Source organism: Ammospiza caudacuta, chromosome 11 (genome assembly GCF_027887145.1).
Source record: "Ammospiza caudacuta isolate bAmmCau1 chromosome 11, bAmmCau1.pri, whole genome shotgun sequence".
NCBI lineage: Eukaryota > Metazoa > Chordata > Aves > Passeriformes > Passerellidae > Ammospiza > Ammospiza caudacuta.
Genome location: NC_080603.1, coordinates 16,721,313 through 16,863,027, shown reverse-complemented (window position 1 = coordinate 16,863,027; position 141,715 = coordinate 16,721,313). Strand labels below are relative to the sequence as shown.

The following is a 141,715-nucleotide window of genomic DNA, read 5'->3' as shown; positions in this document are numbered from 1 at the left end:
CAGGAGGGAGTAATTTTTACAGTGTCTGAACCCTCCCCTGGCTTTATCCTCTTTGCCCTATAAGACACACACTGCTTTCTTTGAAAACATTTTGTGAGTAAAAATAGAAATTAATAGAAAATATATTATCTTAAAAAGTACTGAATAAAGGTAAAATACAACCTACCCCCTGGTCTGGAACCCCAGGGGAGTGCAGATCTCTGTAAGTGTTATGTGTGTATGATTATTTTATTTTCTTTAACCAGATGTCATGTTTGGACTGGAATTCAAATCCGGATCTGAATTTCCTCACAGATCAGGTTTCTTTTGTTCTGGGACCCCATTTTAATTTGTGGCCAGCCAGAGAGGCAGAAACACATGTTTCCTGAAAGCAGCCTGTGTGATGCTGGATCATTAGGTACCAACAGAAATGACTGAAATGCCACATGTGAGTGCTGAGCAGGTACAGTTACACTTGTGGAAAGCCTGTACTTTTTATGAGTGCTATGAGGAGTAATTGTTTAATCTAGTAGGGGAGAATAAGTGTATTTGGAAACTAGAAGTGTAATTGATGTAGTGCCTGTTCCTGCAGTTCTCACCTCAGTGTGCCATCAGTCAAAGCAAGCATTAATTTTTACCTGTTCTTTTAAATTATTTACTACTTTCTAACTCATCACCTGGGCTCTCTGAGGGTCTCAGAGCTGTGGGATAAGGTTTAGTGGTGAGCTGTCTGATGGAAGAGAGAAGACTGCCTTGTTTTTCCCAATCTCCCTTGCTGTGTTCTTTCTGGTACCCACTCTTCACTGGCAGCAGGGTCCTGTGTATTTCCACTAAGGGGAATGAGGACTGCAGGAGCCATGAAACCCCAAAGAGTTTGCAGAGACTTTGCTGCTAGCAGCCACGTTCAGGTGCTCTTGCCCATCAGGAGTCCCTGGATCTCCATCCCTGGCTGATGGGCCCATGTGCAGGAACACTTAACTGCAGCACATCCGAGGGTGACAGCACAGGGCTCAGCTATCCTGGGTTTGCAATTACTTCACAGGAAGCTATTGGGAAGGAAATATTCCTGGAGCAGCCCATCAAGTTTAGAGTTTAATTCCTCTGTATATTTTTCTAAAGTGATCTCAGAGTATAACTCTGAAAAGTGGAAATCCAGGGGGTGAAATTTGCTGTGCAGTATAGAACATGTCAAAGGGGTGAAGAGAATTCCATTTGCCTTACATTGCTCTGCTGTGTGCTGAGAGCTGCCTGGGGTAAACACAGGTTTGAATTGTGCAACATCTCATTGGTACTCAAACCTGAATCACTGTTCTGGTAACTTTCTTGTGTAGGAAACACATATTCAGGGATCCTTTTGCTTTACATTTACGTAACTGCAAGACTGACTAATGTTAAAATATGAATCAGATTTCATCAGTTTTAAAGCCCTTCCCAAACTATGTGCTTGGCTTGTCCTCGTTTAGCATCCACATAATTGCTAAAGCAATATTCCAGTCAGTGAGGAATTGCAGGAAGTGTGAAGCTACAGGTTTGTTTTTGGAGCCATTTGTAGAAGCAGCATTTATAGTCAGTGTAAAATTCTGCACAAAACGCAAACTGTAATTTAGTTCAAACACTTATTTTATCTATAAGCAGATGTACAATAATTCTGATTAGCCAGCTCACCTGGGAAACTGAGGCAGGGAAACTCAGGGAAGCTCAGGGAAACTGAGGCAGGAGCATGGATCCATTGTGTGTTAAGGCTGAGCAACAGACCCGTGGGGAAGACTCTGTGGCTTTAATATACAGCAAGCAGCATTTTGTATTATTTAAGCTATAAATACATCTAACTGGGGACTGGCTGAATATCCACCTCTGTTTTCCTGCTGCCTTGTTGGACAGTCTGCTCCAGAGTGGGATGGTATCTGCAGCTGTGAGTAACTCAGCCTTTTCTCTGCATGGCAGTAGTCTACTGCAATGTGTGTCAGCTCTCTCAGATTCAGTGGCACAAAGCATAATGCTTTCTTGGCATGCTAGGCACCTGCAGACCTCCTAATCTGCCATGTTAATAAAGACCTTGCCTGCATCCAGCTCCAGTGAATGATGGGGTTGGAGTGCTGGGACTGGCTGCAGATGCTTTGTTGCATATTTAGTGAGGAATGTGTAACGCTATAGTGTTGCAATCATTGTTTTCTATTGCTGTAATTACAGCCAGGTTATTGCAAGGACTTGCTCTGAACCTGACTGAGTTTTGTAAATGAAGGTGCAGCTCATTTATTGAGGAAGTTCTTTGACTGAAGTTCTTTTGAGTGCATAAAACACAGAGAATTCTGGTTTTAGGCTTTTGGTATTATTTTTGTTGTTGTTTGATGGTTGTTTTTTGATAACTACGCATTAGATAACTAAGATATCTTAGGTAACACAGCTCTGCATCTTCCCAGCTGAAAGCCACAAGCCTTTATTTGAAAAGCAGGTCACTGAGAAGTGGTTATAAGGGCTCAGATTGATTCTGAGAGGTTGTGCAGCCCTTCCTAGAGCTCATTAAAAACCTGCTGCACAAAGGGAGTTGCAGCTCTTTGAGGAACCATCTCAGAACTGTCACAGCTTAATGTGAACTGTCATGTATTATTTAGGCTTGTGAGTGATGGAGGAAGAGAAGATGTGGAAGTGGGAAGGGGTGTTCAGCTAAGGCAAACCGTGTCCTGGGCTTTTGGCTGTTCAGGGTGTTAAGTACAGGTCACTTGAAGGCTGTTAGCCTGAGGGGTACCTGCAGGCTACTGAAGAATAGCAGCATCTTGGTAATTTAAGAGAGTTTCAGTATCAATACATGAGAAGTGATCAAAAATGGGCTGATGTAATTCCAGGAGCCTTCAACTGTGTGGCTGGACTGGCTTCAGGAGAGCAGCATTCTTAAAAACTGGAAAGCACTTATAATTAATTAGTTAAATGTGGGAAGACTTCCAGCCTGTGTTGAATCTTCACACATAAGCACGCACATATATTTTAGCAAATTTATTTTTCTGTTCTGTTTTCACATTTATGTAATTGATTTCAAATTTATTAGGGGTTGAAAAGCTGTCACTGGACAAAAAAAAAATTCTTTGGTGCAGACAAATGACTGTCAGTTTGATTTAAAGTCTGTCATGAATGAGTGTTTGCTCCCTACAGCTCCTATGCAGGCAGGCAAACATAGAATTATGTGGTAGAGATACTAAATGTTTATTAGTTTTTCAGGGCTAACCACAAAGTGGAAATTAAAACCGGAAGTGGAATAAACTCTTTCTTGAGGCTTTCCCCTGACTAATGGAAGGAAATGTTTCTGGGCTGGTTGGTGATTCACTGTCCCAGCCTGTGAGCCGTGGTTGGAATCATCTGTTGGACTGATCAGATCTGGCACTTCCTGCTTTCCTTACCACAGGGTGCCAACACAGAGGCACTGTCTGCCCTTGTGCTCTGAGCTCTGCTTGCAGCTCCTTCCCATTTAAAGCTCCTTCAACATTTAAATTAAGAAGGACTTCCATTTCGTATGTTGGAAAAATTGCTTTAGTCTGTTTTCTTACTGAACTGCCATGTCTGAGGCGAAAGCTATCAGGTAAAATATATTTTTTAAAAGCAAACAAACAAACAAAAAAAAAAAAAAAACCAAAACACCAAAAACCAAGGCAGAGCTTTGACATATTTAAAGCAATCACAAGCAACTGCTTCTTTGGCATCAACTCAGGAAATTGTTGTGACATGTTAGTGACTTACAGTGAAAGAATCCAGGTCTGAGAGAGAGGGTGATGAGATAAATGTATGCTTATGATGGAAACAGACCTTGTTAACAGCATGTGGCGTTTGTGTTCCCCTTGGATCACTGGTTTAGGATCACAAGCTCTCCAGTGGGGGAAACAACTGCAGTTTTTCAATGAACACCTGACAACGCTTAGTTTCGATGACTCTTTTTCTGGCTCTCTTGCATGCTGTATGTTTTCTTTTGGGAATCTCACTTGGTCTCTGTGTCCATTTCCCATAAAGCAGGGATCTCTGTGCTCTTTTATGAGCCCTGGAAGGGTCTGGTGAGGTTGGAGTGGATTCACCAGTGTGAAACAGCAACACATATGTGCAAATTGCTGTCCTGTGTGAGCTGCAATTCCCAGCAAAGGTTTCTTATGGAAAGGCAGCAAAGCTCAAGTGTGAGTTGGCCAAGAGGGGTCTGGGATCTGCAGCACTGAAGGTATCTGGATCAGGTTGACCTCCTAGGATTCCTCCTGGCCCTTGTTTATCTTGGATGCTGTGAAACTGAGACAAAGAGTGATTAGCACAATGAGGCCATGCCCTTGGGTTTCCCTGCCTTTACCATGGAACAGTTCACAAATGGATTTTCTTGAAATACTGGGTTTTTTTCTTGTAAACTGAACCCAGCACAGGTTATTTATCATCATTAGTTTTTTATGGGTATTTGAGGCTTCTTTTAGTCTCTAGGGAAATCCACAGATTAAAGAGCTCTGTACCGCTGCAAACTTCTTCATAACCTGATACTACTCTTATCTTCAAGGTAATGCCTACCTTTAATAACAGTAATGTCTGAAATCAAGGAATGCAAACAGAAATTTTAACCATTAGGGAAGAAATTGTTGGTGAAAAGTTCATGGCTTTCATTCAAGTTTTGGATAAAGATTCAGCTTCATCCTCTTTTTCGTTGAATGTGTCCCCACCCTGACTGTGACAAGAAAATCAGGCTCAATGCAGAACTTCAGGTAGACTAAATTCAGTATTGCTGTACTATCTGATTGATCCAGAAAATAATTCCTCTGGCCTCATCACTAGATGGGCACAATATGAGAAAGTTGTAACTCAGCAAGACCCAAGAAAACCTTCCACTAACCATTGTCACTTTGTTTCTGGCCATGTTCTTCCTGTATTTTTTTAATTATGATCACATATTTTATCTCCAAGAATTAGTTTATAATTTCTGCTCTGCAGCTGTTCTGAGGAGCTTGATGGAGTGTGTAATAATTTCATATTTTCTGCATCAGAGTCCCTATCTCAAGACATTCAATTACCATTCTGTCTTGGCATTATATTCTGAAGCCATGCCTGTCTTGATGCAAACTCTGGTAGCACGGATGAGGTCTCTACCACACCATCCATGGAAGTAAAGAAATATGCCTTAAAAAAATTAAAGTTTGATTAAGAGCAAGTTCTGAAATAGTATCAGTATTACCCTGTGTTTAGTTGTGTAAGTGTCAGGGCTGTTCTTGTTCCTTTCAGCTTTGGTACAATCAGTTCCTGTATGTTATCCAACAAATTTTAGGGGATTATAGGAAGTTTCACTATCAATAGACAGCATCTGGATTTCTGACATTCTCGTCTGCATGAAGTAGGATCTGTTCTTCAATTCAGGAGCATCATTATAATATTTATTTTACTATTTCACAAATATGTCTGTTCATTTTCAGTAATTCTGCAGGGATATGCACTGTTTTCATGGGGTTTTTCAAGTTGCTGTGGTTACAAGGAGATACTCCACTTATTATTTTCCATGTGCCAGATCTGTGCCCTGGCTATTGGCCCAATTCTATGAGGTATTTAATACCTCTTGAAAGTGTCAGGGTGCTGTCAACTCATACATAAACCAAAAGTTACTGAGGGCATTTAGTCAGCCTCGCTGTCTGTGTGTTTGCTGCCAAACATGGAAGATTTCCAGTTTGATGCTCCTCTTTGGCTGCAAGTGATGCAAGTGTCAGCCTGAGCAGGAGCAACATGTGGGAGAAATCAGGTGAATTGACCTCTCCAACAAGAGAAACAGGGAAATCAGCTTCCACCTTTAATATCTAGCAGTTCTTTGTTTCTCCAGTCCCATAATCCGTACCTGGATTTCTTTGGCAGAATACCTGAAAAGGGGAATTGTGTAGGAGCTCTGCAGTTAGAGCACACTTGAAATCCAGAGGTAAGCTCTGAGTATGGTCTTTGTCTCTAATATCATCTGCAGTAAGTGCCCTGGGCTCTCAGTGTAAATTGGACAGGGTGCTTGGCCAAGTCACCCCATCTCCTTTTGCTGCAGTTCAAGATGAAATTGTTTATCCCTTTTCTGCAGAGCTGCTGTTCATGTGCTTCCCCTGTCATGGGTCCTTTCTCAGCAGTGTGGGGTTTGCTGGCAGAACTTGGGGGTTAAATTCTGCCATACCCAGGCACACAGAGAACTGTATATCTGTATCAACAGAGATCTTTTCCATGGAAATTCACTCCAATTCCACTTCATCCTGTCAGGCATTCACTGCTCACTGCTCAGGGTAACATTTGGCTGCAAGACCCCCCAGCTCTGCCTGTGATCAAGTCTTTTACCAAAGCAAGTTCTGCTGCTGCCTGCAGGATGTTATTGTGTCAGTAGTGCTGCTCCTTCCCAGCAAAGGCTGAGACTCAAACTCCTCTGCACCCTACATTTGTGCATTTGCTGGGCTGGGCCAGAGCAAACTGAGAGCAAAACTGGTGTGTGCTGGGACTGGCAGCTGCTGGGCATCCTACCCTCACTCTTTTTACTTTCTGCAAAGCCTGTGAAAACTTTGAGGTTCAGATTTCTGGAAAATTCTATATTGATGCCTATCCTTTTTTCCTGTGCAGTGGGGCTGGGTTTCACTGGGAGCTCTTAAACACTAAGTTCTTGTAACCCCTAAGGAATATGCATGAATAATGAGGTGTAGCAAACCCTTCAGAGTGGCACCAGACACTTCATGGCCTCACATAACTTTGGGGTATGATGGAAGCCTCTGACTTCTGACTCATATAATTCACAGTTCCTAACACAGAGCTCCATCTCAGGGTCTCACCCTTAAATATGGGTGTAGGAAATGAGCATTGTAAACCCAAATGTCACCAGAAATGGCAGAATTGTTTTCTTCCCTTTGATCACTTACCTGTGCAGAACAGCTTCATGCTGCAAGGTGGAATAATGATTCTCAGTTGTGTAAAACTCTACTATATTTCCCTTTCAAGAGATTGCGTAAGTGCTTTGAGAACATGGCAAATCCTGTAATCTTGTCTTGCACAGAAATTGCCACACTGAGGTCCCCTCTAGTCCTATACACCACAGCCTGCAATACCTTTATTTCTGAAGTCCAGGAAACTCTGCAGTGGACAGCCATGGAATTAGCAATGTAGAGCTGAAAATGTATTTTTGGTGAGATGTTAATTTGTAAAAGTACGCTTTCCAAGCTTTGTTATTGCAAATCTGCTATTAATCTTCATTAGTACAGATTCAGTGCTTTTGGGAGCTGTTTAAATGAATGATGCTTTTAAAACTCTTATGGTGGAGCAATTAGAGAAGTACTGGTTTTCTGATAAAAGGATACACCTGAATGCTATTTTTTATTATCAGGGGGAGGGAGGGGAACCTGGGCTTGGTATTTGAGATTCTGGGAAACAGAGAAGCTTTTCATTCTGTTGTGCTTTGGGCTTCTTTTGTAACTATTGGGAAATCACTTGAATTTGGATGGATGCTCACATTGCTGTGACTTGACAAATTATTGCAGATCACAGAGTCATGATCCCTGTTTTGATGCAGGTGCTCAGCTCTCCCTTTGTGTAAGGTCTTGTTGCCTTAGTGAATCTTCCTTTATTGCATGCTCTGGATCTGACAGGTCTGCACTTGCAGAGAGGTGAGAGCCTTCACAGGGGTGCTCCTCCACACTGGGGGTGCAGCCTGGCTTACTGGTGCCACTCTGCGTGAAAAGTGACATAAATTCACATTTGCCTCAGCCTGTGGCTGGATAAGCCAAGGGTCTGCCCTGCATGGCTGGTGTTTCTCTGTGTGAATCAGTTAATTTTGTGAGTTGTAGCTGTGTGGGTGATCACAGAGCTTGGCCTCAGTGTGAATCCACCTCTGCATTACATATCATATCCCCAGCAAAGAGGTTAATTGTGAGGGAAAGTGCAGAAAATATCAAGCTCAGAAAATGCTAATTGTACTTTTAATATTGCCGTGAAGAATTCATCCCTTACTCATTGTTGGCTCACAGGCTAACAAGCAGACCAGAATAATTTCTGGAGGAATTTGAATCAAAAGTAGAGTTCTGATTTGGTTGGTTTGTTGGTCCACCCTGCAATTTAACAAAACTAAAACCCTGCTTTTCCACAGACAGTAACCAACACCAAGCACTGGCCCTCAGTGATCAACTTATTCAGAAATTGAGGTGAGTGCTTTAAAAAGAAAGTGTCAGCTGCTATGGAAGGGTAGAGCAGAGCCTGGATTTAGGAAAGAATTGGCTGTATTTTCATCTGGTCTAGTGTGTTTTATTGTCAGGCTCACTTGGAGGAAGCATTAGGTAGGGACATGGGGGTCCTGAACTGTAAGGTTGGTGCTGTTCCAGATGAGGTAGATGACCTTAGAGGGGGCACATCTCATCCCTTTGTCTCCATTTCTAGTAGGTAATTACATCCCATTGCTGTCAAGTGCACTGAGACCTTCAAGCAAGAGCTGTTATTATTATCTTTATAACAAACATACCATGCACTGTGTGAGCATCACAGGTGCTGCAGCTCCAAAGGCCTGGAGGCCTTCATGGACAGGACTCAAAAATTATCCTCAAGCCATCATCACCTGCTTTCCAGTTCAATCTGGTTTCCTGGGTGTTTGTATGGGAAAGAATGGGCTGGGCTTCAGTGATACACAAGTTTGCTGAGATCATGTCTGGGGCAGGCACATGTTGAATAAAGATCACCAGGGTCACATTTGGTTTCCATGGTAATACTACAAACAGCAAGAGCAAGCCAAAGGAGATTGCACGAGAGCACTAAAACTGCTTCTCTCCAGTCCTGAGGGTGTGAATGTGTCCAGTTTGGCATGCAGGTGCAGCTCCAGGAAAGCATTAAACATGGCCATGGCAGGAGAGCAGCACGGATGGCACAGCTGAGTCCCCTGAGCCTGGGGCCTCTTGCTCTGGGTGTGCTCCTGTCTCCTCGAGATTCAGATGCACAGAGGAGTTTGTTGTGATGCTTGTTCTCTGTAAGAGAAATGGAAAAATAGCACTGAGAGTCCACAGTCTGGTAGGACATAGATAAAGTAGAGTGAAATTAGACATATGCAGGAATGAAAGCATGGATAGGGTGGCATTGGTCCAAGTCTTCAAGAGGTTACAATACCATGATATCAGCAATTGTTATTTCAGTACAATTTTTATCAATTTTTAAATTTTTGTTGGTTTGCTTTCTTTTTTTATTCTCATGGTCTTTGTAGCTCCTCCTGCTCTTGTCTGGGTGGATGTATTAATCATCTCTTCGTTGTGAGACTAATGAACCTATTACCAGAAATTCTGATGATGACTTGGGAAAATCAATTAAATAAAGGAAGACTGTTAGCACACTACCTTGGAAGGTCACTGCTAACAGAAGGAATTATTTTCCTCTTGTCAATGGTATGGCTGGAAGCTGTTAATGTCATGCAGCACTGTGCTGCATGAAATGAGTGATGTGGAACTTGCCAGGTTTTATTCTAAGGGCTGGTGTCTGTATCAGAAACTTTGCCACTCCAGTGCACTTATGGGAAGGAGTGGAAAAGGAGGGAAAATAATTTTTATACAGTGTTTGTGTGATTGGTGTTTTAGCAAATTCTCTGGTTTTTTTTTTATATGAATTGAAATATCAGCAGTGCAGCCTTGGGTGTTCAAACATTGGCTGTTCTCTGCCAATGTAAGAACAATGCAGGTGTTTTAGGCAGGTGACCTGTGGAAATAGGGATGCTTTCATGCTGCTGTACAAGGAACTGGTGAAACATCTGGAGATGGAGCTGCCGTGCACAGCAGTAAAACTCTGCAAATTATTTGAGTGTGGCCTGGCAGTGTTTGGGCAGTTCTGCAGGTCTGACTTGGGCTGTCAGAGCAAGCAGCCTCCCATGCTGTTTGTCACAAAGTGCCTGTGCAGCCCTGACCAGATCACCCTGTGCGTGCAGCGAGCGCTGCCCTGTGCTGCCTTTGAAGGCGCCTTTGGCAGGAGAGCCAGCAGCTACTGCAGGAATGCCCCAGGGGCTGTCCTGCCAGCCTGGGGACATAAGGGACAGCAGAGCCACCCAGACCACAGCTGGCTGAGCTGCGAAGGTCTCTGAGGCTACAGTTGCAGGACAACTGCCCTGGAACCTGGCAAGTTGACATTGTATTTGGGTAGTCTGCTGGGCTTCCTGCACACCTGTGTATTCTCACTGAGCAGCATGAAAGCCTTTTGGCAAGCACCACAGGTAAAAGTTCCCTCCTGTTACTAATATTCTTTTTCCTGCATTTTAATTTAATTTCCCCTATCATTCCTTCTTTTACCACTGCACATTTCCCCTTGAAAGCTAAGATTGCACGAATGGATGGATATTTTTTCCTCCCCAAGTGCATGTAGCCTTTTCTGCTGTTTGAAGAAATGAACATTTGGGTTGAAGTGCACCTGCAATTCCCATTAATGTGGCAAAGTGAAACCAGCCCACTGGTGGAAGGAAATAAGCTCTGAACTCCCTTACTCTGACAACAGATCTTGTGAGGAAAAGAAAAAGCCCCAGAAGATAGCAAAGTAATCTGGTTTTTATGCCTGGGCAGTTTGTAGAATGTATGGCTGCTGATGGAGGCTGCATGCCATCAGGAGCTTTGCTCTGGACAGGAATGCAGTGCAAACACCCACAATTTAAGTATTTAACTGTACTGGTATCACCCAAAGATGTGTGACCCTGATGGATGAACTAAAAACTCCTGCAAATGAAACTGTGTATGTAGAAGCTGTACAGGTTCTAGGAAAAGGAAAACTGAGGGCATGGGGTGAGGGGAAGGAAGCGACTTCTTGACTTTAGTTCTTCTGCTGAGTGGTAGGGGGTTAGCAAGCAACTTTTGCTGTGGTTGTTCATGTCCTGATCACGTAGGGCACTTTATATCTTACCCTGCAGTTGCATTTTAGGATTTCTGTTTGGATAGAAATATGTTGCATACCAGTGAAGAAGGCTAAAACAGAGAGGAGGCACACAAAGAGGAACAACAGCAATTTTGTTGGCTCTCAGTTGCAGGGACTGATGCAGCAATGCAATCGGGTTTGCAGTTTCTAGATCAGGGCATTTGCAGACCCCAGCAAGCCAGAATGGAGGATCTGAAAGGAGAACAGGGAAACCGAAAATTGAGAATGAAAAATAAATCACATGGTCCAACTGCCAAATGCTCCCAGGCCACAATTGTCTTTGGCACCCCTCCACCTCCAAGGTCTCCAATTACTCTTAGGCCTCCACCACGAGAAAATCAATGGTTTAAAAGTACAGTAATTAAAGAAATTCTTGATGTCATTTGGGTTTGGGAGCATTTGGATATTAGTGTTGTGTGATTGTGTTTGCATACATACACCCTGCTTTGCTGAGCCTGAGCTATGCAAGGACTGACCCCTTCTACCCTGGGAGAGAGGGAGGATGTGCCCACCTGTTCTCACTCTGAGAATCCAGGAGCTGGGGGGATGATAAGGCACTTTTTGTGGAAGAGCTTTTAAGGTGACAAGTGCCCCCTTTGCTTTGTGCCAGCCCCGCCCTGCTGGCCTACAGTGCCCTGGTTCCTTTGCAGGGGTGAATGAAATGTGTACTGCACTCATGGCATGGTGATACAATCAGCTTGATCCTGGTGAAGTTGCTTGTGGCTCCCTCAAATGTGTTCAGGAGCAGAGAGGTGATGGGGAGAGCTCTGTTTGCACATAGCTTGTGGAGCAGACCCAGGCAGTGTGCTGGCCTGGAACCTCCCCTGTGGGAGCAGGAGACAGCGCGTTCAACAGGATCATTCATCTGCTCTATCCAAAACAGTCTCAGCTGCAGAAGGGATCCCTTCCCCTTCCTGTCCTGTTTGGGGTTAGGAGGTGTGCTGCAGCCTGAAAGTGTTCTTACAAGATGAATGTGCACTCCAGCATGCTGCACTTGAGCTGTGATCAAACTCTTACACAAAATCCCCACCACTGGATCTGGGTATCACTGTAACTCCATTGCTTCAACTGCAATTGAACTGGTTTGGGCTAAAGTATTGGTAATTTTCTTCACAGTAGCTGGGGTGGGGCTGTGTTTTGGACCTGTGCTGGGAAGTTCTGAGAATTCCAGGGATGTTTTAGAGCCCTGATGCTGAGCAGCACTTCCACATAGCCAAGGCTTTTCTGTCTCACCTCTGCCCAGCAGTGATGGGGGTGCATGGGAAGCTGGAAGGGGACACAGCTGGGACAGGTGACTCTAGCTGACCCAAGGGATGTTCCAGACCATCTGACATTATGCTCTGCAAGGAGCTAGAAGGTCAGAGTCAGGCAAGGCTGCTCAGGGAGGGCCTGGGCATCTGTCAGTTGATGATAACCATTGTTTTCATTTGCATCACTTGTCCTTTCTGAGCATTATTTCTCTCATTTTGTTAATTTCCTTTTCATTAAAATTTATTATTGTTATCCTATTTCAATTATAAAATTGATCTTAGCTCACCAGTTTTTTCACTTTTACCCTTGGAAGTTTCTTTTTCCCCTGCTGGATCAGGGAATGAGTGATTGTGGTTCTTTGTTCCTGGCTGGGTTAAACCAGGACAGCAGTGAGTAAAGTGAACACACGGGAACAGCCTGGGCTCAGAATAAAGACACAGACCTGCATGTGCTTTAAACAAAGGATAGATTTTTCCTTCAGAAATGTGGGTCTAAAGGTTAGGAAATCCTGCTTGCACTGTTGTAGGGTATTTCATCATTTCAGACTGGTGTCCTGCATGTTGAACTCTTTCTGCTGGCCAGCAGCAGCTAGGCTCTTTACTTTCTCCCTGGATTAAGTCCCAGAGGTGGAATTTTATTAACGAGTAAATTGCAACTCAAGTCCAATTTATGACAGAATACTTGATGTAGAGGATGCTGAAAGAAAACCAAAGAAGTGAGCCTTCAGGAAACTTCAGTATAAAATATTGCTGCTCTGCAGATTGGTGTACAGATTTATGTACAGTGGTGCCAGACTGCACTCACATACACTGCCTGTTTATCAGGGATGGATGCTGTGTACCAGCTGTTGGTACCCAACATGCAATTTTTAATATTTTAAAGTCCCTAAGAAGTTATTAAAATGACCTCAAGAGCAATTAAAAATGTCAGATATTTGCTCTGTCAAATGCCAAGCCACATAGCTTTGTTTAATGAAATCAGTTTCCAGTAGAGTTCATAACATCATCAGTGACCTAAGCAGTGCACCTGACAGCTTGCCTGCCATCTCGAGCTGTAAATCTGGGTAACTAATGGTATATTGAAGAAGAAAAGGTCAATAAATGCAGAAATGTGGAGAATCTAATCTTTCCCTGGCACTTGTTATTCCTCCCTTCTCACTCTCCTTTCATTCTATAATCTGTCACATTAAACTAGTCATGCTTGGCCAGAGCCTGAGCAGGACAAGTTCCTGATAAAGCTGCATCTGTTCTTGCCACACATATCAGATGGACTGCAGCCCTGGAAACCTCTCTTCTGGAAATGCAGTTTAAGAAGGAGCCATAAATGTATTTAAATGAATTAAATCTCAGGAAGAGAAGGGAGAGATTACAGGAGTCACTCATCTCTTCATGCACAATTTAAAAAGTTTTCGTGGGCTTGGTTTTGCTGTGAATAAAACTGCTACTGTTGAGAACAGAAATGTCTTAGGCTTCTGAAGAGCAGAGCTGGTAGTCTTTCTGTCTGCCGGCACATTTTTTCCCTGCTTTGCCCAGTCCAGAAAGAAATGACTCAGTCAAAAGGACTTCCTTCCTCTCCCTTGGGTCATTATTCCACAGCCTATTAGGTCTCCCCATTAGGAAATATTTCCAGCATCATTTTCCCTGCACTTACTTTTAAAGCATATTCTATGACTACGAATTATCCTAAACAGCATCCTTCCATCATTAGTGTTTCCATTTCTCCAGTGCTTCTCTGTGGCTATCACATGTCCTGCAGCATTTCGCTGGTGTTTGGTGTTTGTTTCACTAGCTGGGTGCAGATGTCGAATTTATTTAACCTTTCCCTGTATGCCAAGCACAGGACTGGCACCAAGACATTTACACACCATTAAACAAGGGAGGTGCCTGCTAAATGTAATGACTTTCTTCTGGTGCTTTCATGGTAGAGGTTGTGCTTGAGAACAAGGGCAGCTTCTATTCTAAACTACATGGAAAAGGTGCAACTGCTGAAGAAGAATTGCTTATAAACAGACTATATATAGAAGTACATTAATTTAGCATCCAGCCATTATTTAAGTCCACAGGGGAAGCAGCAGTTACATTTAATTGGCATTGGCCTCTCAAATAAAGACATTGCATTTTTATGTGTGCACAAGAAATTCCAACCAAATGGAGGAACAAGTATTAGGTTTACTAGGATTCTGAATTTTTACTGCAAAGGATATCTCTAAAACCACTAGAGTCTTTTAGGCTGTGGGAAACATTGCAAATGTCACCACACTATGTCTGGATGTGTAATATGTATTTACTTTTGTGTGTCTGCATATTTGAGTTCCTTTAAATTTTAAGACTTTCTCTGAATTTCTTTAGCTCACTTCATGAGCAGTTATATAATTACTGTATTTTGTATTACACTAAATTGTTGATATGTGCTACTCAGTTGAACTCTAGATATATTTTTTTAAATTAAAGGTAGGGCAGATAGCTCTGTCTCTTATTTAACTTGTAAGCATTTAGCATTTCCCTTCCTTTGGTTGCTTATTGAATTTACTAAACTTTAGGTCTTTGTGTTTAAATTTTCCATGCCAACTCCATCTATTGAACAAAATATGGGGTGTGTGTGAATGTAAATGGTAATTTCTAAACTGATTTATTTTTTTTAGGTTTTTCTGAGAACAAGGCAACAGGAAAATGTGATATAAAAGTGCAAGAACAGTCATACCAGGTCAGCCCAGGCATCTGTCTCACTCAGGATACTTGCTCTGACAGAGTATATCCTGCAAGCATATATTTGTCACTTCCTTCAAATATTCCCCCAGTCTCCAACAATTTGTGGCTGAGGGATTTTAGAACCAGACACAATATTTTGTTTTTAATAGTCCTTGAGGGATTTTCCTTTGGTGACTTTGTTTTTGAATCTGTGTAAGCTTTTGGCACCTAGGATGTAATTTGGTGAGGAGTCCCACTGTTAAAATACACCCTGGTTAAAAAGAGGTCCTTTCTGGTTTTTAAGCATATTTCCTGTCATTTTCCATTCAAGATCCCAAGCTGTTACATTGGAGCCAATAATTTTGGGAGCCAGCCCTGCCAAACCCCCTCTTGGTCCCCATTTTGCATCAGGAGCAGTCAGCTCAAAGCCCTTTGCTGTGCAGGCAAAGTAGAAGGATTTGGGGTTGTTTCTTCCTGTGTGCATCACTTCACATTTATTGACCCCCAATGTCATCTGTCCATTTTCTGGGCCAGACAAACCATCTTGTCACCTTCACCTAAAGTTTTCCATAATCATTCCTTAATACTTTGGAATACCTAATTATTGGTAGCAAACTCTCTTCTAAATGTTTTCTGTCTTTTCTCTGTCTTTTCTAGATTGTTGCACAAGGCTTGTTTTTCTCAAGATAAAAATACCAAGAGATTTTTCTTTTTTTTTTTTTTTTTTTTTTTTTTTTTTTTTTGAGCAGCTTTAGCCACTTCATATGAGAAAAAAGAGGAAGGTGGGAGTCAGGGCTGTCAGGAATATGCATATTGCTATGCCCATGAGCATCCCAAAATTTCATGAGTCATGTAAAAGGGAATGCTGCAGATTCTTGGCAGCAATGATTAAGGAAAACTGCAGATTTTCTGTTTCAATGAAAGATAAGTACCTTTTATTAATGTAACTTTAAAGGGATGACTTGGCATATCAAAGGCCAATATATTTTGGTTAAAAAAATTAAACAGCAGACCCATAGCTGACTGAAGTTGTGAGTGAAACTTGCTTAGAAATCAGTTGGATGTTGTATCAAATGTAAAAATAATGTTCCTGGGTTAAGAATGAATAGGAACTAGTCCAGGAAAAAGTTAAATGAACCTTCAATGTACATGCTTGAGTAAATGTTTTCAGTGGGGACACGTATTTTGAAATGGAAAACCATACCTAAAGGCTTTGCTGGACTCTTTGAGGAGTTGTGTAGCTGTCTGAAAATACTGAATTTATGTGAATTGTTTGAAATGTAAAAGCAATTAGAAAATAACTTCTTTATCAGGGGGTTTGACTGATCATTAGTTATTTGTTTGTTTTTCATGCATCTCTCCCAGTTTCCCTGTGACCTGCAAACTTTGAGAGTCTTCTCAGAGGTCTGGTTTGATCCCCGTGGAAGTTAAAAAGTGGCAAAGTTCACCAAAACAGTATCAACAGGATTTTATTTTTTTTTTCCTTCTAAAGGAAGTTTCCTAATCTCCTCCATTCTTCCCCCCTGTTCCTCTCCAGGGGATCCATTCCACACAGCCCATGGAATTTTGGCCTCTCATTTGTACACGGAAGAAAAGCAAATTTCAGAATGTTGGAACTTCCCACAGATCAGAAATTCCCTTTTCCGGACAGTTCTTCACGAGAGTGTCCCAGTGGCTTCTGTAGCTCCCTTATGGAGGATTGTCAGGCAGGTGTAGGAACACCTGAATGGGGAGAAGGAATTGTGAGGTAACAGAGCCACCCCCCTGCTTGGGGTGAAGCCTCCTCTGCCCCTGCAATGGCACTGGGGGCTCCCAACCCTCTGTGGGATATATTCCAGAGCCTTGGCTCCTCTGCTGAGTCAGTTTAACCTCTCCAGCTCTAAAGGAAGGGAATATCTTTGTTAGAGAAGGGATCTCAGAAGTTCTGAGCAGGGCAGCTGTCACCCCTTAGCAGCATTGGCAGGGACATTTCAGTCCAAGCCTGCCAGCAAGGGGGAATTTTGAGGTGTGCCAGGAAGCATTGCTCCTTCTTCACACGATGGTCTTTCCCCAGCATAAAAGAAAATAAATAACAACAGAAGCAGGAGACTCCAATAGCCAGTAGAAAAGGAATTAAAATAATTCTAGTGTCTCCCTTTACTTTGTCCCTGCTGTTTATATTTTGCCTTCCAGCATTATTTCTGCTGTCCCCTCTCCAGACTCCATTAAGTTTCTTGTGGGAATATGACAAATTAAAATTTCACTGAAATGCAGTAGAAACAGAAATAAGGGGAGGCAGGAAGCTCATTTTATGTATAAAAAAAGTAGAATTTAAATCATCTTGGAAATGTGTGTGGGGCAAGGCAGGGGCAGGGGGTGTGAGGAGATCCTGAAGGAGTTCTGCTCCTTGCTGCCATGTCCTTCCCACACCAGCTGTGACTCTGCATGGGCAGAATTTGAGTGTGGGTGGGGCACTGCTCCTCATTCTCCAAAGTACATCTCCTGTAGCCATTTCCACAAGTAGGAGACCATGTAAAAGCTAAAATTTCACTGTTTCTGATTTGTTTGTTTGTTTTCCATAGAAGAGGGCAGTTAAAGTTCACACTTATACAGATGACAAAGGCACCAGAGCAAATTTTAGCGCACTTTCTTTCCCAAGTGAAAATGATTGGCCTTTTCTGTGTTGGAAAATAATAATTAAAGGTGGCTGAGCTGGTCTGATTTGTTTGCAGTACCCTTAACCTGTGACAAAGTCCATCACAAAATGTTCTTACAGAAGTTGAGCAGTGAGGAAGGAATGATGAAATACTGCCTAATGGTGAAAAATAGAAATAAAATTATTTCCATTGTGTTCTTAAGGAACAACAGCAGATACCTTAAGGCTCCCTGGATTTTCTACCTTACACTTAGGGAACATAAATAGTGATCTTCATGAGCATCTTTGTGAAAGACTTACCAGCAGTGGCTGAAGGATTTTGCAGTTCCAGAAGGGAAAAGGAAATCAATCCCCCACAGCAGCAACTTCAAGACCATTTAGCCTAACTTAAAAAATGTTCAGGGAGCAGAGATAAAGACAAAAGCAAGGAAATGAGTCAGATTCCCAGAGAGAGGAGGTGAGGGATGGTGGGATGCAGGCATGTGCCTCTCAGAGCCCTGAAGTGAGGATCAGAGGAGATTCTTTGGGCTTTCAGATCAGCCTGGCACTGCAAACACTGACTGTGACACCCCAACCTGGGGGGCTGCACCCTGAACAGAGCTGCCCCAGAGCTGTCCCTGACAATGTCATGTTGGAAAGGGACACAGAAAATGCTTGTTTCCATCCATTCTAGTGCAGATTATCTGTGGAAAATACCAATGCTGTAAGGCAGAAGCTGCTTTATATGGCTCAGGCTTCAGGCTTCTTTTATCCAGGGCTAACTTCTTGAATTTCAGAAATTTTTGTTTTTCTAATTGACACCAGTACAAAGAGAAGAAAATCAAGTGATAAAAATCTCTTGCAGTAAGTGATCCTGGGGCTGTCTTTGCCATAAAAGTCTCTCTTCACAGCAGGGTCTTAAGGCATGTCTGGAACAGGCACAAGAAGTGCCTTCCTGAACCACTGCCTGAAAATAACTCCACCAATGGACACTTGTGAAGAGATATTTTGGAAATGTGCTCCATCTCATTAGAAAATTCAACTATGAATACCAGGCACTCTGCTGAGGTTCCTGGGATGTCAGCCCAGGATCTCAGCATAGCTCAGAGAGCCAGTTTTTTAGCTAAAATCTTTGTGTAAAATAATAGACATTGTGACATGGGAAGCCTCATAAATTGAAAAATGTCAGTTGGTTTTGCAGAGGTTGCTTACTGATTTTCACCCCATAAAGATTTCAGAAGGGATTCTCGCACTTTGTTAAACTGCTGCAGTGAAGAATTCCATGTTTATTTATGCACACCTTGTAAACTCCCTGAAGTGGCCAAAGGCTCTGGTTTCATCAGCACACAGCTGGTGACTTCTCTTGTTTTTGTTGTGCTGGATTAATGTTCCCAAATGCTCTCAGATGTGTGCACATTAAATTCAGGTGTTCCCAGAGGAGACGTGAGCACCCAGCTCACCTCTCCAGTCCAGCTGCTCTTGTCCAAAGGCCAGAGCCCTGTCTTGCCCTCCTCTGTGTATCCTTACCTTTGCAGGATATTTTGCAGTCAAAAGATGCTTTTGCAGCCAGATCTGTTTTCTGTTTGGAGCTGTTGGCTTGGTTTCAGCCCCTGTCCCCTGGGAACCTCTCAGCACACCTGGGTCTTGCCCTCTGCAGGGCAGGATTCCAGCCAAGTTTATGGCCCAAAATCTCAGCTGTTGGCAGGTTTAGTTGATTTAAAGTCACTGTGAAAATCTCTGCAGCTCTGTACAGTGAATTGTTTCCCCTTTCAGGATATGTGCCCCATGGAAAGCTGCTTAAGCTGGTGGAATAAAGTAGTGTTTTCTCAGTTTTCAGCAGGTCTCAGAGGCTTCCAATCCTCCTGAGCCACATTTTCATTCCAGTTACACCAAAATAAATGCTACTGAGGACAGAGGAGCTACAACGCAAAACAATACTGTGAGATACAAGAAACCATACACTTATTTTGGTACTTTATTCTTCACCCTGTGCTTGTGTGTCCCTCCCCGTGCCCAGCAGGATGTCCCCAGTGCTCCTGCCCCAAGCCTGCCCTGGCAGTGATCCCTGTTAGCCTGACAAGGGTTTGCTCTGCAGCCACCCCCAGGGGCACTCAGGGTACCCCAAAATGAGCACCCCAAATTGTGTTTTTAGGGTAATTTCAGTGGTTAAGCTTTCCTCCATTGCAAGCCATTGCAAGTCAGCAGGAGCCAGCAAAGGGAGCAGTCTGGGACAGTGACAGGGCTAAGCTGCAGTGCAGAAGGTTTTTGCCATGGGTGTTAAGGGCTGTGCTCCTGGCACACTGAGCCAGGGTAGCTGAACTGTCTGCACAGCATCTCCTGCATCTGTGTCATCTGTGTGTGTTATCTGCTTTTTTTTTTTTTTTTTTTTTTTTTTGAGCCATATACCTCCCTCATCTGGAATATCTCCATTGATTTTCATGAATTTCTCAGGATTTTCATCCCCTCTAAAGAACATTTAGTTCATTGCTTGCAATACTGACACTGCTTGCAGTACTGACACTGCCTCAGCCCTGCAACAACTGTGGAAGATGAGCCAAAGGCAAAGCTGGGGTAGGCAAGAATATTCTCCATTGGAAATGCTGGGGGCAGATTTTGCAATCCTCTTTGTGCAAGTTTGACCCAATCGGTGTGTAAGCTGGCCAGAAAAGGTATCTAAACAAAGCTGGTATGAAGTGGGTGTGCAAAATGAGTGGGACTTGCACTTCACTGGGGCCAAGGGGAGGCATTGAACAGCATGAAAGGAGAAATAGAATGCAGAGATGTGCGTGGGCATTTATCTGCATGAAGAACAAGGGAAAATAAAGCCCTGTACAGAATTATGCTATTGGTGGATCTAGCTGCTGGTATTTTGATGAATTATTGTTGCTATTACAGCGATCTGGAGCATGCAAAAGGTATGAAACTTGTCAATTAAAAAAAAATAAACGCATTTAGGACAATTTTCTTAGTTGCCAGCCCTTTGGAGGGCAGTACCAAGGCAGCTCTTGCTGTTCCCTGAGGAGGGGAAGGGGCAGGTGACCTGCACTGTGTCTGGTGGGCACTCCTGCAGGGGCAGGGCTGGTTCCACTCCTCTCAGAAAGCTGCAGTGCCTGCCTGGGTGCCAATGCTCAGTGTGTACATCGGTCCTGCCAGCCCTGGGATCCACCTCTGCCACTCAGATGTGATGCTGATCCCTCTGCTGAGCTGAGGACTGGCTGTGTGGCAGGTAAGGAGCATCCCCTCTCTGCCTCCAGAGCAGGAGTGACCTTTGCTGCCCCCATGGAAGGGAATCTGTTAATGGCTCTGTGTGGAGAGGGATGATTTTTCCTGACAGCACTCTTAGGTTTGCTTCCAGAATATGTACAGTTATCATTTATGTGCCTTTAAATTCTTTCCTTTACTCAGAAGAGGTCAGTGCATAGAAAGAGAATTTCGATTATTAGGCTGCTGGCACTGACCTGCATTTTCCACTGTGTGTACTTGGAATACAGTTTGGTGCCTCTCCTCATTTGTTTCCTTTTCCCCTTCCCCACTTTCTGCTCCCACCTTAATAAGATGTTGCATTTCTCTTTAAATGCTAAAAATTTTAAAATTTTAAGTGATCCATTAAATCACTTCTTTAATTTCTCTGGAAATCTTTAAGATTGCACATTTGATCTCTTGAAATGTGAAGAGCCCAGTGAAATGATTGAGGCATATTAGTGCTTCAGTCCTCAGTGTGCTCAGAAGACACCAAATTTCTGTCCTGGCTACTGGAACAAGAGCTTTGAGAATGTGGGATCTAATCCTGTGAGGTGCCTGAGCTGTCACTCTGAGCTGTCAGTCTGCAGATAGGGAAGCTGCTGATGGGGCTCTGGGAAAGGGGAACTCCTGACTTGGTAGTTTTGAACCACTATTAATGTCATGATCAAGGCTACCTTGGTCTATGTGATATTTCTGCCACTTACAATCAGTGTTTTTCAGAAAGTAGTTTTACTTAGGTAGGAAAGTTATTTTTTGTTATGAAGAGAGTTGTGACTAGGGAGTCTCTGGGGTGCAATCCATCAGCATGTTCAGCTCATAGCTGAAAAGCTGGGGTTTGAGCCCCTGCATGGATGAGTTTTCCCTTTCCTCTGCCCCTGTGATGAAGGTTGGAATTAGATCACCTTTGAGGCCCAGCTCAACCCAACCCATTCTATGATATTGGGCTGCAGGGTTTTGTCCACACAAGGCTGTCTGTTGTAAAGTGGGATCTGTATTTCTGTGGCAGTTCCCAGTGCAGAGGAGAAAAGGAGCTGCCTCTGTAGCCCCACAGTGATCTCAGGGCTTGGGACTGGGGATTCAGGGGATGTAATGCCATAGGAAATGGCCAGGGATGCCTGTGATGGGATGATGGTAAGTTGTGGTTCCTAGGAACCAGTCCTACTTCAGAGCACACAATGGAAATAATTCTACTTCTGCTGTGTTTTGCTCTAAAAGAGATATTAATGTAAGAAATAGAGTAATTTAGAAAGAACTGTCTTCTCCCAGCTGGCTGTCGTGGCAGCAAAAGCCCCATAACTGAGCCATTCCCCGAGCCAAGGTTATTTCTAAACTCCTTTTAGTTCATGGAAAACAATTTGCAAAATTTTGAGTGGTTTGGGAACAAGAAAAGTCATTTTACAAATCATTGTCTGCTGCAGGAAAAGCAATTGTCATGGACATAAAAAACCACAATATGGGTGTTTTTAGTGTATCAAGTCATGTGACAAATCAGAGAGCTACCAAAGAACAATTTCAACACTGTCAAACAGCTTCTGCTCTGCCTGCACGGTGATTATCATCTCTCAGTTTACACAGATCTTTGCCCTCCTGCGGTGCTTTAATAACATCACTGTTACCTGCTGACATTTGAATTCTCACAGCCCCTGCAGTCATCAGTCACTGCCAGCCCTGGGCTGGGGTTTCTCTCCCTAACCCAACGTGGGGCTCACAGCTCAGACAGCTCTTCCTGACACGGCTTCCCACGGCCCCAGCAAACAGCCTGCAGAGCCTCTGGGTGATGTGCCTGGCTGCCCAGAGGCTTCAGAGCCTGGGCAGGCAGCAGGAGGAGGGAGAGGCTTCATTTCATGAGCCCTGGCTGCTCCTCAGGGTGGTGCTGCTCACACAGAGTTATTTGTGTGGTGGGAATTCCCTTTGGTCCATGGAGCTTACAGACCAGGTGGAAAAAAGAGATGGGAGCAGGATTGAGGTGCCTCAGACAGTGACTGTGTGTGATAAATGCCTTGAACAAAAGGGGTCTGACTAGTTCTCCACTCAGTCTCTGCAGCCAGGCTTTGGCTTGTTTGTGCTGGTGTCAGTCACAGTGCTGACTCAGTGTAATGGCAGCATTCTCTGCTGTCAAGGTGCTGAGTTGAGAGCAGTTATTCCACTGCTCACTCCCTGAATAGAAGCCAGTCCCATGTCTGGGCTGGGAAGAACCAGGGATGGCTGGGGCTGGCTGGTTTTTCTCCCTGTTGGTTGTTTATTTGGTCTCCTGAGAACTAAACTCATCTCTCCACAAATCAGGGAATCAGGCACTCCCTGCTCCTGGAGCATTGGAGCTCTCTGAGCATTTGGTATGGGCAGGGCTGACCCCAGTGGCATTGCTGTGTGCCCAGGAGTGTCTGTGTTCAGCCTGACATGGCAGCACCCAGGGCAGGGGCTCTGCCCCATGGGATCAGCAGAGGTGAGTTACCTGTGGCAGTGTGCCAGATCTGTCACTACTTCAGTAGCAGCCTTAGTAGCCTGCCTCACTTTTTTATTTTTTTCTTTGTTGTTGTTTTGTTTAATATTCTCCTTATGTTATAATGTACTTTTATTATCTGTTATTTTATCGCTGATTTTGCAAAAAAGATCAGCCACCTCTATGTTTACCTTAAGCACATCTGATGTTCAAAGTTTCCATACTCTCCCAATACCATTTTTTTTCTCAAAGACAACCAGGCTTTGCTGTGGCAGGGCTGGGCTGTGCAAGTGTAGATGCTTCAGGTCCCAGAAGGAGCCTCTTGTGATGGAACATCCCAGCTTGTGTTACATGATTTAGTTCAGTACCCAGCTCCAGATCCTCTCTGACTGGTCACTGCAGTTGTGTGCCTGGTAGCAATGTGCTTGATTTGGGCTGTGAGACAGGGATTGGGGTGCTTAGTCAGCATTATCTGTTCCATCTCACTCCTCTGGTTGGGTAGTTCCAAATGTATTTTGGATACCTAAAAATTCCAAAATAAATGTCTAGAAGAACACCAGGAAACCCATCCTAAGCCTATAAATGACTGTGTTAATGAGACTGAGCTCCTGTGGCTGAGATTGTAACTCATTTTCAGATGCCATCACCATCTTTTTTTGGTGCTTTGTCTCTGTCCTCCCGTGACCACTGCTTGGAGAGCTGTGTATACACTCAAAGGAATTGTTTGAGGGGAGGATTCAAATATCAAAGTGGAAAAAAAGCATTCAAACTTAAAAGCTGACCATAAAGCCCAGCACATCATTTTCAGGAGCAGAACATTATTGTTACTCTGCTGACAAACTTCTTTTGAGGGCAGCAGCATGGTCCAGCACCGTTTCAGAGTTGTCTCGAAGCCACACGTAACCAAAATAAATATATGGTTACATAAGGAGCTATGTTATATTACTGCTGCCTGCTTCCAAGTGTAATTGTAAAGTAAGCACAAATGCAGTGTGCCTGCCTTTGTGGAGGTACAGGGCAAACCTCCTTCCACACACAATTCCGTGGATTCATGCCTGGGATTAATTAATGAGGCAAGCAAGTGCAGGGGAGGTGGGTTTGTCCCCTCTTCTCAGGTCCTTGTAAAAGATGTGGAGAAGACAAGGGACAGGTAGGGAGAGGCTCCAGGCAGGCTCCAGGGAGCAGCCACGTTGCAGGGAGGGCAGAGTGTGGCTTTGGGACCCTGCCCAGCCTGGTGTGAGTAACTGAGGCCCAGAGGATTCCACAGCTCACACGAATCTCTGGTGATTTATGCGGCTGGTTAACATGGTTTACTGTGGCAGTGACTGACAAATGAACAGGCTGCCCAGAGAGGTTGTGGAGAGCACTGGCAAAAAGCTGCTTTTGTTGACCCTTCTCTAAGGAGGGATGTTGGACTAATCAATCTCCAGAGGTCTCTGTCAAACTTTACCATGCTGTGATTCTGTAACAGAACACAGCTCTCCTGAATCCCAGGGAAAGGTTTGAAATGTAATGTTTACTAGATCCTGGGCATCTGCTCTATTTTGATTAAATACTGCCAACAGCAGTGTGTGACCAGGCTGCACATGCACAGGTGGTGTGTGCACATGCATGGGTACCTGCAGAGTCCCTCCATATGCAGGGATTGCACAAACCAGCACATCCAGCCAGCCTGTCAGAAGAAAATGCAAAAGATTGCTGAATTCCAACTAGACAGAATTTCCAGCTGGAAAAAAAAAAAGAGGAAGGATGTGTCTGGGGAAACCTGGCTGTGTGCTATTCCTGCCTCCTGGATTTTATGTTAAATCTCTGTACAGAGCAGTTTCTCCTTAACACTCACCTACCTAATCAAAGAGGGCCTTTTCACAGAAGGAACAGTAGATTCATCACTTGATTATGTGGTAGGTTACTTACTATTCATGACTCTTTGTATTCTTCTCTTTAAAGTTCCCAAGCTATTCCAGACAAGGGAAGGTAATGTGAGTGTGTAGCTGTGCAGAAGGGCTTGCTGCTTTTCCCACACAGCACATCCAGCTCATGTGGGCACAGTCAATTCTCACAGCTGTGCCACTGGTTTAGTTCACGTACATTGCTTGTGAAAAAAATAATCTGTAACAAAAGTTAAGTCTGGCAGTTACTTGTACTGCTTTTTATTGTGGCTGTGCGTTATGGTTCTCTGTGCCTCACTCCTCTCTGCATGGCACAATGCAAAACGCACAAAGGGAAAGTGCTGCCAGCAGGGCGAGCTCGGAGCTGAGAGGCAAGGAATAAGGGGGGAGCTGGGAATCGGGGCTCAGTCCTTTGCACCCATAGGAGTACCTGGATGTGTTCAAACCTGCCAGCACCTCCCTGCTGCTGCTCGCAGGGGCTGTGGGAGGCTCGGGGGCAGCTCACCCCGCTCAGCCCCGCACGGCACGGCACGGCACGGCCGCCCCTAGAGGGCGGTGACCGACTGCAGAAAGCGGGATGGCTCTGGCACATCCCGGGCTGATCCAGCTGCCCAGGGAATGCAGCTCACCTGCAGAACGGTGCAGAGTCAGCTCTCTGTCCAGCTGGAGTGATAGAGGAGCTGAAGTGGACCAGTAATGTACCAGAATTTGGCTCAAGTGTTAGGATGAATTTACAAACTGTCGTGAGATGGTGAATTCTGAGAAATACCAGAGACCTTAATTTCTGTAATGAAGGTTTGCTATTTCCCTTGTTTGCTGGTTCTCTTGAAAGAACCAATCCATAAGCACATTTATATTAGAGCAAAGCAGGAAAAAAATCAAATCAGCCAGCACAAATTGCTCTGAACTCCTGGGTTGACACTAACAGCATGCTCTGTTTGGATTCCAGCATAGCACAGTCCTGCACTGCAATCCACCATCCCAGAGGTGGACTTGCTAGGAATGAGGAGACAGAACCTTCCTTATTAATTTGGTACAGGAGCCGTTTCCATGGAGAAACAACTTCCCAGCCTCACCTTTCACATGGCTTCCTTTACCTGCATGTCAGGTAGGAAGCAGGTGGTGGGATTTCCTGCAGCATCCTGTGATGCTGTGAATGGTCCACATGGCTCTGCCCAGCTTCCACACCTCTGCATCTGACTGAAGAATATCTACCCTTCCTCTTTTTCCCCTGTTGTCACCATTTTTCTGGTCAGCTGCTTTCTTTGCTTCTTCTGCACCTCTCGTCCTGATGCAAATAAACAAAATTCCACCACACTTCTCAGTTCTGCAAGAAAATGATGAAAAGTTGTTTGAAATAAAGTTTGAGGCGAGGACAGCTTCAGGGCAGACACATTTTTTCCTCTCTGAACACATCTAAACCTGAGCTGCTGCTGCCCATTGAGGGCTGTGCTGCATGGCCACACTTGTAGCTGGCCCTGGAGCTGCAGTGTGTGCTGTGCAGGTGCACACTCTGCTGTCCTGTGCTTTGTGGCACCAGGGTTCATGGGCCACAAAGAGCTTGTTTCAGTGGCAGGGGCCATCAGCACACATCTTTGACAAGGCAGGCAGTGTGAAAACATCACTTTTCCCTCCTAGCACAGAGAGATGAGGCTGGTTCCCAGTTTATGTTTAGCATTGACTCCGAGGAGCACAGTTAGAGGGGATGGAAACACAATCTACTAATTTTCATTTCTGTGTTGCCAGTTGAGTCAGGACCAGGCTGACACTGTCCCAGAGCTATTACTGCTTGTTTGGTACATTGAGACATGTGTGTGTTTTTGTTACCCCTTGTCCGTTAGCTCATGGACCACTGTGTCCATAGCACAAAAGGTCCTGTTGCTTTTCTTGGCCATCTTCACTCCTCACGTCCACCTTGGGCTGGGAGCCAATGGCATGGGCACCAGAGATAAAACATCTTCTATTTCCAAACACAACCTTCTGCATCAGAGTCTGCCTTGCCTTTCAATAAGCTGTCCTTTTTGGGACTTTTGCTTTGTTTTCTGAGAGCTTTTCATGGATTCATCCATGTCCTGACCCAGCACCTATGGCAAACACATAATTCCAGCACAAAGGACTTAAAAAGGCACATATATAGAAACTTCTGGTAAGAAGCCTTACATTCCTAAAGAATGTTACTGTCTTCAGTGCTATTTTCTACCTTCACTTTGTGGGCTTTGTTTCTCCAACTCTATCTAGCTGCAAGGATTCATCTTAAATGGAAGTGACACAGCAAAGCCTACTTTGATAGTTTGCAGATTTAAAAATAGCTGTCTTAACATAGGTTTTCCTTCCAAGGTAGAATGTACCTTCTATTGGAAAACATTCATGCACATTGTTAATGCAGGGTCTCTTTTCCATAGTCTGGCTTACAGTGAGTCATCTGCTCTCTGGCTCTCTGTATCAACATGCAAATAGGTGGGAATTAGCTTTGTTTCTGAAATTCTCTCTTTTGTATTGACTAAAAATCTGGGGTGGTTATTTTTAAATGTTTCCCATTCTCCAGACAAGATATGAATGTAAATGCAACAAAAGTAATCTTGGATGTTCTCCCTGTACCAATAATGTAGCTGTAAAAATGCTGTGTTTTTATTAATCTGCTGGAATGCAATTCCTTTTTTAGACTAGTGTCAGAATTGGGCCAATTTTTTCTGAAGAGTTTATTGTCTCAAGAAGTAAAAATAAATTGAAGTCACTGTAATTTGGAATATCTCAGTTTTTTATCTCAGAGCTATATGAATCAGTATCAGCTGACCACCTGGCTCATGAAAATCAGCTCTTTATTTTAAAGAATTTAGTTTTTAATTTGAAAAGAAAAAAAGCACTTGGATTCTTTCTTAAAATTGTGGGGCAAACCTTGCACATCTGAAAAAATGCCCACTTCTGCTAACTTCAGTGTGGTGCTGTTTTTCCATGTTAAATTGAGAACTGGACTGTTCCTGATGACACACTCAGTGCTTCGTGAAAATATGTATAATGTTGATAATCATAAGTAATCAGAATGCCTTGGGTCACAAGCCTTTACTCCATGCCAGATCAATCAAAAATTCCTGAGCACAGATCTTTTCTTTGGCCATGGCACCTGCTGGACCCTCCCTGTTCACACTGATTTATGGGGTTCACATTGGTTTATGATGTTGTATGAGGAACCAGTGGCTGCTGGAAAGGGTTGCACCCTCTGAAGAGGCTGGAAGGTGAAATTCCCATGGGACAGCTCAGTGACACAATGAGGAGGCTCCTGTGGCTCAGGTCCCAGGGATGTACCAGCACTGCTGCACGTTTTAGTGGGAGAAGGGAAGGACTGAAAGTGCAGGAATATCAAGCATTGCATTCCTGTGCCATTCCCACGCCTTTACAGACAAGGTCTGACAGCCCCAAATAGAGTCACCACAGGCAAGGGTGCTGAAGAGCAAGATTGCTCAACACTTACACAAGTGAGCCCCTGCTAACTCTTGCTCTCTGAATCAGAACTTGGCTACTTAAGGAAAACAGCCAGCTCCACTGATTTGCAAGCCAGTGTTGAAACATTTATGGGAATTCTTGTGGGACCGTGAGGGCAGTAGGGAGGTAAGTTTGTCTTTCTCTTGGACGGTAACAAAAAGAGCTTCATGTCTTGTGTCCTTACCTCCTCCAATTTTCCTTTTTTATTTTTTTCTTCATAGTTGATAAAAATCACATTATATTTGTTTATTCATTCATTGTTAAGACAATAAGGACTCCTTCCAAACTCTTGGTTGCCTGAACTTAATTATATTGTAAGTATAATTAAACCACAGTGTTGCTGAGGATATGCATTCCTTAGATGCTCTGCCAGCAGAGTAACCACCATTTACCTTTTTCATTTTCTGGGAAGCTTCCTTGGCAGTCTTCACCAGAAGGTGTCAAAAAAGTGTTAATAAATCACGGTCAATTTAAAGCAGGAAATTAGATGTTAACACTCTAACACACTATTAATTTTTATTAGTAGTATTTCTTCTTTTGTTTTGTTTGTTTTCTTCTTTGCTTGCTTGGTTGGTTGGTTTGTTGGGGTTTCTTTTTCCCCAGAGAGAAAACCCATATGTGTGCTGGTAGAATGTCTTATGCTAAGGTCAGAAGCAGCCCATAAAGATGACAAATTACCTGGATCTGAGTCTTTCACACTTCCTAGTTGGAGCTGATTATAATTGTGTGTATCAGCAACCATTTCTGAAATCTTTTACATTTTATAGGAAGGACACAGTGATAAATTGTGAAATAGAAAATAACTTTTCTTAAAGGAAGACCCTCAACCTCAGAGGGTAGGGTAGGTCCAAAAGTGGCTGGAGCCTTGCTATAGCATCACTGATCCATGGAGAGGATAAAAGAAAATTTTGATGCCAGTTCTTAGACATCCTCTTGGAGCCAAAGGAGGTGACACTATGGGTGCACTTCTGTTTTTTCCGCAGTCCTCCCCCTCTCCCTCACTCTTGTGAGGTGCTGAGTTGTAGATGGCTGAGTCTCAGCTGTTCTCCAGGCTCTCCCCTGTGATGGGAAACACCACAACACCTTCACTGCCAGCACTCAGCTCTCTGTCATCAGCTTGCTCCCAGTGTCACAGCCCAGATCTCCTACCATCCACATCAACACCAAGCATGGTGGCAGAATGGAATCCTGCAGAAATTCTGCTTGAAGACCTTAAGATAGACCTGTAGGAACTCTCAAGAGGAGAAAATGCCTGTGAGTGCCACCTTGTGTCCTTCCAACAGAAGAAAGAAGAAACTCAGTGCCCGGAGCTGCAGTAGCTGGTCAGTAGCACCTTGTGGTCATTTGTCACTGAGGTAAGGTAGCCCATAAACTGATCATACCTCATTGTTAGATTGTCATGATCTTTATTTATTTTTTTTTCTGAGATCCTGCTTGCTTGTTTTAGACACATTGGTCACGGCAGTTGTGTCGTTGGACTTCCAGCAGCAAACCACCACCTAAATGCAGCAAAATGGGCCTCTGTCCAGTTCTCTTTGTGCAGCAGCATTTCCAGCTGTGTTTCAGTCTGGTGGTGTTTGGCTCTGCTCTTTTGATTCTCTTGCTCCTCCAGTACCCTCCGAGCCCATTTGGGCTTCTGCAGCCCCCATCACTGCTCTCTTGGACCTGCAGTGGAGAAGAGCCTCAGCCTGCCTGACCCTGGTGTGGCAGCCCCTGTGGCCAGCTCATTTCTGTGTTTCTGCAGGATTTCTGCTGATCTGCTCTGGGAGATGCTGTAGAAACACAGAACACCTTGGGTTGGAAGGGACCTCAAATATCACCTAGTGCCACCCCCCTGCCCTGGGCAGGGACACCTTCCCCAAGACCAGGGTGCTCAGAGCCCCATCCAGCCTGGCCAGGAACATGTCCAGATACAGGACAGGAGTCCTTGCTTTGCCCCAATACGACCAAACTCTTGTTTGTCCCGGTTCACTTTGACCAAGACAAATGAAATCAGTGTTTGCTTCCTGGCTAGCAATTTTTTCCCACATACTGCAAATTTCCTTTCACTGTACATGGCTTGTAGGAACAGCTTTTGGCAAGTCAGAGTAAAAACTAATTTCAGAGTGCTGTGCCTTTCTATTTAGGGAATAAAATTACTGTGAGTTAACCCTTAAGGAGCCTGCACCGGTTAGAATTTTAAACCCCAAAATGCTTCACGAATCTATTAAAATCTGAGATTTTAAAAAATGGGCAAAAAGGAAGATAGGCTTATTCTAGGGAGGCAAACAGGGAAAGAAATAAGTCCTCTGGTACTGCCTAGGAAAGATAGGCATCTCCACAGCTTATGCTTTACAATTCAATAACTTAACAGTTCAATAACAGAAATGAAGTGTCTGAAAGACTTAAGTTCTTGTCACTTGCTTTACAAAGCACAATCCTTTCCTAATGCTTAACTTACAGTGGTGCTTGGTCTACTAAAAACATGGTAATTTCTTTCTGAAGCGAATACAGTCCTTCTGATGTCCCCAAGAAACAAAATTTTAAAAAACCCTCAGTAATGAGTCAGGACATCATTGTTTCTCTACTGCAGTTTACAAAAGTGAGAGTTTAGAGGAATGGTGATGCTGCTGCTGAAATTTTTTCTACTCCCATGACTGTCTGAATCTTGAAATTAAATGAATAAAAGGGAAAAATAAAACCAGAACAAACTCCCATACCTTTAATTATAACCTAATCATTTTGATCACAGCAATAAATATAACAAATGTGAGGCAAGTTTGTGTGTGAGAGTGCAGGACAGAGAAAGGTTTAGGGCAAGGATCAGTGGAAAATCTTTAGAAATGATGTAAGAGAAAGCAAAGGCAGTGATTGGAGTTTGTAGCCTACACCAGACACTATAAAAACTCTGAAAGAAAGCTGAACATTAAGGATAAGTTAGGAGGAAGAACATAGCAGGACCATTAAGGTTGGAATTACTTGCATCCAATGCAAGGTAAGAAGAGTAAGGGCAGAATATCTTGGGGATGTTTTGTGTCTTCTGCTCTCTTTACAGAAGCATTCTTCCCTTCTGTGTTTTCCTCTTTTTGATGTTTTCTTCCTTTTTTTTTTTTAATTAACAGACATGTAAAAGGTATAAAGATCTGATGGGAAAAGCACAAGTACTTATCCCAGTACTTTTTACTTTGGAATTAAGATAATAGGTGCCTATCACCTAGGATTTTTGGTAGTAAAACTGAGTTACAAATATGCAGTGGAAACTTATTTCCTTCAGTTAATCAGCCAATATTTAAACAGAATGTGTCAGTGCATTTTGCAACAGTGACAAATTACTTTTATGCTGTTTCAGTCCTTTGCAGTAAACTGCTGTCTTTTTATATTGTTATGGATTTTCCTTTTGTGTAAGTTATTGTCAAATGCATATTACTTCTTAAAATAAGCCGAAGAGCTGTGACAGAACAATTCTTTTGCATTGCTAAATATCTTATGTGGTAGACAAGTTTGCTACATCTAATATATTGGAAAACATGAGATAAATTATTTAGGAAAAGTCTTTAATTTATGGATCTGCAAAAGGGTTTTACTATATCCCATATTAGACAAATGTTGATCCAGATTCTGCTGCATTCCTGCAATAATAGAATAACTGCAAAAACATTCCTACACTAACAGAGTAATTATCATTATCCAGTGATCTGGCTAGTTCAGCTTTGTACCCCTGTAACGGAAGGCAGACTCTGATTCTATGATAGTCATTGTAATTTCTCCATTCTGAGTTCAAAACTATTTCACTGGGTTTTTTTTTTTCCTCCCACACTGAAGTTGTACAAGTAAATACATGCAAATAACGTTTGGTTTAGATGTCCAGAGGCTACAATAAAGTTCAGAATCCACTAATTTTTGAAGCACTAGCACGCAGTGCCCTTAGCTTTCCTTACTTGGTGTTTCAATTTGCAATGATTGTTCTCTCGTGGGGAGTGCAGAGCTGAAACCTGAGGAGCTGAGAGAACATTTTGTGCCTCTGCCCACTGCTTAACTCAGGAAACTTATTATTGCATTTATCTGTCTCTGCTCACCTGTATCTAAAATGCAGCTCAACCCATTTTTTCTGTAAAATACTTTGAGCATTATGAGAAATAACAGGCAAAACCCCCCAGCTCAAACCAAGCAAATCTATGGTGTAAATTATGGGAAAACTGCAAAATATATCTGACTGGACCAGGCATTCTTCATTTTTTATAAATACCTGCCAATCTGATTTCAGGAGATTAGGGCTTTGTTTTCACTCTTGGAATGAATGACAAGTGCCTTTCTGGGCTTCTTGAATAGCCAATTAAGACACACAGCACTTGTACGAGCTCTGTTATTAGACCCTGACAAAGATTGCAAGTGCTTGCAGCTTTCCTTCTCTTCTTAGCTAACTCAGAGAGATGGGTTACTCTCCAATTTACATTTGCCATGCATCTCCCCCAAGACTTTTCTTCTTCAAGTAATACCCTGGATCAGAATGTTAAAGTGTTTTTTGAGTAAATCAGTATCAGCGTGTGAATCTTGTTAAGAAATTCCAATGCCATTCTTGTCTCTGAAAAGCTTATCTTGAGGGATATTTTTATTATACTTTAAATGGTCTGCTTTTCTATTGAAAACCTATTTTGCTAATATACTCTTTATACCTGGTGTGAAGATCTTATCACTTCAATGCTGTTAGGAAAAAATTATTTTCTAATATAGAAAACCACAATCTATTTCATGATTTTTCTTGATGGAAAGATTTCTTATTTTTGCTTCAAATTCTGAAGATGGCACTCTAACAATGAAAAGTTTTTGGCTCTTGTGGAAAAGAAGAAAGAAAGCTGAATGTCAAACTGTTGGAAATGTTAAGAAAAGTTGGCATGTTTAGTCAGTATATATATAAACAGTGTAGGGTTGAGAGTTTGTTGGCAATGAAGAATAATCTAATAATGTTTTGTATTCCATTGTACATACCAGGAATACTGCAGCTTACTCAATTATCTTTTGAGGAAAGGTGTAAATAGGTTTTTCCCACTAAGAGATATTTTTTTACACTTCATAGCATCCCTCTTTTTTAATAGCCCTTTCTAGATGGGCTTCATCACTTCTGTTTGTCTGTTGCTTCATGGTCTCCTACTTTTATGGTATATATGTGAGTTTGGGGTTTTTAATTTTTGAAATCTGTTGCTAAAAATGGATTTATTACACAGTGTAATAGTGTAAATGTGTAGCCAGCTTTGCAGGATGTCCAACCTGTGTCCTTGCTGCCCATTCTAAAGAAAATTGTCCTCACTTGTTGTGTATGGCCATTTGGTTTCATGCCCTGTTTTCAAAGGAAGAGATGAGAACCATGACTGTGTTTTCACAAGTGTCTGCTCACCTCTGTCAGTTAATTTGTCCCTGAATCATGCTTGTGTCTGTCCAGCAAAGGTGCCCTGGCAGGGCTGTGTTCATTTATGCCCTTCCTGGACTCCTCATGGGAATTAGAGGGTCACCTTTCCATCCTTCCTTCACATGATGCCAGTGCTGCTCCCACAGATGTTGTGTCCTCTGTGGGCAGGGTCCAGGTGAGCCCTGCAGTGACTAAACTATGACTGAAACCATGGCATAAAATTCTTTTTTATGTGAGTACAAGTGGCAAGAACAGCTGTGTGCTCGAGCAACTTCTGAGCCAAAGCACAGCTGTCAAAAAAGGCAAAGGTGACTAACGTGGTGATAGGAGAACATGTCAGGACTGAGCACCAGAAACCATGGTACAGGGAATACAATTACTGAAATGAAAGCTTTAGAAATCAATCAACAAATCTTGACTACCTTGAGAAACCTTGAAGGAACTTCATTTTCAGGAAGTGGAGCATGCTTGGCCTTGAAATTCTGTCTGACAAAAAGATTCTTGTGGGACACAAAAATGCCTAGCTATCTCAAAATAGCTAATCATAAGCCTCTTGCATAAGTCTATGAATTTCAAGTTCTCTCTGGTTTCACTAGATGAAACCTATCTGCCTCTATATATCTATATAGTCATGAGACTGAAAATAGAAGGAAAAATACATTGTAGAAGTTGCCAGTGTCTGTGCCACGTATAAAAAAATATATGGCATTGTTTAAAAATCTATGCCTACTCCAGAAAACACATTATTAATAACATAAAGAGCCTGACACTGGCAGCTTACATTTCATTTTGTCACTAAAGCCCCATGTTTCAATGTGTGGCTGCAGCATCTTTTAGAAAGCAATATGTGAGAAATGCTCCATATCTCCTCTGTGGGATGACAACAAAAACACCACTCCAGCCTATTTTTAAGATCTGCTTTTTTTTCTGAGGGTGGGATTTGTTTTGATTTTTATCCTTTTTCCTTGACATTTACATAAGTACAAGATTGCACCTGAGACACAGGATCCTTCAGCAGTTCTGAAATCACTAGCACTGGTGGTAGGGGCAGTACTTTTGGCTTTGTGGTGATATATATGATCAGAGGATACCTTTTACAACTTTTAAAAGTAAGGAAAATTTGTTCCAGCAGGAGCAGACTTCTTAGAGCTTTACACAAGCCATTTTTAAGTTGTTCTTTTTGGTAAGATAATCATCCATCATCATTTTTTTGGTCAAGGTATATTCCATTTGGGCATGCAATGCAAGCATAGCAAGGCCACTGTGAGTACTCAATTTGATTAATCAACTCAATTAAGATAGGTAGCAGGAGTTAACATTCTATTTTGTGGTGCTGGAGCAGTAACAAAATAGCTCAGTAACTGGTTTGCAGACCTGATTTCCCCAGCTGGCCGGAATCTGCACAGTCCCAGAGACCTTCCTGGCCAGCAGGTGATGAAGTTCATCACTTCCCAGTGCTGTCCCAGTGTTGCAGGAGGAGCACTGGAGGCCAAAGAGGCCCTGCCAGGAGCTTCCCAATGCCTGTGAGACAGCCAAGCCTTGGCTCTCATTCTGGTGGTATCCAGGCAAAACCTCAAGGCTTGGCCACAAGGTGCTGATTGCAAGAGCAAGGTCCTGGTTTGCAGTGCCTTGGGCATGTCCCGTGCTGGAGTCGCAGAGCAGAGCACAGCCAGCAGGACACACTGCAGTGAGGGATTGCAGAGTCAGGCATGATGTCTTGCCTCGGTTCTCTTGCTAACAGGCCAGTAAGAAAAATAAGTCCATTGTGATTTATGCTTGCAGAGTAATCTCCACAGTGATGTGAAATATCGCGGTTCAAATGGGTAAGAACAATGATGGCTGTTACCGCTTTTGACAGGCAATGGGTTTGGAGCTTGGTGATGAATTGCATTCTGTCTGAGGTTTGTTCAGCCCACTTATCTTCAGGATGTCATTTTGGGTTTTGTTTTTTTGCCTGTAAGAAAAAAATCTTTTAAGTCCTTTGGTTTGATGTTGGAGACTTAACAGTTTCTGTTCGGTAAAGCGTTTTGCTTTCTTGTGATATTTTCCTGGAATTTGGCTCTGCACTGGTTCCTAAGTAAAAGTTTTGTATGTTTATCCTGCTTTGATAAGGTAGAATACTGTTCTTTCTTTTATCTTTAATTTTATTTTAATTGGACTGCCAACAAAGATACCTAATTATAGGAGGAATTTTAGTTTTGACACATTTCAAGCTAAAGTATCACTAAGACACATAAATATGTCTCAATTTCAGACTTGCAATTACATTTAGAGAAGGGAAAACCATATTTTATGTCAGATAACACAAGACCCTGAGATATTACAGACATGGAATTATTATCCCTTGACCTAGCTCTGTGAAGCTGGCGGTGAAGAATTTTCTGGAAGGATACAATTTCAATACAATTCAGGGTGCATCTTGAAAAGTTTGTCAGAACTTTGCTTAGTCTCCTTCAGGAACAAATACTGTCCAGCCTCTCTTAAATCCTCTCTTGGAATGTGTCAAGGTGAAATATGGATGGGGTGAAGCAATAGCCAGTGCATGGCTGGGAAAACCCCTTTTTGGCCAGAGGGCTCTGATTGGCCAATTGCAACAAGTTCAAGGAGAAATACCAGTAACTTCTTTTAATAACTGAGGTCCTATGACATGGCTAAAGGAGGTAAAATTAAGTCCCAGACTGGCAGAAGAACGTGTGATTTTAATTGTATTTACATAATCCTCCCTGCATTATTATTTTGCAATTGCTTTTCTAAAGCCAAACCATTCCACTACAATAACCCTGCCTTCTTCTCCTGCCTTGGTCCCATTGCTGCATGAAAATCAGCACAACAGGGTCTTGCTGGACTCGAGTTTTGCTCCCTTTTCAGTCAGTAATACCACCTCTTTAGCTCCTTATTTCTTTGGGAAGTAGAGCCAAGCTTTAAGTCCTTAAAATTTCCTCCGCTTCTAATTTCACTGGCGTCGAGTTCTGACCAGTTAATCAAATGTCTTTAGTGTTGCAGGTGCCTCACTGTTTATTTTCATTAGTGTACCAGCTGCTATTTTTAGCTCTTTAGTCTTTGGCTTGAATGAATACCAGCACAGATCTTAAACCATAATAAACCATAAATAAATGTTTTTAACCTTGCCCTTTATTTTTACATCTCTGTATCCAAATAATCAGGATGTGGTTATCTGTGAAGGTAGTAGAGTGCTACTTCAAATTTCAATGCACACCCACATACAAAAATATACATTGTGGAGGGTTCCAGCTTTAAAAACACCCAGGCAGACCTCTGTGTTTATGTCAAGCAATGGGGCTGAGAGACAGTGGCACCAGGTGGCTTAGTGCTTTGACTTTGTCCTTTGATTCCAGTGAACTGTCTGCCTCACCCCTGCAGAGTAACCAGCAGCTTTCTTCCTAACTGCCCATCCCCTATAGACAATAATAATAATAATAATAATAATAATAATAATAATAATAATAATAATAATAATAATAATAATAATAATAATTTATTGTGTGCATATATATATTCATATACTCTTTGTGTTTCTGCTCTGCCAAGTGGAGACTCAGCAAAGAACTGCAGAATCAGACTTGAATTATAAATTGAAGTATGAATATGGAAATCTGAATTATACTCTGGGGCAGGACCTGGAGACAGGGAAAACAGCAAATTAGCAGTTGCCTTTGGCAAAAGGCCCCAGCCCAGCTCTTCCTGACATCACCTGAAAAACTCCTGCCTGGGGAATTGAAGGCAGATCAGGTTTTAAGATCTGGATCCAAACAAGGACTTAAACAATGTAGGCTAAACCTGTGTCCAGAGGTAATCAAGCACCTTCCCCATCCTGAGCCTCCCAAAACAACCTGCGTTATTTAAAGGCTTGGTGGGCATCTGCAGTTCTGCAGCTGTGACACATGGTCAGAGTGCCACCAGTCTCAGCAGCCCATCCCTCTGCAAGCTCATTGTGAATAATTTTATTGCAGGATGCCACTGGAGGTTGTGGCTCCCACTAAATCATGTTGGGGACTAGCAAAACTCAGCCTTGCCTTCAAAATACAGCTGGAGGGGTACATGACTTCTGTCACAGGGGCAGCCTGGGCTACAAAGCCAAAGGCTCCCTGCTTACAAGACATCATGCAGTTCATCTGGTTTTAAGGCAAATTTGCATTCCTGACTGCTGCTGCTGCAAGGATTGCACCTCTGTGCAGCAAGGAATCAAAAGCTTGGCAGGGCTGTGTAGGAAGGAGCAGAGGAGGGAGCTGATGCTGCATGCAAGGCTGAGGAACATTCAGCTGGCATTATCTTCATGCAGTGACTCTGACAGATAAAACTTATTAACAGCCATGGGGAGAGTCTCCCTTTGTTTTTTACTTCTCTAAGACCTGTGGAGAAAGACTCCTCAGGGGATGCAGCTGTGGAGTAATTTACAGATTGTTCTCCTTTGCAGATGCTGCAGTTTCAGCTGGTGGTGGCGCATTTGGCCCTGGTGATTGCCCTGCTGTGGTGGAACTCCAGCTCTGTGCTCCTTGCACAGGCAGCTCCAGAGGTAGGTGAAGGTTCCTGAAGGTTCCTGCTCTTCCTTGGGCATTCTTAGCCACAGAAGAGGAGGACACTGGAGTACCCAAACACTGTTGGAAGGTGTAGGATCAGAATTGACCCTGTAAGGGCCAAGGAGGAGCCTCAAGAAGAGAGAGATGCAAATTGCAAGGTTCTAGGGGAACAGACTGAATGAGGCCTCACCCAAACTCTCACAGACTGTCCCAAACACTTGGGGATTTCCTGTGTGTTAAAACATTGTCCAGTGGATGGAGAACTTCCTGAAGAGGGGAAGGAGGTGATGGAAGGGGGGAAAGCAAACTTCTCTAACACTGGAAGGAAAATTTAATTATTCTTCTTACAATAATAGCATGAGAAAGCTGAAGCTTTCAGAAGCCATAAAGAGATCCCTGGGAGAAGATCACCTGCACAAAAATTACAAATTAAAGGAGATGCAGTAGACCAGGAGGGGGAGGGAGCAAAGTCACTTTCCTAACCTTGCAAAGGAAAGCAGCAGATGAAATGGATGGGTTGTCTCACATTTCACCCAGGATGATATGTAGGGGTTGCACCTGAAAATACTTCTACTGCATTCCCTATTTTTATGTCGTCTTGACATAAGGCAGATTTGGCAGAAAAGGTATTTATGTAATGGTTTCATGCCATAAAAAAAAAAAAAGTCAAGTATCTAAAAGTTAACTGAAAGTTGCACTGTTTGCCTCTAGGGTTTTTACATAGGTTTTAAGATCAACTTAAACATCAGATGGCTACTGAAGAATACTGATTGATCCCTCTGCCTTGCTCTCTGTTTTCACACAAGCATGACCTGATTCTACAAAACACACCTGGTATCCTGCCTCCATCAGTGATAGATTTTTGTGAGAAGAATATAAGAACAGAAAATCTTTGCAGACTTGTAGATCTAGAGACCTTCACTGGACCAGGGCATGTTTATCTTATAATGGGCCAGAATCTGTCTTTGAACCAGTTTAAAATTTCAGTATCCACAACAATCTATACCAGTGCTTTCTCTTCATCTGTTTGCTGTGTTTAAAAAGTAACTCTTTATATTTATTTTAAATCCACCATCTGGTGACTTCACTGGGTGTACTGGGAAGCTCTTTCTCTTGAGGAAAAAAATTACTAGTTTTTATTCATTTCATTGCTGTTCTCAAGTTTGCAAACCTTCCACTATACCACCTACACCCACTCTCATCTCTGCTTATCTGTGAAATTGTACTTTTTTCAGTGGTTTACCAGAAGGAAACTGTTTTCTACTTCTTATTATGATTTTAGCTGTCACTTTACTTCTTACAATTCCATTACATCTTTTGAATACAAAGTAAGTGGAGTTGCAAGGTGTTCAAGAGTAAAGGCTCTTTGCCCTTCTAGTTTCAACTGTTATTGTAGGTATTTATCCCCCTTAACCAGAAAGAAGTGTTCAGTCCTTTTTGAAGGCATCATTTGGTTGCAAACCTCTATGAAAATTTTATAACCCTAAAAGAGAGCAGAAAGGACTGTTCTTGTACTTGAGGCTTACAAAAAGCAGAGTCAGGGGACAATGTGAGATCCTTTATAAAGGTTTCACACCATTGGTGTGATCACTGTGCTCCTGTGCTCCTCCTCACATGAAGGTCACAGTTTTGTGCACTCCGTCTCTGCCTGCCCCCCATGAGCAGTGGGGAACATCCCCCCACAACTGGAGATGATAAGGATATGGCATCATCCATGTGCTGCCCTCCTTCACACTGTACTAAACCCACCATGCAGGAACAACAACAATAGCAGTGTGCTTCTAAAAGAGAACAAAACCTGTTTGATGCTGTAAGCTGTAATATTTCTAATTCTGTGAAGATCAAGTGAACAAGAAGGTGCATTTCATTCCAAGGGACAAAGATCTGAGCTTGCTTTTGTAGACTGTCTGCTGCCCTGTATTTTTCTGCCACATGCAAAGCAACAATTTAACCTTGATTAGTTTCATTTCTTTCTCAATAGACCCCCGTATTTTCAGCTATTCTTGTAGCAAAGTTTGGATTTGAAGTGGTGTAAAGCCTAATGTTGGAATTAAGGTTCAAACTGCTGTGTCAATTCAAGAGCATTTTCTTTCCTTTCCTTCTCCCCATGTAGTGTTACTGCATCATTTCTTTGAATGCCAGGGCTGAGAAAGTTTTTTTGGGGGGCATTTTTTGCATAACAATTAATTAATTAATTTGTCAGATATGGATGGAAACTTCTGTAGAAGTTTTCATTACTACTTATTAGCATTCATTTAAAAAACAAAAATCAGTTTATTGAAAACTATCGGAATGGATATTGGAGTCGGGCAATGGTGATTGCATTTTTCAGAAGGATTAAATTACTCAGCTCATGCTATAAATGATACTAATCACAGTGCTGAGATAAGAATAGTGGGATGGCCTGCAGAAATTGGCTTTGTGAAGTAACACATTTTGATATTTCTTGCAATAATAATGAGAGCAAGTTCAGTTCTATTTAAAAAGAACTCCAGACTCTGACAGCAAAATCCTGTCTGGGGAAACAGGCCACATTTCAGAGAAGGAAATTTGTTTTAAATCATTGTCCCAATTTCAGTGGGTGTCCTGGTAGTTCTGTATTTACAGGACTGCTCCTATGACACTGGTTGAATTCTTTTATTTCCTGGGACTTGAGCAGCCAGCAAACTGAAATTTTCCTGCTTTCTTCTGCAGCCTCTGGAGCCTCCTGCTGCTCTGGGTGTGGGAGACCCTCCCATTGCCAGTGAAGAGAAATCAGCCACCAACCTGGCAGCCAAACTGTTCCTGCTTGATGACTTGGTGTCTCTGGAGAACGAGGTGACTGAGACCAAGAAGAAAAGAAGCTTCCCAGGAATTGACTGCCCCATTGACAGAATTTCTTCATCCTCTGTGAATGCTAAAGGCAAACAGAGGTAAGCTCTTAAATGCTCCTGCCAGTGAGAAAGTTGGAGGTAGGCTGTTGCGGGGTGCTCTGGACACTGATGGGTTAGCTTTAAAGTGTAGTTTAAAACTACATTTCTGACCATGACCTTTGCTAAAGCAAGAAATGTGCCTGAGGTTCACGAGCAGAGGGGCAGGGCTGGGTGCTCCTGAGACTGGGATGGAAAGGAGGTGTGCTGGAGTGGATGCTTTGAACAGAAAGATGAAGGACACATCATGAAAATGGGCAGGCAGACAGCAGAATGAGCTTCAAGACCTCCTTTAGCTTTGGATAAGTCAGGGTTTAAACAATGCAGCAATGTGTGTTTGAAGATAAACTTGTTTATAACAGGGCTAAGCAAAGAATGATGCTCAATGTGGCTGGAGAGAGACAGAGTTTGGGGCACAGCTTTAGGGGCTGCTCCCTGTGTCTGACAGAGCCTGCCTGTCTTGTTCTGCTCTTCTGGTAACTGTCTTCTCTTGGATGGAATCCCTAATGCCACAAAGTATTTAATAACATGCTTAAAGCTTAATCTGGAAATGGAAAGTATTCATGAGAGCCAGTCAATATTACAAGTATTTTTTCAAACAAAGTTTTGCAATATTTTCTTGTTGTTTTTCCATTTATCCACGCAGTCTGCCACTAGGACTGTTTGGCTGCAGCCAAAAGTGATAAAATACAAAATTCTTAAAACCTTAAGTAGAATTATTCTGTTCTGTCTGCCTCTTCAAGATATCAAAATCAGCTCACTCTTCATTTGCTTTTTAGCATGTTTTCCCTTTCCAGGCAAAGAAAAAAAAAAAGGTAATTTTTGAAGCAGTACAAGGGAAAAACTAAACAAAGAAACAAATAAAAAATTCCTCAAAACAACAGCAAAAGCAAAGTACTGACCACCCTGTAACAGGGGCTCAACCAGCAGATCACAGCTCATTCCTGTACCCGCTGAGCTGGTCACCTTTAGAGACCAGGAAATTAATTTGTGAGATCTGATAAATAGATTGAGCCCCCCGAGTCAACTCAGTGCCTGGCACAAAGCAGAAAATTTTGGAAAAAAGCAGATCAAATGTTAGTCCATTCGCAGCTTGTCGTGACACCCACCGATGTCAGAGAGCGCAGATCCTGGTCTGGCATCAACATCGCTTTGTAGCGCTTTGAAAAGCACGGGGAAAGCGTGCAGGAGGCAGGAGAGAGAGAAGGAACCTGCGGGAATCCTAGACAAGGCTGTTTTAAGTAGAAAAAGCCACTTTGTCCCTGGTACGCCCCGGCACGGGGACGCTGCGGAGCGGAGCGCGGCGGGGCTGCGGTGGCGCGGGGCGGCCGCAAGAGGGGACGATGGGCTGCGCTGGGACTGCTCCATCCCTGCTCTGAACACAGCACGGCACTGCTACAGCTCCTCGTCCCGACTGTGAGCGCTGCTACAGCTCCTCATCCCTGCTCTGATCACAGCATGGCACTGCTAAAGCTGCTCATCCTGATCTGAGCGCTGGGACAGCTCCTCATCCCTGCTCTGAGCATGGGTACAGCTCCTCATCCTGATCTGAGCGCTGGGACAGCTCCTCATCCCTGCTCTGAGCATGGGTACAGCTCCTCATCACTGCTCTGAGCATGGGTACAGCTCCTCATCCCTGCTCTGAGCATGGGTACAGCTCCTCATCCCTGCTCTGGGCACTGGTACAGCTCCTCATCCCTGCTCTGGGCACTGGTACAGCTCCTCATCCCTGCTCTGAACACAGCATGGCACTGGCACAGCTCACAGGCAGAAGCACCACCCCACCCCACCCCACCTTTGCCATCCCCTTCCATTCCGGGGAGTTCTCTCCCCTTTTCTCCAGGCAGGCTCGGGATGGCTCTGACAGCCCAAGGGTCCCGCCTGTGCCTCCCACCCGCGGGGAAAGCAGCTCTTCCCTCGAGGTGCCAGGCTGAGCGTCCTGCCTTGCCTTCCCTTTGCCTTCCCTGGGGCTCGGGCAGCGGTGCTGGATGCCTGAGGAAGGGACAGGCCAAACAAAAGCTCCCCTTCCTTTGGGATGTTCTCTAGCACTGATGTGATGCTCCCCTCACAGGGGATGCAGCACCAATTCCCAATCCCTGGGCTGATGTGGAAAGCAGCTGGGACAGAGCCAGCAGGGCTGTGGGTGCTGGAATGGTGCATTGGATGCTGGAATGATGTGTTGGATGCTGGAATGATGCATTGGACTGTGGATGCTGGAATGATGTGTTGGATGCTGGAATGGTGCATTGGATGCTGGAATGATGTGTTGGATGCTGGAATGGTGCATTGGATGCAGCCCTGCCCCAGAGGGGTGAGGAAGGAGCCTGCTCAGTGAGCCCCAGGGCTGCACAGCTCTGGGTGGGTGTGCACAGCCCCAGAGCCCCAGGGTGAGGCAGCCCAGCAGTGCTGGCACCAAGTTAGTCTCCAGTGCACCACAGCATTCTCTCCTGCTTGTTACTTTGCAGCTGCCAACTTACAGAATAAAATTGATTTTTATGTTCCTCAACAAGGACCGATAAAGAATTAATCTCCCAGGGCTTCTCTTGGACTTGCATTTCACTGACAAGTATTTCTGAGGGCAGAAGTTGAGGTCGTTCTCAGCTGCAGGAATTCTTGCCATTTCCACAGCTAATTAAAATATAACTTTTGCTGGTGGAAAAAATGCTCCAGAAATGCTGGATTAAGATGGGAAAACTTATTATTTTATATAAAAAGAACTACAAAAAATATAGCTTTGTAGAAATTCTTTCACACATTCCTCATGCCCCAATTCATCAAATTGTCAGGAAATTTACTATATACAGGAAAAAAAAATCAACACCTAAATCTTCCCATTTTCAATCAAAGGACTGCTCCTATAGAATTTTGATGAACACTATATTGCCAAAGAACCTATTGAAAAACCCTGTTAGACCATCTCTGACTTTTCCCCTCTTACTGTGCAATACTTTCCACCTCCTTGCCAATCTTGGCCCCAGCTGGCCCTGGAGCTTTCAGAGACCCAGGTGATGGGTCACCTGCAGTGTGTGCTACTGTGCAGGGAACAATTCCCCTGTATAAATGCAGTGTATCACCTTTCTTTTATGAACAGCAGTTAACCTGTGAAGTTAGTTTGCTGCCAAATAAAAACAGGGGTAGTGGATCAAGCTCAGCCAGACTGTAAAGCAGCTGCAACTGCAGCCTTTTGTAAGACAAGTGCAGCATCTTATTTTTAAACCCTCACATCTTTGGCTGCTCCTGCCCACTGTTCTGTCTGAACAATAAGGTGTTAGTGGGATGAATGCAGGAATCAAACATGTAGTAACACCTTGATTATTCATAGATGTCTTTTCCCATTTGTTTCCCTCCCTCTCTGCTTGTTTTCCTCATGCAGGAAAGTGCTGGAGCTGCCTAAGAGAAGGTTTGGAGTTCCTCTGGACCGGATTGGAGTGAGCCAGCTTGGTGACACCAGGGGTTAGCAGCTCCTGCAGGTGAGCCAGAGCATCCCAGCTGTGGGCAGACTGGAGAACCCAGATGTTCTCTGCTGCTGGAGGAACTCAGTCATGGCAGCAGGCTTGGGGAATGATGGCTTCTTATAACATGGAATGCCCTAATTTCCCACTGAGTACCTCTCTACAGACAAACAAACAAGTATTCCTAACATTTTGATTTCCTCCACTTCACCTTACAGTGTGTTTGTCCAAGCCTTGCATTGCTGACATTGGAAAATGTAATGTTTACTGCCTTTTTTTTTTTTTTTTGCCTGCAGATGCTTCTATTCTGAATGAGTGATGCTGTATTGGAAACATTACAGAGTTTTGGAAGATGCCTCACAGCACGTCTTTTCTTTGCCTAATGATACAGCACTCAAGGAATTGACCTCCCACAAAATCTGTTTCAAGTTGCATTTTACAAACGTTGCATTTACAAATAATAACATGTTCAGTTCATCAGGTCAGAATGCTCACAGCTGTGCACTGTGTCACTGGTAGGAGGGAACAGAGAATATGTATATATTTTTATTGCATGGCATTTATCTGTTAAACTTGCAGAATTTTATTATCCCAGGCAGGACTGAGTTTTTTGGATTGAAAATAAAACTTCCAGAGATGCCAACAGCAGTCCATGAAAAGCAAAGACTTTGCTTTGCACGTCTCTTTCTGGAGGGGAGCTGATCAGTAGATGAAGGGAGGATATGGCAGTTATGGGACAAAGCTTTTGATCTGCTGTTTGGGTGGAGATGTTTTCTGCCCTCACTAGGAGCTACTCTGAATACAGGACCTTAGTATTTGTCCTGATGTTTTGAGTAGTTTCTCTCTTATCTCTGCACCATATTTAGACATGTTTTCATCCTATGGCAGATCCTGAAATGTGGTGAGACTTTTAGTTGATGAATACATTTCACCCCTCCCTATGCATAACATAGGATAGCGTCCAAATATGAGGTCAACCACTTCCAAGGCCATCTGCATCTTATGCCTTATTTTAGCCTCTTGGTGTGTGCACAGGGCATGGTCAGAATCCAGCTCTAAAAGTTCAAGTATTTCTCGCTCTGGTAAAATGTAAACATGTCCTCTCCATTTCATTTCAGGGTAAAACAGGTTATGTTAACTCCTCTTTCATCCTTTTCATTTCTTTCCAGATTATAAAATACAGCTGAGAAGAGCTCTGTGCTGACAACTCAATGCTCAGATTCCTAACTGATGTTTTCTAAACCTCACATTCTCTCTTCTTCTTGGACTTTGGTCCATATCAGCTAAATTCCTTGGATTGCTATTCTGGGGTATAAATCGTCCTTAGCATTGCAGAAGAAGATCCATTGAGAAAGGGATTATGCAGGATTAAGGAAAAAAAAGTTATTCTTGCCAAACAGCCTGTGTTAGGCAGGAAGCAATGCTAGAGATGGGAATTAAGTGTTAATTTCCTGATTTTGTATGAGGCACAAAGCACCTGGTCATCAGCTAGCAAAAAAAAAAGAAAAAAAAATTAAAAGATTTTAAAAGTATACTTAAAAGCTATTGTAAGGATTGGGACTTTGGGACAATTGTCCTGGTTCAGCCATGGTGAGAGATGAGGCTCCCACTCAGAAGGGCAGGTGACATCTAAATCATGTGCTCAGACACAGCAGGGGCCTTTTCCATTTCCCTCTTTGCCTGCAGTCATGCCCAGAGACCAAGACTGGCCCAGACATAGAAAATTTGGAAGAAACTTCACTTTTATTGATATTTCTAATATAGGCTGATGCTGCTGAGAGCAGCAGCACAAACCAGTGACTCAAATCAAGAGGTGTCCCTGTCTTTGCCATCTGCCAGAGCACTGCAGCTGAGTTAGGAGACCATTCCCCCTTTGGTGGGTGAGCTGTCCATGCTTGTGTGTGAGCTGAAGCGCTGCAGATGCTTTCCAAACCAAGCTGTCAGACGTCACAGAAAAGAAGAAGGCCTGTAAGTCCATATGTGATGATCTTGGGTATTTGCTTCTTGCTTTTCTCCTGATCACACTGCTAATTTTCTGCCCTTAAGCCTCCGGGTGAAGGGTGTGAGGTGGGCTCGGTGAGTGCATGTAGACTGACTGACTCGAGAATTTCAGCCCATGCTAGGAGCAAGCCTGCAAATGCAGTGCCAGGCAGTCCTCTGCAGTGCATTGCCACCATCCATCCTCAGCCTGCCTTGCAGTTTAGGGAACATTTATCTTCTTGCACTGAGCTCATCCAGACAGGCTGCAGATAATCAGCTTGCAGGGCAGCCATGTGTGTGGGGCATGGGCAGATTATGGAAGTGGTGACCTGACCACTCAAACAGCTGCCAGCCAAAAGAGCCATGGACAGAGTCAGTGCCTGACACATTTTTGGAGAGAGAGAAGAGGAATCCAGTGCAAACATACTGCAGCTTTGCAAAGACACTGCTGGATCATAGAAGTATTTAATAATTGGCAGGTATTAGCTGGGGCTTCCAAAAAGAAGGCAGAGTTTTAAGTCTGAAAGTTGTGTGCAGAAATGGCCTTCATCTGAAGGGAAATGTGAAAGCAAAGCAGGACAGAGGGGTCTCTGGTGGTGTTGGTAGAACTGGGAGCTGGAAGCTTTAGTCCTGCTTCCACCCCACTGTGTGGATTACCTGGGAGAAAGCAAGAGTCTTTCTGTTCTTTTGTTCTTTCATCCATCACAGAGCACACTGAGACTGCCTGTAGCTCAAGAAGTACTCTTTAAAATCTGTAAATCTGATGATGTCTGAAAGGCCAAACACCACAATTTGATTTTCTAGACAATGTTGGATGGCTCCAGCCCTAGTGCACAGCATGGAGATCAGCAAATGTGAAATGAGGATTAATTGCAGCATCCGTTGCACATTAGACTTGCCCTGTGCTGCCTGGATTTGCAAATCCATTCAGATGTCTGTGAGGATTTTCTCCTAATAAATCCACATGATCTACTGGAATGTCTCAGGGAAATCCCTTTAATTATTGCCTGTGGGTCATTAACTTTAGCAAGAGTGACTGCCCAAGCATGTGTAGGGTGTGTGAGCAGCCGCTCTGTGGAGGTGAAGGTTTCTGCTCTGGGCATTCAGGAGAAAGGACAGGACCCTCACACTGCCATGTAGAGGGTAAGCCTGGGGAGAACACCACCACCTCTGCTTCTAATTAGTTAATAAATTGCATTCAATACATGCTGATGTCTGCAGCACAAGCAGCTAATACAGCAGCATGGAGTGCCTGTCAGGAAATAGGGGGTAGTTTGGAGCACTTAAATAACCACACTGATAGGATGTAGCAGAAAATCACTACTAAGCAGCATGATGCATTGCACTCCAGGGAACTCCTGTCCAGGGTCAGAGCAAGCTGTTAAATATCTGCAGACACAGTATTCATTTTCCTGACTTGCTGTTGAGCTGTCACACTGGCTCAGGAAGAAGGCATGGCTACAGCAAGCAGGTGGCAGATGGAGCTGCTGCTCTGGCCTTTCCTCACCCTGGGATTTCCTGCAAGCTGAAATCATCTGAGCTCAGCACCACCTTGGGGCACTCAGTGCAGCTCTTGGAACACACCTCCCCTTCAGCTGGAGCACCAAACCTTTAAAGGAAGAGAGAAATTATTCTTGTACATAGGTTATGATTTTTTCCTGGATCTGGTGCCAGTGTGAGGGTATGTGAAAGTGTGTTCCCACATACCTTTTCACTCACACAAAAGCAACAAAGAACAAATGGGAAATGGGTTCTGAATCACCACCAAAGAAATAAAAAACAACTAATGGTAACAGGAAACTGTATTTTGCATGTCATTAGAACTCATTGATATAATCAAGCAAGCTGGCCTTATTCCCTAGATGCTGGCTTTGGCCTCCAAAGGATGAATAGGATTCCTGTTAATGAAGTGTATGCAAGGTGCTGCTGTGGTAAGCGTGTGCTTCTTGCCAGAGCCCAAGGCAATGAGCGTAGGATGGCAATTACAGCTTTGGGAGAGGTAACTTTGGAAGAATATGTAATATGTAAGCTGTGGTTAAATCACATGGCTCAACAGAGCTGGAGAGACAGTTCAATGCTAGTCAAAATCATTCCACACATTCACAGTGGCTACCAGAACCTGCTCTCATTTAGGTTGTTGGAAACCTCAAAGTTAACATTGGGATTTATTTTGAATTTACATTTTTGGGAATGAGGTCCTTTGCTTTTGCAAATAAATGTGGGTAATGTGACTTGAGATGAATATACGTAGGAATCACTAATGGATTGTGATCTTTCCTTTTGAACAGGGCCAGATATAATTCTGCAGTAGAAAGGGCCAGCTAGCACCTGCATTGAGCAGCCAGATTAACCACAAATCTCTGCTCAAAACATCTCTTTGGGGTGAGTAGGTAGAGACCATTGGGTCTGGTCCAGTCCAATGAGGACAGTATCCCATAAATAGCTATGAAAAAGACCCAGCTCTCATTCTTGTTTTGGCCAAAAGGATATCTGTTTCTCAGGCCCATTAAACCCCTAGGTGTTTAATGGGAGCCTTTCTTCCATTGTGAACTCCACATGAACCATTAAGGTAACAGGAGCCAACATCAAGGGAAATGTGCTGCACTTTGGGTCCCTGCAGGGGCTGAGAAAGCAAACACTGAGAAACACATGCTTCTGTGCAACAGAAAATCTTTATTGGAATGGTATCCAAAGGATCCAGAGCTCACTGCCTGCCCTCCCCTGTGCACACTGAGGGACACGGCAGGAGCAGCTCTGGCTCAGCAACCCAGCCCTGAGCCCTCCACATCACACCAGCCTGCCTCCATGTCCCAGCAGCGGCCACCAGGGCAGCACAGAGCTGCTCAGGAGGGGACAGGAATAACCCAGACAGTGCTGGGAGCAGCGTCTGCAGGTGTGGGCAGAGCCCCAAGCCCGGGGAAGCTGAGTTAGTGCTCAGTGCCTCAGGGACCTGGTGAGGAGGGGGAGAGTGCACAGTGACAGCAGCCTGAATGGCACACACAGGACAGCACAGAGAGTTGGGAAGCATCTTCTGGGTAGAAGATCATGGCAGGTTAAACCTGAAAGAAAGGGACAGCAGAGAGTGGCAGTGGGCTGCCAGCTCCTGCCACGGCCCCTGTTGGGTTGGACTGGGCTTCTGGGCTGTGGTGCAGTCACGGAGGATGGCTTCCAGATCAGCAGCGCGATGAGGGAACAGAACAAACTCTTGACGTGTTAATACCCAGCAAGGCAGTTTGGGGAAGGGCTCATCTTCGTCCTCCAGTCCTGACAAGCCTTCAGATGCAGTATTTCCAAAAGCAGGCTGTGAAGGGATACGAAAGGAAGATGTCAGTATACAAGTGACTTTTTCCAGCTTCCCACTCTAGCCCTGGAAAAGGTCAATAATATCTCAATAACCAGCTCTGAGTTCATATAACACTTTTAGAAGGTGTTTCTGTTAGGTGGTCATAGTGTAAACATGGGGTCTAAAAGTTGTCTTCATGTAGCTTGATTTAAAAGGTTTCCTTTTCTTCTTCAGCAATGTCAGGAACTAGCTTTTTCTTTCCTGTCTCCCGGTCAGCAGTTTTGCTGCTTCAGAGGTGTGTGCAGGGCTTTGCACCTGTGGCTGACTGGAAGAGCAGGATACTCACTTGGAGAGATTAGATCTGGTTTTTAATTTTTTAAAACCCAGTCACTACCACTCTGCTATCAACCATCTTACAAACAACATGGATTTCTGTAGAATCTTCTAAGAAGACTAAATTAGGGAAGGATGTATATTTTGGTGCTGAAAAAAGTAACTGTATCACAACCAGCAGGAGTCCCATGTAAATTTCCTGTTTCCTCAAGTATGAAAAGAGATTTATACCTGATTTTTGAAAGCAGGATCTTAGAAGAAAACTCCTACTGAATCAGCAGTGCTCATGCTGAGACACGAGCTCCTCCCAGACTGGAAGGACTTTAGATGAAGGCAAAGATTCCCCGCTTTCATTTCTGTCAGAATCTGATTTAAACCTGGCACCAGCAAGTAGCTTTATCTACATTAAACCTTCCAGACTGGTGGGGGCATGAATTACATTAGCCAAATTAATTACAGCCTCCAGGGGTGCTTACAAATTGCATATTGCCTAAAGATCACCTGAGCATCTAAGCAAGCCTTGCACAAAGGGATTTTCTCTTGGCTCTCTGGCAGCTCTCAGCTTCCATGTGCACAGAGCATGTGGGCTAAGGGCAGAACCAGCTCTTTTGGTTTTAGGCCAGATCTGCCATCAGTGACTTCTGGTTCACAGCTGCTACAGCTTTGTGGAGGAATCCATTGAAAGCCAGCACGAGCAGCATTGTCCATGCGCTTGTCAGGGGCAGCTTCACAGGAGCACTCGTGCAAAATGCTCCGGAGCCACTGGATACAGACTGGACAAACAAAGCTGGGAGACCAACTGAGGGACATACCAGATCTTAGTTCCCTGCATTCTTGGTTGATTTCCACGTCCTTTTTAGCTGTTTTTCAGCAGCAGACAAGTGCTCCTTTTTTCTCTGTGGGGAGGCACTGACCTTGGCAGAGGGGAATGCCTGCAGTCCACATGCCTCATTTTGCCTCCAGCAGTTGCTTTGAGGCCAGAGCAAAGGAGGGGTGCACTGTGGGGACGTGTTCATGCAGAACTGCCCCCCTCCAGGGCAGCATTCATGGCTCATGTAACCCCACAGTCCTCTGTGAAAAGCAGGAGGTGACACTGCCTGCCTCTGTGGGGCCCTGGGTGTGCAGAGCTGGTGTGTGTGCCTCCACAGCAGACAGGGCTGGGGACACAATCCTCCTCAGCAGCTGCTAAACCAGCCAGCCATAAGAGAGGGCCAGGACTGCTTGAAAAGCTGCCAACCAGCTGCTTTTCTGCATATTTGGGGCATGTTTACTGCGACTGCCTTTGTTGCACAAAGGAAGCCCTGGAAATGAGGGTGGACTGGATGGCTGCAAGGCTCAAACTCAGAACCTACCGCGCTTTTTGGGCTGGGATGCTGAGAGGCTTTCCAAGGCATAGGCCACCTCTGACCCGTCCTCAGCTGAGAGCTGATCCTTCAACTTCTCCAGCTGCTTGAACAGAAACACAGCAGTCAACAAGGGCCCCACCACGAGGAGCTCCACAGAGTGCTGGGAAATGCAGGCAAAGAGCTGCGTGTACATTGGCTGGCAGCCTCACTGGGAAGGATAGAGGGTTCCCTGGAGCAGGACCATTCCCAGAGGATCTGCCTTTGGAGCACCCACACGTCCTCATGCCCTCCTTCACTGAGCTGCTTGTTTGGTGGCAGTGGTGTGGGCACTCCATGCTCATCCCCCCCAGCCTAGGTGTAAGCCCCTGTGGAAGGGAGGCTGTGGGGAGGGATATTGCAGCACTAAGAGTCAGGACAGTGCTGGGACAGGACAGTGCTCTCCAGGCATCCAGACACTGCAGCAGAGCACATTGCTTCTCCACTGCCCTGGGTTGTCCCTCCTCTCTCTCCCTCACAGTTCTCACTACCTTCCCTAGGTTCTAAAGTGGACAGTCTGCTGTCCACATTATAATTTCATCATCTTTAGCTGCTCTCTTCTTGTGGACTGGGAACATCTATAGGCACCATCCTGACTTTTGCTCTGACAGAGCTATTCTCAAAAGTCAGAGCTTATGTCCCTCAGCACTGGAGTGAGAGCCTAGTGGAGGACCTGGCAGCCCCCTGTCTGGCCTGATGCACTGGGATTTTTCAATCTGAAATTAAAGTGCCATCTGGAACTTAGCAGGATCTCCAGCACTCATACATCTATGTGTCTGTGCATTTGCTCCTCTCACCTCTTCAAGCTCTTCAAATTTCTTTGCCAGCTCCCAGTCTGCAAGAGGGAAAAGAGTAACATCAGTATCTGCATGGCCTCCTGAAGCTTAAATTAAAAAACATGTCTTCATTTGCCCTCTCCAGAGGTCCACAAGCAAAGACCTAGTTATCATTTAACTCCTGCTAGTGACCTTCAAATGAATAACAGCGGAAACAGAGAGAAAAGCAGGTTTTCTCTGCTGAATCCTATGGGACCTTATCCTAATTCTCCATTATGAGGGAGGCTTCTTCACTGCTCACCAGGCCATAAGGGAATTGGGAACTTACTGTGTGATACCAATTCAGGTGAAACTCTTTGCTGCTTTTTAATTTTTATCCTGCTAACTGCAAATCTCTAATGCTGGCTTTTTTTGTCACTGGCTTTTTATATGAAATCCCACTGCTTCATCAAGGCTTGTTTATCCTCACATCACCCATGCAGGCAGAAGTCAGAAGACACAAATTTAGCCTAGCATAACTTACTGATTTATAAGTCAGCAAAGATCCAGGCTGGCAGAGTGGAGCAACAAGAAAAGTCACATAGCAGTAAGTGCACAGATTCCACACTTCTGAACCTTAGGGAAGCGTGAGGAGCTGGGGCCCAGCCTCACAGATCAGACTCAGAGATGTCAAGGCAAGTCAGTACTGTACTGCTGTCAAAAAGCTGTGCAGGTGGATGAATGAACTGCCCATGCAGAAAGAGGGGAGAGGTGCCTAAGAAATATCCAGCTGAACTGAGAAGAGCCTGGAATAGCAATAGGGAAAGCTGCAGGGGTGGGGAATTTCAGTCCCACTGCTCTTGAGGACTGAGGTACTTTATTCCAGACCCAAACTGATGTCAAAACCAGTTAATTTGTTAATAAGACAGATGAGTTCAGTCAAAGCTGAGTGACTGGCTACAGTAGTTCTCCTGGGAGGGGAGTGCAAAATGATCAGCTGGTTTTAAGTGCTAGTTTGGGGAAAAAATGCAGTAAAATAACCAGAAGAGCCAGGAAAGAGCTAAAGAATGTTTTTGCTGGGCCCCACAAGCAAACCAAAAAGCAGCCCTGGAGCTGCCTCTTTTCTCTGTCCCTAGTGTGGCAGCAGGCATTGGTCTGGATCTTCAGGGGGATTTAAAACATAATTCCCCTTGATGTCAGATTTCAGATAAGACTTCAGCACACCGACACATTGCCAGACTTGGATTTTTTTTTTTTCTTTTTTTTTTTTAACATTTGAAACTGAGCAGGAGGGTGCCAAGAAAGAGCTGACTGCCTTCTTGGTTCCTCCTTCAAGAAAGGAACAGTTTTGTTGAAAAATCCTGAATATTTTCTGATATTCATCCAACAGTAAAAGCAGCAGTTCCTAAGCAAATCCATTACATCAGGATTCAATTTGAGAGATGAGATGGGGATGGGGATGGAATCAGAAGGTGTGGGCACTGTTCCTGGCACTATCAGCAATGACCTCAAGCAGACTCCTCCTAAGAATATCTGTACAAACCCATAAGGTAGAGACAGACAGACTCTCGCATATCTATAAGTCAAAAGTGTCACTTAAGAATTATTATTATTAACATTTTTACCTCTTTTAGAGTTTCAAGTGCCTGTTTTGGCTTGATTTTCTGCAAACTGGAAGTTTGGCCAATGGCTGCTATGAATACAAAATTAACAGCAGCTGAAATTTGGAACAGATTATCTCAGACAGGGAGAAGGAAGTTAATTTATGGATGAAGCTTTGAGAAACTGCCTGCTGTAAATCCTCTGTCTGTGCTCTGCTCAGAGATTCATTATATTCAATTGTCTGGCATAAAATGCAGCCTTTCCTCTAGGACTAATAAGTGCAATAATCCATAAACTTATCATAAAAATGTTATTTCTTGAATGCATCTCCCTTTGCAAGAAGAATGCCTTTGTTAGTTAAGAGCTTGATTTATTTATGTTTATTTATTTGTCCCAAGCTTGTTTAACCACTGCCTTGCTGCATTAACAAGGGTCTGGGGAAGAGCACTGAGTGAGTTTGATAAATGGATTTTCATAACAAGGATTTTGCTGGGCCCCCTCTCAGCAGTTTTCACAGGGAAGGGCAGTTTCCTGCTCTGAGACCACCACATCAGCCCAAGCCCTCCCCTGGCTGCAGAGGCTGTGGGAATAGCTGACCTCTGCCATCCCTTTGGTGCTTGTGATGGCTGTGTCTCATGTCAGGAATGCCCAAGTTTCCCTTCAGCAGGTCTGAGTTTAGCCACAGATGGGTGGCTTTTAAATTTGGTGTCTGTTCACAGAGCACAGGCAGGAAGAGGCTCTCCCTGGCCCATCTTTGGTGGCTGGCTGGGAAAAGCCAGATGTCTCAATCTCCTCCAGCAGCAGCAGGGGCTTAGGCCCAGGCAGGAGCTCCCCCTGCTATTGTCCCAAAGTACACCTGACCCCAATGGGTCTCACTGGAAAATCTTGGTGAAATCCCCCTGCCTCAAATGGTAACAAGCTGCTGCTGTCTCTCAAAAGCACATGGGGCTGTGTGGGCAGAGAGGTGACTCCCAAAGCTGGTCCATGCCCCAGGCAAGGCACACAACACCTAAGGGATAGTAGGGCCACAGGGACTCAGCAGAAAATTTTCTTGTTTTTACTTATGTACACACACATGTTCCCAGCAAAGTCTTGAGTGTCTGAGGATCTAGGGTACACGGGTTTTGGTGGCTTTACTTTGCATTGCAAAAGCAGATTTTTTTTTGGAGCCCCATGCTGGAGAGCATCTGACATTAATCACATGTAGGCATCATACTGGGTGCTGCTTCCACTTTCTGAGCAGTTGGTATTTCTGAAGAACCTGAGAAGCAGGTTCCTTGCATTCATGCAAACACAGATTCAAGAAGCAGAGATCTCCCCTCCCCTTCACTTACCAATATTTTCTGGCCTCCGCCATGCGAATTTCTTATTAAGAAGCAGAGTCAGCAATGTGTTCTCATGATTTGTGTCTTCTCTTTCTGGAAGCACTCGGTTCTCTGCAGCACATAAAACACATCTTTCTCAATCTCATCAAATTAAGAATCAATTAATCAATTGATGCAATTAATCTCTTAATCAAATTAAGAAGGATGAGAAGTGGAAGGAAAATGTCTCCTGTCAGCACTCATCAGGGTGGAAGGAGATTGGTGGAAAAGGAAGGTGTGCAAGCACAGAACAAAATGTCCAGGCAGTGAGGGCTGTGCAGGGGCAGGGTGTGGGATGGGGAGCCCGCCCTGACAGCCCTGGGCTGCTGGCCAGTTCCACTGCAGCCTCATCAGCACGACAGGCTGCAGAGAGCTGGAGCCATCACCTTGATTTACACAGTCCCTTCTGCAAGGCGGGTGGAGCAGGCGCCTCCGCAAAGCCACACACGAGCCCACAACATCCTCTCTTCTCGAAAGGGCAGGAGTTCCCCGCTCACTCCATGCACCTTCCCAGGGCTGACAGAGCTGGGAAGCCCCTCCTCACTGAGCTGAGGTGTGGGTACCTCTGCTGCAAAGCCCTACAGCCCCACAGCCCTTTCTTGAGATTTCTCTGATTCCCAGCGGTACTGAAGGGCTCTTCCTGAACAGAGTTCAAGTGTGGAGGAACTTAAAGCAAGACCACGCAGAATTTTTCCAGGAAAAACCTTCCCAAGCTGCTGTCCTAAAGTAATTTGGAGCTCACTAAGAGGCCCCTTTAGGGCACTTTCTCAGTGGTTTTACTTTAGTGGTTGTGGCTGTGCCCTCAAATGAATGGTTGTGAAGGTCAAGGGTTCAGCAGAAACCAACAGACACAAGGGATGGGGCTCTTCAGTGCCCTGAAGGCTCTGAGACCCTCCTAGCTCTGCTCAATGGATTTCCAGACCAAATGTTGTACTAATTTTTGAGAATGACAGAATAGGAGCCAGACTTTATAGGGAGACTGAGCATTCAAAAAACTCTTTGGTCTGAACAGCCCTACACCACACCCAGACCCTACAAAGCCCTAGAAGATGCCTACAGAATTCCATGGAAAATACTAAGAAATTATATAGAAAGGCTTTTTATAAGGCTTTTTTTTTCTCTTCTTCCAGGACCTTTAGGACTTCTCCTCAATGCAGTTACATATGGCTATCAGCCCCTCTGAGGGGATGAATGCAACTATTCTTGGTACACATGAAACAAAACATTGTACCAGATGAGGCTGAAGGATGCTCAAGAGCGTGTGGGAATCAGCTCCATTAGCTAATGTCACATAAACCTGCAGAAGCTCAGGGATGCTGGCCAAAGGGATGCTGGCCAAAGGGATGCTCCAAGCATTTGGCCAGGCTCAAGCCTGCCTCATGCTGCAGCTGAAGCCGCTGGTCCCGATTGTGATCTCTGGAAATAAACCCAGGGGAGCGAGCAGAGCGACCTGCAGTTAGCATGGAGTGCCATAAACCTCATTCCTAACTATGAAGGACAGTTATAATTTTAAAATAGCTACTTTAAGTTTTTTTGGGGATTTGCTACAGGGAAAAAAACCCCAACGCTATAAACACTCCAGTGAAAGCTAAACAGAAGCAGGATTTAGATAGAGTGGCCTGGGGAATGTTTTGGTTGTAATTCCAAAAATAAATAGGTGATATTAGAGGAAAAATAATTTGAAAAGCTATGTTATTTTCAAGCCTATACTTAGAGACTCTTTCTTTTTTTCCACTGCCAAGCCTCTTTATGAAAGAGCACTAATGATTGACATTTCCCTGCAGTATAAACTCAAGCTAACATTAATTTAAATTATGGGAGAAATACATATAAAAAGAAGTTCTGTGAAGAAAAAAACGTTCAGCATCGCCGTACTACTGACATTTATGAGCTGTCAAATCTCGTATGGTACGTTCTGGAGTTGCTACTCTCTGATATTCTAATTTTTTTTTTAATGTTCTTATGGGAGAGAAAAAGCTACCCTTACCAGATTTCACCAGATTTGATATTTTCACTGATTAGCAGGAGGTGTCATACAGCCAGCTGCAGAGCAGAAGGACAGCTTTGGCTCATGATAATATGAACAAGCCTCTCGCTAGCACCCATGTTAACACACGGTACAGCTCGAGGTTCATTTTCCTTTCTTTCCCAGAGAAGAGAGTGTTGCATTGGCCATGGCAAGCAGCAAAGCAAAAAGATAACCACGTACCTGTGTCATGTAGCCTGTATTCCAGCTTACCTTGGAGTAAAAAAGGGTCTCCACACGTTGACGGGACGCACAGAGCCATGGTCAGGATGGTCAGCACTCCCAGACACAGCTGGGCAGACCACATCTTCTCCACGCTCCCAGAGCCCAGAAGCATCCTTCCTTCAGGCACGGTGGAGGACTTCAATGCAACCAGCGCCAGATGAGCTCACTTTTAAGAGGCAGTGGATGTGCCGTGATTGCAAATGGCCTTTGGAGGAGGGGAGAAAAATATCTCTTGAGATATAATTCAACCTGTCAATATGATTCACTCCACTGGGAGTGGACAGAACAGCCCAGTAACATAAGTCAGATGGAACCTGTTCAATATCTCTCATATCAGACTGATCTAATGAATTCTGATGTTCCCACAGGCGTGCACTGTTCACGCACGTTGATATACATTCCATACATACACACATTAAAAATACTTTTTCATGGCTGTTGCTTTAACAGAGTTCAGGCATGAGGACTCCCACGTTAGCAAGGAAGATTTGTCTAATGTACAAGCTGCCATATTTTACCAGTTTGGACAGAATCGGGTTAATGGGGTTTTGTAATTTATCATCTCACTTCCCAGTGCCTATATTAATTAATGTGAGATATAATGAGCGCTGAAGTGGTGGGAAACAGAGGGGGAGAGCTCTTTTCATTTAATTGATTGGAGAATGTTGAGTGTGTCTTGCTCGCTGTGACTTATGGCTTTGTCAACGGGAAAGGCATCACACCCTATTTTGGGATTATGGCTGAGTGGGGGAGTGCAGCTTTGGCAGTAGGTATGGAATACGTCAAGGATGGGCAAGAGCCTTCAGTTTTTTTCTTGGGGAAAAAAAAGAAGTGGAAGGTCAGATGCTGGTTCTGGCTACACAGCCTTGTTTTATAATTTTAGAGCAAAGTACTGAGACAGTGCATATATTCCACATCTTCTCAGGCCATGACTGCATTTTGGTTTGACTTCCATTTGTTGCCTATCCATCACTGTTGATCAGGGACCTGCTACTACTTTTCCACAACAACCTTACCAAGAAAAATGCTGTAATAGTAACAGTGCTAGGCTTTGTTCTTCACTTCCTGCAGAACTGAATCATCTGTACTTGTCGTGGTTTAAGCCCAGCCAGGAGCAAAGCACCACAGAGCTGCCAGCTCACTCCCCCCGTGGTGGGATGGGGAGAGGATCAGGGCAAGCTCTGATTTGTACATACACTCCTAGTGACTCACTGTGTGTACTTTTTTGACACTACATCATGCCAGATTACCCAAGATAGCTTCATCTGATGGTACCTCTAACTAAAATACAATATCATTTCCATGTTTGGGCTTTTGGCTTCAGGTCCCCAGATCCCCATACAACTTGTTCTGTGCCTTGGATAGGTATTGAATGACAAGCCTTTTAATAACCCTTGTAATATTTTATTATTTAATATATTATTAACCCAAAATTGAGTGGGAGAGGTTCAGATTTTTTTTTTGGGAATGCCTATAAAAATGAATGTGATGCTTTCATTAATGAAGAGTTCTCTATTGCGAAAACATGCCAAAATTTTCCCTGGAGATATGATATGTACAAATTAACCAAATTTGTAGTTTCCCTCAGACTTGTGAACTAGTGAACTATCTGAAGTGCTCTCCTTCTTCACAAAGTTCTGTTTGGAATGAGGGACACATATGTCCCACTGGAACACTTTTCCAGCCACCTCCATCTCTCTAAGGTGCCAGTTTCAAACTGGTCAGAGGTGAAGCAGAGGCCATAACTTGATGAACACTATTTTGCACAGGAGTCCAGTCTGGAAAACAGCAGCTCTGGCTCAAAACTATACCCCTAAGGGAAGATCAAGTCTATTTTACTTTAGTGCTAAATGGATTAATCTCAATCTGTCTTGAGATCTGCTGTGAAATTGACTTTGCCTAGATACAGAAGGTGAGTTTCTCCATCTTATATAAGTTTATGCAAAATCCACAGATTTCTGACTGTTCTTCCCTACCTTTGGATACAAGATCTCATGGGCTGTTGGCAGGCTCTTTCAGGAAGTTGAGCTATTCCTGGGATTTCCTCTTTCACTGCAGAGAATCTTCAGTTCTGGATCACTGCAACTGTTCAGCCCCAAAGCAACTCATGTAGAGAGTGTGCCAGACCTTTCAAGTGATGGCTCTGGTGAAGGAGTGGAACTACCATGCTACATTTAGGTATGAGAAGGAAGATATCTGGATGCTGTGAGGAGTGGATGCTTTCATGGGATGGATTGGTAGAGAGAAGCCTCAGAGTTGCTGCCAGGCACTAGTGGATTTCTTTATGTTTTGAAGTTAGGGGATAATTGATTTGTACTGTTGGGCTTCTCTAAGGCTCCCACCAGGAAAATTCCTTTGCTTTTTCCCCATTAGTCCAGGTGCTGGAAATAATACCACATTTTATTGTTCTTATGTATTTTATTCTCCATAGGAAATCCATGCAGTCTCCACAGTCTTTCTATTACTTCCCTCATTGATAATGTCTGATAAATGATAATGTCATTGATTTGTGTCTGGAGTTCAAAGATAATGAGAACATGAAGATGTGAGCTCCATCTCTACCTCCCATGATCCCAGTCTGTTCCTTCATGTAGAAGTTTCTCTTTCCACAAAGCTACTCAGACTTCAGGTAACCCAACACAACCAAAATGGAAAATTGACAAGGATCAACAGCCCAGAGGGCAGGAATAGAGAAGACTTGGTTCAAGCAGTGCCACCAAATGCAGCTGCACCTGCTCTCAGTGTGAGAGAGATGTGTCAGTGCCTGGAGGGTGTTAATGGTCCTGAGTGCCCTCAGGTGGGGCCTCTCCACCCTCTCTGCCCATCAGCTAATGAGACCCATTTAATCTCAGCCTGCTCTCCTGTTCTTCCCAGAGCTATTCTGGAGGAATCCTGGTCTGGAGGTCTGCTGTCTTTGCCTGCCTATGGTCCCTATTGATCTGGACCCAGACCTGCAGGTGGACTTCCCTGCTTGGCTGTGGGTATGTCCTGTCTCTGTGGCCCTGTCTGGTGCTCACTGAGCTGTGTTTGGCTCTGACTGCTGTCATCAGGCCTGATGCTGACCAGTGTATTGACTTCCATCTTGACCTGAGATCTGCCTCATCTTCATGGGCTTCCCTCAGTCCTGGGGCTCTTGACTGAACCTGGCTGCAGTCTCTGATCCTGACCTGCTTGCACTTGGCTCCCTGTTCCTTAGGGAGCAGCTGGCCCTTTCTGCTCTCTGACATCACCTTCCTCAAAATGTTCAGCTTCTCTCTGTGCATGGACTCCTCTTCCCTGCCAGGTGGATGGGTAGATCTTGCAGCAATTAAGATTTTCAGGTATGTTATATAAAATTCCAGTTTCTCTGAAGTCGCTTTGTGCTTTGCAGTTGTCTCTAATGAAGGTAGGGCTGCACCCTCCAAATAACCTAACCTTTGCTAATCCCAAAGCAGTAACCCTTGCTGTTCCCCAGCAAGCCTCAGGCAGGTGGAATTCAGTGCAGGGGTGAGTGAGTTGGTGCAGGAGGCAGTGTTGAGCTGCTGAAAACAGGACAACATAAAAGGGCTGTTTCTCAGAGCCAGCTTGCAGTGGCAGGTTTCCAGACCACATTTGGGGTTTGAAGGAAAAAAACCCCACTGTAGTCTCTCTTTTTTCAGAGCTTCCTGAGAACACATAAAACACCATGTATTCCAGCTGACCCTCATGAGCATCCAAAGATTTTGTCACGGTCTTATGGATGCCACTTAACCATAGCCCGCTTCATCCCAAAGCAAGCAACCTGCTGAGAAAGGACCTACCAGGGAAGTGATTTTACTAAAGGTGCTTAAGAAAGCACATATGAACAGTGCCACGACCTCTGCACTGAGTGTGTGACTTTGCTGCAAGTCGGAAGCCTCAGCTGGTAGAGACAGGACTTCTGTCTGTGTGGTACATATGGAGAGATTCATGTATTGCTGTTTTCTTGCCTAGAATGATCCTAAGAATAGGATGAGGATAAGGAACAATGAAGAAATTGGAAATGGGGAGTGGACATGCCTTGTAGAGGGAAAAACAGAATGAGGGATTGACAGTGCCAACAAATCAGGGAGAAGTTGGTAAGCATTTAGCAGGCAAGAATGGAGAGCTGCCGTCATGGCAGGGGTGAAGTGAGCTTTGTGCACAATGTCAGAAAGACAAGAGTTATCCTGCTCTCCATCCTGGGATTCTGAGCAGTGAGTTAGTGTTCCCACCTGTCCCACCACATGCCTCTGTCCCCTCTGTCTATTCACATGCACAACAAACTGTATCCATCCTCTGTAGTCAAGTCCTTCCTTTCTTCTATGGTGTCTGCCTTTCTTGCCTGTATTACCACTGTGCACTTATTACTATTTATCTCTTCTGTCTACATTCCTATTGCATGTCTGCTCCTCTGAGTCTCCAGCTGTGCTTTATCTGGTAGGAATCAGAGGAGCAGATACTGAAATGCACCCTGTGCTCATCAGCTTTCATCTCTTACACATTTAATGTCTGATTTCTCCTCGAACCAAGTCACTTCTATGCTGGAGCCAACTTGAGAGAACAAAGCCCAATCCAGAATGTTATTTAAAGCACCACTGGAAGGTGCTCAGATATCCTCCTGATGTGTGGTGCAAAGTCTCAGCCAGAGCAACTTGACTGCAGAGAAGAATTAAAATATTGTGCTCATAAGCCAGGAGACTAACTCCCGTTGCAGCTTCCTGAGAGGAGGGAGTGCATAATGGGGAGGGAGATGTAGTTATAAAGATTCTATGAGATTCTCTGTTCCTTAGGGGACTGTTAAAACCAGTCAATATTTATGAAGCTTTTAGTCTGACTCATGCAATTTGTTCCCCCTTCTATGTGCTTGTCTTTGGGGCTCAGCTGTTGCTTGGCCTGTTACTGATATAAAATTAGATGCTGTGGTTCAACTGTATCCTTGCTTGGAGAAAGAAAAGGGAAAGGTCCAAGGCAATGTAGAGGAGCTCAGCTGCCCCCTCACTGCAGGCAACCAAGGATCACACACAGAGGGGAGCATCACCAGCTCACATCTGACAGGAATCATACTAAAGAGAACCAGTTCCTTGAGGTTTGGGCTGGGGAGGGTAAGGAGTGAAGCTGGGCTGTCTGGCTTTTGATTCCAGTCCAGGGTTTGCCAGGAAACCATTCAACTTCTCAGGGAACAAGGCAGCTCCAAAGTGTTGCCCTGCAGTGAGGGGGTGAAAGAGTAAATCAGGACTCTGAAGGTGTTGGATGTGGGATGAGGCAGCCTGGGGAGAAAACAAGGAGCAAAGGCAGTCGTGCCCCAGTTCTCACTTCTGCCTTTTAATCCTGAGCTGAAGCACCTCCTCCACCTCAGCCTCCCTACTGACTGAGGTGACTTGGCTGAGGCTCCTGGTGAGGAGAGGAAGGCAATGTGGAAACATCTGCTTTGAAATATGCTGTGACTCAAAGGCACTTCCAGTGATGCTCCTGAATGGTAAATATTGGTGTGTATGTGTAATCTAATCTGACTAATCTGACCTCCATGCCAGGACAGTGTCCTGAAGAGATATGAGCTGGTATGACCCGGTTAAACCACCAGATTTACCCTGCGCTTGACCCCTCTCTCTTCTGACTTGCCTTCTCCAAGCCCCAAGTTCATCCTGGATGATGAATATAGCTTGTGCATGTATTGCTATGAGTAAAGACAAGGCTGGGTAATTTCCTGCTATAAATATCAGTAAGGGCACTTTTAAGGTTGTGGAGGTCAGCTCTATCTGCTAACAGTGCCAGCTTTCACTGTCAGTCCCCTTTCCCTCTCTTCCTGCTCAGTTACCATCTGGTGTTTTGGTTTTTGATAAATGTTGCCCATTTTTTTTGGAAAACTGTCACTACAAGTCACCCAAGGGATGACTCGGAGCATACACAGAGCTCTAGTGTTTTGGTGAAACTTGTGCAGATAATCATAAACTTTGCCTTTTGGAGAGCCTGTCTTCTAACTTAGCTTTTCATTTGCACCCCGATCTACTGAGAGTCTGTGGGAGTTCTACACATGCAAAAGAGTGTTTTGTTGAATGAATGTTGAGTGTCTTGAAATGTGGGCTCCAACTGAGGTTATAGGACATATTCATGCCTTACCACCCTGCAGCTTGGGAAGCAAAGCTGGCACAAGTGATAACCCAGGAATTTTTTTTTTTTTTTTTTTTTTTAATCCAGAAGAGGAGGGGCAGGTGCAATCATATTAAGTAAATTTTTTTTTAGGCAGACATAGAAATTTTTCTTAGTGGAATATAGCAAAGTTGGTGCTAGGCAAGAACTGCACCGACTTCAGCCCTCATCAAATTCCCTCTTACAACATTAGTCTGTTGAGGTTTCATCCAGGTAGTAGTGGCTGTAAATATCTGAGAATGACCAAGGTGCTTCATCACTAGCTGCTGCATTTGTTATGCTTCTTATGCCTTGATTGTGTGGGCTTGCAGGCAGCTCCCTGCAGTGCACTAAGTGAATAATGTATTATTCTGGTGGGTTCTGTTCTTCTGACATAAGAGTAAGAAATGACACTTTTAGCTACTTTCTTCTTCTCTCATCTACTATGTAACACTTTTAATAATACTTTCCTCTAAGTGAGATTTTTGGAAGGCGTATCTCACTTCAGATTGCACATGTTTACTCTCCAACTTGACAGTCAAAAAACCCCCTTGTTCTGTTGTGGTATGGCTCATGATTTTCCTAGTGCTCCTCGTTATGTTACATGTAAGCACAAGTTATGTTTCCTCTGCTCATTCTTTGCAATCACCCCATTCATTACCTTTGGTGAGCTTTATAATACCTTAATCCTTGCAGGCTTCTGCTCTCCTTGTTCTTCAGGGAGCCTGAATTCCCAAAGGCACTGTTCAGATACCTACAGAAATTACGCACCTGCTTCTTGGCGCTCCTTGCCAGTGCTGTAATGTTAGCTTCCTCTCCTCCACCCCTTCTGGCACAGGACTTCAAACCTCTCCTGAAGTGTCTTAGCTTAGAAATGCAGGGAGGTTGATGTATGAAGTGTTATTTTTTTTTCCCCCTGTCTGTTTTTTCCCCTGCATCACTACATCACCTGTCTCCCTCCCTGGGAGGCCCTGCAGCATCCTTGCTCTGGGCTGGGGGCAGGTTCTGTTCTTGATTTTTATTTATCACAGTGGGGAACAAAGCACTCACATCTTTCAGGCCTCCTGCAGATGGAATGGAGTCCTGGCTTTATACAGGAATTTGACTTTGGAGAGAAAAACCAGAGCCTATGTCCCCAGAAGGAAGTTCCCCAGCATCAGTCACCTCTTAAATACTAGTTTTGGATATGGGCTTGTGCAATGCCTGATAGCATAAGAGACCTAGAACCATTTTCCCCATCCCTTTGCATTAAGCATTAATGGATGCACAAGCTCCTGCCTGTAGGATAATTATCCTCTGTGTCTATCCGGACAGCAGCCTCATCAGTTGGAAGTGAGCTTTGCCGTCATTAAGGAGACTTTAACAAAGACTGTTCTGTCAAAAGTGAACATCTTGATGAGACTTAATTTATTTCACAGTTGTTGTTATCCTGTTGACCTAAAATGACAGCAGGAGACTTGGAGAGGTGCCCAGTTTATTTAAGAAGCAAGCACAAAACAGTCTCTGCCTGCCTGGAGAAAGATCTTAGCAGCATAAAGCAATAAAGCTCCTAGTCCCAGAGATCTGTCTGGCAGCTCCTGCTCATCAAAGCTCACTGTGACTTTTCTGAGGGCCGGTCCAGATTGTGTTGGGTTTTTTTTTTCTATTTTTAAGTATCCCAACTTCTCCTTTGTGCATCCTCTCAGGAGTGTTTTCAGTGCTGTGAAAACTGGAAAAATGTTGTGTGGTGTACCTGCATAACAGTCTGGGTTTACTCCAGTGTTTAGGGGCAGATCAGATGCCTGGATGCAGGTATCTGGAGCAGCCTGGTGTTTAATAGCTGTGTGGCGGCACAGTCCAGCTGCAGTGCCAGGTCTGAGCCCCTGTCCCAGCTGTCTGGTGGAGCCCGCCCCTCACAGATGTGCCTGGTACATGTGCTCTGCCATGGAGAGCAGAGCCAAGCTGGGCTCACAGTGCAAGGACCAGGGTCCACATTTGCAAGCTGCGGCCAGAAGTCCACCAAGACACAGGGAGAAAAATCATAGTGGGAGGTGGTGTGATCTCTACCCTTGGAGGTTTTCGAACCTCACCTGGGGAAGGCACTGAGCAAACTAATAAGATTTTGTAGCCAGTCCTGCCTTGCACGGGGGGTTGGACTAGTGCCCTGCAAAATCTCTTCTGAATTAAATTACTCCATGAGAGAAGAGTTAAAATCAGATCAAATTCTGCTTTTTTTCATGAGAAACAATATGGATTTTTCTTCCAACAGAAGGTCCTGTGAGAATAAGTACCTGCTTTTATAAAAGAGTGAAGGGTCACTGTCTTGTTATCTTCAATAACATAAAGTGGTTACTTTTCCCAGCTTTATTGGGATTCACCTACCCACCGCAAGATGTACTACTTGTCAAGCTAGGTGCTGTACAATTTGTAGAGGAAAAGCTGATGACAGACTCTCAGAACAAACACCTTTCATGCTTTTTGCATAGAAGCTGCAGCTTGCGGACACAAGTGAGGGTTGGGAGGGTGATTTGAGATCAACCACACTGAGGAGCCCTTTGAGGGAGCCTAAGATGTGATGCTGCTGCAGTACTAGCATTACATCAGGAACTCATTCCCTGTTTAATTCCTTCCCAGGAATTAAAAAAAATCATTCCCTAAGACCAAAAAATAGGATGTGAGAAAATGAGCTGCATTGCAAAGGACCAAACCATGCCAAAACTAAGCTCAGAGATGTTGCAAAAGCAGGGGAAAAAGTCAAGGAGGAAGACAAAACTTGGAGGGGAAGATATGAGGGACATGGCATGGAAACTGAAAAAAAAAAAAAATTTGGGCGAGACAGTTGCTGAGTCTCAGTAAACAGGACTGGAAAATTCAGGAGTAGCACAAGGTTAACCTTCTGGAAGTAATTTTTTGGCCATTTTCTTCAATGTTTTTGCTTTTTAATAAAATGGAAGTGTTATTCCCTTTGATGTTTTTTCTGACATCCTACTCTGTCTCCCTCTCAGCTCACATCACAGTCACCTACAGGGCAGAGCTTCCCAGAGCCTGTTGGAGAGGGTGAGCACAGTCCTCAGCACCATACATTATGACCAAACATAACAGCTGACGAGTGACTGGTTGTGCTGAGCACAGCCCAGAGAAGCTCAGACATCCCTAAACCCCAAATCCTCTTCCTCTTATCTTCTCCCCTTTGCCCACGGAACACCATCTCGTTCTGTTTCTTTGCTGCCGGCAAACCAAGGTGGGCAGCAGCTGTAAATCCTCCGTGCCCGCCGAGAGCTGGCACCAGCCGTGTGTGGCAGAGCCCTGCCGGGGTCCGCAGGCCTCACACAGAGCTCCGGGGATCTCTCGCGTCTCCTCGGGAGGTGCCCGTGCCAACACCGCCCCAGCCGTGAAGAACAAGGTGCGGGGCCATGGCACCGCTGGGCAGTGGCTCCGGGGCTGCCCCGGAACACGTCTGCTTCTGCCAGGCCGGCGGGACAGTGCGAGCAGGGGCTGGGCTGGTTGGCCATGAGGGGCACAGGCAGCCGGACCCGGTACGGGAGAGCGCCGGGGAAGCGGAGCTGTCCGAGCGCTCTGACAGCCGCCCCGGCCTCCCGGCGTGGCCCCAAAGCAACCAACACCCCCTCAACCCCCTTCAAACAATAAAACAATAATAATGATAATAACAGTAATAATAAAATCCCCAAATGTATAAATAGCTGCCCTCGGAAGCTGCCCGTCGCGCTGAGCCGCTGCCCGAGCCCCGCCGGCGAAGGGGAGGGGGAAGCAGCCCGGGACGCCCCCGTCCGCCTCCCCGGAAGGGGGGCGAGGGGCGGCGAGGCGGCCCCGCTCCGCCCCGCCCGGCGCTTTCTGTCCGCTCTCCCGCGCCGTACGGCCCGGCCGCGCCGGCTCCATCCGCTCCCAACTTTGTGGTGCGGGGCGCGGGCGGCACCGCCGCGCTGCCCTCAGCGGGGCCGCCCTCAGCGGGGCGCGGGCCCGGCCATGGCCGGCATCGGCATCGACCACTCCAAGCTGCCTGGAGTCAAGGAAGGTGCGGCTCACTCCGGCGCGGGGAGGAGGGGGCGCTGGACGGGACTGGGCGCTGTGGGGGAAATGGGAGCGAGGCAAGAAGAGAAACTGTTGGTTTAGGGTGTTTTTTCTTAAACGTTATCATTTTACAATTTCCAGGCGCCGCTGGAAATTGTTCGCGGCGCTGGCGGGAAGCCGGGTCAGCGGGAGGGGACGGAGCGCTCCGTGCTCCGGCCGTGGCTCCGGTGCTCCCGGGGCTGTCCCGCTGCCGGTGCGGGTGTCCGGCGGGTGGCGGGAGGGGACGAGAGGCGGAGGCCGGCGGCGGAGCGGCGGCAGTGGCTGGACAGAGCCGCAGTCGCTGGACAGAGAGCCGTGGCCGCTGTGCTGGCCTCGCTTCCGGCTCCCCTCCCCGGCAGAGCGGCGGGGGTCGGGCTGGCAGCGCCGCTGCTCCCCGGGAGGAGCGAGCGAGGAGCGGCGCTGGGGGAGGAGGGCGCAGCCCTTTGTCTGCGCCGGGGCCGAGGCTGCCGCCGGCGCCGCCGCCGCGCTCCCCCCGCCGCGCCCGGGCAGCCGGGCTGGGGGCGCCGGCCGGGGCTGCGCTCCCGCGGGGGCTGAGGCTGCCGGAGCACCCTGCGGGAGATGGACGAGCAGCGATGTCTGTCTGTCCGTCTGTCTGTCTGTCCGTCCCTGGCAGTCACGGCTCGGCCGGGGCCGGAGGCTCCGCTCGGGCCGTTGGAAAAATGGCATCAGAACTGTGGATATCCACAAATTTGGCGATTTGAGGGGCACTGGTGATATTGAGGCCCCGGTTACAAACACTAACGTACTGGTTTTTACGAACGCTGCTCTGCGTTGGGCTTGGGAGCGCCAAGCAGCCGCTCCCACCCCGCAGACCCCGGTGCCCCCCTCGGTTCCAGGGGTCCCGCTGGCTTGGCCTGTGCTCAGAGCACGGATTCACCTTCTGCCAGGCCTCGGCTTCCCTGCTAGTGCAGTGCCTGCCTCACACGTGTGCCTTTGAGCTCAATTAAATGTGCCCTGGAGCTGCTTTGGGTTTAGAAAGCTTTGTAGGAGATAGTTTGTTCCTTCTGACAGTGATTTGTGATATAAACCAGTAGAAGCTCTGTCCTAATCAAGTTAGTTTAGGTTTACTCTCTAGTAATAGAGGGCAATGGTTTCCGGCTTAAAAGAAACCAAACTTCCTTAAACTTGTTTCCCTTGCCACTGGTGATTTTTTTTCAAATTTCAATTCTTACAAAACAGCAGTTGTGAATTTGATGATTTAGCTAGCCAAGAGTAGAAAACCTATTTCTGCGCAGGCAGCTGGGGTTTTCCTTTTGACCTCCTGTCATCCTTTAATGCTTCACTCAGTGTTACTGGAACAAAAGCTGAAGCTGATGTTTTAGGGGTTAATGTTCCTCCTGTGTAAGTCATTAGCAGAACTGTTATTGGCCATTTTAGTGTGGTAGAGATCTCATCCTTAGAGTCTGTCCACACATGGTTGGTAACTCAAGAAAATGAATCCAATTAACCTTTCCAGTGGGTTGATTAAAGTGAATTAGAAACCCTGTGTAGATGCTTATATTCACAATTTAAGTAGACTGGATTTGATTTGCCTTTATTAGTTTTTTGAGTTGAACTAACTGGGCTGAGCTGAGGTGGTTTACATGCGGAATGAAAGGACATGTACAGCATTACAGTGTAACTCAACCAGTCCCTGGGAAATTTGCACCTATGCTATAGTGTGGATTAAGCTTCGAGAGTGTCCTGTTACTACGATCTGTTGTTACTTGATAGCAATGGGATTAAAGTAGTGTGCCAGAGCAACGTGCAAAGTAGATGAGGTTTGAGCCATGTTCTGCAAAGCCTCAGGCATGTGTCACGCTTTTAGTTTAATGGCATCGCTTGTTTTTGTTTTGGAAAGTGTTGAGACTGAGCTATGGTTTGGATTAGGTCTTTTCGTGCTTTGTGTCAATGCCAGCCAAGGAAAGAAAAGCATTGCCTGCCATACCGAGGGAAATATTTATTGTTCCTGATAGAGAAATCACTGTTGATCTTTCTGGAAAAAGCATTCACTTTCTTTGTGTAGGGTAAAGGTCGGCTGAGTCATTCATTAACAATGAAGAACCTTTTGGTTTGAGTACTTTGTTCTTCACCAGCTTCAGGAGAGGAGGTGTTATGTCCGGGTTCTCCCTGCGTGCAGGTAGCCAGGACTGCTGAAAGACAGCATCATCCTCCTCTTCTGGAGTGATCTCAAAAGCTCTTCTGAAAGTGGGATCATTTCAGTGCAGCAATGGCAGTGAAGATCTGATAACTGTAGCTAGGTGCTGCAGGAGGTCTTGCTTCCTATGTTTACTTTCCTCTTTTATCTCTAAAAGCATTTACATCAGCTCAAGGCCTGATGTGGATGGCATTTTGCTGGTGAAAACCACTTCAGCTGGTCCAGTTTATTTTGTGGGCAGGGCTTTACTGGTGTAAAATACACCCTCAAAACACATTTTTCCTAGTATGAACTACACCTTGCTGCTGCAGCCTGGTGTTACAGACCCATTTTTCTGTGAGTAGTAGAGTGGATCTGACCTCTGTGGTCAGTAAACCTCGTGTAAGTTATTTGTTTTGGTGTTAGTTGCAGTCTGTGGCCTGTGCTTCTCTGCCTGCATTTCTGTTCATCTCCCAAGTGTCTGTGATATATTTGCTTTTCACAAAGCAGCCTTTGCTGTTTACTCTTTTGACCTACCTCAGGAGATTGCTCAGCTTTGTGTGTGTAGATCTTTTTTACCAGAGGTCTCATTTGTGACCCTTTTGGTGATAAAAACATCCTAGAAACATTATTTTGATTAGCTACTAATAAAGCAAATAAAACTGTCTTGGGCCCTGTTTGATCTCTAACTGCCTCTCATCTCTTGTGACCTGATGCATTCCTAGGAGCTGTGTTTGGGAAGGGCTCCACCCTCTTTGGCTGCCTGCTGTGGGTGAGCCCTTGGACTTGAGAGGTGTTTCTGGCTGCATGCAGGCGGGCTGAGCTGCAGGGGAGGTGTTTAGGAGCTGTGCAAACCATACCCCTCTCTGGAGGAGGTACCTCTGGTCCTGTCTGCTGTTGCCTTTCCAAAGGTCTGAGGCACCATCTTTGTGAAGGGAATGCCTGCCTGCTCAGGCTGAGGCTCAGTCCTTCATTCATTGCTGTCTCCAAGAGTCATCAGTTGTTGGCAGCAGCAGAAAAAACCCAGGTCTGGGCATTCTCTCAGGGGCTCCTCATCTTCCTGCTAGTTTGAATTCTCTGTGAGGAGAGAAAAGGGAGAGGTGGGATGGGGGAGGACTCTAAACTCTGTCCCAGTAGTGTGCCGCTCTGGAGAACTGTGGAAATTTTCAGTGGGTGAAGTGTTTTTATTGAATTTTATTTTTAGTAGTACTGTAAGGAAATGCAAGGGTGGTATGTCTGGGCTGATGATTACAACTGACCCTGCCATTCCTGTCTGACACTCCAGCCTTGGCAAGGGCTGATTGTGGCACCTGTGCATGGAGAGATACAACAATGCTCACACTGCTTCCTACTCTTTGTTCAACACCTGATTTGACTTTCGGGAGCTGTACATTCAAATGCTGCTGGTTGTAATCTGCTGCCTGAGAGGCCAGTATCCAAAACGTGGTAGTAAAAGATACAGCTCTGACTGTGTCCTTGGGGAAACAGGAAGAGCTTGAATATTTTCTGTCCTGGCACGGTGTTCTCTGGGCCAGGCAGTCTGGCTGGCTCTCTTTTGCCTTAGCATAAATTGAATAAAAGTTTGCTGTTAGCATCAGTCTTCCTCTTCCTCCCAGCTACAGACCTTTCTGCTGACCTCTGCAGCTTAACATGACCTCTGCTGAGGCTCCTGCAATAAAAACCTCCTGGCTACTGATCCTCCCAGTGACTGGGGAGGGGGATGAGGTCTGAGGTGCAATGTGTCAGGCTTCCATGGTGCAGACTGAGGTTATTGGCTTATAATGAGGCCTTTGGTGCCTGTCTGTGCTCAGCAACATGAGAGTGGACAGGAGAAATTTGATGTCTGTCAGAGGTGGAAGAGGATTGAGGAAGTGTGAATGGCTGGCACGGTGTCTGATGAGGAAAGATTCTGCTTAGGGGTTTTTCAGGGGAATGGTTTTGAGGGATGAGCTGTCAGCTGTATTCATCTGAAGGAAGCATTGGCCTTTAACTGGATTAGTATAATCAGGGCAACAATTTTGAGAGCAGCTGAGGGTCAGCCGGGTCATTGTGAAGCCACCTGCCCGATGCCCTTTGGCTCCAGCTGGGATCTTTCCTTGCAGCATCATGGTTTTCTGCTTTGTGACTTCCTTTATGGTTTAAGGGCTCTGAGAAATTCAGGCAAGATGGATGGCTTGAGGGCAGTGGGGAGGTGGAGAGTGATGGGATGTAGACACAGGTCACTGGCTCACATCCAGCTCTTCTGGGTAACAGGAGATCTGTTTTTCCAGCATGCATGAGTTCTGTAGCTGAGGCTGTGGCACTCATTTCACTTCTGGTTGAAGATGGGCGAAAGTTTTCTTTTGCATTCAGTGGTTCTGGGTCTGCAGTGCTTGGCAGAGGTAGGCAGGATTAGCATATTTCATGCTCTTGGCTCTGAAAGGCAGCTGAACAAGCAGGTCTGCCTCCTCCCATCCCCAAATCCTTAACACTTGTCTGCTGTGAACTGCTGGGGAGGTTCTGCTGAGGCAAAAATTGCTCGAAAAGCTTTGGCAGAAAGACACCCCAAGTGTCCCATTGATGCTTTTTGCAGAGATGTTTCCTTGGCTCCTGACAGATTTTTGGATGGGGGTAAGAGGGGCACAGCCTATTTTTGCACTGATTCCTGGGGACACAGGGATTGCAGCGGGGGTTTTCTCCCGTTTAGGATATGACATCGTGACTTCGTCCATTGCCCATTGCTGGCCTCTGGGGAATGCTCCCAACTGAGCAGTGTGTTTATGGTCACCATGGGCTCTGTTTAGTCTTCTATTTCCTGTGGCCATGGGAAACGTCAGAGGGTGCCAGGCAGGAGTTGGAGATGGCTGCTGCAAGGAGCAGGAAAGGCCAGTTCTGCTCTCTCTGGTGCTTGAAAAACACCACTCAGAAAAACAATGGGATGTGCCTTGGAGCTGTGTGAAACTTCTGTTTTGCTGAAATAAGCTTTCTTTTTCTTGCTCAGAGTCATCCAGTTCAAATGAATGTGCTGATTTATAGGACAAAGTGACAAGTTCCCTGCCTGCTTCCCTCTCCCCTTTCCAGAATGTCCCCAGCTGGCTGGCTCCCTGCTCCTTCACTGCTGCTCCTGTGTAGTGCTGCTTTGAAGGCTGAAGGGCTGAGGGAGGAGGTTGGTCTGTTGGTGAAATTGCCTTAAAACTTGCTTTAGGTCCATTTTCTGGCATGACACACCCTGCTGGCTTGACCTTCAGCTGTTCTCCCAGAAGGTGATACGGACAGCTGCTCTTCACTGCTGGTTGGCTGCATTGCAGGGAGCAAAGGGCATGTTTGCTGGACATTTCCACCAGGAAAGCTGCAGTCTCCCTGGAGGCTGATGTGTGTCAGCGATGCTCTCTGTTCACCTTACAGCACTGGCTTTTCCACAGAACGTGTATAGGACTTTGTGAAAGTCCCTTGACACTTAATTTATACTGCTTTTTTGAGAAGTAGAAATTGGAGCCTTCCTGCTGTTTTCTTTCTCAGTACTTGAGAAGATACCACATAGCTCACCGAGTGAGTGTTGTGTGGCCTTGACACTGTATGGCTGCAGGGATGGATGTTTTAGCTGGGCTGGGAAGAGAACAGGAAGGTGCAGCATCAGGCTGGCAGCGTAAAGGATGCAAGGCAGTCCTGTTGTGAACCTTACCTTGAGTAAAGAGGATCATTCATGCCTTAGTGCTCATAAAATTTACCCTGTAACCCCAGGCACCCTGTGAATTAAACCAGAAGTGCCAGAACTGTTACTCTTGCTGGGGAGAAAGGTGTAGATGAAAGCTTGCTCAGAGCCTAGCACAGCCCATCTGCACCTGCCCAATTATTTTGTGTCAGGCTCCTGAAGCTCAGCTGATGGTTATTTTAATTGCACACCAACCCACGATGTCACCGCCACAATGCTCTGTCAGCCAAACCAAAATAGGGAGATCTTTTTGTCTTCAGCCTGGCTTGGCTTGGTTTGAGTGCACTTGGTAGCTCTACCCTGCATTATGTGCTCTTCAGGACAGAAAGTCAAAGTGGGTTTGTGAGTGAGTCACTTTTCTTCACTTCCCTTTTCAAAAGAGGTGTGACAAGCCATGTGCAGTGAAACTGAGTGCCTGTGTGCATTTTTGTTCATCCTTTCCTGAGCCCTTTTGCTGAACCAGAACTTGGTCACCAGAGGAGTCAGCTCTCAGCAGAAATGTTATGTGGGCTCGGTGTGTGGTGTTCAGTAAGTGATGACAAAGGGGAAAAGGGCATAAGTGAGGAAATATTTGAAACACTGAGACACAGACATTCCATAAGGACAATGACAGGAGTGACATGAGAAGTAATGGGGCAGAAGGGAGGAAGAAAGTTTATGCAAACAGGAGTATTTCCTGGCAGTGAGAAGGCAGGGTTTTTAATTCCTTTCTGCATTATATGTGTAGCATTGGCTCTTTACATCCAGACAGGACAAGAGGCTGGAGTGTGCTCTGGCTGGAAATGCTCCTCACAGAGGGACTGTTGCCACTGACTTGGCACATGGTTGGGGTAATGCTGGTCTGGCTCAGGGAAGCCTCCCCTGGTGTGGATGGAAAGCTCTGCACAGCACAATGACTTTGCACTGCAAAAGCAGCTTATTATATCTCTCTGTTCTGGTTACAGCAAGCATTACTTGTAGCATCCTGGTGCAAAGAAATGGCCTCTCCTTCTGCTCTGGTATTAGTTTTGTTATTGAGGTGCTGGCTGGTGGCATGGGAAGGATTTATGACCTAAATTCAGCAGCAGCTCGTGGAGCCTTTGGCAGTGCTGCTGAGGTGAGGTGGTGGAGCACAGCACGGAGCAGGCCTGGGAATCTTCCAAGGCACCAGGGTGTTGGCTTTCCAAACACCAGGGTGTTTTCATGGCAGGCAGAGCTCTGCTGTTCTCAGGGCTGTGCTCTCCTGCAAGCCATCTGCCTGGCGCCAGGTTTCCAGAGGAAGTTGGTTGGGAAGAGGCTGAGCTCTCCTGACCTTAATTGCAGTGCTGGAAGGACTGAGTCCTTGGCTAGGGCTGCACAGCCCTGCCTGGATTCCACACATCCCCGAGGCAAGGTGGAAAAAGCAGGTTTGTCTCCAGCTCACTGCTCAGTTAGCTGGTATTCCAGGCAGCTGGCATTGCACACAGCATCAATTCTGGCTGTGTAACAGGTGAACTTAACTTGGTCCTGATTTAACTGTTCTTTTTTTTTACTTTTTCTCGTTTTTAAGAAGCTGAGAGTATGCAATATCACCTGAAGGTGATATTGTTCCCAAAGCAAAAAAAAAAATTACCTTTACTGACCTGGAGCTCATTTAGTGCTTTCGGAAAGGAGAAAAGGCTGCCAGCCTGCTTCTTCCTCATGCTTTGCAATGTATATGAACTGTGGGCTCAGATACCACAAAGCAGTTTGTTTCAAAATGATGCAGGGAGCTCTGCCTCCCTGTCCTTCTGGTCTCAGAAGCCAGAGACTTATTCTTACCCTTGTATGCCAGTGTTGTAAATCTGTAGTTGCACTTAGGGCTGTGTGCCAACTCAAGGTTGTGACAGGAAAGGGAACATGTATTGTTAGTGCTGTAGCTTTACTGATTTGTGACTTGTAGATGGATGTGGAATTTTGACTGATCTGGGGCCAGCTTTGGTACTTTGTGTTCCCCAGAGCTGACTAATAAACCTGGAGAACTTAAACACAGGAAGCAAGGGGGGAGAGTCCCCGTGAGGAGCTTGTGGAGCAAAGGAAAAGGGTTTTGAAACAAACCAACAACCTTGGTTGGGTAGAGGACAGTTGTTCTTGCAGAGCAGCTTTGCAGGGCTGGCAGCAGCTGAACGGGTGGCTGACAGGAGTCTTTGCTTGCATCCTAGCAGCCACCTTTCTAGGGAAAAGGAAGCTGATAGGAATCTGTGCAAGAATTGGAGCTGACTGCAGGCTTAGTTCAGATACCTTCTGCTTCGACTGCAGCAGCTGGCAGGGTTTCCATCAAGGCTGGGAGGCTGCTCAGAGTATTACAGCGGCCTGAGTGGGCCGCTGCTGGTGAGAGAGAGACGGTGAATCTTGCATCTTGATCAGAAGGCTGAATTTATTAATATATGATATAATACATTATAGTTATACTAAAAAGAATATAGAGAGAGGTTTGCAGAGCAGCTAGCTAAGCTAAGAAGAGATAGAAAAGAACCCACAACAAAGTTGTGGCCAAGGACTCAGTCCCCTGGCTTGAACTGATGATTGGCTCTTAATTATAAACATAGAAAATGAGCCAATCAAGGTGAATCCTATTGCATTCCACAGCAGCTGATAACAATTGTTTACCTTCTCTTCGGGGCCTCTGGCTCCCAAAGACACAGAAATATGAAAGAAAAGGATTTCTGTGGAGAAATGTCTGCGACACTCAGAGGCCCATCCTGCTGGAGCTTTGCTTCTCTTAGTATCTGATCTGGAGGAATAAAACCTGGCTGGTTTGAATGTGCACTGCCACTGTTGTGTGCCCTTTCAGCTGCCGCTCTGGTGCAGCTACAGGCCATGGAGCAGTCTCAGGGTTGGCTCTAGTCGTCCAAAGGCTGAAGAGAAGGTGGCATCTCAGGGGACTCTTTATTCTGCTTGTTTTTTCCAGAGGTTATTGTTTCTCTGTACAACTGCAGGTCACTGTCATGTAAAAGCACACTGTGGGGTTGGAGAGGAACTTGAACCTTTTTTTGGCACTTGGCAGCTTCTGTGTGGGTGTGAGGTTTCCAGCAGTCAGCCTTTTGTAATGCAGTCACTAAACTGAGTCAGGGCATGAAGCTGTACCAGAGGGGTGTTCAAACCTCCCTTCTTGCATCCTGTCTCCCTTGTGTTTATCTACATTATCTTTCAGGATTAAGCTAGAGGAGAACCCTGTGAGAGCTGACACTTTGCATTATCTCTGCTCCCAGCTGCCTCTTTGGAGCTGCTGTGTGAGGTTATTCACCACAGCCTGAGGGCTGAGAAATGCTGGCGAAATATCTGCAATCCAGGGTGCCATGGCTCCTGAAAGCCATCCTGAACCACAAAGTGGGCCTGCCAGCTCTCTGCAGAGAAACTGCTGAACTGAACAAGGGGTTTAGCTGTGCATTCATCAGAGAATGAAAGTTTTGCCTATGTGGGAAACAGTGTGTGTCACAGAACAGAAATTTTGCTTATCCGGGAAACTCAATGTGTCCTTCTGAAAGTTTTGTGTGGTGTAAAATTAGTTAAAATGCTGAAATAAAAGCTGAATTAAATAGATAAAACAACAGAATCCAGTGATTGCTATTGGAGATGGGTGTGGGGTAAGGGAGTGTACTTACAGTGCAAATCTCTTGAGATGCAAGTTCCATGGCCCAGCAGTTTTCCGAGTGGGTGGCTGTTTTGAGTTGCACTTGATAAAAGACTTTTTCTATTACCCCTCCCCTACACCAATTTTAAATGAGTGGTGTTGGGTTTAAAGCTGGGTTTAAAGGTGCCATGACATTCTGTCTGCAAAAGAAACAAAAAAAACCTTCCAGAAAAGAGGTATTGTGTGATCCATGGGGCACAGCTAAAGGTGTGTCTTAGAGCTGCAGTGGTGCTCACGGGGCCTGTATGGGCCAAAGATTTTGACCTCTCCTGGTGAAGGCAACTCCAGCCCTGCTCTCCAGAGATGTGTATGGTAGTTTGCCTTTGGGGTAAAGGGTAAAGCACAGCTGTTGGACTCAAGTGTTGTTTGTTTTGATGTGGTCCATGGTTGGGAGGTAGTGGTTAAAACTGACTTCTAGGAAAACTCCCTGCCTTTATTGTTGGTTGTTCCATTTGCACATGTGGTATTAGCTGAGTCAACTGAGGCTGTGTCCAATGCTGGACAGGATGAACTACACAAACAGCTTTTGTTCTCACTGATGGTTGAGATTATCTTCTTCCATACACAGACTCAGTTACAATCTCAGATGTTGTGAGTGAAGGGTTTGGCTGCCTGAGGTCTGCTGTTTGCCTGTGGTGTCAAACCAGCCAAGCCATCCCTACCTTGAAGTTTTTGTAGTAGAGACCCACCTGGGTGTTACTGGTGGCTCCACAATGCAATGGCTGAGCTCACTGGTGGTTTTTTGGGTGTAGGCAGTCCTGGACAGGTAGATGGACACTGGAGCAATCAAGAAATTTCTACAGAGCTGAGAGTTACCTGAGCCTGGCAGGTAATGACTTGCAGACATTAACACATGTCGTATCATCTATCTGCTCTCTGCTTTAAAGTGTTAATATATTCCGTGTGTTGAGCCCCTGCAATAGAAAGCAGAAGCTGTAACAGCAATGTTGGCTGTAGGACTTGGAAGTATTGGACAGCTCTTGTGACTCAGGGTAATCTGTGTCTGGGGACCCAACTGGACATGGCTGAAAAGGGTGAATTTTCAAAGCATGGATGTCATTACTTCTTAAGGCTCAATGCCATTTTTAGGTACATCTGAAAGTCTTGGCACAGAGTGGCTGGAAAGCTGCCCAGTGGAAAAGAACCTGGGGGTGCTGGTCAGTAGCCTGCTCAACATGAGCCAGTGTGTGCCCAGGTGGCCAAGAAGGCCAGTGCCATCCTGGCCTGGGTCAGTAGTGGTGTGGCCAGTGACTGTCACCCTGTTCTGGGCACTGGTGAGGCCACACCTCAAATCCTGTGCTCAGTTCTGGTTCCCTCACTACAGCACAGACAGAGCTGCTGAATGAGTCCAGAGAAGGGCAGTGAAGCTGGGAAGGTCTGGAGCACAAGTCCTTGAGGAGCTGGGGGTGTTTAGCCTGGAGAAGAGGACTCAAGGTTGACCTTATTGCTCTCTACAAGTCCCTGGCAGAAGGTTGCAGCCAGGTGGCCATTAGCCTCTTCTTCCAAGTACCAAGTGATGGAACAAGATGAGTTTTGTCAGGGGAAGTTTATATGGGATGTTAAAAAAAACCATTTGCATAAGAGTGACCAGTGGTTGAAACAGGAAAGTATTTTGGAGGAGATGCTAAAAAGATGTGTATATGTGGCACTAAGGGGCATGCTTTAGTGGTGAGCTTGGCAGTGCCAGATCAGTGGTTGTACTTGATGACTTAATGTTTTTGTTCAACCTAAGTTATTCTAGGGTTTTGTGATTGAAATGCACCAACTCAGCATTTCTTCTGGAAGTCAAAGAGATTGTTTTTCATATTTTTGACCTATGGGTTCTGTTAAGCTTTGGGAATAAGAGGACTTGCTCTTATTTAGAAACATTGGAGATGAAACCAGGTAGGGTGGAATTATCCAGTGATGAAAAACATGGAAGCCTTCTGTAGAAAAGCAGAATGATAAATCTTATCATATTTTGTGACTGAGGCTTGCTCAAAGGATAACCTTTTGAGGTGCCTTGTGCTATTTTTCCACTATCTTGAGTATCTCCAGCTTCCTGTTTACACTGCAAACACATCACCTTCTGCTTTGAGGTCTTCAGCAGATACTCTCTCAGCTTTGGGACTGGTCTATGGTACAGTGTGCAGGCTTCTTTACAGAAGTGAAATTGCCAAACTAGTAGCTCGGGGAAGGCACTTTGTGAATGTTGATGATTTCTGTCCTAAGGCAGGTTAAAAAAATGTAATGAAGTTCTGAGGGTTTGATTCCAAAATGCATAGTCTTCCTTCTTAAAGCACTGTTAGGCAGGTGAGAGCTTAATGTTGGAGAGTGGTGCAGACAGAGCACAAAAATCTCATGGCCTTGACCTCAAGGCATTTAGCTTAGAGCAGAGAGGATAACCTCCTTCCCAAATCCCAAGATGTTCTTAGCTTCCAGGCCAAGACTGCTAGTAAAAAAACATAGTGGTTTGGTGATTTATTTATTTTTAATTATTATTATTTTGCATGTTTACATTTTTGAGAATTAGGCTGAGACCTCTCAGTTTGGTTCCCCACAGAGTCACTCAGTCTCCTTGTGCTGCCTGACAGCTCTCAGCTATGTGTGATGCTTTGGTGCTGTGGCTGAGGAGCAGAAATTGTTCCCTTTTTCAGACTGCCCAGACCTGCTCTCTGTCTGGGATCCACCTTCTCCCTGCATGGTTTTCTGATTTCCTTGGCATGATGAGGCCCGGTGAGCAAGGCCCTAGGAATGTCATCTGTGTAACTGCAGCAGCCAGACATGTCGTAGCCAGCCTCTGTCAGCACCCCTGTGTGGCAGCAGGAGCTCCTGCTGTGATGGGAGAGGCAGGGCAGAAATGGGAATTGTTGAGGCTAGGCCATGTGTCTCACAGAGCAGCTCTGCTGGGGCTGGGAATAAACATCCCAGTTGCAGGTTTTATCTGCCCTCAGGGCAGCCCTTCACCTCCAGCTGGCTGGCTACTTGGTCAGGTTGGCTTTGTTTCAAGGAAATAATTCCCAAATTTTGATGGCTTATCTGGCTTGGAGTGGCCTGACCAGTCCCTGCTGGTAAGAGTCTCTAAGAGAACCCAACTTGCTTTCTAATCTGCAGGAATATACAGAACTCAGGCATCCTCCTGAGACTGCTGGCTTATAAAAGGCTGCATTTGATACTTGCCATCAATTTATCAGCTCTGTAGGCCTAAAACTGATTTTTAGCTGATGATACTGCTTTTTCATGTTACTTTTGTCTTTCCTCTCCCTCCTGTCCTTTAGATTAGAATTCAAGAGCTGCAGATGCTCTAAACTAGGCATGACTCACACCTAGTTTATTTTGTGAATTACCCAGCACACAGGACTGTCGGGAAAAGGCTGGGAGTGGAGGGGGTGGGGAAGCAAGAGATGGTTTTTAAGACCCAAAAGGAAATGCTTGGAACATGCATCTGTGGTCCCTGGGTCATTGAACTGGCATGGATCCTGGACACGTTACGTGGGCCACGTGAACCAAGGGGGCCCTTGGGACCCACGCTGGATGTCAAAGCATGATGTAAGACTTCAGGCAGAGTGAGGGGGGTGTTTTGCTGTGAACCTTGCTTGACAAGCCAGCAGGGGCTGACCTCTTGTTGAGACAGTGCACCACAGCACCCATTCCTGGGTGTTACCTACCTCTTTGTCACACACCTGAGTATCACTAGCAACATCTAAGGCTGTCTTTGCTCCTCTCTGGTGGTTATCTCCATCTGTTTGAAACAGTTTGGGGTGTTAGAAATGCTGAGCTGTGGAGCTGAGGTAATGCTGGAGAAAGTTAGTTATATGGGTGGCAGAATATAAAATGGAAGAGGTTATTTAATGAAATTTTGCTGAGCTGTTGTACCTAGGGACTTTCTTATGTCAGCCATAAAGGCAGGGCTGCAGCCACGTTTCCAGGAGCCTCAGATGCACCAATACACAAAAAGCATATTTCCAGTGAGAACTACCAGAGGATACCTGTGCTTGGAGATTGCAGAGAGGCTCTCAGGGATTCCTCAAGACAAGTGAGCTCCCTCTTCCATGCATGGATTTTGGATCCTATCACTGTTAAGGTTGATGCTTCTGCCCTCATCCTCCCCAGCTGGCACCACTGCTGGCCATAGCAGCCACTGGGATTCCTGGGCAGGCATTTCTTTATTGACAGTTGTGCCAGAGTGTTTTTCTGGTCTGCTCCCTGCTGTGCCAAGGTAGATTGGCTCAATCAGACTTGGTAAACCTGTTGTGAATGTTCCATGCTTCACTGGACTTGCCAATTGTAGCTGCTCTCATTGCACCCCTGCTGCTTGTTTGACTGCCTGGTGGCTCCCAGCCGGGGCCCAGGGATGGGAAGTGAAGTTAATTTGCAACAGTGAAGGTAATATTAATCTCACCTTTCATTTTTTAGACATACAGTTAGGAAGCAAGGAAATGGATTTCTTTTCCCTTAAATACAAAGCCTCTCAGAGAGGAGGAATTGAGTCTGTTGTCCTTGGGGCCATCCTATTTCTCAGCACAAACCCAGTGTACACAGAACCTAGTAATGATTGTGCTGTACCCTGGTGAGACTGGGCAGGGAATGAGAACTAGTGCTGATGAAACTTCATTTCAGACCATGCCTGGCCTGTCCACATCTCCAGTAATTTCATAGTTGCCTCATTGTTGGATGTGACTCTTCAAGGGTTGGTTTCCTTGGCCTCACTTGCAGCTGCTGTCATGCTTGGCTCGGTGCCATGGGTACTGGGTCTGATTGTGAGGGAATGTTCTGCACTGCCATCAGCCCCAAATCTGCTAGGGAGGTACAGGTGTCCCCATCCTTTGCCACCTGGCTGGCTGACAGTGCTTCCTTGTGTTCCTAATGGGATGTTCTCATCTTCCTTAGCACATTGTTCTCAGGCTGATGGGACTTGAGGATAATGTGCTCACATGGGTTGGAGGCAGCCAGCCCAGCCAAGTTTCTGACACTGACGAAAGGTTTCTTGTGCTGCCTGCCCTGCCAGCAGCCACAGCAGCACAAAGAGAGGGCTGTGTGCTCAAGCTGTCTGGTTGGGTTTGTAACAGCAGAGTGTGTGCAGCCAAATGGCTTCTTCAGCAATGCTCAAATAATTCCAAATGTGTGAACAAACCCAAGGCTTTCTGCTGCCCCACCAGTCTGCTCCATGCTGTGTCTGTCCTCTGTGAGATGGGAGCACCAGGGAACCCAGACACTGAGAGGTTTCCAGTGTGCACATCACTGGTAACTGTCCAGCTTCCCTCTCTCTGTGCTGGTGGGTCAATATCACTGGTTTAAGACCCAGCCCCTTTATTCATGTCCAAGCCCTGCAACTTGGTAGCTCATCCCAGGGCAGCATGCCCACTTGCTTTGTCAGTGTTGTGTGCATGTGGGACAGGCAGGGGCAGGGCACAGCCCCAGGTCTGGGTGCTGTGTGGCCATCTTAGGGATGGCACTGGGCCTAGGTGGCTTTGGGCTAGGAGTTGGAAGTTGCACCAGGGTACTCTGGCCTATATGTGCTTCTTGGCCCAGTCACTGAGCTTCAAACCAACCTAAACAGGAGCCTTTGTCCCTGCTTCATGTCTGTGACATCCAGCAGCTCTCAGCTATAGCCTGTAAGAACTGAGTGAGAATTTGAGGAGTTTGTTTGGACACCCATGGACTACTTCCAGCACTTCTCTGCAGGAGCAGTTAGAAGAAGCAGGCCTGTCTATGCAACACAAGTCTGTATGGACTTTGCCTTTTTATTTTGAGCCCATGCTTTCTTTAGGAAGTCTTTAGTGGTCTGTCAGTCCAAAATGGTTAAACAATCATTGCTGTATCATAGGAATATAGCTCAGTGATAGAGGTGAGACTTTTCTGGGGTTAGTGCAAGACTGTCAGAAGACAAGGAGCAGTGTTCCACCGTGGCACTCCCACTTTCTTGCCCATGTGCCAAGATGTTTCTGTAATGTGTACTTTTGCAAACAGAGAAGTGTGTTTGGTGTGGGTAGAATGAGTAAAAACAAACAAAAACAAAGTTGAAGTCCTCCTAGGCTCAAGTGCCTCTCTGGGGAGGGTGAAGCAAAGGTCTGCCAGCACCATCAGCACCATGACTGACTGACAAGTCAGAGCTCTTGAATACCAGAGGGATGAGAGCAGTGTGTGAGCCTGTGCAGGATGGCTTTGGGAAGGGCTAGGATGTACTTTTTAAAGCATTACTTGTAGCAGTGATCCTTATGCAAAAAATGTGTAGCTCTGAAATGTTCATCCTTGCTCCTGTGCTGCATGCCTTGTGTTGCTGGTCCAGCTGTTCAGGCAGCTGTGCTGAGGACTTGCTCAGAGACCTCTTGCAGTTAAAAGTAACACTTCCCTCCCATCCTACCATTCTCTTGTTTGTTTGTTTTTAAACAGTCAAGAGCAACTGCTGCTTCTTGAATACCTGGCAGTAATAACAGCCCTAGATTTGGGCAGACTGGCTCTGTGCTGAGGTGTCTTTGATCAGCTCTGAACTCATGGTAAGGCTCAAACCTCTGAGTTGGATGTGCTGGATGGTTCTTCCAGCAAGCCAGATGATGTTTCTTGTGAGCAGAAGGTGGTTGTTCCACAATCATTCTAGGAAGCTGAAGCAGTATTAGGGATCACAGAATTAGTCTCTAGGGCAAGATTCCCTTGCCCTGTCCTGTAAAAAGCAGGTGTTGGTGACCACCAGGCACTCCGTGTTTGTCACCTGGGAATAGCAGTGCTGCCTGTGACTCAGCTGTGGCTTTTTCAGATCTGTGGCTCAAGGCAACGTTTCTTTCTTTGTACAGAAATGGCCACTGGAAGCATTCCAATGCTATTGAGTTTCATATCATCTTGCCCTTTTTAAAAGAAGTTGTGATGAAAAAAAGCAACAGCAAAACCTTAATTACACCATCCAGATTTATTCATGCTTAAAGTGGGATCATATAACTGTAACCTTTGTCCTCATCTCCACCCTGCTGCGTGTCACTGTCCTTCCCTGAAGTGTTGCTCTGGCTGTTAGGAGTTTTTGTCATCTTAAAACACCTTTCAATGCAGACTGGACCAAAAACTCCATTGAATATGGTAAAGCATTGTCTGATTTCTTGGTACAGGCAACTAGAAACTCTTCCAGATATTTTGTGAGGACACCTGGGTGTGGAGTAATGTCTTGATGCCTCTCTAGTGGAGCATGTGCACCTGTGAGAAAAGGGAAGGCTTGTGGGATTGTGGTTTAGGAAATGCAGCTACTTTCTAATTTCATTTGTGGCAGTGGAAACATTTTATCTTTTCTGACTCTGAACCCTTTCACAAACAGGATCCTCATAAATTCCCCTTGTACTTTTGATACATTCTGGGGGTTTTGGGGTTATTTTCAGTTTATCTTTTAGGCTGTGCCTGTGCTCTGCTAAAGAGAAATCTTGGTCTTCCCCAGAGGTTTTGCCAGTGGAGTGCAGCAGGAGGAGTTTGTACTTCCCTTTGTGGCTTCAGAAGCATCTTGTCGTTCTCTGCTTTGTGATGTGTTTCAAGTGGGAGATATTCCCCTCTGTGGGTGCTGTTAAGCTTCTTAGGTTGTCACATTGAGGGAGAAATAAATGACAGACCTCTATAGTGTATTTTTTGGTGCCACTGCCTAAAACTCCCCTCAAAGCGGGCAGAAACCCCAGGTCTGGGAGATCTGTGAAAAGGGGCCCCATTCTGCAGTCAGGGGGACAGGTCACTGTCTGTCTTTGGTTCACAGAAAAGCTGCTGTGAACCTGCCACCAAAAGGCTGAGCCTGATGCTGTGTGTCTGTCCCTGTCCCAGTATGTGTGGCTTGTGTTTTGTTGCCCTACTGCCTATCATAACAAGTTAAAAATATACTCTGGTGTTTTTCTACAGTGTAGGTAGAGCATTCCTTTGAAAGTTCAAGTGGGAAAGTGATAGGCATTGGCAAAAATCTGCTGCTTTTAAACTGGTGCCAAAGGCAGTTCATCTGTTTCCCATTTCACTTGTCTCAAGGTCATTTTCAGCATCTTTTGGAGAAGCTGTAGTTATCCTTGCCCATAATGCTGTGACTGATCCCATATCTGGGTTCTAGGTGCAAATCCAGCATCTGCTTTTAGTCAATGAAGCTTACAAGAAACAACTGAAAATGATACCTGAGCTGGTAGAAATGCCTTGAGAGAAATGCAGTGAGAGCCATGGAGCTCAGTGTGCTCAGCTTTGGAGACGTGCCAGTGTGTACCTGCCCTTTGTGCCATGAAAATACTATTCTCAGACTCTTTAACCTGGCACAGAAAGTCACAGTAAACACAAATGCCTGCCCTTGGTTTTAGCTGAATGCAGTCAGTGTGGGCATTGGTAAAAATATATAATATACATTCTGGAATGCAGAATGCATTATATATTATATATATAATATATATTCTGTTGGAATGGAATGCAGAGCTTTGTACATAAGGTCTGATCCAGTGGTAGCATGGACTATTCTGTTCTTGAACTAGAGGTTGAGGAGAGAGTGGAGAAGGCATTTCATGCCAACAAGGACAAAGAAATAAACGCACACAAAAATAGACATGATGATAGGAGGTGGGGGGGGGGGGGGGGGGGGGGAAACCACAATTCCAGACCTTGGCAAGTAGAAACTGTCAGAAGTTCATATACTCCCCTGGCTGCCATAGCCTGTTTGATGCTTTTTTTGTTTGATTTAGGTTTTTCTGGTGCTAATTCTCTTTACTTTGTTTCCCTGTTCAGTTTGTCGAGACTTCGCTATTCTGGAAGATCATACCTTGGCCCATAATTTACAGGAACAAGAGAGTAAGTAGCAACAATCTTCAGAGCAAACTGAAGCAAGCTTGTCCCAGCAGATAGCTGGCTTTATTTGATTTTGCTAAGAAAAATGCTTCCTGCTTTTATTCAATTTTTTTCCTTTTAATGGAATACATTTTATTATTGCTGTCTTCACTATCCTGTAGCACTACACTTCACTCTGCTCCAGCTCACATTGTACCCCAGAGATAGTTGCATTTTATATTTCAATTTTGAGCTCTCCTTTAGAGTTGAGTTTGTTTGTGCCGTTTATGATAAAATTGCATGTAGGAGTGCACTTGGGGTTTTGTTGCTGTGCAAGGTTTTTAGAAATGACTAGCAATTTTGGAAGCTTCAAGTTTTATAGTCTGACCTAAAGTACCACCAGAAGAGTCTGTTTGTTTACTTATTTCAGAATTACCAGTGTCTGCCTTTTGAAAGGAGCCTTCCTTTTCAGACATTTTGAGGTAGGGCAGCTGTACACTAGAAGAGTTTATACAGGAGGAAAAAAAGGACAGCCAGAAACTGCAAAGTGGCTGGTGCTTTTTTTTTGTTAATTAATTTTTTTTACATGCTTATCTGTTAGTTTGGGTATGTTTGTTTTAGTTTCAGGTGTGGTGGCCTCTCTAATCAGCTTCTCATGGATTTGGTATCTGCCAGTACCAGGTGCTAATGCCATTCCTGCTGCTCCACCAAGGGTGCAGCTGCTCATGCCCTTGGTGCTGGAACCTGAGAGCATTGAATTAAAGAGGGCTTTGGGCTGCAGCTCATGTAGCCATTTTTTCTGGCAGGCAATATCCATGTATGGTAAAGGACTCACTGGAGCACAAAGTTGCTCTGTTGCTAAATATAAAGGTAGGGAGATTTTTGGAACTGATTCTGCTGAGAGTGAGAGAAGTTTTCTTCTGTAGAGGTTATTGAAAACAAAATAGAAAAGTGTCCATGATAAGTGGTTTAGGTTCAGCTCATCCTCACTGGCCTCTGGTGGTCCCTCCCAGACCCACTTCATTTGTCTGTGTTGATTTTCTGTGGTCAGAGAATGAAATTCAAAGCCTAAAAAACATTCCCTATAAACCTGGATGTGTTTAAGATACGCAGAACTTGTTTTGGTATCAGACCCGTATACAGCCCCCACAGTGCTGAAAAGAGGCAATCTCAAGCTGCTAGCAGAATTTCAGTTCAGGACTTTCCCACCTTTGGAGAGATTGCTTGGTGTTTCCCTGCCAAGATCTGTCTTCCTTTCTGGGCTGGAATCTCCCTCCCACTGGGTTTATCTTGTTCACTCAGTGAAGTTCTGCACCCTGATTTGAGGCTTCTTGTCTGTGTTTATTTCCAGTTGAGCATCACTTGGCCACAAATGTTCAGCGTAATCGTCTGGTGCAACATGACTTGCAGATGGCCAAGCAGCTGCAGGAAGAGGAGGATAAGAAAGCCCGTGCTCAAATCCAGAAACACCAAAAAGACTTGTGAGTTTGTGCTGGAGATCTTGGAATGGGAATGCTAGTCCCATTTGGTCAGAGCACTAATAGCAGCTGCTTTGAGCTGACAGTATGTGGGGTTCATCAGCCTTCTGCTGTTGTATCTTTTTTTCTTTGCCTGTCCGCTGCTGTGAAAGTAGTGATACCAGCTTCTGGCACAGAGGAATAAGAGCAGTGGGGTGGTCTTGGAGCCCATCCTGCCTTAGATACTGTTGCCTGTCCATGAGAAGGAGCCTTCCCATTCTACTGCTTGTTGTGAAAATGAGGTAACTTGGCCACTTGTTTTGACCTTGTCCCTGGCTGAAGTTTGAGACTGAAGGAACTGTGCCACAGAAATACCCAGTGCTACAGGGACTGTCTCTATGGTGTGGAAATTGCAGATATTGGTGTGTTTGCCCTGTGCCTGGTGAATGCTTTTGAGGAGCTGGGTGTGATGCTTTTGGTGTCCTGCTGCACTGACAGCCCCTGTGTGTGCTTGCAGCTATTCAGCATGAAATGACCTGGGAAGGGGAATTGCTGCTCCAGGGTGGCTTGATGGGGATGGGTGTTGGGGGACAGGCCTTCTCTTGCAGTCACTGACTGCTGCAGTAACTGTGGGAGGGTTTAATGACTGATCCAGTTTGCTCTGCAGGTTTGCTCAGTCCCCACACGCCACATCTTAACCCTGTGGTCTGTGGTTTGGCTCTCTGTGTACCGTGGCTCTCAGCTGTGGAGCTGGTGTAGAAGTGAAACATGGCAGCACAGGGCAAAACAAACTGTGCTTTCCAGTCCAGAGTGAACTTGCAGAGCACTGGGTGTAACAGATGGTTCATGGGACAGGGCTCAGCCAGATTCCACTCATGAGAGGTGGGTGGATGGGGGTCCCTGCAAACACAAGGTCTGCAAGGCAGGATGCATCTCCCAGCAGCTTTGCTGCCTCCTGACTGTTGTTGGGTTCTGGAATGCCACCCACCAGGTGCAGTTGGGGGTGGATCACAGAGCCTGGATGGCTCATCTGGCAGGACCAGTGACAGAGCAGAAGAGCTCTGTGCTGCAGATGTGGGAGATACAGCACTGGCTTCAAAGCAGCAGCTCGTGAAAGCTTTGAAGCTGGGGCGTGGCAGATCAGCCACTGTTCTCAATGTTCCCAGCACACTGGGACAGACCTTGTGTACATATGTATCTCTCTAAGTCTGTGCTTTTTTTCAATAGTTCTATTTCTTTATTACCAATTAGAGATGTGAGTGAGTAAATGACAACATAAAAATTGATTTTGTATGGCAGATATGATTCTTCTTTGTTACTTGCTGGGAACTGAAAACAATTTTCTTGTTGTAGGACTCTAAAATTGCATTTATGAACTTTGTGAGCCAAAGCACAGGCAGAACTGCTGATGTAAAACGTTATGTCAGCAGCAGTTCTGTTTCTGAGAGCAGGAGCTCTTCTGCAAGAATAGTAAAAGAAGTTGGAGGTATCCTTTTGTAGTTGGATCTGTTTCTTCCTTAATTCTTTGTACATTCCCACTGTCTCTTCCTTGTCCAAGAGTAGCGTGTTTTGGCAACAAAATAATCCCTGTTGTTGATGCTTTCTGTGTCATGTGGGACAGTTTGAAGCTAGAAGGTGATGGGAGGAGTAAGAGGGCGGAACTAAGGCGTCTTTAGAAACAGGAAACAAAAAAGCTCTTCAAATTTATTGGCTTTCTAATTTCTCTCAGAAGGACTTTGTGAAGATAAATGAGAGCATAGAAACATATCTTTTTAAGAATTCAGGGAAGCATCAAACCTGATTTTCATGCTTCTTTAAAAGCATCTCTTGCATCTAGCTGAGCAGCCTGCACACTGCTAAGCATAGTAGCAAGATTACTAAAATAAAATAGTGTGAAAATATGTTCTTTCCCTGTTTTGCTCTCAGTTCTGTTGCACTGATGTGAACAGTTCCTTTGAACAGTTCCCTTACACAATCCCTTTTTTTCTCCTCATCTGGCAACAACTAGTATCTGCAGTCACTGTGAATGGGAGGGAGCTTTCTGATCACAAAACTTTTAGGTTTTTTTCTCTTTTTTCTAAACTGATGTAGAATTTTCCCAACTTTCTTAGCACTCCTGGCTGCCCAGGAGGGAAGGACACATGAGTGGGATGTTCAGGAATGTTGATATTTATGTTACTCTGGCTGATTTTTGGGGTCTGATTGGTGCTTGAGCTCACATTAAGGAAACTGAAGGGCAGGAAGAGCTGTCAAACTCTTGAACCTATTTTCTTCTGCTCACACAAGTTAATACATTAGTTCATGTTCACTAAGTAATCGAGTCTCAGTATTTAATTACTGCTGAGCAATAAACCTCCAAATCTAATCCTCTATAACAGTTGTTCTTAGGAATTGATGTGGTGTATTCCAAGATGTGTCATCAGAAAGAAGAAAATGCTTTTGTGTTTGCAATACTTCAGTGTTCTTTTCTGGTAACACCAGCAGGAGAGGCAATGACCTTGTTGCCTTGGCGCTGAAAGATGATTAGTTGTTTTTCTGTCCTGTTTGTTTTCAATAGGATGTATTTTAAGCATTTAGCAAGCCAGTTTGTGCTGATGAACTTGGCACCTTAGCTCTGCTCACAGGTGCCAGGGGAAATGGAGACGTGCAATGCCTTGATGTGTCTGACCTTTCTAACTTATTTTCTACCTAGTTTCATGTCCTCAGAGCCTGGGGTTGTAAAGGATCCACTACCAGGCTCACTGACAGCCTGCTCCCTGGGATTTGCTTATTCAGATATTGTTTTCCTGGGAGCTGTGGTTCTCTGCTGGTGCCAGGTTTGCCAAAGTCTCTTTTTAAAAAGCAAGTTCAAGAACTAGATTTGCTACTGTGTGAACTCTTGTGGCTTTGAACAGATCTGTCCCCAGAGTCAAATGAAACACACACAGGCACACACAAAAATTGCCAAGTTTTATTACCTGGATGAAGAAACTTGTGTCCTGAAATGTTTGACCTATTGATAACTCCAGTCCAGAGGTCTGCTCCCAAGGAACTGTTGACAGAAATCTTCTTTTCCTTCCTGCTGTGTGTACCTTTTTGTTGCCTATGACAAATGAGCTGTTCCTTAGTGACATCTGTCCTCTAAAACCCTGTCGTTTCAATGTTCTTCCTCTCCATCCTTGCCACATATCCACCCCTTCTGCTTCTCTCCTTCTTCTTTACTTTCTGTAAAAGAAGGTTCTGTTGTGCTACAGGCTGCTCCAGCCATGCCACATTTTTTGTTTTTGCAACAAAACGTGCTTGTCTGCACTTGAGTGTTTTAACTTCTTCTCATGTTCTAGGTTCTCTCCCAGTCCTTTGCCTCCAGATTCACTAGGTCATTTATGCCCAGATTCTTGCTCAAACCTAAGACTAGTTGCTCCAGCCCACATAGCACAGCTTTGACATATCTCAGTGTGCTTCAGTTATTTGCTTGTCTTCCACTCTTGGTAGTGTTTTCATCACCTGTCTGATCATTGTCAGTGTATTCTTCAAATGATTGTATTCTAATAAGGCAGGCTCTGCTTGCTGCTGCTCACAGCTGTTCTCTTCCTATGCCTTGCCTCTCAGTAGTTGCACTTGTGGGGATTGACTTTCCTGCCATGTTTAGAGCTGCTCTTTAACTCAATCTCAACAGTGCTGAAAGAGAGAACTTTTAGCTTTCCTTTTCAGATCCCCCAGTCCATTTCTGAATTGCCCTGAGGAATCCTTGGCCATTGTTCCAGCACATCAGAGCATGCTGCTGAGTGTGGCACTGTTCCTGCAGATGCTTTTCAGCCTTCCTGGTCTGTCTGCACAGCCAAACCTCTCATGTCTCAATTGCTCTGATCTCTCCCTGTCCCCAGTTCATGCAGTCTTGTGTTCCTCCATCCACACTGGCACTGTGGCAGTGGCTCCTTTCCCCCTTGTTTTGACACATGTTGCTCCCTTGCCTCTGGGCACTGATCCTGCTTTTGTGTCTTGTCTCACCTCAGTGGCATTTCTCATTCATTACTGAACTGACACCTCCAGCCTCCACTTGGCTTATGTACCGTACTCCTGCACTTCTTTCTCCTTGGCTTACACATGAAAGCCACTTCCCAGTAGTGCCTGCATTAACCATACCCCTGAACTTCTCCTTAGATACCACATGGACAAAAACTCAGCAGAATTAGGCTGTTTGCAGACTCCTGAGCACTACCTTGGCCTGCCCTATTTTGTGGTACCCATCTCCTTTCTTAGCAATCTGCCCATGAATCTCTTTTACATTTTACTCCGTGGATGTTTTGGGAAGTATTTTCTAAATTTGGCCGCCAGTAAGTACAGGGAGTCCTGGTCCCTGGTGAGGATTCATAGCTCTGCACTAACACTGAGTAATAATTCTTTTGTGTAAATTGGGTGGATTTTTTTTTAGCTCTTTTATCCCTTTCTCCAGGCTGACTGATGCCTGTGAGTGCAGCTGCCTATAATCCCTGTCTCCTTGCCTTCCAGGGAACGCCAGGACTGCGAGATTGCTCAGGAAATCCAAGTGAAGCTCGCGTTTGAAGCGGAGGAGCGCCGCAGGCAAGAGGAAAAAGACGAGGTAACCTTTAAAGCTGCAGGGATGGATGGCAGGGCTATTTGTAGCAGCCTTTTCAGGGCAGACATTTCTTGGCCAGTAGCCACAGGAGTTGGCTTGCATGGTGGCAGTCCTTGTCATGACAGAGCTCTGTATGCACAGACATTTTGGGGAGTCCTGTTACAGGAATAAGATACAGTCATGGTCCTCACACTCAAGGGTCATAAGGGTTGTTGATGCCAGTGGCCTTGCTAATGAAGAGGTCAAGTAATAGGTAAGTCTTGCTGAGGTGTTTATTGCCCTGTTGGAGGAAGCTGTAATTGTTTATACACTCTGAGACCTGCTTGCTTTCTGAAATGCAAGAAGAGAGGTACTGCTCTTGGGAGAATCCTAGGCCATTATTTCTTTGTCTTTAATGCAAAGATTTCAGACTCTCAGCCCAGCCATCTGTTTCTGGCTTCTCCATTCTTCAGTTTAGTATTTCACAGCCTGAACACCCTGTTACAGTTTCTTGCTGTAAGGAACCTGTAAGCAGATTCCTTTTGTGACTTCAGAATGTTTCTCTGCTCCTTTTGCTTGAGAGTGGGTGGTGTGGTTTTTTTCATAGTGTACAAAGGGTTTTGCTTGTTGGTTGCCTCAATGGATCAGCCTGTCAGATAGAGTTTTCAATAAACCCACAGAGTAGAGGAACACCTGTGAGAACCTGCAGTTTCAGATGGTTTCCTGAGGAACCTGGGTTGTCTTGAGATGTTCAAGGGGCACCTGGTAGAATTCTCTGTATTAGGAAGAGCTGGAACACAAGGCTGTATTTCCTGGCAGAGCCTGAAATAAGAATCTGCCCTTGCCTGACAAATGCATTGGAGTTTTTTGCAAGACTTCATTTTCTTCTCCTACCTACTTCAAGCAAGTACTGAAAGGCTGCCCAGACAGATGGGATGGCTTGGCTTCCCAGAGGAGCTTGTGCTTGAGTGGGAGGAGCCCTTTGGCTATAGGATTTCTGCTTAAAAGGTACTGATCTGTCATATTTTTATCAGGAAGGTGAAGGAGATGCAAAACTAATGTTGACTTGTGGAACTGCACCTTTCTTTCCTGCTTTATATAGAGAACTGCAGGGATGTCAGCAGTCTAACCACAGGTCCTTGCAGCCTGTCAAACCTGCCTGCTGACCATCTTGTGCAGTTGGGAGCAGGCTCCAGCTGACTGTGCCTTAAAGCAAGGAGAAGTCATAAATATTCTCTCTCTTCCTGCTGGTACATGGGAAGTTCCCAAGTGTGTCTGAAATGTAGCTGAGGACTGAGGCAGATCCTTTCTGGAGTGCAGGTATTTTAAATGAAGCACTAAGCCTGCCTGCCCTGCCTGCTGATGAATCCTGTTTGTAAGAAGTGGTTTGTATGGATTTGCAAGTCCTGAGCTGTCTCAGTCCTGGAGATAATGTGCTTTAGCTCATATATTTATAGACTTACAGTACTTGCTAGAAAGGTTAACCTTGTCAGGGAAAGGAGTTTGTGGAGGTTTAGTTTTTTGTGGGGTTTTTTGGGTTTTTTTTTGAAAGAGCCTGTGGCATCCCCAGATTTTCCACAAAGCTGGTTTCAGAGCAGATCTTCCCTGAATCCTGAAATAATAGTTTGTACTTGAGCAGCCATCCAAGGTCCTCCAGTGCTGGCTTGGCTCTGGAGGGTGTTGACTCTTAGTTTGCATTTCAGCCATGCCTTTCCTGCCTGCAGTGTCCACTTTACATGCATGGCTCTGTAAAGGTCCTGAGGATTAGGAAGGCTTAAATGAATAGCATCCAGAGGGGCAGCATGACCTGCTGGTGTCTCCCAGCTTTGCTCCCTAGCTCCAGACTGGCTTCACTGACTCACAAGCTCATGGGCCTCAGAGGAGCAGGCCCCAGGGAGCTGTTTGTGGTTCCTAGGCCTTGTTGACCCATTAGTCATCTTGAAGGAAAACCAATTAGGAAAATGGAGTGCTCTTCTCTTTGGCATATCTACCAAAACTGTGACAGGAGACAAATGGCTGCAGTCCCCACTGTGCTCCTGCCTTGTGCCTAGTTTGCTCCTCCTAATGTCCTTTCGATTTTCTTTTCCTTCAAGTCTCTGTCTGTCAAACTGATGCATTTCCCTGCCTGGCATCCTGTAGTCCCTGCAAATTACAGCCAGTGTGAAGTGAGTTCACAGTTTACTTGGGGAACTCCTTCCAGTCAGAAGTGCCTTTAGCTGGACAGTCTTTGCCTCTGTGCTCTCCTTTCCCTGGTAGAGTGCAGGGAGGAGATGAAGCCCACTCCCATTACTGGCTGTGCACTTCTGTGACTTCCAAATCCTTGTGGAAAGCCTGAGGTTGCACACAGAGTCTCTTCTGCCCTGCTTTGGCCATTAGGGCTTAGCAGGCTTGTGTGCAGGAGGAGCAGGAACCTGGGAGTTTGCCATGGTGTTGGAATTGCAGTACTGGGCTGAGTTGACTACTGGTTGCTGACATGGTCCCTTGTGTCACCCATTAATTTGAAAGCTTCATCCAGTCCAGGGGTTGAATTTGAGTAACTGTTGTTGTGTCTGAAAAGTTAAATTTTTTTTTTTGTAAGGATTTTAGTAATTGAATAAAGAATTTGATCAAAATAATGTGGAGACACTTTTTAGTGGTGATTTAATGTCTGTTTTCTTCCATCTCTGCAGGATATTGCCCGTCTCCTACAGCAGCAGGAAGAAAAAAAGCACAAGAAGCACTACCCAGAGTCCCAGGGACACACAGGCTATGAAGAGAGCTATTATGCACAAAATGGAGGTATGTTTCTGCAAGATAAAAGCCAGGATCATGACAGTGTAGGTGGACCTGGTGGTCTGACAACTCTTTATCCCTCAGACTCAACTTTATGCTACAGACCTGCATTTAGCACTGTAGCATTACATCAGTTTCTGGGGTCAAAATCAGATTATTTTTTAATCAGGAAGTATTTAGTTAAAAAAAAAAAAAAGGCAGAGGAGACAATTGAATAGTTTTTATTGTCCTTGAAAGTGGCCTAAATGACAGGCATAGGTAATGTGGTTTGTGAATGTGCAAGTACAGTCACACATGCATGTTTTAGAAGTGCTTGTGGAAAAAGACAGTGGCTGATAAGGTAGTAACTGCTGTGTGACACCAGGGGTGTGGGGGAGAAATGCTGGTGAAATTCCATGCTTGCATTTGAAGAGAGACAGTTCCATGTGCTCATTTGTGATGCTGGCACGGCTACATGAAGGAATGAATGCTGGTTCATGGAGATGTTTCAAAAATAGCTCCTTGCAGGTATGTACCCAAGCTGTAAAACTAGCACAACTGCCTTGAATGACTTACTGAAGAACAAGGTCATCTCTACAGAATGTCTCTGCTGTGATCATCTGGGACTGTACAGTGTGGAAATTATTTGATCCACAGTGCTCTATTGCTTCCTTTTGGTCAGCTTCTGTGATTGAATACAGACCTTCTTTAAGCTGGGAGGAGAGAATCAGGGTGTATTTAATTATGGAGCAATCTGGGGATGGCTTTGCTATGCGCTGGTGGTGGTTCCTGTGTTCTTTCTTCAAAAATGTGGTGGGGAAGATGGGTTGCTTTTGATTAACAGATTGTGAAGATGAAGATCAAACCTCATTTCTCATTTTAACATCAATGCCATTGGCAGTTTAAAGTCCTTTATTTGAACTTACACAAAGTATTTTAGTTTCAATTTGGAAGAAGTTCAAAGATAGCCAAGAGAGTACAAAGCACAAAGTTCAAAAGTGCAAAACAGTAGCCAAGTGGAAACTTCATGATCACAAGTCCTTCTACATGTACAAAGCTGGGAAAAATTGATCTTGGAGTCCTACAGCCAAGCCACTCGTCAGGTTTTCAGAATTAAGTGGGAGAAGTCTGAAAAAATACAACATAGGCAGAAGTGTGCATGCAGAGATGGTAGGACAGGATGTATTTTTTTTAACAAATCAGCTGACAAAGCCTGTGACTTCCTGAAGTTAAGACTGTGATTTGGACTTGAAGGGTAGGATATCTTGTGGGTCTGTTTTCTTCCTGCAATAATCCATAATTTTGAAGGTGAGGCAGGAGGTGTTTGCCTGGCCAGTCATTGCAGTGCTGCTCTTGATCTGTGCTCCTTAAAAGCTATAAAGGACTGGAGTGGATTTCATGCCTGGATCATCTAGCTTGTTGTTCTGGGAACTCTTAATTACTTGAGCACCATTTGATTAGGCTTCTGCAGCCTTGGTTTGTATTGTCCTCATTAGTTGTGAATTGAAACAAATAAAAAGCCCTTGCTTTGTTAAAGTTTTCTTTTGTTTTGGTGAGGGTGGAGTGTGTTTTTGGAGTTTTTTTCTTATTGCTTGAGACTGAGGTAAAATTTATCCACATCCAGGAGGAATGTGGATGAGGCCGATTGCTCCAAAGCAACCTGAGCTCTTTAAAAGTGGAAAAATAAACACGAGAAAAGGCAGAGTTCCTCCCAGCAGTGCCTGTGCCATGAAAAACATTTTTGTATTCACTCAGTCACTTGCTGCCTCAGAGAGTAACACCAGGGTCTGTGGAGTGTTTACATGGCCCTCATGGAAGGTGCCAGAGGAACCAGCACCTGTTGATGAATTAATCACCAAATTAACCAAAAGCAAATTATCTGCTTGGGTTGTCTGGCATGGTTGTGTTACCTGCAGCAATCCTTTCCCAGCACAGCCAGGCTTTGCTCTTTTGTGTTTTCCTGCTCTCTGCTGTTGTATTTATTGAGCTTTCCTCAATGACAAAATTGAATTAATTTTTTGATCCTAGTGACTATTGTTCAAAAACTGACTCTTGCTTTCAGGCTCTGGTCTCTGTTGTTCAGTAAGTCACTTGGATTGGTTGATTGGTTATTTGCTTTCTGTAAATCATATTTATGATCTAAAACTGAACAGAAAAAACCCAACCAGTTAAAGAGTGACCACAGCAGTTCCTGTTACAGTCCTTGGACTTTTAAAAAAACACCTGTTCTGGATAAAAGTCACACAGACTTGTTTTGAAGGTGGATTTTCTGTAGGCTCTATTTTTGCTGGCTCTGAAAAAGTTTTTTCTGAATAGAATGACTCGAAGGGAACATTCAGTTTTGGTGTAAGGTTTGTTTTTCTCCCTCTGAAATCTAGATAGATTGTGAGACAGAGCTATTCATTAAAAAATGCAATTCATGTGCAGTGAAATTTATTTAAAATATTTTGAGATACTGTAAAACAAACTCTGGACAGTTGAGGAAAGTCTGCTGCTGCAGGGTTTTTCTGGTGGGGGTTGTGTGTGTAATTCTGTTTTAGATCAATCTCTGCTTCAAGGCATATTTTTATTTTGAAAAGCTGCTGTAGAGAGATAACAGTTCACTCTGTGCAATGATTTTTCTTAGCAAATAGGTTAGTTGAAAAAATAAATCAATTAGTAAATTGTATGCAGGCAGATTGCTGCATCCTCATAGCTGTTTCAGGTTTATTACTGAAACTAAAAGCAGAGAAAAATTCTACCTGCTTTCTGGAAAGCAGAGAGGAAACAATCCCGCCAAAATGCCAAGTAAGCAGCTTTTCTAGCTACAATGCTGAGGTCAGGAGCCTGGGTTTTCTGAAGTCTTAATCTGCCCTAAAATTTCGGTCCATAACTGCCTTTGCATTCAGAGCTGAAACTTCTTTTTGGACAATGAGTAAGTGCAGGCCCTGAACTTGAGGGTCTGCAAAAGATATGTGACAGTCTGTGGTGGAGGATGTTTGGATGCTGCAGCTATCCTGTTCTTGCTTTTAAAGGGAAAAAAACCTTCTATCTTACCTGTTTACTTCTTTTCTGCTTTATGTGGGTCTTTCCCCCCAGTTAGGTTTTTCTTATGAAAAACCTTGTGCTTGAAGCCAGGGCAAGGCTCACCTGTGCTTATAAACCAGGGTCCAACCTGACCACTCTGCTTGGCCCCTCCTGGCCTTATGCTCCTCATTGTCTCCCAACTTTTCCTGTATCTTGTGCCCTTCTTTGCCAATCTTCCCCAGGTGGTTTCAGGACCTGCAGCAGTGATGTGTCATCAGGAGATGAGCTGCTCTCTTGGCAGTTTTTCAGCCCCAGTGGCATCATTAAAAGTCATTTGTCTCTGTATTGACTTGTCCTTGTCTAGGAAGTGCTCAGACACTTTTGCATTGGACCTGTGCTTTCTGTTCCAACCTTGTTGCCTCCTGTGCTGCCCTGCTAGCCAGGCTGCCATTTCACTGTGTCTTCTCTTGTACCCTGCCAGCTTTATCTGTCTCTGTTATTACTCTTTCTTTCATCATGCTTTGCCTGCATTTTCAGCGCCTTGTATCAAGCTCCTTCCTCTCCCTGCTGTGAGTCTGGCCTCGAACCTCCATTAACCCCTGCACCACTAACCCCCTCCTTGTTTGTCCCCCCATTGCTCAGAGCAGCCCTGGGGTGAGCCCAGAGAGCAGATTTCTGAAGCTCCCAGAGCACACAGGCATGGCAGGGGCAGGCACCAGCAGAGAGAGCACCGAGGACCCCCCTCACCTTTGCCCAGCCGTGCCCCCACACGTGGGCACTCCAGCTCAGAGGGCCGTGGAAGGTCTCCTCAGCTGAGAGAGGCCAGAAATGGCCAGCAGCAGGAGCAGAAGACAACCAGCCAGGGAAGGTCCAGGAGACATCTCAGCCTTGACCTGGAAAGAGAGACTGAGCACCATGCCTATGATCACAGCAACAGCTGGGAGCCACAGGAGAGGAGGAGAGCTGGCAGGGAGAAGGAGAGGAGACTTCTCAGTCCCGACCTGGACTTGGAGCATGGACTCAGAGAGGAAGCACAGCACAGCAAAAAGCCACCAAGGAAAGACAGAGAAAAGCACCTTCCCCTCCTTGAGATGGAACTGGAGGCAGAGCAGGAGACCTGGCATCAGGGTGGCAGACAGCACCCTGAGAAACACAGATCTCACCACCAGGGCCACTCGTCACACAGGATGGCACGGGATGAAAAGCTCTATGATGCTGAATCTAGAGATGACCATAGGAGGGGTGAGGCAAGAGCCTACAAAAGGGCAGGACACAGGAGACACTCCCCCTCCCCTCATGCTGTGAGCCAGGGGAAGGTTGGAGACAGCCAGCGAGACCCAGGTAACCGAGTGATGGGGAACGTGTGCCAATGTGTGGGGATGGACCTTTGTGGGCCCCATACTGGTGTCTGAGATATGTTTGCCTTCCTTGAAGATGCTTCTCTCCAGTATCTACCTGCAATGTGTACACAGGGAATCTTGCCCGGGTTTCTTCCTGATTTAGCAGGATTCTTCTTGTCCATTAATGTTCTTGCTCTATATCCTGATGTTCCATGGCATTGGAGAGGATGAACAAGAAGGTATTGTTGGAGGTGGTGCCTTTGGTATCCTTTCGTTTAAGAAAACAAATTTCTTCCCCTCACCAAAAAAAAACCACCACACCATCCCCAAAGAAAGACCCCCCAGAAAACTCCAGCCAACACCCAGCTTTTGTTTTTAAAATACATTTTGTGCAGTGGCCTCCTTGTACAGGAGAAGAAAAGGGAACAAACCCCTGAATGTTAGGTTATGGTTGTATTTTGTGGAGTTGAGATGCAGGACTGTAAGTGAGCACACTGCTTAAGCATGAAAAAACCCAGCAATTTTCATCCACTTCTTATTGAAAACCCTGCTGCAACTTAATTAATTTTGGGCAAAGTTCACTAGTGGCACTGGGCATCCAGCTGGGTTCTATTTGCAAGATTCTTGCCAAATTCTGTGCAAGTGGAATTTTCTGAGAAACGTGTACCTGTGTAGTTCTTGCTCAACAAGCTCTTGGCTTTAAAGATCCAGACCCATCATTCTACTTTTAAAGACACTGGGACAGTTATTCTTCTTCCTCATAATACAAACACTTTCCTTAGAGAAATGGAAGGTTTAGCTTTGAAATAACAGAACTCTATACTTAAAACAAGACTGAACATTATGTGAACTTTAAAAATGCTTACTTTTCTGTTTTCTCATTGAATTTTAAAATTCATTGGTCATGCCAAGGAAGAAATTGTCTGAAAACTCATGTCAGCCTGTCCTGGGTAACCCTTGGAGCCCATGCTGCTTCAGCAGTGTGTTCAGACTTTGCTGTGCTCATATCAAATGTTGGGCTGCTCTCTGCTGCCCAGTTTTGCCACTGTATCTGTATCAATGCAGAGAGTGACAAGTTATAATTCCTTTGCTAGCACTGCTGTCACCATAGGGACATGGTGCTTTAAGGGACATGGCCTGTTCTGCCCTGGAGTTGCATTTGTTGTCTGAGACAGGGTGTAGGAGGTACACTGTAATGATCTCTGGTTCTCTTGAATGGGGGGTTTGCAGGTGGCTGAGGAGATGGTGGGGATCTCCTTCCCAAAGGATGTGGAGAATGGTTGAGTTGATTGTTTTCTCTCAATTCTGCAGGCACTAATTTGAGGGGGAGGACACAAGGCCTGTATGATGCCCCCCGGATGGAACAGGAGCTGTCTGATGCAGAGATTGCTCGGAAGCTGCAGGAGGAAGAGCTCCTGGTAAGTAGAGAGGGTGCATTGCTCAACTCAAAGGAACTAAGGCAACCAGCACAGACAACTTTGCTTTGTAAACCTTTAATGTATAAGAGTGACTATAAGACCTAAGGTCTTGCTCCTGTGCCTTCTGCTAATTACCTTTGTCTTCCATACACACAAATATGGAGTGACAGCTGGCTTCCAACTAATAAGCCTTATTTTTTGAAATAAGCACCCCAAAATTAAAGTGCTGAAGCAAAGTGATATTAAATGGATGTTTCCAGGCAGATGAAGATGGCATGTAGTCAGTGTAAGCAGCTCACAAGGAGACAGGCCGTTGCCTGTCTTTGAGAGAGAAGGCAGCTGAGTGGGAAATGCATTGTGGTGTGGTCAGGCAGATACATGAGGGCAAAATTCAGCTGAAAAGTTGAAATGGCAGATTGGAGTTGGGTTATGAGGTAAGTATGGGGGTAGCTAAGTGTATTTGGAGAGGATGATGGTGTATTTGTATGGGCACATACTTGCCCTGCCCAGTAGGTTGATGAGTATGATTAATTCAGAGATGGTAATTTTTTGTCTCTGATTTTCCTTCCCCACCTTTTTCCCTCCCTCCAGGCTAATGAAGCAGATCAGAAGGCAGCTCAAGTAGCCCAAGATGAGGTGAGAAACAAGTCAAATACTTGTAGAATTCCTTTACTTGCAGAAGCTGCTAAACAGCCCTTGTTTTCTCTGACCCTCTAGCTGTTAATTTCTTTCCTTGTAGGGAAAGCCTGAGGCTCTAGTGGGAATTTCTCCCAGATGGGTTTTGTGTATGGGCTGGCCAAGCAGAGAGTTGCACTGCCTGTTGCAACCATGACAAAGGCAGGAAGTTCATGGTTCTGTAAGAGCATTTCTTGTAACTAAAACCCAAGGGGGACTATCCAAGATGCTGTGAGAAGAACCACTGACCCCCTTAAGGAGAAGGGATAGAGGGCAGAAATGTTCTGCAAATGCAGTTCTGGTAAATCAGCTATTGGACATGCTGCATGCTGCCAGTCTTAATTTTGCCCTGTCCCTTGATTTCTGATCACAGATGGATGAAATCCTGGATTTGTACCCTTCCCATTCAGCAGCTGTCCATGGGAAAGTTTTGAGTTATTCAAACCCACAAGAGCAGTAAAATTGTCTGACAGAGCCTGTGTTTCCTTTCTAGGAAATTGCTCGTCTCTTGATGGCTGAGGAGAAAAAGGCTTTAAGAAAAGAGAAAGAAAGAGAAAAGTCTTCCTTTGAAAGGAGGAGGCATGATCAAGATTGGAAGGTATGGCAGGCTTCAGGAGGCACCACAGATAAGGTGCTATAACATTTTTCCTATTTTCAGAGGGAGGTGAGTGTATGGTGGGAGCAAAAGGTGGTGATGCGTCTGAAGGGTCTTGCTGTCTGTTACTCAGCTGCTTCCCAAGCCTTTTGGAGCCACCTCCTTGCTTAGATGCTTTTGGCTTCAGCCTCAAGCAAAGTAGTCCTTGGGGCTCTGGCCTTGGAGGATGGCACTGGATGTCACAGCACCCTGTGGCCTCCCAGAAGCACTGTCAGTCCCTGGTGCAGGACCTTTCCTTTGCTGAAATCCTGACTGTGGCTTTAAAAGCAGTAGTTGGTTCTGTTTGTGTAAGGGCAATGCAGCTGCTTCAGTTGTCACTCTGCCTCATAACTGGCTGTGTAATGAAAGTTCTGAGTTTATCATGCCTGGTTGTGGTAGGAGTAACACCAGAGAGACTTGGCTGGCCAGGATGGAAGGGGATAGGAAACAAATTTTATGGTCAGCACTGGTGAGGTGCTAAAGGGGATGTGGTGTTAATCTTGGGGCCAGATGGAGGTAGCTCTGGTGTTTTCAGCCTCCTTCCTGAGTTTCAATGGTTGCAGGAACACAGCTGTCTGCAGCTGGTCCTTCCTGCTCAGCCCAGCCTTGTGCACTGTCACTACACCCAGACTGTGTTCAGCCCAGCTTCAGAACTGTCCCTTACTGCTGTCACGTTTTAGCACAGAAATTGAGTTTGTCTTGGCAAGGCTGGATTTTTACTGAAAATGAGTCCTGATGCTCATTGCCATTTGCATGTCTAGCTGTAGTTAATTTTGTGTGTAAACCAAGAACAAAAGGGCTGTGTGAATTTGTGGCAGTCCCAGTGTCCTGGCTGGTGCCTAGCAAGGCACACAGACGAGCTGATTTCCCTTCTTCCCATCAGCCTGATGCAAGTGAGTCCACGCGCTCAAGGCCAAGAGAAGGGCCTGAAACTCAGCGACACAGAAGTGACAGGCCTTCAAGGTGAGCTTGAACTGGCTGGCAAGAATGGGGAGTACAGCTGGGAAGCTGAGTCCTAGGGAGGAGGTGTGGGATCACCAACCTGACCCACCCCAGAGGGCACTCAGTGGAGAGCAGGGCGATAAGGGGCACGGAGCTCATGAGGTGTTGGTGACGTGCGTCACTCACTGTGCTCGTGGCACTTGTCCATCTTGGTCCCTGTGCCCAGTGCTGACAGAGATTGATGAGCTTGTGCAGTGACATTTGTTAAATGGCAGAGAAACATTGAGAGGGTTAAACAGCTTCTGGGGATGTGAAACTAAATGTCATCTCTGGGCAGGAAGGCGTAATCACCATGCATTTGCACAGCTGCTCCCTTGGTCCTTGCTCCCAGTTGAGCCCTGTGCACAGCTCCCATTGCTGCATTTGAACACCACCCTGCAAGCAAGAGCACTGTGCTTTGGGGTGTCTCATCCCAAACTGGGAATATGCTGTAGCCCAGTGCTGCTTTTGAATCCCTTGATACTCTGGCTTAATGCTCTTCATGAGGTACTAAACGCTGAAAGTGGCTTTGATTTCCATTCCAGAAACGAACCTAGAAATTCTTGTTGAACTTGCAAAAGAAACAACAAATGGAGCTGCAGGTGGAGATTGAGAGAGATCATATTAAAATACTCTGGGGGTAAAACTGCAAGCATTAACCACTTTAAAACACTGCCCTTTTGAGTAAAGTGTGCAATAAACTTCATAATGGAAACTATTTCCTGATAGCTGAAACCATTATTAAATGAAAGGTCCATGGCAAGCAGCACATACTCTGCTTTTCTCACTGCAGAAGCAGTGAGGAGCTGTTCTGCAGGTGGAAGGTCTGGGCCAGGCAAGGTTTGCATCAAACTGACAGTAACAGGCCAGACAGCTGAGATGTTGCTCTTGCTGCACTGTTGTGACTTTGAGTTATTTCCCAACACTCCTTTGACACTGTTCTTGGCAGGTCACAGCCTCTCCTCGATGAACACTCTCGGTATTACACGAGCCAGCCCAGCCCCTTGCGCCACCACCCCAGACCTGAGCACTCTCCTAAAGGTAGGGTCTGCCAGGGCTGCCCAGCACTTGGGTTGTTGTCAGCTCTCTTCCTCACACAAGGAGCCTGCAGGGGACAGTGATGGGAAGTGATGCAAATAAAGAAAGGGGAATAATGCCCCAGCAGGCAGATGATGCTGGGCAGTGTTTTGGTTGGACTTGCTGAGCATGTTGCAGGCTGTGAGACTGAAAAACTGAATTGGTTTGCCTGGAATTTGTCAAGGTGCTGTCTATATGTCTTCTCTGATCTCTTAATGATGAATGACTGTAAATCTAGGTAGCAAATGACCAAGAAGTGTCACAAAGACAACATTATGATGGATTTTAGGTGACTCACTGTTCTCAAACAATCCAATACAAGACAGAACCTCACCTGTCTGGTGAGCAGATGGGATGATCAGACAGAAACTTGTCCTGAGAGCAGGCTAGTTTTATTCCTGTAGCACCTCAGCACTGCTTTGTTGGTTTGTTTCCTGAAATCACTTGGCACAGAGCAGTGTGGGTAGGGTTGCCCCTGCAGTTGTTTTAAATCTGAATGCCCATTGTCTGAGTTATCTGTAGAGCCTCTGGGGAAGGAAGGGGGCAGCCTGAGTCTAACTCAGTGTCAGATTTCTTCCAACTCCACTAGTGAGACTTAAATGTGGAGGCTTTCCTTTCCAAAATTTAGTTTGGAAACTTGGGTTGTGTCTTCATCAAGCAAGCTGGAAAGTTGATGGCACTTTATAGGGTGTGTTTGCTTTAGTGAGACTGTGCAATGGGACTGCAGCACCATTCTCACCCTAGAAGAAAAGCACATGTCTGCCTGTCTCGTGGATCTGTCCTTCCTTTGCTTCAGTCATGTAACATATAGCTCCCATTTTGGCCTTTGACTTGACTAGTACCCTAGAAGTCAGACAGATGGACAGTAGGGCAGGCCAGGTAAAATATGTCTGCAGGCAATAATTTTTTCACCAGGATTTAGTCTCACAGACTGTTTCCTTTGTGTTTTGTTTTCCAGGTTCCCGTAGGAAGCAGTAAACTGTGCTAGCCTTTGCTTTGGTACTGACTCTTCTGTAGCAAACATTACTGGAATTGCCAGGCAACTTTCTTCTTCATCCCTGACCTGATGGGACACCCACCCTCCACTCCCAGGATCATCTCTTTAAGTCTTGTCATATTAAGGAAAATTGTTTGTTTCAATTTCTTACTCATCTGTGATGACTTGAGCAGTGCAGTATAATCTAGCTGCCACTGAGCTGTGCCAATCAACCAGCTGGCTCAACAGCTCCCTCATACATTCTTTTGAGGCTTTCTTTTTATTTTTAAGTTTGGCTGGAGCTCTGATGAATAGGACAAATTGAGATGCATGTACAATGGAGGAAAATTGAAAAGAAATTAGTTGGGTTATGGCAATGCAGCAGAACATCAGAAGTACAAGTCCTTTTTACATGAGGATAACTTAGCAAAGAGAGCTATAAGAGGAATTGGGTTTCTTCCTGTGTTGGATAGGACAGCTGAGCCAACCTGACAGTCATATGAGCTTGCAGGAAGGAGAGAGCCTTGTCAAACATATACCAGCAAAAGCCAAACCCTGAGACTGGTGAGGCAGAAATAGCCTATGAAACAGAATTTTTAAACTGCTGTATTTCTTTCTAGGGTTTCCAACATTCTGAATAGAGTGTATATAGGCATTTAGCTCTAGGATATAGGATAGAACAGTTAAAAGGAAATACAATTCCAACTGAAGTTAGACCTTGCGTGCATGACTTAGGATTTGCCAGGGAGTTCAAGAAGCTGTGAACTGTGGTTTGGGAAAACTCATACAAACAGATCTGTGTGTCTGAAGGGACCTCTGTGGTCACGTGCTTTGAGCTTCAGTGTGGTAAAAGCCAAGGAATTTCATTAAAGCCAAGTCAGATCTCATGTAACTCTTAGCTCAGTTGCTGATGCACTTGAGTAGAGTAACTTGTTTCTGAACTTGGATATGTCTTGTAAACATGGGGCTGCTGGAGAGAGGGCCATATGGGCATTGAGCATCAAAATCTACAGTTACAGGCAACCTGAGCCAGACACAGAGTGCTGATCAGTCCACACAATGTCTGTGCTGACTGCTTTTCCTCTCCACTGCTCCATCCAGCTCCAGTCAGGAATAAAAAAATCATTGCTGTCTAGGGCACAGCAGGGTCTGCAGGTTTGCTGTCTGTATATATTTTCCCATGCAGTGATTCTGTCCTGGCTTGTTTTCCCTCCACTCTTTGAAAACAATTTTTCTCTTGCACAAAAAGTAGCCTTTCCCCCTGGCCGCCTCTCATTTAAATTCTTTAGTCTTTTAAATAATTTTTTTGCCATTATTTTCAGGTGTATTTTTAAACTAGAAAGCTGAACATTTGGACACTGTCTTAGGGTGTATTCAGCCAGGGCAGGCTGGTTATCCATGGGCCAGCCCAGTTCATGGCAGAGAGCTTGGCTGCCTTGCCCCTGCAGCCCAGCCTTAGTGCCAGCACCAAGTCTGTCTCGCCACTCTCTGTTGTCTCTGGCAACTGCAGTTCTGGCTCTGCCTCTGCAGAGGAGGGGAGACCCCTGTGTCTAAGGCAGGAAACTTGTCCTCACCACTGATCTGCCTGGGAAAGGGGCCTTGGCAGCTCTCTGGAGCTTTGTGGTGAGGGAGCACCTCTAGGAAATAGGAAGAGAGCATGGCTGGCTGCTGTTCCTCTAGTGCACAGTTCATGCCCCAAGGCAGCTGTAAGACTTTAACCTTGGCTGTTCTTGGTCAGGATAATTACTGGGCCAAATCACTGGGAAGACAGGGCAACTCCTTTTTCACATAAGTTGCAGGGCAGGTTTAATACCACATAACAAGGCCATGTCTTGCCTTGACCAGTAACTCAGACTTCCATCTCCTACTCCCACTGGCCCATTGGCAGCAGTTCAGTACCTGTGAACAACCACATAACCCCAATGGATCCCTGCTCCAGGGGTACCCTAACCTAAAACCTTGCCATGTAGGACTTTGTGTATGGGCAGAATCCTGTTACCTGCATCCCTTGCTTCCACACTGTGGCTCATCTGCCTGCATGGGCTCCTAAGTGACTTGCAAGGTCTTGCTTGCTGCTGCTTCTCAGGAAATATCCCAGTCAGCAGCTGGATTTTACTGTCCTTGCCTTCTTCCCACTTCTCATTCTGTCTCTGTCCATTCAGAAGTGTTCATGTTCTTTAAAAGGATTCAGAAAAAAAACAACATAGATGCTATTTTTTTCTTTTTTATTTGATAACTTGGCCCAGTGTGGCAACCTCATCTACCAAGGTTTTATTTTGTATGGATTTATTTTTGTATTTAATGTAACAGTCAAAATTTCTACTGCTGAAAATGTAATTTTTTTTCCTGTGGGCTTTTTTCTTTCATTGCCATCAGAGTAATTACTGTTGTGAAATGGATGCCTGGTGGGTTTGTAAGAATTAATACTTCCTACAAACACCCTAGTCCAGGCACTGCTGCTTGTACCACCTGGTTCACTTGTGAAAACTGGATGGAGAAAAGTCCTGCCAAATCAGAAAGAGGTTGAGCTTTGTACTTGCTTGCAGAAAACTGGTGATTCTCTGCAGAAGGCATGGGGAAATCACCAGCTAGGAATTCAGCCCTCCATGGGCTCTGTATCTGGCTGTGATGGACTTTCTTGCACTGCAGTTGGCTGGTGTAGCTTTTGTCTTAACCTAGTCAGAGAAGTCATGAGCTCTGTGACATTTGAAGAACCTATTAATTCAGGAGGGATGCTTGGGAGTATCCAAGTTGTTGATGTCAATGGTAGTGAGTAGAAATGTGAGGGAAAACTCTGATAAATTTAGTTTGGAAGCTGGGTAGTCTGAAGAACACCTCTGTGCCTCCTCTGTGGAGCTGTAAACTCTCCTTAGTGGCCAGTCAAGCTCTCTGGCCAAGACACCAAGAGAAGGATCCCAGGAGCAATTGCTGCCTTCTGGATGCCTTTGAGGAGTGCTGAATGCTTTATGGGCTGTTTTGCTCTGTATCCTCCCTTAGCCCTCATTCTTTTTTCTTTCTGCCTGCCTTTATTCATTTGCTGTTCCTTGTGTTTCTCCTGTTTTATAACTCCATAGTCCTTGTGAAAAGGGAGTTCCTAAGGCATTGCTAGAAAAGGGAGAGAAATGCTAGGAATGGCAGCTGAGGAAAGCAGGCAATGAATGGGATAAGTTGTTTATCTCATGCAGGTTGGGGTCCTCATGCAGCCATGCAGGTTAGAGACCTCCTGAGGCAGAGGTTGCAACGGGACTTGCATCTTTAGTGACCACTTTTGGAAAGGGTTTCCATGGTCCCACTGAAGTCAACAAGAGCTGAGATTATGGATGAACAAAGAGCCACTTTCCTTGGGGTCAGCAGCCACAGTTCTGCTGAGAATCAAGAAGATGCAGCTTGTGTAGGTGAGATGCAAAATCAGCACCTTGGACGTGTGTTCCGGGAAAGCGGCACAATGAAACTTAACCTTTAAAAAACCACTCAGCAATATTTCTTTTCTATGACAGAAAAATGTTTATGTACCTTGGTTTTTTTACTTGTTTACTCTTGCCAAGTTTCAGTAGCTTTGCCTATGGGTTTGCTCTGGATTTAGTAGCATGTTGGAGCCCTTGCTGGGAGCCCTGCCCAGGTTGCTTGGGTCCTGCATCCCTTTCTGACTCTGTGCATTAACAAGGCATCCAGCACCACGTGGAAAATTCACCTCCTTGAAATCCTGGCACTTCCTGACCTTCCTAGCAAGCTCATCTCAGCAGCAAGAGTTCTCCCCACCTCCTCACCTCTGTCCAAAGCACAATGGTCTGCAGAAGAGAGGTCGGTGACCTGGCGGGATCGTGCCTTACGCGCAGGGATGCTCGATGTCTTCAGCAGGCTGACCTGAGTCACCTTGCTGTGAAACTGTCTTAATGGGGACTGTGCAGATTCCTGCAGCAAGAAGCAGTTCTCGTCACAGGGATAGATCCAACAGGTTGATTTCATCTTTTTTTAAAGAACTTCATGAGTTTGAACTTGGTGGGGTGAGGAAATATCAGCTGTTAAGGGATAGATGAATTCTCATCATTGAATTTCTCCTCTTGGGGAAGAAGGATAGAAGTTACAGATGCTGCAGTCTGCTTCTCTCTCTATAAAAGGGATCTTGTATGTACAGTATTTTTATATCTCTGCATTCCCATCTATCAGGATTTGAATCAGGATTGATAACATTCTCTACTTATGGAAAAAAATAGGTTATTATTTTTACAGTGCTAGATGTCTGTTTGTTTATTTTGTGCCAAATTACAGCCACTGTTACATTCTAGTGTTTTCATTCAGTTTATTGCTGTTCATCAATGTGTATATTATATATTTTTATTATCAAGGTTTTTATTTTAATTCATATTATCCTGTATGCAAACTAACTGTGGATTGCTAATTTATATATGTATAAAGGGGAGCACTTGGAGACAGTGTGAGGATTCCCCTACTTAGTTTACACTCTTGTAACTGAGCACAGCCAGTCCATGAAACTCACTGTTTCCTTCAGAGAGCAATCTCCTGTGTTTGCAGGTGGCTCCTGCTGTCCCTCCTGGCAGCACTGGCACTGCAGGGCTGTGTGGGATGCAGCAGGAACTGGGGCACAGCTTCCACCACTGCCTGGTGGATGCCTGGGCTCAGGGCTGCCCTGTGCCAGGCAGGAATGCCCAGCAGGGTGGTGGTGGCTGAGCTTTGCTCTTTATCTGTCCCCAGCCAGTGCACACTTGGGTTTGCCCCACTCTCCCAAGGTGTTCAGGGCCTGGTTTTGCAGCTGCTTTGGGAGGTGGGAATGGGACATATCCCTTGCATGGAGCACACCATGGGTGTAGCTTGTCCTCTTTTTGTTGCAGAGGACAGGCACAAACCTGCAGAGATTCCAGTTTGCTGCACTCCAGCACATCTGTGGCTGTGCAGCACTGCTGGGGAGGGACTGGCTGTGCTGCACACAGGTGCCACTTGGACTGCCCTGCCCAGGACTGGCAGTGGGACATGGATATCGTGTTCAGGAGCTGCCCAAGCCTCTGTTCCTGGGCTGGAGATACTACCAGCCACCTCCTCCCCATCAGTAGCACAGGGCAAGGCTCAGCTGGGCAGTTTGGGCTCTTCAGGAGACTCCCAGAGAGGACAGTGGCACACACAAATGAGTATTTTCTACTTCATGGGAAACAAGTTCCACTGTATCAGTGTTCACTCTGAGTAGACTCCATGGTCTGTCTCCAGCTGCATCTGTGCACTGCAATATAGTTAATTGCCTCAGATAAATAACTGCAGTTGTCTCATTTAGCTCTTCAGGGTAAACTTTCAGCCTGTTGAATCTAAATATTAGCCATGCAATGAGGTGGATTAGTCAGAAGGCTTAAATTCCTCAGAGCTGCAAGTGTATCCTGCATTGTAACAGCTAATCCTTAAATATGAATTGCACACTGACAATAATCTGTCTATGCAAGCCTATTCTTGGTTTTATTTTGACTGTTCACTCTATAATTTACCAGGTTTGGCATAGAACTTCTGAATGACATTTAACCAAAGTATCATGTCTGTATGTGTGTGTATAGCATGTTTTGCTTCATACTCCTGAATTGTCATAGAATGTAAAGGGAACATTGCCTTGCCCCATTTTGTTCAATAAATTGCTGTATTTTGTTATTCACCAATTCCTTCTGTCCCTCTGTGCTTTTCTGGAAACCTGAGTGGGTTACACAGAAGCAGGGGAAAATAAGACCTTGTTCCACCCTTTATTCCTGGAACCTAGCTGCTTCTACCAACAATTATGTCCTTCCACTGTAATAGATGTAGCAAACAAACAAATTTGTATTTAATTTGATTATTTTGTTGACAGACAGATGGAAAAAAGGCTATGTAATATCTTGGAAAAGATCTGGACTGTTTCATTTCCTGAGACTGTGATACTGAAAAATAAAGCAGTATGATTATTTGCAAGGATAGGATGCTCTTTCTTATTCCATTAACATAACTTTTAAGTTTGCAAAAAGCCTGCTTGGAGATTCCCTCAAACAACACATACCTACAGTGGTGGGACTGAATGTAAGAAGGAGGAATGGCAAATGCCCTGGGACTGACTGCTGTCTTCAAAGGCACCAGCTGAGGATGCAGCCACATGCAGCTCAAACATGAGCAGACCTGATCCCACAAACTCAGTTTGTGACTGAGCATTCTGGAATGGAGAGGAGGTCACACAATATAAATTCTGGATCTTGCATCTGGAATGTAAACATTTCTTAAATTCTCATTTACTCATTTGTGTCTGCTTGCCAAGAATAAGCATTGCACAGGGGAGCGGGGAGCCCTTTGGCACCCCAGCACAGGGCTTTCCCTCTATGGGTCAGGGCCTTGGACTGCACAAGTGAGTGCTCTGACTCCAACAGAGCTCACTTTGGGGCTGGATCTGTGTCACAGCACCAGCCCAGTGCTTCCAAGTGCCTCGATGTCATCTTTACCTTCCACCAGCTGCATCTCAGAGTCCCTTGGGCATTACCAGTGAGTGGAAGGAGGAGTCAGCAAAACACACATGGCTGCCAGGGGAAGACCCTGGTTGTAAAAACAAGGCTCTTGGGAGTGCCAAGAGCTGTGCCAACTTACAACCTATTGCAGCCTTTTGTCTGCAGTGGCTGGGTCAGCCTGTTTTCTCTGAAAGGCTTCTTTCATGCCAGCCTTGGCACTTGTTGAAGCACTAGGCTGTGGTGGGAGCAGGGCCAGCTGGAGCCCTGAGAAACATCTTCCACCTGGTGCAGTGATGTGCACATGGAACTGGGTGTGGGGACCACGAAAAGAACACTGAAGAGCCCCTGGGGACTTTTTTTCTGTACCAGAAAACTTTGGTTTCTGAGTTTTCAAGTTGCATGCAGCTCCCAGGCTGTGGGTGTGCCATGGTGGGTGGATCTAGTGTGCCACTGGGGATGGATCAAGGCTTCCCATGTATCCTCCAGCTGTGAAAAAAGTTAAGCCAGTGGAGATTGCTGAAAGTCAGCATTGTTGGGTGCCCCCCAGCCTGACTGCCCCTTTGGCTGCTTCACACTGCCCTGCAAGGTGGGAGCTGCAGTCTCCTGTCTGTGTGCGTGTCCAGGTCCTCATTTCCCACCCAACTCCATGCTAGTAGGGGTTCCCTACCTGGAACCCGTGCTCCTTTTGTTCAGCAGGCAAATCACAGCTGCAGAGATGCAGAACTTAAGCCAGGTGAGGTATCTGAGGCACAAATGACTTGCTGTAGTACACATGGGAGGTATGCACTGTTCCCAGTTCATTTTCCAGAGACCTGGTGGGTTACAACGTGGCTGGAAGTGGAGAACATCCCCTCTGCCATGTGAAACCCTGCTTTATTCCTGAAACTGTTCCTTCTCAATTTCAGTATTGAGCAAAGCTAATCCCTACATTCTTTGCACCATCCTGCTAGCACACAAGTGATAGCTCCTGGCACCAGTTATCTCAGCTCTGAGGTCCACGTGTCCATCACTCTGATTCCTTTAGTGATCCTTGAACAGTGCCCTGAGTCAATCCTGAATCACTCTGGCCAGAATTCCTGTCACAGTTAATGGCAAAAATTAGATTTACTAAATGAGACCTGGGATCAGGCTGCAAACCAAGTTTAAAACAAGCACAGAACTTGTGTCTGGCAGCTGGGTATTTGTTGAATGTCAGTGCTTCCCTGACCCCAGAGAGCCCCAGACAAGCACCCAAACAGCTCTGCCAAAACCTGCTCCTGTTTCATGTTGTTGCTGGTGAGTGGCAGCTCTGAGTACGACACCAGTTTTCACAAAGTCTCCTTTCCCCTGGCACTGCTTTTGCTGAGTAATAGCTCCCACCCTGCCCTTTCCCCCCCGACAGATCCCAACACCAGGGACTCACTTTGTGGCCACCTGAGGCCAGCCCAGGCCAGCCCCTGGCTGGCACTGAGGTCTCCAGGCCATGATACACATGATTCCTATTGATGTGTCTACAGCATCTGCCACGTCACAGGACAGGCTTTTCCTGGCTATTTTGGACTTGAATGGTTTCTGTTTTACTGCAAACATGGCTGACATACGCAGGGTTCAGTTGTGAGCCAGAGGAGCGTGTGTGTGTCTCCCTGCTGGGGTTCATACCCAGGTGAGGAGAAGTGCACCAGCATCCCCTTTCCTGGGCTGAGCTTGGAGCTGGGACAGGTTCTCACCCGAGAGTGCTCTACAGTGCTGCCTTCCTCCCCTCTTCATCCTCCCTAGGTCAGACAGTGTCCAGAGAGTGATGACATGGCCATGTATGTGCATGGGGACTGTCTGTGAGCTTTGTCCCAGCCAAACTGCAAAGAAGCTTTAGCAGGTGCTGGTACAGCAGTAGGAGGTTTGCTAATGGGAGGTGGAGTTTGGGGAGAGGATGAGATGTACTCAATGTTTATTCCCACACTGGCACTGGCCCCCAGTTACTGGCCACACGGCACATTATCCCAAAAGGTTCTGCTCAGCCTGCCAAGGGACACATAAACATCACCCAAGCCCCTCACCTGTGTATTTTTATTTAATTGTTAATTGCTCACAACTGATGAAGCACTGAAGGCCAGCCTGAAGTGCCTGTTAATGTCCTGGAGGATCCCTCCCATCAGGCAGGTCTGGAGGAAGGGGCTCCCTGCACTGCCCTCTCCTCCAAAGGCAAAGGGAGGCACCAAGAACAAGGGTTTCCAAGTGACTTTTCCAGGCTCCTAGACACACTGTCCTGCTGGAAAAGTCCCCAGCCTCAGGCTGTGAGTCCTGTGCACAGACAGGACTGCCACTGCTGCCACAGGGAACCTGCAAGAGTCAGTGCAGAGCATCCCACAGGAGCAGAGGAATGCATTGCTGCACACCTGAGACAGAGATGACCCACAGCTGCTCCAGGGTGGCCCTGACTGCACATCTGACAGCAGCTGTGTCCTGTTAGCATCCCCAGGGGATAACAGGGACCAGGAGCAGCAGGGCAGGCCTCTGGGGCGGGCAGGTCTGTGTCTGCTGGAGAAAACTGGAATGGCCTAACAGCAACAGAAAGCCAGGTTCTGCAGGTACCTTCTCCCCTGGGGAGCTAAGGCAGCTCTCCTGATGCCAGGATTAAACCAGCTGTGCAAACGTGCACATTAATGCCAGCTTGTCTCATCCACAAGGATGCTGGAACAGCCAGCCAAAGCTGACCCTGTTGGCCCTGCTGTTTTCTGTTTTCTGAAAATACCAGACCGCTGTGGGCCCAGGCTGATAGGAGAGGCTCCTGTTGGAAGCAGGTAAGCCAAGAGGGGGTGGTTTGCCTTTCTGTGGGACACAGTGGTAGCTGGGCTTGGGAAGACGTCTGCTTGAAGTCAGGATGTCCTGCTTGACAGGACCCCAGCACCAGCTGTAATTTAGAAGTCACTTTGTGCTCAGCTGAAAACTTTTGTTTCTCTATATATTCTCCTAATTTCATGCAGTTCAGCTGTGCAAATAGAGCACATGTCCCCTGGGAGAGAAGGAGAGAAAGTCCCCAGGACCAAGGCAAAATGTCACCATATGGATGGCCAAACCTTGTGACCCAGTCCAGCCCACCTGAATTTTGAACAGAAAACACTCAAAATGAGCTACTAAACCTAAAAATCTAAAACTTAAAAGTTTTAAATCTAAACCTAAAAGTGTTGGCAGTTCTATCAGAAATAAAACAACAACAAATTTAAGTGTGGTCACTATTTTAGTGGGTTACTGGACTGTTTATGAAAGCAGTACAAAGCCAGGCAAGAAGCTGGAGGCTTTATTCCTTAAATTGTATTCCTTGGTTCCCCAGAGCCCACGCTGAAGACAGTGCTGATCACCTCGAGGTGTGCAGAGCATTGCTCTGTGCAGGCTTTGAGTCAGTCCCAAAGTGGAAGCTGTGTGAGCAGAGCTCAGGGCTGCAGCATTCCAACCTAGCCTGGCAGCAAGGCAAATATCCAAATATTGTGTGGCAAAAAACCCTGATTTTCCCTTCAGATAGAACTCCACCAGAGCTCACACTGATACCTCTGCACTCCCAAACTCGCAGGGAAATTCTTTGATACCTCTACCCCACACTTACTGGGTGCATTAACAACCTTGGCATTTCTCACATAAGTGAACTTTACTCGGTTTTAGTGTCAGCCATGGTGTGCAGTCCAGTCCTTCCTCGTGAGATTTTTTTTTTCTCCCAAATCTTCTTAACAAGGGATATTTGTCAGTTTGATCCAGCTGTCCCTTAAGAAATTAAGAGCTAATTAAAAATAAAAGCTTGAAAATCAATTTGGATTAATAAACATAAAATTTAACCATTTTGGGGAAAAAAAATAGGAAGGCGGAAAAATGCTTTATTGTGCTTTTAAGTGATTATTTTATTTTTGCCCGGGATGCTCCAGCAGCATCGAGTTCTATCCCAGGGCTCTCTCTAGTGGCCAGAAAGGAAAGGACGGGCAGGAGCTCAGCGGAGGCAGTGCTGCACCTGCGCCCAGGGACAGACACCTCACCTGTATGTGGGTTTAGGGACACACACCTGTGTGTGCGCCCTGGGGCTGGGATTTTGGGTGCTGACAGCCCCAGCACACAGATGTGTTCTCCCTCATAGGCTCCCCTCCCACAGATGTGCCTCCTAATCACACCAGGGCGGCACAGGGAAATGCAGCCCACAATTTTGGGGTGTGCAGGGAGAGGAATAAACTCGGTCCTGCAAAGTCCTCAGGGTAAAACAAAAAAGTGCAAGGGGGTTGTGTTGGATGAAGGCATTTGAACGCCGCAGAAGTGGAACAGTGCTGGGCTGAGCATCCCTTGAGCAGCTGTTGTTGGATGGGGCAGTTGTTTCCCTGGGGCTGTGCAGGCTGCTCACAGACAGAGCTCGCTTTGGGCAGCCACTCTGCCTGTCCACACCCTGCAGCTGGGAGCTGACAGCACAGAGGGTTCCTCTCCAGGCTGACCAGCAGTCTTTGGAGCCCCGTGTTCCTTTAAATTTGTTTTACATATATCATTTGGCAGCATGGGTGGTAGCAGCCATTGGCGCCTAAAGCATTGAGAGCTTGCAGGGCAGTATTTAAGCAATTTTCTTATTTGTAGTATTGAACACCTTCTGTTTATTTCATTGCAGAAACTGTGCAGGAAAATGGGGATTTTAATATTGTTGAATATGTGGCAAAGCCAAACACCCAAAAACTCTTAAAAAGTTAGCAGAATTGAAGCGATAGAAGCCCCTTTGCCAGCACAGAGTGCAATCCAGGGAAGATCAGGGGCAGAACTTTCCCTGGGCTCCTGCCTCAGGCCCAGGGCAGGTTCACAGTGTGATGAGCTGTGAGTTGGGATGCCATGACCTCAGAGCTGGGGTGGCAGCCACAGGAATGCTGCTCACCACCAATACAACACATCAGCTACTAGGACATTATTGGGGGGAAAAAAGAAAATTTGACAAGTTTTAAAGTATTTCATGAAGGCAAAAGTCCCCAAAGAACAGGGAGTTCTGCTTGACAAATAACACAAGCACTCGCACCCAGCTCCAGCTGGGAGCCAGTCTCCACCAGTGACTCCTCCCTTTTATCACCTGCCCTTCCCAGCTTGCTCTCCTGGGAATGGGCTTTTTCACACTTGGAAAGACTCTTTCCCATCCTTCTGATGGATTTAAGCTTTTCTCTCCTTTTGTTGTGAAGTGTTTTGTTTTATTCTTCAGAGGATTCAAAACTGACTCTTACATGCTAAAATTAATTCCCCAACTTACCTCCTCCCCTGTGTTTGTTGTAACTTTTGGTGTGAAATTCTTCAGCCTGTGGTTCAAAGGCAGTAAAAGGTTTTCTTGGACTTGCAGTGCTTTCTGCTTTGAAGACTCTTATCATACTGTGGTGTGAGTCCCAGAGAAGCCTGTGGCTGCAGCTTTGAAGCCTGCAGGGACCTTTGGATGTGTGGCACCTCTGCAGAGCTGTACTGGGCACCAATGTGCCAAGCACCCTGTCTGAGAACTTGGCCTGGCAGCCTCCCCTCCCCTCCAAAGGGGACAGGAGTGGCTGTCCTGCAGTGCAGGAGGGTCATGGGCTGGGACATGGCAGCTGTAGTAACCTTCTAGTAAGTATTTTAAATGTTTTATCATAACCTGTGGAAGAGAGATGTTCTGTAGCAAAACCACCACTTATTGCTGTGAATGACAGGAAAAAGCACTGAAGGAAACCTGTTTATTACTCACCTATTCCCTTTTTGCTGAGCATGGAGGCAGGAAAAGCACCACTGGGAAATTCCCTTCAAAATACCCATCCCACTGTGCTGGCGCTGTGCAAACCTGAAACAGAAAAGCAATCCTTACCTCAAACTGCTTGAGGTGCACATGTAAGGGAGAGGAAATCTAGCTGTAGAATAGCATCTTTATAACTCCAGACTGTTCTTCTGTTCTGATTTTGTTTATCTTTAATGGCTCTTCAGGAGCACAGCTGTATCTATATGCCAGAGTCCTGTGGACTTGGGGACATCACTATTCCTGCAGCTAGATTCCTACATCTAGTCCTTCTTTAGCTTTTTTTGTATGTCAGTTTTTACCCTGTAGAGCTTAATTGGGTTCTGTGTTACTGAAAGCTGCTTACTACTTAAAGAGCATTGGAGAGTTGCACTGAAATATTTATGTCCAGTGCATTACTTCATTAAGGAAATGATCTAAAATGAATTGAGATTGAATTATGCCCAAAATGCCTATAAAACTGGATGCTGACTGATTATTTAATGGTTCTCCTGATATGTGATGCATTAGAGGTCTCTGTTGCCTTTAATTTTTCATGGACTGAGCTCAGGCTTGCAGCAAGCCCAGACTACTGGTAAATGGCATTTCCTTGTAACTAAGCATCTTGCTCCTTTTTTATTTTTTTTCTTGACATAAATGGTGTTTTCATGATATGTGAATTGAAGTGTCAAAGTCTGTTTTGTGCCTGAGAATGTATTTGGGGTCACTGAAGGGATTACTCCTGTTTCAGTGCTCAGAAGCCAACCTGCTCTGGAAATCCTGCAGCAGCCCAGGAGAGTCCTTGTGATGGTTTTGCCTTCAGCCATTTGGAGTTAACTGTCTCAAATTACACTGGCTGTGGTAGGAAAATGGTTCTGTGGTTAAAAGTGAAAGAGCTTAATCTGGTGCTAATCATTCAGGAGCACATTTGGACAGCAGAGAGCTTTTACCAAACCCTTGTTTTCAGGGCTTATAGAAAGCTCAGTTTGGTCTTAATGAGTTCTTCCAGCTGTGATCAGGTAATGCAAGCAGCAATACAGATGTTACAGGATGCAGAGGAGCACTGCTACGAGTCTTGCAGGACACTGCTGTCCTCACCTGGAATCATATTGCATATTCCATTCTGCTCCTGAGAGTTCCTCCCATTTGTTTCCTTCCTCAGGATAATCATGGTGTGCTCCAGCCTGGGTGGGCTGGGCAGGGCTCAGAGCGAACCTGGGGACAGCAGAACCTGTAACAGTGAGTGGGACCTGGCAGGTCTGCCTTGTTTGTAACTTCTGCAGCATCATTCCTGTTTCTCAGGGCCTGCAGGACCAGCCTGGACAGGCTGAGTTCTTCAGAACCCATGCAGTGCCTGTTTCAACATCTGGGAGGGATTTATGCACCCACAGACAGTGTTGGCCTGGCCTTCTGCCGGGCAGGAGTCCTTTGAACCTTCACTTGCACAAAGGAAAATGTCCAGGATTTAACAAAAATGCCTTTTTATAAGAGAAGTTTCAGCTCTGTTTCCCTTTTGGCCTGCCCCTTAATCTGTCTTATGCACGAGGGAAATCCAATCCTTGCAGAGTTAATTTTATTAACTGATGCTTATTGGATTATCTTTGAAATCAAATAAGCTTTAGCTGGGTAAGCTGGAAATAAAGAACATGCAGGGACTTAAAGGCAATTCAATTCATTAGTAACCCTCTGCTAGTGAAAAGTAGCTCCTGAAGAGCCAAATTTCCTGAAACACTGGGGATTCCTCCCCAGGAAGGACAGAAGCGGCAGAAAATGGGAGATCTGGGGCCATCTTCCATTCAGTGGAATTCAGTGTTGGCAAGGTTGAGGGTACCAGTGAGAGGAGCGTGGTGCCAAGCAAGGTGTGTGAAACACACCAGCAGAGCTCTCCTGGGGAAATCTGGGGGTTCAGAAGCATGAATTAGGAGGTCAGTGCATTGACACGGGCACGCTCCAGGCAGCGCCCTGTGCATGAGCACAGCAGCATTCTGCAGCCACAGAGGAGAGGCTGGCCAGCTGGAACGCTGGGCTTTCCTCTGCCTGCACTCCGAGATGCAGAGCCATGTCTCCACTGAGCCAGGAGAGTGTGCTGGCTACACAGGATTGCTCTGATCTCACTCTGCTCTCCAAGCCCTGCTGCTTCTGAGGGCTTGGGTGAGCTGAGCTCCCAGGGCAAGGGAGGTGATGCAAGGGGGAGCCTTGGTGTCCCTTGGGAGGAAGGGAGCCCTGGCTCTGTCCTGCCTCTGCAGTGACCCAGGCACTGACAGAGTCACTGGATTAAACCCTGACATGTCCAGGCTGTAGGAGCCAAGCCCAGCACTGGCTGGATGGGCAGTCCTGGGCAGCCTCACCTTCAGCACATGGATGGAGTTGGTGCTTATGAGGGTTCCAAGGATCTTCTGAGAGCTGTGTCCCTCTGGATGGTGGCAAGGAGAGAGCCTGGGGGCCAAACACAGCAGCCAGACAGCAAACAACTGCATGGATAAATAATCAGAGGGGGATGCAGGGAAATCAGGATTAATGTGGAGTGGAGCATGGGGGGAAAGGCCACAAATGCAAAGGAAAGAAAAAAGAGCATTTTTATCGTGTTTTTTTCTAGAAGAAACTGGAGGGTTTGCTTTGTTTTCCTGGAGAAAAGGGAATATCTTATTTAAAATACACCCTGTCTCACAATGCAATGAAAACTCCAAGCAAATCTTCTGACTCCTGACAGGGTGAGGTTTTTCACACAGTAAATAAACCAACATGTTTTCTCAAAGTCACAAAAAGGACCTGTGGTCGGTGACAAAGTTATTAATAAGAAGTGTTCTCTTGGGCAGTCAATTCAGAGGCTGCCTCATCAGACAGGCATTACCAGCCCAGCACCACCATTCCTGAGACAACTGAAATGTAGCCTCCTGACAAAACATTGATTCTGAAGATTAATTGTCCCCTATAGCACAGTTTTAGACCAATCTGAAACACAGGGAGGACAATTGTCCTTTGGGTTTAATAGAGTTGTCTATCTGACATCCACAGGGCTGGAGCAGCTCTGTGCAGCTCTGTCCTGGCTTACAGAAAACAGGGGCAGTTTCAGAGAGGTGCCACTGCCAGAAGAGGGAACAGCCTTGGGTGGTGTCTACCCCAGCTGCACTCCTGGAACCTGGGCTGAACTGAGGGAAATGGCAAGCAAACTTTGCATTTTAAATTGGAATTTCCTCGTGCAGCTCAGACTGCAGCAGTGTCAGTTCTTACAGACTGCACAGCTCCTAAACCTGAACTGGGGAGACAAATCCAGCTGGAAAGGGTTGATCTGGATGTTATTTCCAAATATGTATGAAAGGGCATGAAAGCTCCCTGGGGAGCTCTGGTCTCCCCAGAGAGGACGCCTAAAGTGCAGTAAAACCAGCTTTGCTCTGTCAAACACAGTTATTGTCTAGCTACTGTGGAGGCGCTGGTTGGAGCTGGAGGAACTCTCCTCTGTGGAAATTTTCTTGGGATATTCCTTTATCCCTTCCTGGCTTCCTGTGGTTTGAGCTGAAACTCTGTCAGTGCTCCTCCACCCTTTGAACCTACAACAGGTGAGCTTTAGTGAAATTTTTCAGAGGCATCTTGGGCATTGCTTGGGTGCTCAACAGGAGAAACCACAGTAGTGCTTGTGAAGGAAAATAGATTTTCATGTTCTGCTCTCAGGAAGGAAGCAATGCACATTTGATTCTCCCCAGAGCCAGGCAGCTGAATTTGAGTTGGGTATTAAACCTCCACAGGCAGCAGTGGGAGAAGGAGAAGTGAAGGTGTGTCTTAGGGGGAATTTTTCATGATTTAATGTTTCAGGACTGCAAGGGCTGCTGGCTCAAAGGATTGCCTGAACCTCAGTGTGGAACACAGGTCTCTTGGCAGGTTTAACCCAGGTTTTCTGTACTAATCCCATCACACATGCTCTCCTCTTACACTGGCAAGCTCACAGCAGCAGGAGACAGAGCTGACCCAGCCAGGTCTTTGGTGGCTCCTGGGGCAAGGCAGGAGCAGGCAGGCTCTGCTCTGTGGCTGGGGACAGATCTCCTCAGCCTTCAGCCTGGCCTCTCTGCTCAGAGCCCATGGTCTCTGTCCCAGGACTCTTCCTTCTTGTTCCCTCTAGGAAACTGAAAACTTGAGGAGTTACTTGTTTCAAGCAGGAGGGGTTGATTGTGCATCTAATTAAGGTTCCTGAGGAAGCTGCAGACCTGGAGGCACGAGCATGGTCTCAGCTCTTTGGCACACTGTGATGGGAGTTGTTTGGGAGTGGGAGAGCAAAAGTTTCTTCTGAAATAGCACTGCTGGGAGCAGAGACCCTGTTGTGGTGTTTCAGAGCTGAAGCACAGGACACCGGCAAGGCTGGCCTGCAAAAGCTGTGACTGTCCTTCACCTCTGACACCTGCACAGACACTTGTCCCATAAATTCCTCACCCTCTTAGCTTCTGGTGTGAGATTGAAACTACTGATTTAATACAAGATTTAATTAGTTGGTTCCCAGAAGGTACTGGCAGGCTCCTGACAACACCATCAGCCGCTGGTGGTACCTATCAGCACTTCGGGGGCTCCTGGATGTCCTGCCAAGGTCCCCAGCCGGAGGGGAAGGTGTAGAAAGGAGCAAGTGATATGAATTTTGGTCTAGGATTAGCTTTGAAATGCTTTTTTTCTCCAGCTCTGAGAGAAAGATATCTCCCCTCTATTCTGTACTGCTTTCTGTTGCTGATAACATCACAGCAGGGATTCAGGGGGAAAACCCCCAAACAACCCCCCCCCAAAAAATAGTAGCCAAATTTACTTTATACAGGGAGAAGGAGAGGGAGGGCAGACTCCAGGAAATAAATTTGCAGAATTTTACTGTGATGCCTCTCTTGCCTGAGCACAGGCCGCAGTGCCAGGGTCTCCTTTTGCAGATTGTTGTGTTGAGGGGCTTTGTCACGCACCCTGCAGGGGCAGTGTCTGTGTGGACTGGTGGGTGTGTACACGGAGTCTCCAGGGATCACCCTGTTTCTTTTCTATTTGTTTTTAATCCTTGCTGGACTGGCCAATGAACTGGGGCAGTGAATGGCCCAACATTGCTCAAGCTCAGATGTTCCACTCTCCTCCCAAACCTTCCCCAGCAAGTCTGCAGTCTGCTCAGTATGTGCAACTGGATTCTTTGGCCACTTGATGTCTCTGTGGGTTGTGGAGAACTGTGGTAAATGATAGAGGTCATGCTGGAGCTGGATGGAAGCAGCAGCAGTGGTAGGTTTGCTCCTCAGAGATGAGCTCTGTGCCATTCCCCTTCCCTGCTTGTTCCTGGTAATGAGCTGCAGACTTGCAGACAGTTGGAAAACCAGGAAGATTTGGGTGGCCAGTTTCCACAGGAGCTGATGGGGCTCTGCCCCCACCAGTGCTGTAGGTCTGAAACCTGCCACAGAAACCTTGGCAGCCCCATCTCCCTCTGCTTTCCCCAGAAATGCAGAGACAGAAGGGGCCAAGGTGCCAGACTGTTGTGGTGTCTCCCTGCAGAAGATGAGGCTTAGCAGACATGAGGCCAAAATCCTCACCAGTGCCTGGTGGGGTCTGGCATGGGGGAATTGCTGTGTGCTGACACAAACAGCAAACCCAGCTCTGTGGGGTCACAAGGAGACCTGAGGGGATCCTGTGGCCTTGCAGGTGTGCCAGTCTGTCCTCTGGGACTGGTCACCCCATGACACTGGCACAGACTGAGAACTCAGGGGGGACAGAAATGCTCCTTCCAGTCTGACACCATCACAGCCCTAAAAACAACATTTGCCACAAGTCTTCAGCTAATGTCTTATTAAAATCTAGATTACCTATGCTGTGATATCAGCCAGACTGTGCTATCTCTGTGCCTTCAGCTGTGGAGACATGGATGGGCCTGAGATTGCTTCAGGCACTTTACAGATAAACTGAATGTGATTGCAGCCATGGTTCCACATGGAAGGGCCTCAGGAAAAGTTGTTTCCCATACTCCTTTCTGCCCATGGTGACAAACTTCACTGTGATAGTGGCTGGAGGATCCAGCTCTCCTGTGGTTCATGTGTGCACAGCTGGCTCTTCCTTCAAATCCTTCCAGTCCTAAGGAATTTGAAGCTTCTTTTCTGCAAAGCCAGATCTGCCTAGATACAGGCTTTTCCTCGTGGTGATTCAGCAGGACTGTTGCTGGAATGTACAGAACCATTCTAGGCACAATTAAAACAAGTCCGATGACCTTTTTTCCAACTCACTAAGAAGTTCTGAGACGTTTTTCTCAAACAAGCAGTTTTAGCTCACTGGTTTCAGTTTGGGCCATTTACAGAGCTTCTGCCTGCAGTGTATCCATCACTTTTCCCAGAGCCACTTCGGAGGGAGGAGAGCTTTCTGTTGGAAAGATGGTGCCTGGGAAAGTGCTCATCTCCAGCAAAACATCTTCCCTGAGCCACTTCCCAGCCTCAGGGCACTCCAGCAAAATTGCACACAGGGCTCACACTACAATTTGCTGTTACTTGTGTGGGAAGATAAACTTGAACATCTCAATCTATCTGCTAAACTGCAATTTATGAGCTACAAATGGCTGAGTCTTAGAGGGGAATAACGGATTTAAACCAGAACCCTGCCATTCTGTCCCCGGAGGCAGAGAGAGACCAGTCAAAACCCTGCCTTGAGTGGAGCACATGGATTTACAGAGGTGACAAACCCTCTCAGGAGGTGTCAGCAGTGCCATGGGCTCTCTGCTGCAGATCAAAGCAGCTGTGGTTTACAAGTGATGGGCTTAAAGTGAGTGGCAAAGGCTTGAGGAGGAGACGGTCTGGGAAATCCAGAGAAGTAGCAAAGGCTTCCCTGTTCACATAGTCTGTTCCTGTGCAGCTCACCGGAGAAAAAGGGAACTTTGTTTATTAAACAGCTTTCTGTGTCTTATTAATTCCATTCATCTGAGGATAGAGCAGCTCCCTCCACAGTGCTTGTTATTGCTTGCCTGGAAATCAGTCAGGGTCTGTCCGTGAAATAATGCTCTGGTTGAAACTCCTTGTTCTGTCAGTAATTTATGCAATTGCTGGGAGACTGCTCAGATGGCTAAATGACTTCTATTAACATAACTTTAGTTCTCTACTTTTAACAGAAATAATTTATGCTTTCTGTTTCTTCAGGACCCATTATTAGACTTCAAGTCCAACTTCTGGGGAGAGATCAAGGCTTTGTCATTTCACCAGTGATTGCCTCAAGTTTTCTTTGAGGCTTGAAGCTGCTTGAATTTTCTCAGTAGCCAGACTGGGAATATGGAGCAGGTCTTGGCAGGTATCAGTTCCTAAAGCCTCTTATCTTCTCCCAGGGAAGTGTTTGTCAGGACTTAGTCACACAGATAATTATGGTCAGGTTGGTATCCCCAAGTGGGTGCTGCTGCTTGCAAACTTAATCAATGCTTCTAGCAAATGTTTGAGGTTTTGACTGCACTTATCTACTGAAGAATGTAGAAATTCTACTGATGTTTGGTGCAACAGCTCCTCTAATAGCTGCTGTGGTCTCTCTCATTAAGTCTGATGGCTGTGATTTCCTGCAGTAGCTGCACCAGCTGGTGCCCTGCCATGTCTCCATTTTTTCCCCAATTAGAAGCTGAGCCAGTCCCCCATGGTAGATTATGGCCTGCCAGTGGGATCTAGGCAGGAAGAGAAAGTGCTTTGAGAATTTAGGACAGAAAGTACCATAGAGGAGATTTAGCAAGAAGCTCCTATTAATTATAAAGGTGGTATAAATTCCTAATCTACAAACTGTTTTATTAATGGTGATTATCATTAATACAAAACACAGCTAAATGTTGCATGAGCCATGGAGCAACAGATGGGAGATCCAGTTCTTGCTTTGTGTTAAGCAAAACCACATGAGCACACAACTGACAGTGTGGGGAAATTCCTGAAAACTTGCTTCTCCCATAATCTCAGAGGAGATGGTTTTATTTGAAAATAGGCACCATATGTGGAAGAATCCAGTTGGAGTCCTTCAGCTGGATTACTTTGTAATGCAAAAGGGGGAAAAGTCTATCTCCAATTATGACAATATATTTTGCCAGCCTGCACTGATGGAGTGTTGCCAGGGAAACTCTCTAATCATCAAAGAACACATTAGTGTTAATGTGATTTTTGTAGGTCTCCTAAGAGAATGGCTTATGTCCTTCCAGGAGAGAGGCACTGCTGAATAAATCATGCAGCATTCCTTACCACTGAGACCCTCCTAACTCTACTGAACAAATGAGGATTATTCTCCTGGAAGAAGACATGGTTCTCCTCTGGGCAGCACACCAGGCATGCTGGCAGCAGCTGGCATTGGAGGCAGGTGCTTACAGGGATGTTTTACTGGGGGATGCTGCCCAGAGAGCCCCTCAAATTAGCAGGGTGGCTGGTGGGACAGGAGAAGCATCCTGCAAGCAGGTCATCAGCTCTTTTTGGGGGATAATGAAACCTAGTGGCAGAAATTCAATTCTAGAAATGACACTGTCCTGTGCTGCTTTGTTCTCCAGGCATCCTAGCATCTGCCTACTGAGCTTTCTCTGCCCCTGCCACCCAAGGGCCTTCCTCCTCTTTGGTACTGCTGCAGAATTGTACCCAGACAAGCTGCAGGAGCTTTTCCTGACCTGTGGGGAGCTGTGCCTGGGGCAGCAGCCACACTCTCTCCCTGAGACTGCACTGAGCTGCCTTTCTCTGCAGCAGGCAGGAGGCACCCATGGAGGTGAGGCTGCCATTTGTTGGAGTTTATAACTAACCAAATCTTTCCAGGGATATGTTGTCTTGGGTCTGGGCTTTTGAGGTAGATCACAGCAGACCAGAAACTGTTTAATAGACTGTTCCATCCTGTGGGAGTTAGAGCTGGGAGGTTTCCCCTGACTTCAGGGTCAATATGTACATGATTGGTTTAGGATTCTGGGTGCTGGTTATGGAGCTCCCCTGCATGGGACACATGGTACCATGTCACTGTAGGCCCCAGGTAATGATTAGCATTGGCTCCATGATTCTCAGAAGGCTGAGCAATCATTTTATTATCCTACACTTATTAAGAAACCCATTGCCCTTACAGATAGTCACAATACAGGCGGACCCAGTTGATCCTTCAATCCAAGCATCATCACCACTGGCTAATAAAAAACCACCCTATGGTAAACAAATCTCCATAACACATTCCACATGTTCACAACAACAGGTGCAGCAAGTTAAGATAAGAATTGTTTATCATTCTTTTCTCTGATCTCTCAGCCTTTCCCAGGACAATGCCTGGGAAGTTGTGCATTGGAGCTGCTGCCACAGCACCTGAGTGCCACCTAAGCCCCAGCAGGACCCCTCACAGATATTGGGCTGGTTTTCCCTCTTATTCAGTGCCTCATGTGAAGTTGGGAAGAAATTTGTGCTCCTGTGCATTCAGTGCCTGCTGAGGACACAGCCCAGCCCAGGCTGAGCAGCCTGTCACAGGTAAGCTCTCTTGTTTCATCATATTTTATTAAGTTTTCAGGAGGTGAAGGGGGGAGCACATTCCTTGCCCTGTTTTGGTTGAAAGACTCACCTTGAGGTCAGGCAGACTGTTTTATTCTATGCTTGCAGACAGCCAAATTAATTTCTAGGGCTGTTTAGCAGGAGCATAAGGTTTACTGGTGTGTTGTCCTGGAAAGCTCTTCTAAAATACAAACCTCCATCAATTATACTGCCCTGCATCAATTACACTGTCTAAAGAAGCCTTCCCAAAGACTTTGCTCTGCCCCTTCTCTCCAGCTTTGTATAAAATGAGCTACCTTGGCAAAAGCCAAAGGAACACAATCTTTCTGGCTATCTGCCCACAAATATTCCCTGATATCCTTTGAGTGTTGGGGAGGGCTAGTGAAAGCACATGGGGCAGCTTTGGCTGCCTCTGGCTCAGGGTCCATCACTCCTGAATGATGCCTGCAGGGCAGACTCTCAGCCCTGGGGCTGGGTGGATTTGGATGGGTTTGGGGCTGTGGGATCTGAGCACAGCCCAGGGAGCAGGGCAGGTGACTCTGACCAAGCTGCCAGTGGCAGACTGTGCTAGAAAGCTCCAAGAGCTCTTTTTCTTCATTCGTGCTGCCAGGCAGGTCTCTAAGCACACAGACAGTGCCCAGGAGTGGAAATCATTGAGAGGAGGAAGGAGGAGAGGGAGGATGTGTGTAGGGGTTGCAGCAGCACAGCAGGTTTGAGCATTGGTGATTTCTGCCCTGGAGCCAGAGAGGAGCAGAGCCCCAGTGCTCAGCTCAGGGATTTGCTGGGTGCCATGGAAATGGGTGGGAGCATCAGAGAAATTTGTGTTTTACACTTAGCTGGAGACCACTGGGATCTCTTCAAACACTGCTCCTGCCCTTGGGCCATGCTGTCCCCCCTTGGTGCCTGTCCAGTGACTCTGGATACCTTTGGCCAGTCATGTTATGTGGCACTGTCCCAGTGGAGACAGAGCTGGAGACTTTGGCCCATTTTACTTTTAACTGCAAAGTAACAACTGGTAAACCAGATTTTAACTACTGTGTGGCTAGTTTCACACTGCAGAGAACACTGCTGACAAACCATGCATGATTTTGAGGTGTTCATTAAATATTAGGTATAATGTTCTGTATCTCTTCACCTCCTCACTCTCCTTCTTTCTTCCAAAGCACAGTTCATGTTTAGATAGTTTTTCACATTTTTTAGAGCTCTCTGCAAACATTAACAAATTAATCCTCTCAGCCCACTATACATATGCTTCAATTAATTAGCACTCATTTACTTAACTCACACTGTCTCATTAAATATAAATTGAATATATGTTTGTGAACTTTAACTGGAAACATTAGTGGAGATTTATTCAAAGAATGAATGCAAAATATGTTAATAGTAGCTGGAGGCAGCAAAATTCAAATACTAAGGTATTTAGTGAAAAATCTGTTGTGGTGTCAGTGAGCAGAGTCAGACAATTAGCTGCTCCTACAAGATGCATATGTTGTCATGACCTTGAAGTCATCATTCACTCCCTGTTGTTACCATAGTAATCCTGATAATTTGCTTCCCTTCATGTCTGTCTATGCACTTTGTTCTGTCAGTGGAATTTTTCAGGCTCTCAGGGCTGGCAGCTTGCTGTGAGTTCCTCAGGGCTGGAGTGTGCTGACACAGACAATGCCAATGCTCAGACTTGCTGTGGACACTGGGGTGGCCTCTGCACTGTGACCACCCTGCAGAGCTGCCCTGGCACTGGTCCCTGCCATGATTGTCCCAACAGCTCTGGCTGGAGGCTGCTGCTGGCAGGAGGGGTAAAACACAAAGGGGCTCAAGTTCCCATTGCCCAGCATCACTCCTGGATTCACTGGACACACTGACCATTCCCAGGACAGGGCATTCACTGCTGCACGCTGACAAACCCTGCTCGGAACAGCTGCACTGTCCCAGCTCCCTGCAGTTATTTAGGGCCACGCTGCCATGGGTGGCAGTGGGAGTTGCAGCCAAAGTGCCTCTGGGGATTTGGGCTGCTTTGCAGGTACAATTCTCCTGGCTCTGCCTCATCTGGGTGCATCCTGGAGCACTGAGCAGTTTGAGTGCTGCCTGCCACCCAGGAGGCAATCACAGCTCAGGGGTGACTGAAGTGTTCTCCTATGAATAAATCTGAAAATCAGAAGAGGAGGAGTTGAGGGTTTTTATAGGGTTGTGAATGTCATTTATGTTGCAGACATGTGGTTAGAAATGAAGTATTATTTGGACACCCTAGATTTGGGTTAAGTCTTCTAAATTCCACAGTAGTTATAAAAAAATATAATTTGAAGTCTCATGGATTATTTAACTTTTTCCATCTTCCCATATCTTGGAGAAATGGTAGGCCAGAATTTTGACTTGTTGACAAGAGCTACATCCAAATGTAACTGAACCTTTCCTCAATATGAAATTGAGAGATCTTTCTCCTAAGTTTTGTTGCCAAATGGTAGATTTGTTTTATTTCCCTTTGTTTTTAATGCCTCATGAAGAGCTCACACTCTGTGTGTGAGAGACTCAATGATGAGCAGTGAGGGATGGATCTCCTGCTCATCCCACAGAGACCTGTTCTTCTAGAATAGAGAGCAGCATCAGGCCCACCTCAGTTTTGATAACATTTGTACATGGCATTGCAAATCTGAACATGCTTTTATAGAAGTAAGAACTTTCCATACACAAAAAATCTTATAGTAATGCCTGACCATATAACTAGAAATATATTTCCTTACAAGTTTTGTGCTAGCTTGTTATCCCAAAGACATACCAGGGATCTGGGAGCTGTCCTGGCTCTCCTCTTCCTTGTGACTTACTTGTATCAATAAAATCCTTGCAGAATTCTTGATGTAAACTCCTTATGCAATATCTGACCCCTTCATGAAGGCTTTCCCTGGGTACTCAGCTGTGTCTTTGTGATCAATGTTCTTGGTGACACACAGAAGAGGGCAAAGATCTTCAATTTTAGGGCAAGCAGGAATTAGGAGGAGCAGAAATGTATTCTAAGCCAGCAGATTTGTGTGAGAACACACATAAAGAGCATTTTGAATGGCACAGTAACACTTCAAAGCAAGCTGCACTCAAAACTGTGATGAGGAGCATGTGGCATGACACGAAGGTTACTACTGGAACAAGAAGCATGATTGCATTTTGGAATAAAACACTGTAGGCACCGTTTTCCATTGAAGTTTCTGGAAAAGTAATACTTCTTTCTCTTCTGGTTTTAGCAGAATACTGAAAGCATTGAGTAACATTATTTCCTAACCTTTTTTTTCCCTTCCAGCAATCTTTTGTCTTGTTCAAAAAAACTCTCATAAGGATGTAAGAATAAACATGCTGGATCTATCCCAGTGTCTCATTTACAGCAGCATACAAGTACAGGGGCAGTTTTCTAAACAGTCTTGCTTCCAGCAGTCTGTGGTGCAGGGCTTTTGCACAGCAAAGGCAGTGCCTTTGTACTTTATTCTTCAGAGAAATGTTCCAGTTTTTAGCCTGTGTCAACTTCTGTCATGCACAACATTCAGAGCAACGAGCTCCTTGGCTGCAATACACATTTATGTAGAACCACCTCCTTTAGATTGTTTTGAAGCTGTTCTCATGGTTTGGTCTGACAGTCCTTAGTTCTGATTTGGAGACAGTACATGTGCAGCTTGTACCTGTTCCCTGTTCCATGCCACTCCTGGTTTTATGGATATTTTTATACTTCCCTTAGTTGTTTCTTTTCACGATTGAAGAAACCTAATGTTTTTAGATTAGGAACCATTTCAGCTATCTTTGATGCTTTCTCAGGATGAAGGTCTTGGTATGTGGAGCCGTCATTCACTGGCCTGTCCTTAACCTGTGTGAATAGGTTCACTGAAATCAGTGCCACTCTCAGAAATTGAAGCTTTGGATAACAGGGAGTCAGACTATTCAGACCAGTCTGAGGGCACATGAATAAGGTGACCTTGCAGGATTTGTTTTTTTGGTGCTGTTTTTGTGCCTGATGAGTATGGGGGAAAGAGCAAAAATAGTTTTCCTATTTTAAGGTTTTTTTCTGGTAGATTGCAAGTGTGCAACACCACAGCCATAGGTAAAGGGAAAGGCTACTTGGAATAGTGAAAAGAATGTAGGAGGGGATTGATTACACCGCCCTGCTCAGAATGATAATATGGGTTTGGAAGAAATTTGGAATGTGTTAAGCTGTTAGTCAAGTCTTACTGATGCTTTTTAATTTTCATTTGGATAGCTAAGGGTAATTTATTTTGTTCCAGCTGGGAACATGTCTAGTGAAAAGGATAAAAAGTTGAATTAAAATTTCCTGAGGCAGTTGCAAAGAGAATGAGCATTGCCTCAGAGGATGTACATTGCTGGCCAGCTCTGAGAGAGCTGTTGCCTGTCCTGTGATCCTAGAATATTAGAATTGTTTGGGTTGAAAGGGACCTGAAGGAGCACCTTGTTCCAGCCCCCTGGATAGGGCAAGGACTTCTTTCACTGGACCAGGTTGCTCTAAGCCCCTCTCAGTCTGGCCCTGCAAGGGATGGATGCTACAACTTCTCTGGGCAGCTGTGCCGTTGTCTCACTACCTTCACGCTAAAGAAAACCTTGGATATTGTGTTTGAACTCCTCCCTTGTCATCCATCAGGTCATCACAAATTTTCCTGTATCAGACGTCATTCAATTCTCTTGAATAAAGCTCCTCTAGTGCTTCCCTGAGGCCTCTTGTCTCAGGTGTGTCTCTCATCCATCTGGGCAGCTGTGGCAGCTCAGAGTCCTCAGGAGAAACTGCAAAGGGATTTCTTGGAGCCTTTCCTCTTAATAACTTATTTCATAAGTGGCAGCCCTTTTTTTCCCCCCTGTGATCTTTATTATAAAACAGTGAAGGGGAAACAAGAGGAGTGCTTGGTGTGCTCTGGTCCTTGGAATTCCCTGGGTTCTGCTCTCTGGGATGCTGTGAGATCCCAGCCTGGGTGTGTGTCTGTCAAGGCCTCCTCAGCACTTGTACCAAAACCCTCTGGAAAGGGACTCCATGAACTAGGGGTGATGGAAAATCCTCTGGGTTTGTCTGGGCAAAGGCAGGTTCTATTTTGTGACTGACTCCCCTGGTGCTTTTTTCCTGGGCTTTGCCAAGGAATGAGAGGACCAGGTGAAGTTTGATAGCTTCACCAGTCAAAACATGGGTGGGAGGAGAAAAATGTTACAGCCCAAGACTCTGCCTAGCACAGAAAATACTGGGATTGATGACTGTGGACTGTGCTTGCATGTGAGTTTTCAATATCTTCCAGAGTCATGAATTTTGTTAGGAGCAGTTTAAAAGAGAGATGGCAGATGAAATTTCATGTGGCTTTCCAGTTCTATTCCTATTTTTTTTCCCCTGTTATAGTTCCATTTGCCTCATTTGGTGCTTTTGTTTCTTGCCAGAATTCTCAGATTAATATTTGCAAAAAGGATTTTATGTGGGATCAGCTAGAAATAAAATGCACAACTGTAAGTGTGTATGCAAAAGTTTATAAGCATTCTTCTTGGCCAGCTGCAGAATGGAGACACAAAGTCAATGTCTGCAAAGAGTTTGCATGATTAAATTTCAGAATTACTTCAGTATGATCCCACAGAAAAGCCTCATCTCTTGGTTTCCTCTAGGAAAATCTGGCCCCCAATTTGAATTTGGCAACTCTCTTTTTGGAATGAAGACATACAATATTAAACCCCCTTACTTGTTGCAAACTGTAGTATAAATGTAAAATGCTTGAATAATCCATTTGAAGCTGCTTCTTAGGAGTTTTTTTCTGGAGCCTATTTTGTGGCCCTCAGAAACACCTGGGCTGAATTTACCTGAGAAGGAAATTGCTTTCTGCTCAGCTAAATCCACCCCCACACCCTGCCAGAGTTTTCACTGGTTACAGGAGGCTGCTGCACTTGAAAGCCTTCCCCAATTTGCAGTGCTGCTCTGGGCTGTTGAGCACACAGGACCTTGTCCTTCTCCAATGTTAGCACCACTGATGTCTTGATGAGTTCAGAGATAAACGCCTCCATAAAGCCTGTCTGCTGCTTCTCCATTCACCTCTTTATTTTTCAGTGGGGAAAAGAACTATTTTGGTTCTTTTCATTTCAATAAAAAAGCAATATTGCTTTTTTAAAATGGATCTGGGTTTTTTCCTCTCTGCAAAAACCTCATGGGAGAATGTGGTTAGGAAGGGATGACTTAACTGTTTTTCTGTTTTGTGGGAGATGTACTGGAGGTGAATGGAGAAGATTCCAATTAAAATTCCTTTTTTTCCTTGCTCTGTCTTTGACAAAGTATGTTTGAGGAAGATGAGAAACTGCTCCATTTTAGCAGGGCAAGCACTAACAATAGAAGTCACAGGAGTTAGAGAAAATTGGGTTGGAAAGGCCATAAGTCGGTGCCTTTCCTTCTGTTTAAAGACAGGATTGACTCACCTTGCTGTGCCTCTGAAAGTTCCTTTTCTAAACTGTTCATGTAAGATTTTTATGTCTGGAGCATCCAGGTCTCTCAAGCACAAGAATTTCCAGTCCTTCCCAATTTTTCCCCCCTTGCCTAAATATTAAGAATACTTTTGGATTTTCCCCTACTGCAGTCCAAACTCTTCCCTCCTTGCCCAGACCACCACAGATGAACTTGTAACTTTATTTTCTGTAGGAACCTTTTGTTTGCAGAGCAATGAGTGCTTCCCCTCCTGTTTTTCTAAGCCAAACAGTTCCTGTTTCACCCTTTTCTAGTTTGCTGAATTTTCTGTACCTCTGAACATTTCAGCCTGCATTTCATCCACACATTTCTGACCTGTGGTTCCAGGCAGCGCTGGGTAAAGAGGAAGAGTTTCTAACTCCTGGGAAGCAGAGGGATTTCTTCACCCTGGAGGGTTTCTGGCTTTCCAGAGGGTGTAACTGGGTCAGAATTAGCCACTAAAGGTGCATATTTGTCCACTTCTGCCTCTGTGTGGGTCCTCTTGGAGGTCAGAACAGTGATAACACAGCCAAAGTGCTTTGTTTACCTAGAATATCAGTATTTTCTACAAGAATGACTTAATTTGACTTGCTTTTAAGGAGTGGAAGACTAGCTTTACCAATCCATGGAAATATTTCCTATTCTTTCACAATCCCATGCAGCTGCTCTTTTTTCCTAGGCAGCTGTTTCTGTGCATGTGTCAGAGGGATTTGTCCTGCTTTACTGGTTGAATTTATTTTCTTTCCAAAGCAAAACTGCTACTGATGTAAGTGAGCACCTCATATTTATTTTGGGCTAGAGCCATCTCAGAGCTGGGGCTGAGCAGCTGCTGCTGCTGTGCCATGTCACAGAAATGACAGCCCTGTGTTTGCAGCTAGCCAGGTGAAATCTCTGGCAAATTAAATCACCCCCAAACTCTTTATACAGCTGCTGCACAGCCAGGGACCATTAGATAATGAAATGGGGAGAATAATGGGCTTGATCAGAGGCATTCCCCACACCAACCAAATCCCACTGCTGAGAAAAGCCTGGGAGTGCCAGTGTGCAGCTCTGCAGCTCTCCCTGTCAGCACCAGGAATCCTGTGAGCTGTGCTCTGCCTTATCCTTGGTGAAGGATAGGTCCTTTTTACTGCAAAGCATGGGTGTTCAAATATATTTGTCCCAGTTTAATTAGTTTCAAAAGTGTCTTTAAATGTGCTTTAAACTGCCGGGGAAGCCCAATATTTTATCTGTGTGCAGTGTGACAACAAATACCCTTAATGCCTATTCTTCCACACAATTCCCACCTTCCCAGGGCCAAGCACGTTGTGTATTTATGTTACTGATTGAAACAAGTTTAGTCCAGCTCTCAGTTTTACAGATCTGCCTGGGAGCCATCAGTCCTGCTCAGCTCCATCTCCAGCCAGGACACGAGTGCCACCATCAGGGACAGCTGCACCCCCTGCCAGGGGGACAAGACCTTTGGGATGGCAATGCAGGTTCAGGCACAGGTCCAGACAGGTCCATCACTCCCTCCAGGGTGCTCCTGAGGGCAGCAGTCACTCCTCTGCTTGTCCTTTCTGATCATTTTCCCCTGCTGGGTCATGGGGATCACACAGAGCTGCCCTGTGGTCTGGAGGCAGTGATGGACCTGTGTGGACCAGTGCCTGAACCTGCATTGCCATCCCAAAGGTCTTGTCCCCCTGGCAGGGGGTGCAGCTGTCCCTGATGGTGGCACTCGTGTCCTGGCTGGAGATGGAGCTGAGCAGGACTGATGGCTCCCAGGCAGATCTGTAAAACTGAGAGCTGGACTAAACTTGTTTCAATCAGTAATATAAATACAAAACATGCTTGGCCCTGGGAAAGTGGGAATTTCTGATGGAGAAATGTGGAAGAATAGGCATTAAGGTTATTTGTTGTCACACTGCACACAGATAAAATATTGGGCTTCCCCAGCAGTTTAAAGCACATTTGAAGCCATTTTTGAAAACTAATTAAACTGGCATAAATATATTTGAACACCCATGCTTTGCAGTAAAAAGGACTTATCCTTCACCAAGGAATTGATAGTGCTTTGGTTACCTTAACACCAAGGCCAAATTTGCTGGGTAATCAGGCATGCATTACACTGCAAAACCATAACACAAATTCTGATTTGTGCCCTGTGTTACTGAGATGCCCAGGGAAGGGAGGAGCCCTGCAGCAGCAGCAGGCACTGAGTGCAAACAAACCTGGCCTGGGTCACTGATCACACCTGCCTGGAGAGGATTCTGGAATTGAAATCACAGCAGATGACACTGGCAGCTTTCACTGGGGAAGCCTCACACTTGAATTGCAGCAATAATCAATCCTGGGATGTGTGTGCTCGCCAGCACCTTGGAATGCAGAGATTGTTCACCTAATTCGCCAGTGGTGCTGCTTCTTCTCTCTTTGCCTCATGCTGATCTAACAGCTGGGCTGGAAAAAGGAATTTTCCCTGCTACTTAACTCTAATTTCTTTCCTGTTTTCCTACAATGCCATAATTTTCCTGCTGCTGACTGTTGCTCACCCTACTTTACTCCTTCCTGTCCAGGCAATCCCAAATATCCTCGCTCCTCTCTAGGATAGCAACCACCTTCAAGAGTCAAAACTGTGCAGGGAGGATGGAAGCTTTATCTTCTCCTGCCCTATTATAAGGACTCAAGGTCTTTCCTTCCTTGGCTGAGACTTGCTGCTGGAATACCTGGTAGTCCAGTTTGTTTATCTGGCTGCAGGCCTTTGAAGGATGTGCTGCCACAGAGTTGTCATGGGAGCTGCTGGCTGGAGCAAATGAGAACAAATGAGAGGCAGAGAGATTATGGCCTGAGCAGCAGCAGCCCTGCTAAAGCCTGGCCCCATGGCCAATAGCTCTTGAACTGTCTAACAATTCAGACTCAAGGAGGGGCCTCACAAGAGGTGCTGGCAAACAGCAGCTCTGCCTGATTCACCTTCCAAGGGCAGCTCTGCAAGGGGCAGTTCTGAGGTGCTGCAGGCTCTGGGCAGCAGAGCAAAGCCGTGCCCTGCTCCTGCCCTGGGGCACAGCAGCACCTGCCCCACGCCCAGGGCAAAGGTGGGGCTGGGATGGGATAAGGGCAGGAGGGTGGCACCTGCAGGGGCCGGGATGGGATGGGGACAAGGGCAGGGTGGTGGCACCTGCAGGGGATGGGATGGGGACAGGGCAGGGTGGTGGCACCTGCAGGGGATGGGATGGGGACAAGGGCAGGAGGGTGGCACCTGCAGGGGCCGGGATGGGATGGGGACAGGGCAGGGTGGTGGCACCTGCAGGGGATGAGATGGGGACAAGGGCAGGGTGGTGGCACCTGTAGGGGATGAGATGGGATGGGGACAGGGCAGGGTGGTGGCACCTGCAGGGGCTGGGATGGGATGGGACATAGGCAGGAAGGTGGCAGCTGCAGGGGCTGGGATGGGACAAGGGCAGGGTGGTGGCACCTCCGTCCCTCCTGCATGGGGTCCTGAGCAGGGGGAAGGTCAGGGTGTCCTCAGCAGCTCCCACTCAGCTTTTTCCCTCAGAGCTCAGCCAAAGGAGAGGTGCTGCCTCTTTCTCTGAGCCCTTTCTGTGCAGGAGGAAGGACGGGCAAAGCCTGCAGGGGAGGAATGATGATGGGATCAAAGCCTGTAAGCAAGAGCAGGGATCAGCTTCCCAAAGGCAAAGCAAAGCCACAAAGCCAGGCTCTGTGGAGAGGGGTGTTTACAAAAACTGTTTCTGAAAACATCTGAAGGCATTATCAGAAGTTAATGCCAATCTTTTCCATAAGTTTATTGTCTTGCTGAAACTGAGAATTGCAGTAATGTGGATAAAACCAAGAGGAAACAGCAGGGGAAGGGCTCATCCAGGCCCACATGGCAGTGCTGAACCAGGGTTTGGTTTCCTCCCAGTGCCCTGAGTGACCAAGATGCTGCAGAGCTCTCGTAGACCATGGAAAGATTCAGTTTACTAATTGTATTTCTGCCACAGAGAGTGGGACTGGCTGTGTCTCTTTGATGTCTTTCACATGTTTTAAAATAAGAAAAACTATTTATAATTCAGCCATAAAACCAGAATTCCCTGAGCAAGACAGGAAGCTCAGGCTTTTATCTGCTGTTTTAGAGGCTGTTTCTCCACAAAGTAGGACATAAAGTGAGTTGGGCTCAGAAAATAATCTCTTTTTTTTTTTTAGTTCTATTGTCTTTCAAATTCACTTCCCCTCCCAGTGTGAGGGGATCAAAGGGACACAGTTAGGTAAGTGTCTGAAATGGATGAGTTCAGGTAGGTTGAAAATTTTTTAAATGCCTCATTATTTTAGTATAAGCCCTCAAAGCAACACAAGGAAAGCAAGAGGAAACCTACATCAACCCTCAAAGCTTGATGGGATTGAACACAGCAGATTATTCATTGGTTTCTTATAGACACAAAGGGAAACAAATTAGGCTGTTCACAGCAAAATTTCCTATTTGGTTAGTAAGTCAAAATATCCTTCCTGCCTCTTCCTCAGTCTGGGGGTCACAGCTGCGCCACTGAACATGGGATGTCAGGGACAACAGCCTTTTTTGAGAAAGACAGAGAGATTCTAGAAGGAAAGAGCAAACAGAAGAATTATCAACCCCTGTTGTTATCAGTGAACCAGTTCTTTGTATTTTCATGGTACAAACTGAAAATCACTAAGAAAGTTTTTATTTTAAATTTTCCCATAGCACTCTTATTCTGGAATTAAGGACAAAAAATATTAGAAAAGAACAGAATGAGAAGTTGTAACTTCATCAGGTCATCTGATCTTAGGCAGGTGGAGGTGGTAAAATATCTAATAAACAGTTTAGGAGACCTCAGCAGGAGCAAATGTCCAATAACTTTTAAATCCAATATTTTTGAAATGCAGACCTGTATTAGTCTTCCCCCACCTTGATTTACTCTTCAAATGCCAGTCCAGTCTGAAAGAATTCTGGGAATGGTCAGGAAAAGGAAAGAAATATGAGAGGTTTTTTTTTGCTGGTCAGTGATCACTTCTAGTTGTCACCATACAAGTGTACCATCTGTTTAAAGCTAGTTCACTGTTCACTTGCTGGTGTTGCTTAGAAACTAATTTTCTAGAATCCCACGTTTTTCAGTGTGCTGGCAGATAAACACAAAGGTAACTGATAAATCTGTGAACACTTCTGGCAAGGAAGGGGTAGGGTGCACCAATGTATGATGATGCAATTCCTGATGAGCTGAAATTTTGGGGATCTTGTTTGATGTGGGATGTACAGATCCTAATAGCCTTGATGCTTTTCAATATTTGAGTCTTCTCTTCCTGACTGAAGATGGTCTCCATCAGAAATACCTGTAAATAGGGAATGCAGGAGCAATACTGATGTTTGCTGTGCATTTTCCAGTGCAGCAGGGTGGTGACAAAGCTGGAGGTTCCCTCTGTAAGGCTGTGAGATGTGTGAGGTGCCTGGGCTGTGAGCGGGCAGCAACCCAGGGCTGCAGGATGGCTCCAGGGGCCAGGGGATGGATGTGCTCAGCTGGAAGCTGGCTTTCCAAATGGTTTGCCACATAAAAATAAGTAAATAAAGAAACCAAGCAAGCATGTGAGGACAGATGAGGTTCCTGATTTGCTTGAATGGCCAATGTGTGTGTGAAAAACCTATGTGCAATTTTAGCACCACAGAAGCACCAGAAGAGGCAATCTTTATGCTTTCTGTTTGACTCCTATTGCCCTGGGGACTCTCATTCCATACTTGCCAAGCAAACCATTTGATTAAGTGCTAAACTTGAAAAAAGTAAATAGCCTATTTAAACATGTTAAGAACAACCTGTCACCTACTTAGATGCTGGTTAAACATAACCTATTTAAATATGCCTTCACCTAAGTCCATGTGCATCTTGTTTCATGCCACATACCTTGTAAATGAAATGGCTTATAATAACAAAAATGAGGTGATAAAATACAAGTACCACCAGCTTTGCTTTAAAAATGCAATGAACACTCATATGGGGTTTCAAATATGTTGTACTGCCAGTCTGTGGCATCCATTAACATCTGAGAGGAAAGGAAATTCATTAACAGCGCTCCACAGCTGGCACCTGTACTGCACTACCATTACTGTTCTTTGTCAGAGACTTTAAAACGTTTGCACATCTTCATTTCACCAGGCACCTGAATTTGTCCTCTGTATTTTCTGTTGAGTTCAAAATCTGTCTGGAAAAGGAAGCAGGGACTGGATGTAGCTCATCTTTATCACTTTCCATCTTCTTGCCCTGTGTTCCTGAGCAATCTTTGTGCTGACTAACAGGATAATCCCATTCTGCAGCCCCCAGCAGAGGCAGGGACTGTTCCATACTCCCCCCCACACCTTGCTACAGGTCTAAGTCCAGGAAAGCTGATGAGCTTTGCAGTCTGGGGCTGGCAGTGATGTGGCTGTGGGTTGGTATGATGTGTCCAGCTCAGGTGTGGCCTCACATTGGGATCTCAGTAACCATTTGATGTGGGTTTTTCCACTCCCACCTTGTCCATTACACTGAGCTCATGAGTGTAAAGGACACTTTATAGCCCTGTTTTGGTCTGTGAGAGTGTGGAGTGCAGTGGCTCTGCCCAGAGCAGTCACACCCTGCTATGACATAGCTAACAATGCCACACAAAATATTCCACCTGCATCTCCTCCAGGACAGGAGTGAAAGAGGCTTGGAATAGGAGTTTTAGTCATGCTGTGGATTTAAAATTGAGGTTTGTGTGCAGAAGATGATTTTTCCCCCCCTTATCTTATGGCTCTTGTTGGGAGTCCAGAGGGGCAGATAGGTTTTGCTCGCTGTCTTTATGAGCAGATGAACTGTGATTTATTACCATTTCCATTAACTGCTCCTAATGCAAAGAGGAAATGTTAGAAGTCACTCCTCCCTGGAGGAGAGGTGATGCTTGACCTTCTCTTGGAAGAGGGAAGGGAGGAGGAGAAATGCTAGGAGAGGACGTTCTGCTGGGCTGCTGTCACTGGTAACAGCAGTGACCTTTTCCCTGTGGTCAGCAGGTGGCATCATGAAGATAAATTGCTTCAACTTGCAAGTTAAAAGATCTTTGTGCAGAGCAGGAAAATTAAAAAAAAAACCTTCCAAAAGTCAAACAGTGTCGCAACTGCAGTTCATATTTTCTAATTCTTTTATGGAAATAGTTGCTGTGCATGGAAATGTGAGGCATCTATTGTAATTTGACAACTAAAACTGACTGGTGATGGATGTCTTGTAGCATATTTTACTTGCCAGCTTGCACCAAACTCCTCTGTCATTCTAGTGAGGATGAGAAATACTTGGAGGATCCAGGCACTCCTGTCCTTAGGGGTCACTGCCACTAAAAAAAGCAGGATTTTTTCCCCCCCATTGAATCTCAGAGTCTCTTCAGGAAGGGTAATCAGAGAAGTACATATGGTTCCGCTCCATCCATACCCATTTTCACTTCTAGCACCGTCCACTCAGTGGTACCTTAAGGTCAATATAAAATAGAGTCTGCAGAGTTGCCGTGGTGATGGCTGCAATTCCTCCCTTGTGGTTCCAAGTGATCTGGAAGGGCAGCTCTGACAGGTACTTTCTAATTTATGGCTCAACCTCGTTTTCTGCCCATGGAGTTTATAGGGAAGGTCAGTCGTCACATCTCATTTCTTTAACATTGTCCTTATTCTCTTTATTGCAAAGCAAAAGTGGGATCAAATGATCAGTCAATGTATGAGGGGAAAGAAGAGCAAAAATTTTGGAGCAGCAATGTTTTAGATGTTGGCATTCAGTGCCTGTTAGATTTCTGCAGGAATGTGGACAAAGGCATAGGAAGTAGGACATGTGCTCAAAGGGTGTGCACATGGAGCACTCAATTCTGCTGCAAACCAGAGCAGTCCCCGTTTGGCAGCTGCCTTTGGTCTCTGGAGAGCAATATTCCTGCTGGTAATTAACCTGTGGGGTGTGCAGGCTGTCACTGAGCGGGGCAGGTCACAGAGGTGGGCACAGAGCCATCCCAGCTGGGACTGCAGCGCAGGGAGCTGGGAGCACAGAGCTGCACAGCCTCCCTGCACTCGGGGCCAGCCAGGGCTCGGGGCTCAGCCCGGGGCTGCTCAGCGCTCCCTGGGATGTGCTGGGGGCCTCCCAGGGAATGCCCAATCTCTGGAGTGGGATGAGAGTGCTGTCAGTGCATCCCCAAGCTCATTCTCCTCAGGCACTCCCCTGCTGACTCACCAGTGGGAATCAGGAGCAAGAGCTGCTGTTCCCGGGTTAGGGGACCGAGATGCAGGTTTCAAACACTGCCATGTTTGTTGGTCTGGGGACTTGAAAAGAAGGGCTGGGCCTTTCTTGGGAAGGAAGGGGATCAATCTTGCTTGGAATAGGTTGCAAAAGAATTCAGGAAGAGGTCCGTGCTAATTTCCTTACCTCTGTACCCTCCCACATCTTGCCTTCAGCCTTACACATTTTTGCATTTCTGGGCTTATTAGAATGAGTTGCCTTAATATTAAAATACTTTCCAGAGCTGAAGGAGTTAACGGCTTACACTGAGGACAGCTCTCTCCTTTTTATTTTATTTTAAAAGTATTTTTAATGACACTGTGAGAGCCACAGAGCTGATATTTAGCTGGTCCTAAGTAGTGAGGCTTAGAAAGCCTCCAGTGCCGGGGGCCATCAGTGACATTGCAAGGGCTGCAGAGGGAGATGGATTTGGTTCTTTGAGGGGAGGCACAGGTGATTTGCATCCTAATAGCATAAAACACATGGAAAAGGAGTGCTTAAAGGCTTTT

The 141,715-nt window shown here is 45.5% G+C and overlaps 3 protein-coding genes and 1 long non-coding RNA gene across 6 annotated transcripts; 3 read left to right on the top strand and 1 right to left on the bottom strand.

Moving 5' to 3' along the window:
- The first annotated feature begins 31,386 nt into the window (after positions 1 to 31,386).
- Positions 31,387 to 45,262, top strand: OSTN (osteocrin). Its single transcript, XM_058812560.1, has 5 exons — positions 31,387 to 31,432; positions 38,277 to 38,375; positions 41,074 to 41,291; positions 44,662 to 44,758; positions 45,037 to 45,262. The coding sequence occupies exons 2-4, from the start codon at positions 38,277 to 38,279 to the stop codon at positions 44,744 to 44,746; spliced, it is 402 nt and encodes a 133-aa protein (XP_058668543.1). The 5' UTR covers positions 31,387 to 31,432; the 3' UTR covers positions 44,747 to 44,758; positions 45,037 to 45,262.
- Positions 45,263 to 49,995: 4,733 nt separating this feature from the next.
- Positions 49,996 to 57,808, bottom strand: UTS2B (urotensin 2B). Its single transcript, XM_058812558.1, has 5 exons — positions 57,679 to 57,808; positions 55,410 to 55,511; positions 52,516 to 52,553; positions 51,689 to 51,782; positions 49,996 to 50,021 (listed from the first exon to the last, which is right to left on the bottom strand). Exons 1-5 carry the CDS (start codon positions 57,800 to 57,802, stop codon positions 49,996 to 49,998), a joined length of 384 nt encoding a protein of 127 aa, XP_058668541.1. The 5' UTR covers positions 57,803 to 57,808.
- A 9,843-nt stretch (positions 57,809 to 67,651) lies between these two features.
- On the top strand, positions 67,652 to 110,847 carry CCDC50 (coiled-coil domain containing 50). 2 transcript variants are annotated; one of them, XM_058811938.1, is made up of 12 exons: positions 67,652 to 67,807; positions 85,999 to 86,061; positions 87,389 to 87,518; positions 91,983 to 92,073; positions 94,719 to 94,827; positions 98,449 to 99,147; positions 100,458 to 100,564; positions 101,156 to 101,200; positions 101,733 to 101,837; positions 102,757 to 102,836; positions 103,804 to 103,895; positions 104,890 to 110,847. In XM_058811938.1, exons 1-12 carry the CDS (start codon positions 67,759 to 67,761, stop codon positions 104,907 to 104,909), a joined length of 1,590 nt encoding a protein of 529 aa, XP_058667921.1. In that variant the 5' UTR covers positions 67,652 to 67,758; the 3' UTR covers positions 104,910 to 110,847. The 2 variants fall into 2 exon arrangements, with proteins under 2 accessions (XP_058667921.1, XP_058667922.1); XM_058811939.1 differs by lacking the exon at positions 98,449 to 99,147.
- A 3,018-nt stretch (positions 110,848 to 113,865) lies between these two features.
- On the top strand, positions 113,866 to 118,537 carry LOC131562722 (uncharacterized). 2 transcript variants are annotated; one of them, XR_009275176.1, is made up of 4 exons: positions 113,866 to 113,932; positions 114,032 to 114,145; positions 116,686 to 116,939; positions 118,244 to 118,537. It is a non-coding gene; the product is annotated as an uncharacterized LOC131562722 (long non-coding RNA). The 2 variants fall into 2 exon arrangements; XR_009275175.1 differs by lacking the exon at positions 118,244 to 118,537 and having other exon boundaries at positions 116,686 to 117,728.
- Positions 118,538 to 141,715: the final 23,178 nt, after the last annotated feature.

Bases quoted from the DNA above. Each gene is read 5' to 3' on its own strand.
- OSTN (XM_058812560.1), top strand. From the start codon at position 38,277: ATGCTGCAGTTTCAGCTGGTGGTGGCGCATTTGGCCCTGGTGATTGCC. The intron at 38,376-41,073 runs GTAGGTGAAGGT...TTTCTTCTGCAG, and splicing joins TTGCACAGGCAGCTCCAGAG to CCTCTGGAGCCTCCTGCTGC. The intron at 41,292-44,661 runs GTAAGCTCTTAA...TTCCTCATGCAG, and splicing joins AATGCTAAAGGCAAACAGAG to GAAAGTGCTGGAGCTGCCTA.
- UTS2B (XM_058812558.1), bottom strand. From the start codon at position 57,802: ATGCTTCTGGGCTCTGGGAGCGTGGAGAAGATGTGGTCTGCCCAGCTG. The intron at 52,554-55,409 runs GTAAGTGAAGGG...TCCCTCTTGCAG, and splicing joins GCGGAGGCCAGAAAATATTG to ACTGGGAGCTGGCAAAGAAA. The intron at 51,783-52,515 runs GTGAGAGGAGCA...CTGTTCAAGCAG, and splicing joins AATTTGAAGAGCTTGAAGAG to CTGGAGAAGTTGAAGGATCA.
- CCDC50 (XM_058811938.1), top strand. From the start codon at position 67,759: ATGGCCGGCATCGGCATCGACCACTCCAAGCTGCCTGGAGTCAAGGAA. The intron at 92,074-94,718 runs GTAACCTTTAAA...CCATCTCTGCAG, and splicing joins GGCAAGAGGAAAAAGACGAG to GATATTGCCCGTCTCCTACA. The intron at 94,828-98,448 runs GTATGTTTCTGC...CCCATTGCTCAG, and splicing joins CTATTATGCACAAAATGGAG to AGCAGCCCTGGGGTGAGCCC.